This window comes from Echeneis naucrates, chromosome 3 (genome assembly GCF_900963305.1).
Source record: "Echeneis naucrates chromosome 3, fEcheNa1.1, whole genome shotgun sequence".
NCBI classification, from domain to species: Eukaryota; Metazoa; Chordata; class Actinopteri; order Carangiformes; family Echeneidae; genus Echeneis; species Echeneis naucrates.
Window position 1 is genome coordinate 32,826 of NC_042513.1, and position 140,519 is coordinate 173,344.

General features: G+C 40.6%; 5 protein-coding genes across 7 annotated transcripts; 2 read left to right on the forward strand and 3 right to left on the reverse strand.

Moving 5' to 3' along the window:
* Positions 1-6,704: 6,704 nt before the first annotated feature.
* uqcrfs1 (ubiquinol-cytochrome c reductase, Rieske iron-sulfur polypeptide 1) lies at positions 6,705-11,463 on the reverse strand. The gene is made up of 2 exons (XM_029498026.1): positions 11,218-11,463; positions 6,705-8,600 (listed from the first exon to the last, which is right to left on the reverse strand). The coding sequence occupies exons 1-2, from the start codon at positions 11,426-11,428 to the stop codon at positions 7,990-7,992; spliced, it is 822 nt and encodes a 273-aa protein (XP_029353886.1). The 5' UTR covers positions 11,429-11,463; the 3' UTR covers positions 6,705-7,989.
* A 24,313-nt stretch (positions 11,464-35,776) lies between these two features.
* Positions 35,777-59,056, forward strand: LOC115041127 (kelch repeat and BTB domain-containing protein 13-like). Its single transcript, XM_029498438.1, has 4 exons — positions 35,777-36,065; positions 36,153-36,611; positions 37,975-38,051; positions 58,414-59,056. Exons 1-4 carry the CDS (start codon positions 35,777-35,779, stop codon positions 58,777-58,779), a joined length of 1,191 nt encoding a protein of 396 aa, XP_029354298.1. The 3' UTR covers positions 58,780-59,056.
* Positions 49,718-55,406, reverse strand: pdcd7 (programmed cell death 7). Its single transcript, XM_029498237.1, has 5 exons — positions 54,318-55,406; positions 53,821-53,959; positions 51,080-51,298; positions 50,919-51,006; positions 49,718-50,440 (listed from the first exon to the last, which is right to left on the reverse strand). Exons 1-5 carry the CDS (start codon positions 55,293-55,295, stop codon positions 50,308-50,310), a joined length of 1,557 nt encoding a protein of 518 aa, XP_029354097.1. The 5' UTR covers positions 55,296-55,406; the 3' UTR covers positions 49,718-50,307.
* A 16,935-nt stretch (positions 59,057-75,991) lies between the features above and the next one.
* spg21 (SPG21 abhydrolase domain containing, maspardin) lies at positions 75,992-99,102 on the forward strand. 2 transcript variants are annotated; one of them, XM_029497751.1, is made up of 9 exons: positions 75,992-76,102; positions 76,734-76,796; positions 83,833-83,994; positions 86,319-86,399; positions 91,725-91,870; positions 94,427-94,535; positions 94,842-94,949; positions 95,035-95,175; positions 97,033-99,102. In XM_029497751.1, the coding sequence occupies exons 1-9, from the start codon at positions 76,100-76,102 to the stop codon at positions 97,156-97,158; spliced, it is 939 nt and encodes a 312-aa protein (XP_029353611.1). In that variant the 5' UTR covers positions 75,992-76,099; the 3' UTR covers positions 97,159-99,102. The 2 variants fall into 2 exon arrangements, with proteins under 2 accessions (XP_029353611.1, XP_029353610.1); XM_029497750.1 differs by having other exon boundaries at positions 75,998-76,044.
* An 8,648-nt stretch (positions 99,103-107,750) lies between these two features.
* shcbp1 (SHC SH2-domain binding protein 1) lies at positions 107,751-116,864 on the reverse strand. 2 transcript variants are annotated; one of them, XM_029498409.1, is made up of 13 exons: positions 116,639-116,864; positions 114,876-115,076; positions 114,670-114,785; positions 113,291-113,499; positions 113,106-113,201; positions 112,793-113,023; positions 112,531-112,708; positions 110,982-111,102; positions 109,526-109,657; positions 109,256-109,374; positions 108,908-108,994; positions 108,684-108,789; positions 107,751-108,601 (listed from the first exon to the last, which is right to left on the reverse strand). In XM_029498409.1, the coding sequence occupies exons 1-13, from the start codon at positions 116,784-116,786 to the stop codon at positions 108,309-108,311; spliced, it is 2,037 nt and encodes a 678-aa protein (XP_029354269.1). In that variant the 5' UTR covers positions 116,787-116,864; the 3' UTR covers positions 107,751-108,308. The 2 variants fall into 2 exon arrangements, with proteins under 2 accessions (XP_029354269.1, XP_029354268.1); XM_029498408.1 differs by having other exon boundaries at positions 107,752-108,604.
* Between the last annotated feature and the right edge of the window lie 23,655 nt (positions 116,865-140,519).

The following is a 140,519-nucleotide window of genomic DNA, read 5'->3' on the forward strand; positions in this document are numbered from 1 at the left end:
AACCGGTGTGGAGTAGAGCAGAGCCCAAAGAGAAGAAGAAACTAATTGTAGAGCAGGTTCGTAGACAGGAGGAAATATTAAGAGGTGCGAGGGAAGTGGCTCAGGCTAAGCAAGGACAGTGGTTGAGCTGGGAATATATGATGTCTTGCCAACTCCCCAGAACCTAAAACTCTGGGTAAATGTAGACCCGTTATGCTCGTTGTGTTCAGGTGCTGCAACACTAAAGCACATCTTGTCAGGTTGTAAGGTTAGTCTCTCACAAGGCCGATATGGCGACATAACCAAGTTTTAAAAAGCTTAGCTGCAGGCATTGAAGATATGCGGAGGCAGGCAGTTTTAGGAGGGTCTAAGACAAAGAGAGTTGCAATACAGTTTGTGCAGGAAGGAGGGAAAGTTAATAAAATAATAAGGAAGCAAGGCAGTTTAGAGGATGCTAGCGACTGGGAGATGCAGGTAGATTTAGGAGGAAAGCTTGTTGTTCCCCAGGAAATCGCCTGCATAAGGCTAAGGCCTGATATAGTTTTGTGGTCTAGGAATAGAAAGAAAGTATATTTCATAGAGCTGACTGTGCCTTGGGAGGATTTAGTTGAAGAAGCATATGAAAGGAAAAAGCTCAGGTATGCAGATTTAGGTAAGGATGCTGAGCAGCGAGGATGGAAGGTTAGGATTTGTCTAGTTGAAGTAGGATGTAGAGGGTTTGTAGCAAGATCTGCTGTTGCTTTGTTGAGGGAGTTAGGAGGAAGCGGCCAGAGGGTGAGGAAAATAGTGAAGGAAATGAGGCAAATGATGAGGCAGTAAGATCTATTCAGTGGATTTGGGTTAGAAGAGGTAATAGTAGCTGGGGGCCCAGCAGGGGGAGCTCTTAAGATAGACAGACTCTAGGGAGAAGCAGAGGAAGAAATCCAGGAAGGGGAAGTGTATTTAAGTGGAGATTACCATTTCCCATACCGTGCTCTAGCTGGTGACCCAGAATAGACTCTTGGAGGATCTGCAAGTCATGGACTGAGCCAGGCCAGTGTTACAATTAAACAAGAATAGAATACAACAGTGCATAGCCATTTCCCATACCGTGCTCTAGCTGGTGACCCAGAATAGACTCTTGGAGGATCTGCAAGTCATGGACTGAGCCAGGCCATCTGGCATCCACACTTGTGACCAATTACTGATGGTCACAAGTCCTCTGCAAAGGTGTCTCAGACTAGTTTCACAATGAAAGCACTGAAACAATGAAGGTACCAGTGAAGGCTGTTGAAAATGAATAGTTTTTGCTTATTAATGGTGACCGATCTCCTGCAACAATGTCTATGTTGTATGTGAATATATCTGGTCAATGAGAAAAGTGTAGTATGCAGCACTAATAATGTAATTGCATGCACTGTGCATATGTGCCACCACCAATAAAATGACACAAATAAAACACTGATACTTTGAAAGGACTTCCTGTTCACAAACTCGCCCTCATGTTCCCCCAAGGGCCCAGTAATGGGTATTTGAGTGCAATAAATGGCACCTAGGACCCTGGGGAAACCTATTTAGGAATTAGGTGTAAATATTACATTTTATACATTGTTATATATGAAATAATATGGTGAACTAATTATTACATATTACCTGTGATTTCATAAAATGCCTCCTTTATTGTAAGCACTGGTAAGTGACCAGGGAACACTACAAATATATTCAGCAGTTTAGAACAACTTTGCGAATGTTCTCGGATTTTCTGCTTCACCGACTGAATGCAAGTAGGTTCCCGTGGCAAAAAACGCATGGCTGCATTTTGTTGTATTACTTGTATACTTACACGTGGCTCCAAGAGACTGCATATGTAACGTATTCCCTCAGTGAATAATCTGTATCGCTCATAGAGAATATAATCAGGAAACACAGGAGGAATCACTCCGGTCTCGAAAAACCCTCTCCCTCCGAAGAGCACCTCTTATAATGCGTGCACTTAAATCCACTGGCTCTTCTGCAAACGGTGAGGCCATGTTGAAAGAGGATGATGGGTGAAAGGGCGTCGCTTTTTATAGCCGACTTTAAGACGAAAATCGGAACAAACACTGTTCCTGACCAGGTTATGTTCACAGCATAAATTACCACGGTGATATAACCAGTTTAAGAGAGCTGCCTTCGTGACACAGAAAAGCCTGGTTTTAGGCTGAACATACCTCTCTCAGGCACTAATCTCGCTTCATAGTGCACCCCTCATTATTATTTTGGTGATTTCAAGCACTTTTCTTATTTTGAGAAGTTGATTTTTATTTATGTATTTGTATGCCTATTATATAATACAGACAAAGAGAAAGAAGGCAGAGACAAAATTTGAAAACGCCAATTTCTGTTAATGTGTTTTACATGTTGTGTATTGCATTTCAAATAAAAGTCCAAAAATAAGACTAAGGTCCATTTTTGGTATTTTTGGGGGTTATTTAATCCAGAAACATGCATGTATACCGTTTACGTGTATGTGTATATGTTGTTGAAGAAAAAACAATCTGAGTCTAGTTCCAGGTTGGCTGAGGTGGTGTGAGTTTATTGAAGTTCCAGGTCATGGTGAGCCTACCGACACAGAGTGGGTCCGGTAACAGAGATTGACCGACACTGGCCGACCGACAGACTGACCGACAGAGACTGACAGAGACTCACAGAGAGACTGACCCGATGTAGGGCCAGCTAACAGATATACCCTGTCCCCGGGTGTGGTCACAGACAGTTCATGCATGGATCGTATAGTGGGATGTGTATTACCGATTACCACAAGAGGGTGAACTCAGTAGGGGGCAGGGATGGTTCCCAGACAAGGCCACAGACAAAGGAACAAAAGGACAAAGGAATGACACTCAGGTAGACACTGATCAGCAGGGGAGCGAAGACAGGAGGAAATATCATTTGGTTGGGTTTGCCCCAGACGTGTAATGACAAGTCCCTTTTCAAAGGAAATGTATCTAAGTTTGTAAATTCTTCTTCAATGTACACTCACTGGCCACTTTATTAGGTACACCTGTCCAACTGCTCGTTAACACTTAATTTCTAATCAGCCAATCACATGGCGGCAACTCAGTGCATTTAGGCATGTAGACATGGTCAAGACAATCTCCTGCAGTTCAAACCGAGCATCAGTATGGGGAAGAAAGGTGATTTGACTGACTTTGAACGTGGCATGGTTGTTGGTGCCAGAAGGGCTGGTCTGAGTATTTCAGAAACTGCTGATCTACTGGGATTTTCACGCACAACCATCTCTAGGGTTTACAGAGAATGGTCCGAAAAAGAAAAAATATCCAGTGAGCGGCAGTTCTGTGGGCGGAAATGCCTTGTTGATGCCAGAGGTCAGAGGAGAATGGCCAGACTGGTTCGAGCTGATAGAAAGGCAACAGTGACTCAAATAACCACCCGTTACAACCAAGGTAGGCAGAAGAGCATCTCTGAACGCACAGTACGTCGAACTTTGAGGCAGATGGGCTACAGCAGCAGGAGACCACACCGGGTGCCACTCCTTTCAGCTAAGAACAGGAAACTGAGGCTACAATTTGCACAAGCTCATCGAAATTGGACAATAGAAGATTGGAAAAACGTTGCCTGGTCTGAGTCTCGATTTCTGCTGCGACATTCGGATGGTAGGGTCAGAATTTGGCGTCAACAACATGAAAGCATGGATCCATCCTGCCTTGTATCAACGGTTCAGGTTGGTGGTGGTGGTGTAATGGTGTGGGGAATATTTTCTTGGCACTCTTTGGGCCCCTTGGTACCAATTGAGCATCGTTGCAACACCACAGCCTACCTGAGTATTGTTGCTAACCATGTCCATCCCTTTATGACCACAATGTAACCAACTTCTGATGGCTACTTTCAGCAGGATAATGTGCCATGTCATAAAGCTGGAATCATCTCAGACTGGTTTCTTGAACATGACAGTGAGTTCACTGTACTCAAATGGCCTCCACAGTCACCAGATCTCAATCCAATAGAGCATCTTTGGGAGGTGGTGGAACGGGAGATTCGCATCATGGATGTGCAGCCGACAACTGCAGCAACTGTGTGATGCCATCATGTCAATATGGACCAAACTCTCTGAGGAATGCTTCCAGCACCTTGTTGAATCTATGCCACGAAGAATTGAGGCAGTTCTGAAGGCAAAAGGGGGTCCAACCCGTTACTAGCATGGTGTACCTAATAAAGTGGCCGGTGAGTGTATATGTTGAGGAGCTGCTGTATCAAAATCAGAACTTAGTAAATTTGTCCATATGTGACCAAAGGGATGTGGGCAGAGAGTAAAAGTTGCACAACTAGCCCAACTGGGGAATTGCACCCCAGGAAATAAAGTACCTTTTGGTGTACCCTTAACAATAAGCGGTCACACAGATTCACCACACTGAGAGGATGGAGACTGACTTCGATGACAGGGGTGGCCATATTGATCATACGTCATTTGTTTACAACCTCTAAAAGCAAAGAGTGGAAAATTTGCATTGGAATCCTTGGAGTTGGAGTTGGAGCCCATTTCAATGAGTAGTGTAAGTAATCCTTGACTTTTATAATGTTCTCATTTTTATTCATCAGAAATGCTTTCGTTTTGCGACTCTTTTTCGATTTGAGACATTTTGTGCATCTTTGAGTAGCCTAACCAAAATGTCATTGATTATAAGCCCCAAAACGTGACGACATTAATCATGTTGCATATCCTCATTAATAATAATAATAATGTTATTAAGAAGTAAATGTAATAGCGAGTAATACTAGTTGTAGTAGGCTAATGATTACCTTGCAAAACGTAAATGCGTTTCGTGAATGACAATATATATAATAAATTAGAGTTTTTTTGCCTTTTAGTTGATAGTGAGCAAGGCAACTTGGCAAATATGTCTGCAGGTAAACAATTTAATTTCATGTGACATGTTTTATTTTGTTTGACCCATTCATTTTATTTTCAAAGTCTATTTCAGTATATCAATAATACCAATGTGTACTGTTGTTTGACTTTGACAAGTCTGAGGAGAAGAACTGTCCTTATTGTAATGTTGCCACAGTGGCAACCAGAGAACACTGTAAGCATAAGAACTTTACCATGGCTGTTAAATTTTGTGAAATCTTCCAGTGTAACATCAGTCTGTGCTCTTGGCCCAGTGTGTACCTGTATCTTTTTTTTTCCATCTTTCCACAGACACTTTCAGTATACCTTGCCGCTGTGAGGTGAAGCTGGCACAAAGGAGCCATTGGCACTGTCCTAAGTGCCAATCGGTTATACAAAGAAAACATTCTTTTGAGAAACATCTGAGAACCCATGGTAAGATCACTCAAACGCACAGAAAAAACAGGTGTAGTGGTCTCCGTCATCAGCGTTTTCCACAAAAGGTTATTTACACATACTGGTTTAAGTAGAAGTAAATCATCACATGTATTACCCATACATTTTTGTGTTCTAGTAATTTCAAGCTGGTCTTGTATAAGTGCACCTTGGCATTATGAGGAAATGTCAGCTCGGTTAATAGTGGTACTGACTTACTGAAAATGTCATAAGATTTTATATATCTATCCCAATATTTGGTCAGAAAGTTGAAGTTTGGATGGAGCCAGGCCATTTTCATAAATAACTGTTGCATAGTATTAAAATATAGGGTAAGGTAAGGCATTTTCACGTGGGTGTGACCTGCCTGAGCCATACGACTTCACCAGGTTTGACCAACCTTCACCATTCTCCCACTACTTCAATCAATTAAATCCCTTATTGTACTGCCCTTTATTGCTGCTTTTTGTTTATGTACTTTCCAGTACTTTGGCCTGCCTCAAGAAAAAATGAGTTGAAGGGCTAATTTCCAAAGAAAGAAGTGCCCTAGTGGCACTAGGGTCCCTGCCAGAGACCATGGTCTCAGGACAGACCGCGGAATCGACTACAACCCCTGCTGGGTGCAATGCAGCCCCACAGAGAGCGCAGGAGGAGAGAAGGCACAAACTGGCCCCACAGCTACAGCAGACAGAAAGCAGAACCATTTTAATATACAGCAATTACACTTAGCATATACTAGGTATGTACTGTTGGTCTTACCCAAGTGAAGGGAGCTTAAGCGAAACAGATTCCACGCTCCCTCAAATCCATAACCACTGCACACCGGCTCAGCCAACACCTAAATTGTTTCACGCCGTCAACTGGAGTTGACAGACTGCGCGAGTTGAGTCCTCACCAAATTGATGTCAGGCAGATCTGAGTGTTCGAGTGAAAGCAGGACTAATATACCAGGTGGCACCGCAGCGCAAACAGCCGCAAGTGAGACTAATTGGGAGCCACACATAGATTCAGGGATAAAGTCTGCTTTTCTATGTTACACATTTCTTTTATGATTCCAATCCATTCCTCTTTTGCTGTAGCTCATCATTTAAATAACCTTTCTTATATTTGTTGGTTTCACAGTGTTTCCTCTGCCCGAAATCTGTTATTCCTTTGTTTCACAAATGTGGTAATGATGGTTCAAAATTGCATTAAAATGTACAAAACTGTGAAATTTATCTTGCCTGCTCAGCACCTCTAAAACTCTGATCTTAGATTCTCCCCGGTACAGATCAAAGCAATTCTCAACAAACACAAGATCCCGTCTCAGCAGATTGACGGGACATCTGGCAGAAAGTAAAAACGTATATTTTGAAGACCCCTACCCCGCCGAAAGATGCTTGTAACTCTACCATTTTTATGTGTGTGTACTGCTAACTAGAAGGGGCAAACTCTGCATGATTTACCATGTTGATAACCAGCATCATAGGAATGACTAGTGTTTCCTCAAGGATTTTTTTTTTTTTCAGCAGCTGGGGCAGGCCCTCCGTGAGGGCTTGGTGGCGTAAGCAAATGACACTTGACTGCAGATTTAACTCTCCCGCTGCTGTGCTATTCTCTCCTTCGCTTTGTTCCTTTACTCCTCCCTGTCAAATGTTAACTTTCTACTACAATTGTATTATTAACATTAAAATTTTGAGTAACGTTAGATAATTTACACTCATATCTGATTACAAGTGTGAACATTAAAATACAATTTTTACTTAACCATCATCATTTATGAGTCAGTAAAAGGCTAATGATACATGACTAGTGTCATCTTCATTCAGTTGTCCTTCTCAGAGAAATATTTTAACAAGCTCATCTGAAAATGCAGCCAGCAGTTGATACATCACGGCGTGTCGATATTAGCTTAAATGCTATCAGTTAGTTTACCCACGTGAGCGTCACTGCGAACGTCTATTTAACTTCTAAAATCCATTTAGTTTTCTTAAGCTAGTAAGCCAACTCTTTCTCTGTTAAGTCGCTGCCCTATTTTCCAGGACACTCCTCTGACTCTGACCAGGTGACTGACGTGTGCCACTCTCGCAAGTAATTAACATCGTATTAACTCTTATAGCACCTGTGGTTGCTTGTTGACACAGCTTACATTACAGATATATGTTAAACGTGATGTGACATCAGTGATAAAAGTAAAGGCAGGTTAGACACTGTGTGCAGGCTGCCAAATTAGAATTATTTATTAACCACACTTGAATACATGATTTGCTCCTGGCTGCTTAGAGGAGCAGTAACTCGAGGTTCATCACATTTTACCTCTACATTTAAAATGATCTAAAATCTGCTACAGATTTTTATTAGGTGAAAAGTTTGAATGAAAATTCAGGATGCCAAACATAAATCATTCACTGCCTGACTCACATACTGACGAGCAAAAGCATGACAACCACTCACATCTAACAGCACAGCACATCCAGCTCTGTGATATTCCCAGGTCTAAAGACTTGAGTGACTGTGACATTATGATTTCCATTTGAACAGGCCATTGGACTGGCTTGTCAGAGACCCCCTTCTGCTAATCATGTTCTTACTCATTAGTGTAGGTTCCTGTAGAATCAGTGAAACATGAAATACATTAACACCTCAACATTTCGTGTATCATATGCTGAATATGCCGCTGCCCAAGGGAAAACTGTTGTGCAATGTGATCTCAGTTTTGTGTGGATCCTTTATCCCACCACCACTGTGTCATCATCTGGAAACTCATAGTAGGGCACCTCCAGATTGAGGGGAGCAGGACCCTTCCTAATGCGGCCTGAGGCATCATAGTGTGACCCATGGCAGGGGCAGTAGTAACCACCAAAATCGCCTGCGTTGGCTATGGGTACGCAACCAAGATGTGTGCACACTCCAAGAACGATGACCCAGCTTGGGTTGATGACCCGGTCCTTGTCATGCTGAGGGTCTCGCAGCTCTCCGATGTTCACTGCAGCTTCTGTGGCTATTTCCTTTTCTGTGCGATGACGGACAAACAGCGGCTTGCCTCTCCACTTGAAAGTCATGTTCTTGCCTTCAGGGATGTCACTCAGCTTGATTTCAATCTTAGACAAGGCTAAAACATCAGCAGAGGCACTCATTGAAGAAACAAACTGAGTGACCACAGTTTTGGCAGTGTAGATGCCCACCATGGTTGAGGCCCCAGTGACCAGGTAAGAGTAGGCTCTCCTAGCTTCACTGCTCTCCTGGGACGATTTGTTTGCGTCAAGCACCTCTGAACGCCTGTAGTCAGAGAAGTCTGGCATCCTGATGTCTGTGTGGGCAAATCGAATTCCAGCGGAGCCTGAAGAGCAGAAGATGACGATCATTCAATGGCGTGAACACAAATGGCTATAACATTGGATCTACTTGCACTGGGCCTGAGGGGATCAGAACCTTACTAAGTTACTGAGCCCGGAAAACTATGAAGGCACAGAATTGTCTGTTTTAAGCCTAAAATTAGTTTTATATTTTACTGCCTTGACTCTTATACAATATATTTTACGTTTCTGATGGTCATTCATATATAGGCCATAGGTCATATGAGTAAACAAAATGTGATATCCGTTTCTGAATCTGCTATCATGGGAATGAGCTAAAGATGTCTCTTCAAGATAGACAGTCTGAAACTGTCTTTAAAATAACCACTTGGATAATGTGGGTGCAAGATTTCCATTGGGTGTATGAGCTAGAGTTCAGACAGACGTTTACTTGGCTTACCTCTGGTTCTCTTTTAATGCAGTTTCACTCAGCACAAACTATTTTGCCTACATTATGTTGGATTCTGTTTTCCTGGAGTATCGTCAGTGATGTTAGGCAAGTGAGTAGACCAGCAAGAAAACTGCTGGTTCAGAGTGGAGCTGGAGAAGCTGAAACTTAGCTTAGTAACGCTTGTGTTGCCACAATTGTTTATCCTAAACAGACAGACAAAAAATAAAAAAATAAAAAATAAAAAAAAAAGGTAGAGTCGCAAAAGTCCCAAAGTGTCTCCATATGTAGATTGTTTGCCAAACTGAAGACCGGTGAAGTCTTTAAAATCACTTTGTAACCCTTTCCAGTTTTATGTAAATCAACACTTTTTGATCGTAGATTCTCTGAAAGCTCTTTTTGGCAAGGCATGGCTCACATAAACATGTTCTTCTTTTGCAGAACAAACTCTAAAAAAACTTTTAGAGTTTGTTCTGCAAAAGAAGAACATGTTTTTCAGAGGGGTTTTTCATCAGTCAATGTCACTGATGATTACTCATTGTCTTTACGAGACTCCTAAAACCTGGCGCCAATTAGGTTTGTTGAGGTCATTAATTCAAGGGTTCACATACCTTTTTTTTATTTTTATTTTTTTTTTAGAAGCACTATGAGGATTTTTTTGGTTATTCAGAATAAAGACAAGAAAGATAGACATTGGCCCTTTTTTCCCCTTCTTTTTTTTTTTTTTTTTTTAAATCAATGGCTGGGTTATTTTGGCTCTGATGCAGTCATGCATTTCTGTCTGCTGTCTCCAGCATTGTCCCACCTACAGTATCATTTAATTGGTTACTCTCTCTGGTTACATGCAGAGCCATGGCACAGGTAAAAGCCAATCAGCAGTGAAAGCTGTGCATGCACAGTTCTCATACGCACGGTGGAGATTAGAAAAAGCCGAATGGAGAAGGTATGGAGAGCAGATATATGTTTCGAATATGGATGTATGAAGGGAACTGGATACAGTGTCGGAGGTGGGGCCCGTTCATTCCTACAAACGTTGCATGATGCCAAAAAAGTTCATTTTCTAGGTGTCCTGGCGGAAAATTATTTAAGTTTTCAGTTAACTTTATAAGGAATGCTGCTGACTCTGCGAACACCCTGCACTTTTTGTTTTAGTTTGAACTTAAAGCAAAGATAAGTGAAATATTAACAGTAGTTATATTGGAATTTAGAAAAACTTTATTTACTGCAGAAAACTTTAGGGAGCTATTTATTTGTTCAGGTTTTCATTTAACCATAAAAGACATTCCTTTAGTTGTGGGAGCTTCCTGCATTTTTTGTTAGAATTTTAAACAAAGATGTCTACTGTCGAAAAAAAAAAAAAAAAAAAAGTGTTTAATGTGTTGCAAAACTGATGAGCTGTTTAATAAACATATGCTGTATTATTAAAAATTGTGACACCAATATTTTCCATTTTATGCAAATGAATATCAGCTCCAAATATTACTTATCGGCTCTGAAAAAAAAAAATCACATTGGTCTATCTCTAATGAAATATTTAAATATAATGGTACTACATTCATTATCATGCATATTATATCTGTTTTTGCAACAAATATGACAATTTCTTATTGTTCAAAACTTAATTCTGAAGATTACACATTGATTATATTTCTACCCATATTCTAATGTATCTAGAGGGATAACACATTTCAAAAGTTGCTGAGTGACACCCAAAACATATTTAAAGCATTTCCTCATTACCAGCATACAGACAATAGTTGTTGCTAGGTTGATGAATTTCTATAATCCTTTTATTGAAACCAACGGTAAATAATATGCAGTTACTCTACTGGCAACCATCACGGTTTCTGATCAAGCTGACTAAACCATGGCAGAAAACCTGAACCAAGTCGTGTGACCTAGATATAAATATCAAGCGAAATTTTTGAGAAACGATCACTTCATTAGGTGAAAACCGTCATTTATGCCCCAAACAGGATGTTTGGACAGTTTCTATCTACTGGTGCACATTGCCTGTTTACTAAACACGACCTGTCTGCTGCTGGCTAATCAATATCTCATCCACACTTCGATGTCTTTGGCTTTTCAAATTGTTATTGCAGATTTCTGGCCACTCCGGTTGATCCTCGAAGCCGAAGTTCCGTGCTCACATTACAAATTCAAAGTGCTTTAGCTTGCTAAGCTAATGCTAACACAACCAGTAGCACACTCACCATTAATGCTAACAGTCACGGCATGCCCGGTCTTTGGGCTTTGACCATTCAGCGACTCGCGGCACAAAAAGTGTTTCTTCGGGTTCAACAAGATCTTCTCTTCCTTCACAACGACACCAGGGACTAGTGCCTTCAGGGGCCCTGCCACGGTGAAGGCAGTGGCCTGCATATATGGGGAAAAAGTTCCCGACCGGGCTGCGAGGGACATCATGTCTGCGTTTCCTGCCGATTCTGCTTACTGCTACGACCTTGTCAGTCCGGACTCAGTACGCAATGACGTAACGTATCGAGTACGTGAGTACGTGGCACGTGACCCATAACGCTCGACTCGCCATGACTAAATTTTCAAAGCTGCGATGCAAAATTATATAATTTTATATAAAATTACGGGACAAATGAAGGATCATATAAAAAAAAACATATTTTACTTCTTTTATTATTTCATATTTGAAAAAGTTAATTAAGCCTTTGCTAAAAAAAAAAAAAATAGCCATCGGTGTGGATACATCATAAACCAAATCACAAACGCAAACGCACGCTCACAATCAAATGCCTGTGGTTTAAATGTGTGGATGGAGTATCAAAATATAATATAAATATAATATATACATCAAAAATAACAATTCAAGGATATGGCCACAAATTTAAACCAAGTACTGTGGCAAGGTTTTAAAACATCCATTCAAATAGGTTCACAATTCTGGACGTAAGAAAAACAAATGATATCACTGGATGAAGTGTTATGGCACGGCATCTACTACATACTACAGCTACAAGATCTTGATATACAACTTTCTAGATTTAGAAAGATAAGCTCTATGCTATATGAAGCCACTGAGCAAAACCTGTGGTTGTTTGGATTTTTTCTTTGGACACCTCCCAGGATCCCATACTTATCTGTGTCTAGCTAGCTGGCTTTAATAGTTCAATTTTCTTTGCGTAACAAGAGGGAGTTATAGATTTTCCTCCCACCGTCCGAATGTAATAACTGTGTGACTTCTTCAGTTTAAAAGAACCTCTTGGAGTGGCTCAGGCTTGTGGTAACAGCAGGTTTATTCCACATTTACATTTGCAACAAAGGACAACAAACAGTGCAGTCATCTTCTCTTGTGGGCAAACAGTGCATGCGCTGTCTCTTGAGTAAACAACTACAATGCATTCACTGTGATTGATAGTGGATCTCAAATTATGCAAACAAAACAAGTGAAATAAAACAGAAAATGTCTCTCTTATGTCTACCAGGAGAAATTTTAGTGACTATAAACAGAATAAACTACAGACCTGTCACGCTGAACTGTTACCTATTTTTATATGCTACATTAACAATCAACTTACAAACTTACAAAACACAGAACCTCAGCTCATCTGCATGTCATATATGCTATGACACTGTTATACAATACACTGTATCATACCTGCATTTGTGACAAGCAACAATCAGTGCAGTCAGCTTCTCTTGTGGGCAAAAACTCCACATGCTCTGTCTGGAAAAATGGCACTGTGTTACTGTTAGCAAGGTATAAAGTTTTAGTGGCAAGAAAACATAAATACAAAGAAGTAACTTCCAAAAACACAGAGCAAAAATTATCTAACACCAACAATTTACAACCAAATACACAACTCTTAAGGAAGTTACACTATTTTGCCCACATACATAAACATGTTACCTCTTCAGTAAATCCTCAGTTACTTTGAGAATTACCCACAATCCTTTGCTATTACTCCCTGATGCAGGTACATATTTTTAACAGCAGATGGCATAGTTTTCCCATTTACTGGAATTTAACATGAAACTTCTTAACTATATTACAGAAACACATGCGTATTTAGGTTAACTGGTGACACTAAATTGGTCTGAGTATGAGTGGTTGTTCATTGCTGTCTGTATGTGTTGGCCCTGCAATGGACTGGCAACCTGTCCAGGGTGTACCTCACCCAATGTGAACTGGGATTCTGTGAATGCACACTCACATTCAGACAATTTAGAGTCACAGTTAAGCCACACGTGCATGTCTTTGGACAGTGGGAGGAAATGGAAATACTCGGGGAAAACCCACACAGGCACAGGGATAACATGCAAAGGTCCCAGGCCGGGAACTGAACCCGTGACCTTCTTATTATGGGGGCAACAGTGCTAACCACTATGCTGCCTTGCTGCCCAGAGATCAAAAAACCCTAACCCTAACCAAAATTATCCCCAAATACCAATTTTTAAATACTGCAGGCACTGAGTAGCATAGGGAGAGAATGAAAGCAGGAGAAGGGGATATTCAAGAAGGCAAAAAGGCGTCCTTCCTAGGAAAAAGGGGTAAAAAGATTGACCATTTAGACATTGATTAAAGCTCTGGCAGATGAAGAGAAGAGTCATACAATTGGATAAGTTTGGTAAGCTTCTTACACACTGTACATCTCCAGGGAAGTTATAAAATAAGATTTATTGACTATGAACTATTAACTTTCAGTGATGACTGTTAGTTAACTCTTTCATTTAAAAGTTCATGGATGTGGATAGCTCTTAGCGATATCTTTAACCTTTGGCTTCAAAGAAACTTAAGATTATACGGCAGGGTCCTTTTGTCGAAAGCTGAAGGCATCTCTCATTTTGTTTATCAATCTCTTTCTGTCTTTGTGAATGATACCACTGCTATAGTAATTAACAAGCTATTCCTGGACTTCATCTGGAGAAATAAACCACACAAACTGAAAAATGAAATTCTATCTCACTGCAGAGCGGAAGGTGGTCTTGAAGTGCTTAATTTAATTGATATTATAAATACTTTTAAAATCAACTGGTTAAAAAGATGTTTGACACATCAAAATTTCATTGTGGTTCTTCATCCCCAATCATAATTTTGAAAAAGTTGGTGGGCTTGCTTTTATTTGAACTTGCAACTACTCACCTCACAAACCTCCAGCCATGCTGTCTAAATTTCATCAGCAATCACTTCTTTCCTGGAATAAGTCACCTTTTTATTCCAAATGGTTTGAAAGAAGTATAAATAATATCTAGTCTGTTTTGTATGAACATGGAACAAATGAGTGAAACAACACCTGTCAAAAGCGATTTCGGCTGCACAGTTCGTGTTACAGGACTTAAATCTAATCCACAATCCAAATTGTTTAAGACTTACACTAACCCTAACCCTAACCCTAATCAAAAAAAAAAAAAGAAAAAAAACTTTGCTGTTACCATCTCCATCTATTTCCTATGAGAGTTTTATATCTCGTCATAATTTTCCTATGCCTTTCAAAGAATACCACTCAGTGATAAAACCAATCCCTTCTGGCTGACTTAATTTAATGAAAAGTCACTTATCCTTCTGTGAAAGAATTAGACCAGAGGGCACATTTGCTTTGCTTTTGAATGGTATCAACATACAAGACTAGAAATGTAACAATAAACATTTTCTTTTTCAAGCTAAAAAGAGGTTCTCTCCATGAGGAAAATTATATTGGCGCTCTCATTTAGAGGACATAGACTGGGGAAAAGTATAGCTTTTACCTCACAAATACTGTATTCATAATAAAGTAAAAGAAACTAATTTCAAAATTCTTCACAAAATATATCCTGTTAACTCTTTCATTTAAAAGTTCATGGATGTGGATAGCTCTTGTGTTTTTTGTGGGCATGCTGATGAAACTTTGAACCATCTGTTTTTTGAATGTAATGTCACAATGCAATTTTAGTCAGACTTGTGTTCTCATATCTTCACCCATGTTAACATGTCATACTGTTTTTCCCTGAAAGAGGTTATATGTTATTATGAAAATAAGAACATATCTCTTCAGTATTTAGTTTATTTCTTCATTTTATCTGGGAAATATTTCATTCATACGCAAAAATTTTCAGCCTCCAAGCCAACCTTTCCTCAGTTTTTGGCTGAACTTAATTCACTTTATAAATCCTTAGCCCTGGTTAAAAATAGAAAGAATAGGCAATTTTTAGATAACATTTGGCATTTAATGAAATTTATGCTTAAATGTATGTATTTATGAGATGACACAATGATATTGTATTATTATTATTATTGTTTTTATTATTTAATTTGTTTTTATTATTTAATTTGTTTTTATGATATAATTTTTATTGGATGCAAAGGTTTATGTCAGATTTTGTAAATGAATTTATTCTATGACTTTGTGTTTTTTGCATATGTGAAACAGCTCTCAGGTTGTGTTAAATGTTAGTGTGACATAATCTGTAAATTGTGAATAAAGAAATAAAGTTAAAAAAAAAAAAAAAAGGCAGCCGTTAGCAGCTTCTGGAGTTTTTGCCAAAAAACTATTTTGCAAAACTTCCTTTCCAGCAGCAACTAAAAATTAAATCGAACATTAGGCCAACACCAAAACTAGAGCTTGGAGATAAAAAGAGGGACTATTTGTATGGAGGACCAAAACTGCCAAAATTAAAAATAAATGGAAATTTAAAAAAAAGTGGAAATAAATTAAAAAAAAATTATAAATAGAATTAAATATTAATAAATAAATAAAAGCACTCTGCTCTCGTATTTATTTATTTTATGCTGCAGACAATGTCAGCATGAAATGCAGAAGGAAATGTTATTCAAATGAGGGGGCGGTCTTAAGTGTGCCTTGGGTTGAACTATTGGCCTATTGGTTGATCGACATGTGACAATCGAAGAGGTATGCCTGCCAACATCCACAGCAAGAGGAAATCGCCACACAACTCTCAATGGCAGTAAACATGGCTACAATCTCGAGAGAGCTCTGTTTCTTTTCGGATTTTGCTGATAATGCTTCCCCGGATTACCTACTGTTCCGGGTGGAATCAATGTTGGAGCAGTTAATTAACACACATTAAACAACAGACTCGGAGGTTGACCCTGTAGTTTACAGGAACTTGTGTGAAGTCGTCTTAAACATTCAAGTCGCGAGTTCTGGTGACAGTGAACAAGTTGGTCCATCGCTGGAGCGCTCCATGCAAGCCGTGGAGACTTACTTGTTCGCAGGTCTGACAGTCCGTGAAATAGCCCACCTGCTTGATGTGAGCGAGAGAACACTCCACCGTCGAATGGCAGAGCATGGTATCAGGTGAGTTTCCATGACAGTTGCATGTTGTATGACTTTACAATGAATTATGTGGTTACTCATATGCTACCCCCTCAACACTTCTGACTGCCACAGCAATCAAAGCTGTGTATAACTGCCCCAGTTTGGCTTAGTAGAGGCTACAACTCACATATAAAAGCAAACTTTCTGCCTGTTCACATATATGGACTCTCCATGGAGAGTTGTGGCTCGCCATCTGCTGCTTTTTGATGGTGTCCTGTTTTGACAGATGGAGAGTCACAACTCTCCATCTGTCAAAACAGGACACCACCAAAAGCTGTATAATTGTCTACCTTTGTGCTGCCACCAACAAACTTGCTTCAACAGTGTTAGGTCTGATAAAGGGGGAGAAAATGTTGGAGTACCACGATATATGGTGTCACACAGAGGAGGGAACCGCAATTCCCACATTACCGGGAGAAGTACGTACAACCAAAGGCATTAAAACTTTCTATAAATAAGCACCAACCTTGACAGTATTTCATAATCTTTGGTGATTTCAAAAGCTTACTGTGTTTTTTTGTTTAAATTCAAGGAGAGAGGTTATGGCGTGAGTATTAGACCTCTTCTACTCTTGCTTCTGCAATATACTTGACCCAGATAGACCACATTATAGACCACATCTATGCACTGCACTGGAGCTTTCTGCCACACATACAGAGTCACCTTGAGTTCTTCAAGGATAGGTGGAATCACCACACACTGCGTACTGAAAGAAATCGGTCACCACTTCAGTTATGGACTCTAAACCAGCGTGAGGGACAATGACTAATCAACACCTCTAAATGAGCCATGTAGGTGTGCATGTTTAGTTATACTTAGGACTAGCTGCTTCAAACTTGTTGACATAATTCTCTAGTGGTTTATGTGACAACTGCTTTAAGAGACAATATTTTTTTTTTTTACACGTCAGGCAGACACAGAATAGAGAATTGACTGGGAGTGTCCATATGGTCATCACCATGTAGGTTGTCCCAGTCCCTGAAGTGCAGCTGCCACAGGCCTCGACTCCCGAAGAAATTCAGTAGCTGCCAGATCCCCGTGTGCCCTTTTCTAATGTGCTGAATGTGTACAGTGAGACAGTTGCCATCCTACATGAAATAACTGGACTTTGGAGTGGCAATCTGATGTGTCAGTTGTGATTGATGTGACAGTACATTTACTGATACCAAAGACATTTTAAAAACAGTGATTCTAAAACCCATTTTGGACTTACCAGTCTATTTCTGTAACTTTAAAGTGGGCTTTCAGGAATACATTCACAGTGGACAGCTGAGTTAATGATACCTACAGTGGTAAGTAATAAATTAAAGTTAAAATTAAAGTAAAACATTATGTGTACCATCTCTACATTGAGGTTTTGTTTTTTTTATGAATAAAAGAGAACTTGAATAAAAAGAAAGTTTCCAAAATAAACATTAGGCCATGGATATACAAAAAAGGTAACTTCCTGCTCAACAAACACTTTCCTCTATTAAAAAAAAAAAAAGTTTAATGAACAGTGGGTGAGCCAATTATGGCCTGATTATACATTTTCCCTAATACTGGCCGAAGCCAACATATGAACTTGAGATGCTCGCCATCAACTTTCCGCGAAATGCATCAAAATTGTCTGTGTCTTTGGGGAGCTTTAGAGTAAAAAAGCATGTAAACGACTGCGGAAGTGTGATCTCTGCCATTTCTACATCAAGGTGTTGAGGAACAACATCCCAACCTGTCCAGAATTGCATAAGAATTTTAAGCTCCTTGGAAGTACCTAGAAAAAAATAGATGACAAGATAAATCTTAAGTTGACACATCAATGTTACAAAAATCTCAAAATACTCTTACCTGTCTCAATGAAGAGGCGGAGAAAATCCAAAGCCCTGTGCTGTTCTTCAAGGGTACAGACATCGTCATCAAAATGATCTTCCTCTGGCCAGACAATCTTGTCTAAAATCATCTAGGGGGGGGGGGGATTCCCTTGTCAGGCCAGTCTGATTCTACTCAGAGTAATATAAGCCATATGTTTTGTCATGCAGTTATCTTATATATCAATATCAGCTTTACATTTATAAAAGTAGCTACTCATTTACTCTACCTCTGGTGTCATCTCTGACTCTGAGGCCCTTGGGAAAAAACAGGCAACAACATCTGGCCTGGAGCTTAGAAATTCACAGATTCCTGTCTCTTTCAATCCCCGTTTGAGCTGCTTGATCTGCATGGTGGTCCTTCCAAGAACTTTACAGCAGGCAGAATAATAAATGTTTTACCTCAGCAGGTGTGAAAGACCAGCTTCAGTTAAAAGAAGTACACAATGCCATACTGTTCATGTGACACCAGGCAGATCCCAGGGCAGGCTTATGGCAAGCACCTTCGATTTTTCCTCCTCTTGGAGGATCTCAGTTCCTTCTAGCTGATGAAAGACAATTGTAATGTAATACATTTAGGGATCAGTCTAGCCAATGTTTAAAATTGTGCTCACATGAAACAAGTTGAAATTTAAAAGGCCAACCTTTGCCATGACTTTGCACTGATTTAACACACTGGAAATTATTTACATGGTAAATAGGTTTAACATACAATCGTATGCATAAAAATCCCTGGTAACAACTTGAATTACTTTTTTCTGAAAATGCAGTCAATATGATTTATTTACAGTTGCAGACAAATGTCAGTGTACAAGAACTAGAGAAAAAAGTGGACATGCAATTATCTAAACACATAGATAGCACAACTGAAAGGTGACAACCTCGCGGACTTTGTGATCAACACAGTCCTCAATGATAAGGGTTGCCGTCTCTGGCAATCCCCCAAACGGGACATGGGTCACAGCATGGCTTAGGCCATATAGACGTAGGCCATCATTTAGAAAGCAATGACCTAATATACGACCTGCCACCACAAAAATGTCACTCTCCTGCAGTTCCCGGGAGGTGGACGGCACAAGGTGATCCTGCTCACCCTAAAAGAGCAGAGTCTTCACTCCTGAGATAAAAAAGGCCTTTGATTTTTAATCAGCAATCCATCCACTTAAAAAAAACTTCACATATTTAATGAAGAAAAATTTAAGTTAAACTTTGATATGATGAGAACAAAACCTTCTGAATTATGATATTGATAACAACATGTAACATGAATAAGAACATCAATATCGGGGTCAGTAATTGCTATTGAGAATCTTAAAACACCAATATTAAAACAGTAGGCTTTGACAAGTTTATAAAGAGATTCTTGAAGAGAAGGGACAATGATGGAGAGAGAAGGGGTGCCGATAAGGTAGCGTGAGACAGAGAGGGAAATCCAAATATATAGGTAGAATTCACTGGGTCACTGGGGTACAACCCTGTTTAAACTGTATTTAAAGAATTTACTTTGACCCAACGGATAACTTAAAAATCTTTTTCATTCTCTTACCCTTTGCTTCATCCAGCATTAATCCAGTTTGTAGGTGTTCCATCACTGTGGCCAGCACATACCTGGTGACCCCCCTCACCAAAAGCAGCATCACCTTGCAAAATTTCAAAGTGAGATAAAACAAGCCATGGTTCCAGGGGCTACAAAACATTTTAATTTCTAAAAAGGTTATCCAAATATACTCAGTAATGAGCAATATATAAAGAAAACATATAAAAAGACAGCAGGATAATGATGACATTCCACATTCTGAGGAGTAATGTACATCTTGTGCAACTAAATTAATGATGCTTCATCTCCTTTGTCTGAGTATGCCTGTACAACAATTACATTAACTGTGGTTGCTTTTGAACATGTTATATCAACACACGTGCAGTTTGCACTGCAGTTGATTAGCCCACTGCACCTGTGGCCTCTTATAAAAAAGATATAATGGCCCTGTCCCTCTCCTCCACTGAATCCTGCAGACTTAGATTAAATAACAGGTGGTCGCCATCTCTGTGGGCCTCACGAGTGATAGGTGTAAAAAGTTGTGCTCCCTTGATGGTATCCAGGTCTGTAATCCAAGCTTAAGAACAGGTCCTTGTCAATGCAGGCATGAGTATATTAAGGAATAAGATAATGAAAATGAAAAATGATGCTGACATGATGCTTATGCTGACATAAGAATTAATATTCTCAAACGTTCCTGACTAACATTAAGTGCAGCATGAATGTTTTGTAACCTTCTCCAGATATGTGCCTCAACTTGATTAAATGTATGTCTTGTATGTCTCTGATCTTCACTCATCTGCAAAACCTTACATAGAAAAGTATGTTTCTGTCAACATCACATTGTATATGTTAAATTTGCCACAGGTGGACTCCAGTTAATGTGTAGAAACATCTCAGATGTTTATGAGAAAAGGTATCTGACAAAATTGTAAGAGTCATAGTAATGTGTCTGGATATTAATGTCAATTTGATATTTGAAATTTTCCTGCTTAATTAATTCAACAAAAAAAAAAACAACTTTGATGTTTCATTTGTCAGTATGGGTATTTAGTCCAGACTGCAATTGATGAGGCATGTTTTTTCAAAATTTATGCTGCATCATTACCAAATTAAATAAAAAAAAAAGGGTGTTCAGACTTTATGAATTCACTTCATTAAATGTTATTACTCATTGCTTCTACAGAGATAATGACAAGTTGGTGACAGCTGTGAATTTGAAAAGACTGATTAGTGTTATTTTGGTGGCTTGCATTATCTATCATAGATAGGCTTTAATAGGTGCAAAACTTGCTACTTGAGCAAAACCATCCAAATAAGCCATGTTCAGTTTACCAACATCTGGATGTACAGGATCTCCTGATAGGACCTACTGCCGATGTGATGAGCTTGCTGCTGATGGGAATATAGAAAAATATTAGAATACAGTACTACATGATATGTATATTGAAAGTTATCTGAAAAGGGGAGTGTTGCGTTAAGTGCACAAATTAAATATTTAATCAGTACAACAGGAAATTAAAGCATATGTTGGTTATTAGAAGTGTTGGCAAAGGTGAAACTTGTCATTCATCCACAAAACGTATCTGGAAAGAACACCAAATTTTGTTGTCTCAATTATTCTTTTGCATTATAAGAATAAAGTTCCATTTAAAAAAAAAAAAAAAAAAAAAAAAAAAAAACACTTTCTGGTGTTATAAAACTGGATGTACTATTACATTTTTTGACACTTCAGTCCTGAATAGGTCATTATCACTAAGTGTTAAGTAATTAAATTTGACAGCTGACAAAGAATCGTCATCATTGGGACCATATAAAAAATTTGGTCAATACCTTGCACAAGCCACATTGTGTTGCATTTTTTCTGAAAATGGAAACTTCTCTCCACACAAAATGCATGCAGAGGGCAAATATAAATGGTTGTGTGGTTTATTCCAAGACTTGGGTCTGTCAGATAGTCCACCGTGTAGCCTTTGTTAGGGCAAGGGAGAGAAATAAGCTGTCGGCTCCTTGTATTTCCCCTGATTCTCATGAGTTCAAACCCTCCTGCATCCTTTAACTTGGGAAAGGTTGACAGGATAAGTTCTTGGAAATCACCTGGGCTTCTTGTCAATAATTTAAAAAGCTATTACTTATTGAATACTGGCATTAATATCAGACTAGAAAATCAATTTGTGAAGAAAATCAGAATGACACTGCTGAAAATGTAGAATTAAAATACATCTTTAAAAAAAAAAAAGCAAGTCTTTATATTTATTTCACACACACAGAGTGGATCATGACACACTTGAATATCTGATTGGTTTATTTAAAGTATGAGTCTCAATTTTATGTGTCTAGGATTGCATGGAATGAGTTGAAAGAACCAACGGAAATTAGCTTCCAACTTTCTTGACAAAATCCAAGATCCAAGGTACAATATTTGATATGGTGAAACTTGCTCACACGCATACTGTATATTGCACATTGACATGCACAGTAGTAACTATCGCACAAAATTATATAACTTACCTTGAAAGTTAAAACAACCTGCACCCAGTCCTGCTCTCTGGAGACAGTCCTTCTCATACCGTGTGGGTGCAAAGGTGGAATCTTTTTTGGCAAGGCAAAAAAAAAAAAAAAAAGATATTGACTGCCTCGATTGCTGCCTAGCTGGCTGCCTTGGCCTAGTGTTTGTGTAGGCAGAAAATAGCCCCTGAAACTTAAGCTACAAAGACAGGCACAATATACAATTTGTGGTATCAATAAAACCCATGGTTTGAAGTAATGCTTAACATCATGGCAGCCTTCATTTAGGTAGAATGTGATATGGGCATGAGATATTAAATTTTCTGTATTCAAAACATATCTTAGCTTACCATCAACCGTGCGTGGTGTTGGCCAACCGTGCGTGGTGTTCCTGGTATGGCAATGGCTGCATATATTTACATAAATATTATTTAAAAATACAGAGATATTGGTACACTGAACAGAGTACATTGACCATAACATTCATGACTACAACTACATCTATAACCAAAATGGTGCAGATTTTGTGCCAATGAAATCCATGGCTTGTGAAAGCAGAAAGTCAACACACCTGAACTGGACGTAAGTAAAAACATCAGCTATTTCATGCTTACCGTGCTCTAAATCATCCAAACGATTGGCAGCCTCCCAGAGAAGTTCGGACACCAACCTCCTCGTGGTCTCCGGCGTTATTATCCCGTCAATGTTGGTGAGAGAAAAGTATGTGGCTTTTGGCAGGCATACCTAGTTGATTTCTGCATTCACGTGTCAATCAAGCAATAGGCGAACAGTTTAAACCAAGGCACACTTAGGACTCCCCCCCCATTTGAATAACATTTCCTTCTGCATTCATGCTGGCATTGTCTGCAGCATAAAATAAATGAGAGATTAGCGCTTTTATTTATTTATTGATATTTAATTCTTTTCATACATTTTTGTATTTATTTCCACATTTATTTTTCTAGCCTGAACACACCTACTGGGCATCTGCAACACAGAACATAAGACAAAGACAGACAGCAGTCAGAGAGGCGGGGTTGTCACATCCCCCCTATAAAGACGTCTAACTATGGAACTATGGAAAAACTACACTGTAAAACCTGATGAGTAAAGTCAGCTGAAATAGTTTGAGGAAACTGATTGCCTTGAACCATTTAAGTTTAATAACTTAAAGTGGGAAAAAAGTAAATTCTTCAATTGAGTTTTAATGACTCAAGTATTTATAGTTGGGCTTACTTAATTTGTACTGACTCCATTCTTTATACTGAAGTTAAACCATATTCATTATCTAAACTCATTTGTAATATTTGTATGAACTCATTAAAAAGGAAGTATGTATATGAATTAAGTCTGACTAAATTAAATGGGTTGTGTTACAACTCAATATGGTATAACACCTACTCGAATCATTTAAGGAAACTGATTGCCTTGAACCATTGAAGTTGCATTAACTCAGTACAAATAAGTAGTTAAATGCAATGCATTTATTAAAACAATAAATGTCAGAAAATGGCATAACATTCAACAGCAATAGTTATTCCTATAATATTCCTATAAATGCAATTTTCAAATGAAACTTTAATCATGTAACTGGTGTTCCTACAAGTAATCATGTCTGTGATTGGCCCCAAAAAGTTATCTGTTAAAAAAATGTATACATCACTGAAATCTTGCAGTGTGCATTTTAGCCAAATTGGACCATTTTGGATAGGTTTGGCACACTGGAGATCGCCAAGGGACACTGTTTGGTTAAAAACTATTGTTCCTCAGTAGTTTTACCTATCGACCTAAAATTTGGTACACATGTGGACAGAGAGTGTGTGAACTATTTTATTTTTCCCCAAAATATAGTTGTTGTTTTTTTTCCCAATGGCCCCATTTTTTAGGGAATGACTCAATTCAATATCAGCCAAAGTTCTGGGATTAGTACTTCTGAATACTTGCGCTTGTCAGCTGCCACATGATAAAAGTGTTGTTTAATTGGTTTTGCATCCCTCACCTCTATATCAAGCTCTACAAGGTGGGTTTGTGAAAGTGTATTCCAAACAAACTTGGAAAGCTGTGATTCAGCTCAGCCAACTCAGCATATTTTCACTCTTGCAAATTGCCTAACAAGCCATCTAAATTGTTAAGAGCTTCAGTGTTTTTTAGTCAACCTCACAATAATGCTTGATCAAAACTATGAGACTCTTCCATCTTAGTCACTGCAACTGACTGAGAGGGGGAACCCACCACAGTGCTTGCAAGAGCAGCAGGCTGGACACACTCTGAACCCTGCACCTTTACCACCTGAGTGTAGTAAGGCTTCAACAGATTGATATGCCAAAGCTGCAATTTCTTCCTCTGCTCTGGAGTAGAAATCAATTTTCCTGAGATCTGCTTTATCTGTGTGAGGACCTGTGAACCTGGCCTGAAAGGGTGACCCAACAATTGGCAAGAGAACAAAACTGGCGTTGCTTAGCCCATCGGTCATAAAAACGTTTCATTTTCCCTTGTGTTGTAGCCAGTTTCTCCTTTGCCAATTCGCCCGCAACATACAACCTATGTCTGAAGCCATTTACATATTCAGTAAGGTTTTTGGGAGGATGACTGCGCTTAAAATTGTCCCTCAACACTGCAAGAGGACCACAGACTGAATGTACAAAAACCAAGTCATTGGCGATAAATCTGGCGCTCTCCTGGGTTACCTCGCTGGCTGCCAACATTAACTGTGGCAATCCCTCCTCAGCTCTCTGCAAAATGCATGCAGCAATGACTTAAGTGTCTGATGAAAGCACTCCAGTGTCCCCTGACTTTGTGCATGATAGGCTGACGACTGAGAGTGCCTTACCTGAAGTTGTTGTAACACCAAAATTAGAACCCTGATCAATCTGAACAATCCTGGGGATGCTGAAGACAGAAATAAACTGCCAGAGTGCTTTAACCACAGACCTGGTGATTATTGACCGCAGGGAATATGCTGCTGGATATCTGGTGGCCTGACACATGATGGTCAACAAATACTCCTGACCTAGAAGGAGGCGGAGGTCCAGCACAGTCAATCATTATTTGCTCAAAGGGTTCACCAATGGCAGGTATTGGGTGAAGTGGGACAGGTTTAATAACCTCATTTGGCTTGCCAGTTATTTGATATGTGTGACAAGTTCTTATATATTCTGACACATCCTTCTTTAGTCAAGGCCAAAAAATAAATAGCGTAGAATGCAGTTGTATGTATTCCTAACACCCAGGAGCCCTGATTGGTCATGAGAAAGCTGCAAAACCAGATTATGAAATCTAACTGGCACTACAGTGGAAAAAAAGGATCTCCCACGCCAACCTCACTACAAGGAAACAACTTCCTCACCAACACACCAGTGTCAAGGAAGTAGTCATGTGCCCTGTCCATCATCTCTGCCACAGGGATTGCCACATCCAACAATTCCTGAATGGAGGGATCTGACTGCTGCTCTGCTACCAACTCTGTATGTGAAACAGGCAATGGAAAGTCAGACAGATTAACACTCACTCACCTGGTTCATCATTACTCACAGGGACTGAACTAACAATTGGAGGTGGAGAAATATGTGGCCACACACATGCACCCACTAGCCCGTTCCCAAGAATGAGATGGACTCCTTCCACTGGCAACGCTGGACACACCACAATGCACACCTTTCCCTGCACCAAATCTGAGAAGAGAAGCAGCTTGTGCACTGGAACAGACAAAACAGACAATCCCATACCCAGAGCCAGTGTTGAATCACCAGTATCAGACTCCTCTGAAAAAGGGGGAACTGATGTCAGGATAAATGAGCCCAATGTGCCCGAATCCCCCAGGATTGTAACAGGCACTTAATCACTATATGGCGTCAGAAACTCCTGTGTTAGTAAAAGAAGGCCTCGAATATATTCACTTTCTGGTGTGAATCAATCTAATCCCTTAACTGTACCATGTAAAGTTCAGAATGCCACAGAGGTGGCATTGCTTAACCTGTTCTGGAATTACTAATCCTTGTTAAAACCCCAATGGTATACAGCCAAGCAGACTCAGCAGCTACATGTAAAAAGCCAACCTGCAACACGCTGTCTAATGTTACCCCACTCACATACACAGGTCCCTCCTCTGTGCCTTCTCAGTGTACCACCGTCATTGTCACCTCTCCCTACAGGCCTCAGCTGTCACTACATCCCTCGCTGCTGGCCTCCCCATCAAGACCATTGTGACAGTCAGACCCCTCTGTCCTCATGCCATTCTCAAAACTGTAAATAAAAATAGCCTCTCCCAAATAACACTGAGTGCTCCTTTTTCCACCCCACTTTACTCAACGTGCAGCCTGGCTCTTTTAAATGTGAGGGCTCTAAATTTTTTTTTTTTTTTTTTTGTAGAAACATGGCTGAAACCTGGTGAACTCACCCAACTTCTGGAAGTACCCCTCCCACCCCACTAGGATTTTCTCAGCTCAGTGGCTGAGGGGGAGACCTAGTTGCCATTTTCGTAGACTCTACAGCACACGGATTGCCACTGATGTCTATGTCTGTAGGTATTTACAGATAGCTAGGACCAGAGTCTATGTTCAAAGGAGCAGTTAATGTTAGTGCACTTGAATAACAGACCACAGACCGATGAATGTTTTAACTGCTGGCTTGTTCATAACGGAAAATAGTATTAGACAGAATTATAGGTTGGCACTTTACATTCATACATAAACAGGAACTGTACAATTTCCCCTCACCACTCACAATAAAATTAGAAACCCTTTCCTCTCAATTGTTTGATCTAAACCTATTTGAGTTCAAGAAAAAATATTTTTAGTGATTATTTAGTTCCTGGTATACCTTTTGAGTTTACCCAGTTTTTAAGTTCTCATTCTATCTTAGTTAGGCCTATTTGAAAGTTTTGTTCTACTTGCTCCACTTTCTCTTTAGTTTACTTAAACAGTGGTTATTTAAGTTTTAACTTACTTTAACCCAAACCAATTTGTATTACCAATTTGACACAAAAAGTTAAAATAAATAAATACAGCTCAACAAAACATCCAAATCAACTTAAATCTCTCACAGTTCAATAACACAAATCTCCACCATTTGGTGTGGAACAGAGTCCAAATGAAATTCACTGCATATCACAGTAAAATACTGAAGATGTTGCCCTACCTCAAACCTGGTATCAGGAATGAACATGTTTATCCTTGGAAGTGAGGTTAGTTCTGTAGAAATAGGTGTCCCAAGTTTCTTCTCATATGGGTGGCCCACCAACCTGTTTCCACAGTTCCAGCAGATGTTCCACACAAGCAACCTTCAACTTAAAAACCTGGCCTGTCTTACAACAGGCCAGTACACATACACATAGTTTAGTTTTAAATGTCTGGAAAAAAAAAATTACTAGGAGCAATAGGTTGACTATCAACTGAAATGTTCATCTCGCTCTACTTGAACAGCATGAACATGTCTGCTGTATTTTAGCTTAAATACACATTAAGACATGGGGATCATGACCCCCGCAAAAATTAGATCCAGCCAATATAACCCCCCCTCCAATATAATCACATGATTCAGATTTAATTTAAAAAAAATGCATCATCTTGTTTGAACATCTAGTTGATTTTCTTTATTAATATAATTTGAAAGCAAAACAGTAGCATGTTTAATCATTCATTAATGTACCCCCATTTCCCCCGCCAAATACTTGATATTACCCAACCCGCCTTTTCTGCGAATGATCACTATTTGCTGTACGTTTGGCATGTTTGGAGACAGCGGAAGCATGAAAAGAGCACGAAGAGGTGAACAGACAATTTCTCATTGTTGGTCGACACCAAACACTAATATTAAAAAAAAAAAAAAAAAAATGACCAAAAAGAGGTAATACCCGTATCGTTAAGTTGGGTGATGAATGTGATTGGAGTTGGCAGGCTAGTTAGTTAGATTGCAGTGTCCTGTGAGGTAAAGCCAGAGGGTGTCAGGTGTTAACTACATTTCTCAGTAGCATGGTCGTAAGGTTGCTGTTTTCCACATCAAATATTTTTTCAGTAGGGAAGCTATTTTACTGATCAAATAACGCGATAGTCTACGCAGAAGTTACATTTCCCCAGGCATGTCAAATTTTTAAATGTAGCGGAGTTTCTGCTGTGGTCTGAAACGGTAACCATGACAACGCTGCTCCAGGTGACGTTACATGCCAGTCCCGCTGCGGAAGGGCGGCTTATAGCGATGTAGTGCGACTTCACCTCGTGAATCTTGTCAAGCTTTAGGAAATATCTGAATGTTTTCTCTTAAATTCTGCTTTGGCGTCACTTGTCATAACCCTAACCCTAACCCTAGCAATTTCGTCGTCATATTGAGCTTTGATACAACAAAGAAATTATCGGCTAAGTCCTCGTTCACAACTCAACTAAAACCAGCGACACGGACAGCAGGTGGACACAATATTCCCCAAAAATGGGGGAAAGAAAAAAAACAAAACAAAACAAAGCAAAAAAAAAAACCACAAGACTTACATCATCATACTCTACAGTTACTCTTATTTCCTATTTCTTTTGAGAGGGGGCTCTAAATTTCCTCTCTCTCCAGCAAGCAGCGCTACAGTAACCCGATTGGCTGTTACCGCTGCACGTGCAGAAGAAAGAAATTCAAAAAAAATATCTCCAGCCTTGTTCACTTTCACCACACAAGAATACTTTTTAGATCCCTCCCTATCACTTAAACTCTTATCATCCCTGTAATCATACTCAGTCTTTCCTGGGCATAATTTCTACACTTAATAATAGCATGTATTATTGTTTCAGCTTGTTTACAGTTGTCACACTCACCAGTTGGATGTCTTCCAATTATATAAAGTGTCCCGTTTAAATTACTGTGTCCTATTCTAATTTGACTCATTGCTACCATTGCTACCGACTTCTATTTCCTCTTCTGTATATCTCAATACCCACCCTATTTTGCATTGTACGAAGAAGTCTTCCCTTTGTGTCCTGGTCCTCGTATTGCTGCCATTCAGCACTGATTTCCTTCCATACTAAATTCTTTCCCTCTGATTTAGAAAGTTTAATTGTGATGTCTATTGTTTCTTTTTTTTAGCAGCTTGTTTAGCCAGCTTATCCACACTTTCATTTCCGAAAATGCCCATGTGTGCAGGGACCGAAATGAATGACCTCAGTGCCTTCTCTTGCAATTTTTGAGTATGTGTCCATTACTTTGTATACCAGATCTTGACAATTACGGGATGAGCCTCACTTTAGACAGTCACGACAAATCAGGGCTCTTTTCAGTATAGTTTGTATAATCCATTGTAGGGCCATCCAGATAGCATAACTCCACTGAATATGCACTTAAAGTAATCTGACGCCCTTCTGTTTACTTCCACTCTATGGCTGGGAACTGGGATTGCAGATCCAGTACGACCAGTTTCTGGATCTTTAGATCTGTCTGTATATACCTGTACATATTCTCTGTAATTACTATAGTGACAAAGTCCTATACTCTGAGGCCACTACTGGCTGCTAATGGTCCTATTGTTTGGGCGTGTGCCCAAGAAAAATGAAGTCCAGTCTTGCCACTTTTAACAATGCGTTGGTTATTTTTTTTCACTGCATTTACTGTGTTGCCCGTCAACAACAACAAGTTGACTATCAAACTTCCATAACACAAACCACAAATAACAAAAACCAAAACATACATCTGAGCACACTCAAAAACTGTTTGCTTCCCCAGCAGCTCCTGAGTATCAATAATCAACAAACTTAAATCACCTGTGGCAAGTTCTCGCTGCCACCAAAAAGCAACCCCTCTAGTGTCTTGGAGGAGCATTCCACTTAAACATAAATTACGGCTCTTACAATTAGAGTGATGAACTTTAACAAAGGTGCTAGCCAACAGCTCAACTTTGTCTTTATTACTTACTGCTACATCATTTCCATTTACTAACACTGGATAGGACCATTTCTGTCTGTCCCCTCCCATCTTTCTTATCCCCCATATCTCACCTACTGGGTTTGTATTTCCAATTGAGTAGCAAAATTTCCTCCAATATGTTCTTTTTGTTTGTCTGATTGTCTTTCTTACTATTGCCTGAGCCTTTTTATATAGTATATCATTATAGTAACATAGTATCAGTTTCTTTCAATAATTTAAATGCTTTACGTCTGGATTTTACTGCTACTTTATATTTGTCATCCTACCATGGTACTGCATTCCTTATTCCTTATCATTTTCCCTTTACTCTTAGGTATGGTTTTAAGTGCAGCTGCTCTGATACCATTTTTAATTTGGATATCCAAGTAATCGATGTTGATCTCTCCAATAATCTGTCTTAGATGCACGTCACTCTTTTCCTAACAATTTTCCCAGTCAGCCTTCACAAATACCCATTTCCCACCTATGTCTCCTTCATTCCTAGTTGTATTAATGTTTATCTTACATAATGCTGGGTATTGGTTACTGCCTATGGTCCCTTCCTGATACACTTCCCATTCACATTTGTGAAGAACCATCCAAGAACTCTATCACCTTCCCATTAGCATCAGTTTTCTCACTTCCTGACAAGGTATTATGGGCATTGAAGTCCCCACATCACATATGACTTGATTCTGATTGTCCTTATAAGTTTATTTAACTCCACCCTCTTACAGAGATTATAATAATTTACACATAGAAGTTTCCTTTTCCCCCACCCACACTTCCACTACCACATACTCCAGTGCGTTCCCTATAGCGAGCACTCTGCTTGGAATCCCTTGCTTAAAAATGTGTTTGCCCATGCCCAAATTACTGACAATTGAAGCACCTCATTGGCTTTGGAACAAACTCCCCGACTCTGTATTTTGTGAGGCAAAAAACAATTGTTCTGGACAGACCTTTGTTTCAAACTTGATCAAAATGGTCTCAGTCTCCACTTTTTCAGCTCCCCTCATTCTTTTAGCACTTACAACTGATCTATTTTGCACTTCAATCAATTCCTGCATCATAATACCCAGAGGTATTCCAGATATTACACCCTTGCATCCACAGCCTCTTTTTGCCACACTCACTACTTTGGACACCTTGATTTTTCCAACACCACATTTCTATTGCCTTTTCCTTCTGTATTTCAGTGTTGTATCCTATAAGCAAATTTCCATCACCCAGAACTTTCGTATTCTTCACTTACCCAACTTGTCCTCAATTTTTGTTAGCTTCATTGGATCGATTTTCTTCACTCTCCCCTCTAACCCAAAATCTCTTCCTTCCTTCTTTCCTCCCTTCCTTCCTCTTCCCCTGCTCACCACTTCTTACCAATTGCTATCTTTCCTTTCATCTACCCCATTTTGCTCCATGCTGTCGTTTTGTTTTCTTCCTAGCCATTCTATCAGAGTTTGAGAGGAATAATGTAAGAATATCTTTATACCGGGGCTATACAGGCCATCGGTTGATATCCCAACAAAGATTCCTCCCACTCAATCCTAATCCTAGCAACCCAAATGACAGGAAATCCAAAGACCCTCTACCAAATCCAACAATTTCTGATTATTTCGCTTGCTAGTCACGTCTTTCTCTCGCCTGTACAGCGCACTTCCGCTCTGTCTGGGAATCGGACCCACCTCCGGACCTTTATATACAAGTTCTTCATCAACAAAATGGAAGCCATTAGGAACAACATCCACGCCCCCACCCACTCTCACACATCATCACCAGCATGAAACCAGCAAGGCTTCACAGACCGCTTACTAACTGATCCAGACTACAGGGACCACAGGACAGACCACTGAGGAGCTGGAGACCATCTTCTGTGCCAGAGACAAGCTGGTTGTTACCACTGAGCAGCTGGTCCTGACTACGTGGACCTGCATAAATAATACAAATGTACACATATACACATCTACAAATATACACATGTCCTCCTCCCTCTGGCTAACCCTAAACCTCTGTCCCTCTGGACATACCATCAACAATGAAATTACATTCTAATTGAACTCATTCAAACGGAGGTCACACATTAACAAAAACAAATCAAAAGGACTTGATCTCACAAAGAAATAGGAGGATGGGGAGGAGGAGGTGGAGGCTGTGATTTCATGTCCTGTTGGTTTAGGATGTCAGGAAGGGAGGCATGGACTGGGAGACTGGATTAACACAAAACCATCTCAGCAACTTTCAACTTTGTTGGAAATGCTTTCTCCCTGTTGTCAGCTGAGACGCTGCAAAAAGTTTTGGACCTGGATGCCGCTACCACACCAGGCCAGTCACATCATGGCCTACAGCCTGCTCCCATGAATGGACAGAACCCCAGGCCGTTTGTCAAATTCCATTACTACCAAGAAAAGCTGGAGGTGCTCAGTACGGCAGAGCAAAAGAGCTCTCTGGTCTACAACTGTGACAAAATCCTCATCTTTCCAAGCTTGCTGTCTACAGTGATGAAGAGGAGAGGGACTTTTAAAGAAGTGAAAGAACTACTTTGTGGCTACCGAGACATAAGATTTGGGAAGCTTTACCCAGCGAAGCTGAGGATCAGCTCCCCTTTGGGAGAAATGTTCACTGACCCAGCTGCTGTCAAAACTGCACCAATGAAAGGGGGGTTGGGATACAGACCCTGGTTTGGGTAGGGGGCATGAAAGTATGGAGGGTGCAGGAAGTGGAGGATAAGTTACACGAGCAGATTCAGCAAACAAACTTACCTGAACAGTCTTATAATCAAACCAAATCAAACCAATACAGGCCAAGTCACCTGGACTAACCACCTGGGCTCAAAGAGGCTCAAGCAGGCCACACCCTCCACTGAAATACACTTCCTCTTCCTGGATTTCTTCCTCTGCTTCTCCCTAGAGTCTGTCTATCTTAAGAGCTCCCCCTGCTGGGCCCCCAGCTACTATTCCTTCTTCTAATCCAAATCCACTGACTAGATCTTACTGCCTCATCTGACATTTCCTTCACTATTTTCCTCACCCTCTGGCCGCTTCCTCCTAACTCCCTCAACAAAGCAACAACAGATCTGGCTACAAACCCTCTACATGCTACTTCCACTGGACAAATCCTAACCTTCCATCCTTGTTGTTCAGCATCCTTACCTAGATCTGAATACCTGAGCTTTTTCCTCCCATGGCACAGTCAGCTCTATGAAATATACTCTCTTTCTACTCCTAGACCACAAAATTATATCAGGCCTTAGCTTTTTACAGGCTATTACCTGGGGAACAACAAGCTTTCCTCCTAAATCTACCTGCATTTCCCCGTCACAGGCATCCTCTAAGCTGCCTTGCCTCATTGTTATCTTATTAACTTTCCCTCCTTCTTGAACAAACTAAATTGCAACTCTCTTTGCCTTAGACCTTCTTGAATTTGCCTGCCTCCATATATCTTCAATGCCTGCAGCTAAGCTTTTTAAAACCTGGTTATGTCGCCACGTATACTGTCCTTGTGACAGAGTAACCTTACATCCTGACAAGATGTGCTTTAGAGTTGCAGTACCTGAACACAACAAACATAGCAGGTCTCCATTACCCGGGGTTTTAGGTTCTGGGGAGTTGGCAATACATCATATGTTGCCCCTATCAAAAATCTAATACTCCTTTTCTCCAAACTCCACAGCTCTTTCCAACTAAGCTTTTTCTTTGCTACACCTTCCCAGTTCAACCACTATCCCTGCTTAGCCTGAGCCACTGCCCTTGCATTCTTTAATATTTCCTCCTGTCTACGAACCTGCTCCACAACTAGCTTCCTCTTTTCTTTGGGACCTGCTCTACTCCACACCGGTTTGCCTGGGCCAAGCCTCAAGCCTCCCTGGCCTATCTGTACATTACCCACAATCTCTGTATGGCTAAGATTGGCTTTCGCTTCCTGTACTGCCATTCTTGGATTCCATTTTCTCCCTTTGGTTGAATTTGGAACCACCTTACTAACTTCCACATCTTTACTCCCAGATAAGAGGAGCTCTGTCCCAACCTTAGTACATTTAAACTCCTCACTAGACTAGATATTGGGAGCTGAAGTATGCCTTTCCCATACAGTGTTTTTCTTTTGCTGCTGTGATTTTAGATTTGTCATTGTCCTTTTTCTTTTGTTGTTGTGATTTGAACTTCCAAGCCACCGTTCAAAAACTGCAATAATGAGGACAAAATTGTCAAACAAGGGATAAAAAAAAATCAAAAACATATATCTATGGGACACATATGTGACACCTACAAATGTATGGTCATAATTGTTGTTTTAATTACTGTGTATTTTTCTATGGTAATGGCCAGATTTAAATGTGTTTTCTGTATGGGTTATAGTAAGGTGCGTTTCCCCATATATCCCCGTATTTCCCCGTATCACCCAAAATGACCGCTAGTTGCAGTAAATTGCGCTTGGCTTTCGTCCCTTAGACAGAGGACATCCTGCTGGATGAACACAACTGATGGCTCTTGTCTGTACATCTCCTGTACAACACAGGATGTATCTTCTGCCTACAGGTAACTCATGCTGAGGCCTGTAATACATACAGTAAATCTTGCCAATTTAGTGGATATTATATTATTATTATATTATTATTATTATGGTAATTTATGCATTGACAGAGTGTGCAATTTTTTTCTAGCATTCTTTTCATTTATAGTCAACATGCTGCCTTAATATTAGAGTTTGCTTCTCCATTGTGAAATATGCAGCTTTTTGTGTCTTCCCCATGGTCCGATCGGTTGGATGTAGCAAACCCTGCCCCTTTTATGTAACATCACACTGATCTAGATGGGAAAACCCTGGGTTCAATTAGGGAGTTGATACCCAACCTCATGAGACAGCTTACCAGGGTTTTGAATGTCTGGGTAAATGAAACCAGATAACGAAAAGGGATCCAGGCATTTTAATGCAACTTTGCGATACAGGCCACTCAGCGGGACTTGTCATCAGATGTCTTCACTTTCCCAAATACATTGTTGTGATGCTCAGACTGCCTCACAGATGATCTATTGTGCACTCACTGGATAGCAAAAAAAACAGGGGAAAAAAATAGCAGGTCCGCTTTGCTTAAGCACTAGATCATCATCCAAGTACACTGGTAACATTCTGCGGCTCCCAAAGGAGCAAATGCTCTGACTTCTAAATCAAAAAGTACTTCAACCCAGGCTGTAAAATCTGAAAGCAGTCTCATACACACAATCTGTTACTACAGAGTGGGTGGATCAATCACATCAATAACACATTGGAAAAGATTGCTGTTGTAAGTCAGATGAGGATGTTACTGACATTATCTTGGCAGACTAATCTTGCCACAGCAAGTATGATACTTGGGTGAACACAGCAGTACAACAGAGGAATATATCGCTAAGTCTTAAAACATGTGACCCACAGGAACAAGCTATTGTTACTGCTCAAGGACAACTGTTCAGCTGTCCAGAGCTGTCACAAAGAGAAATATAAATCATTAGCACTCTCTCAGCCAGTCAGTGATTATCCAGCTCATCTTTCTGCTGTCTGCATTTCACCATTATGTACTTGAACTCTGTTACACTTCTGCCTGCTATGTATAGAGTGTGTCATCAGAGCCCAGGACAGCAAATGGCCACTCTCTTTGCAGTCATTGTTGAAACACTGTGGGTGTGCTGTGGATCAAGCTTTGATCCAACCTTCCCTGACCAAAGTGTACAGCTGAGCTGGAGGAGTAATGAAGCTCGGCAGCAAGGAGATGATGAAGTCCAGCATCCCTTCATGCTGTAAGCCACCTCACAGCCTAAGGATCAACATCAACAGTAGCTCTTTCTTTGTGGATAGGAAAACCCTAGTGGAGAATTGTGAGTACTTCAGAGCATTGTTCCAATCAGGAATGAGGGATAGCCAACAGGACGAGATCCAGTTGCAATGTGTGGGGGTTTTGGGGTTCCTGGTGTTGCTGCGGGTCCTGGATGGAGAGCGGCCAATGCTCAACAGCGACCAAATTGTGGAAGCCATTGAATGTACAGCTTTTCTCCAGGTCTCAGCGCTTACAAAACACTTGATCAATGTGATTAACTCTGAAAACTGTTTGCTGATGTACCATACAGCGGTTACTTATGGTGTTTGGGAGCTTTCACACAGCTCAGCATTATTCATCAGAGACATGTACGCTGACCTGAAGGAGGACCTTTACACCTTACCTCGTAATTTGGTTGACTACATTGGCTCTCTACACCCCAGTAGCTATATGGCCGTATGCAGCCACTCTCCATCCACTGAGCTGCAGGATGCACAAAGAACAGTATGCTACCTGGATGAGGAGCACAGAGATTGGAGGGTCCTGACTCATCTACCTGGGAACACAAGCACCACTATGGCCGGCGTAGCTGTTCTCAACAACAGACTTTATATCATTGGAGGAGTGCATGATGTGAGCAAGAACGTAGTAGAGGAGGGCTTCTGTTACGACCCTACAACTAATGCATGGTCTACCATCTGTGGCCCCCACCAACTCCGCTACAACTTCAGTCTGGTGGGGCATGAGGACTACCTCTATGCTCTGGGGGGTGAGTACAGTATGAAGGCTATGTCATCTGTGGAGAGGTACAGAGTGTCTAACAGGAGCTGGAGTTTTGTCTCCCCCCTCCCAACCCCCGCAGCCTCAGTGGCATCTGTTGTTGCCATGAACAGGATGTTTATCTGTCTCTGGAGAGGTAAAGGGGCCACAGATATCCTTGAATACTTACCTGAACTGGACCAGTGGCTTTTGGTCACCACACTCATTCGGCAACACAGTTATGGTCTTTATATGGTGGCCCATATGGACAATCTTTATGTGATGAGAAACAGATCCTGTGATGACTTCTTACTATGTGTGATGGACTGCTATAGTCTGACCTCAGGCCAGTGGACAGCTGTCTCTGGCAAATATGACAACAGTAAAGGGTCTCTACTGACTGCTGTGATCCGAGGAGACTCTGTGTTCACACTCAGCAGACACATAACCACTGAGTATACAGTAGACAATCAGAGATGGAGACTAAAGCGTGAGATGAGGGGTTTTGGTAGGATTGGATCCATACATACATTTTTGATGAGGCTGCCTAAGACCATCATGGACAACAGTCTTGATCTAACTTGGCACCAAAACATTAGGGACCTCAGTGTTTGCCCAAGATTATCCTCAAGGTGTTCCACAACCCTGTAACAGTGGCTTATTACAACTAATGTGGGCTCTCCATTATTTTGGAAGTAAATGGACATCCATGTCATGTGATACTGAACTGTGTCTGTGAAAATATATGGTTTTGTGGAATTCCTTGATGGGCCATGGTCCTCTTTGACTTTGCTGTCTCTCAGCCAGAAAGTTAAATTAGGCAACACGTCAGAAGAAGAAATAGATTAAGGTTAGGGTTAGGAAAAGAAGGATTCATTTCAGATGATTAAAACACAGCATTGGTTTCATTTAATAAGAACTTTCATATGTAATGGTAAGAGCAAGTGATTCTGACACAGGATACATTTCAATACCAAATAAAGGGTAAGCATAATTCATGTACAGATAGGAACATTGTCATTATCATCATCATCATGCAGCTGATTATAATAGAGTAATAATATCTATGTTTATAAAGGCAACTGACCATTTTTGGACATGGTGTCCTTGGTGTGTTTATTGATCTGCAGTATGTAATGCCATGCGCATCATCAGCTCCTCAAGGGCCCGCTCTCGGTGGTTCTCGTGGATGAGCAGCACCTCCTTGATGATGCTCTGCTGGAAGCCCATCTCATGAAATTGAGTGAGCAGATGGAGGAACTCCTCAGCCTCAACAGGAACAAACCACCGTGTTTTATATCACAGTAACATAATTAACTTGTGATGTGATTAAAGGTGATGCTCGTGCTCTGTGTCTTACTTTTGTCTCACAGTTCTGAAACATCTCCAGAGCCTCTTCTACCTCAGCCATGTCATAACCCAGCTGACACAGGTGGTCACATGCTACCAGGTAATGCAATATCTGTAGACACACACACACACACACACACACACACACACACACACACACACACACACACACACACGCACGCACACACACACACACACACACACACACACGAAGGATGGTTTGTACAAGACGAATCAATATCCTTTGCTCAAAAACCAGAGGAATCATGCTCACAAGAAAGCTGCCCATAATCATTAGTTGTCAGCAACAGGAAGTTCTCAGCAGCAGAAATCCGTATTGTTATCAGTATCAGAGAGTCATATCAGCCATTCAGGTATACATGACAGAGTTGTTTGTAAATCTGTTCAGCTGTGACTGTACCATCAGTAACATCAGAAGCACTGCTCCAACTCAACTCCACATCCACTTAAGCATGGAGCAAGTTATTGAAATTGCCAATGAATGACAGTTTACAATGATTCATTATGATTAGTCTGAGACAAGCTCCATGACCCAATCAGCAAAAAGCCATTAATCAGTTCTGCAGGCATCAGTACTGTATTAAATTATCTACCAAGCATATCCTACTAATAAATTCTCCAATTGTGTCATGATTGCTTTAATATTTTGAGGGCCACCTATCTTCTGATTCGTAGTATTCCATTAAATTTCAATTAAAAGTAGTAGAGTTACATAACAGAATGTAGTAGTATGAGGACCATACGAGTAATACAGTACAATTCAATATTTGTGCTCAGGCTGAAGGAAAATCCTCGACAACAACAATTGGCGGCACAATTTAAAATGCAATGCCCACTAGTTTGCTTTAAAAAATAGATTCAACATGTCAGATGATTATTTTAACACACTAGCTGTACCGAAGAAAAAACGGTACAATGAAAAACTCACATATGTGGGTCTTTCTCATTGTCCCTTCTGTTTGCCTTAATTTTCCTGGAGAAATGATGGTTGAACAGATAGGGATAGTGGTGTACTCGCCCATCCCTATTGGTTTTTCCATTTTAAAGACCCCATCCTTCCAGAACTGAGATGAGAACAGAAATGACAGCAGCAACAGAATGTTCTCTCAAACGTGAAGTTTTCAGTTACGGGAGTTGTCTGAAATCACTCTCTAAGCAGAAAATAGTAAATTTTACAATATAAGTAATAAATATTGTAAATCTTGCCTTAATTACTGTTGATGTGGAACTTTGTTAATATTGAACTGCGAGTTGAGTAGATATATTTCAAGACGTTTACCTTCAACAAATTAAAAACATTTTTCCATGTATAAATAGTTCTCTGATGCAAAGGTCATGAAGTGTGTCTTCTGTCCTTTAGGTCTAGATAAGCCATTGAGTGTAATCCTGACGGGTTGGCCTTCTTGCATTGAGCATGTGTTTGTTTCGGGAGAGAAAGGGGAATGACCTACAGCATTGGTCCTGAGCCAGAACCAAATCTGGGATGCTAAGATTATGTAGCATGTGCTCTAATCACTCAACCACCAGTGCAGCTGAGCTGAGGTGAATTTAAATCAGGTAAAAGTAGCATTAACCTAGTGCTGAGAGCCTTGTTGCTTGTAAAGGAGGAGGCCAATTGAGGAATAAAGAAGACTGAATGAAAGGTGACATGGTTATGTTCATGTTTTCAACATAAAGTCGCGTTAAGTCACGCAAAAGCAGACACTGATCAGAAGATCTCCAGGGGATGGCATGCTGAAATGTAAAAAGTGGGAAACTGATAGAGTCTGTGGTTATCATTGCGCTATTATTCCTGTGGAACATGCAAAACTTATCTCATCGTGAATGGACTGATCCTGACAACAGTAGCACGGCTCTCATCACATTCATGGCATAGTGTGAAAATATGTGATCAGTAACAGGAATAGTGAACATGACACATAGAACTGGCCTGAAATGTCTGAGGAGCTGCCATGATAAGGAAAGAAAGTTGAAAGGAGCTTCACTGTTTCTTCTCTTATGTTCCTCAGCATAGGAAACACTGGGCTTTCCTTTATGGTGATGAACGAGACAACATCTTGCCACAGTTCCTTGAGGGCTATTTTATTATCACACAGTTGACCCACTGTTAAAGTACAGTAGTAACTCTTCACCACTGGCCATGTGGTTAAGTTGACAGAAAAGGTCACTGGGTCATGATAGAGAAGGGTTAGAGAAGAGCTCATCCACTCTGTATGGGTGGTTTCAGTAAAAGATCAGGAGCTGCACTGTTCCATGATGGGATCAGAAGGTTTTCTGTGAAACAAAATCTGTGTGAGAGCAGAGAGACCTGTAGATCTTAGATTTCATCAAGTCATCAGTTCTTCCAAATGATGGAGCAGCTGACAAATCAGTTGATATGAACGGCAGTCTGATCTATTCAGAGACAATGTCATGAGAAAACAGATGTCATATCAGTTGAAACTGTCTATTTTTATGCACTGTGTTTGAGTCATTTCTTCCTTCAGCTGCCTTCATTGCTACTGATATAAATACACACACACATACCATAAAAAATCCCCCACTCGCCTGTCTTGGTGTGGGAGTAGCAATAGTATGTAGGGCTGTATTCGTTTCCTTGAATAGACTTTCAGCTTGGTGCTGCTGTTTAATAAGACTGTCTGCATTGTAATGGCTTGGGATCTGTAGCGTGGGGACAATAACCACCCCTGATACAGCGTCCTGTTTCCACCTTGCCAGAGCATTCATGTTGTACCGTGTGTGTTTGTGAGTGTGAGACATAACCTGACCTGATCTGAGGTCTGCTGCCCCATCTTCTGCAGGGTGATGATGGCTGTATGGAGGGGGTAGCCTCGGGCTGTGATAGACCCCAGCAGTTCCCTCTCCTCTGGGCTCAGAGCTGATAAGAGCTCTGCTGATGAGTCTGAACCAGAAAAGGCGTGGGTTGAGATCTCGGAGGGAGCCCAGGAGTCAGGACTCAAAGACATCTAGCAATCAACAGACAGTAGTGAAAGTGTGAGAATGTAGAGACTCTGCTGAGGCAGCCCACACATCAGATTTCTGTAATACAACAAGTCAGAGTAGTGAAACCCTGTTACATTTTCAGAAGACTTACACCTACTAATCCTGCTGAAGCTTTTATAACCACAGTGGTATAAGACAGTAGACTTTATGCCCTATTTTAGAATCCAAATCCCTGAAAATATTTTGGAAATGTGAGTAAAAATATTGTTGGTGAGGATAGATTTCCTCCGTCTCCAGTTGGGACATCACTAACTTTCATAAAAAAAGGTTAGAGGGCAGAGTTACTAAACCTTCACAAACAAAACCAAAACACATTGTAAGGATTCATGATCCCTGGCAATTTCTGGCATCTGTGAGGAGATTTATACCTATCTAAATATATTTGTCATCTATTATAGTATGATTCAAATGGCCTGAGCTCTAGAGAGTATTCACAATGAGAGTTAGGGCTATCTTTACCGCACAATGTGTAACATTATATCTCAGATACACTACACTCCTAGTCATGAGGTTACAATGATGGCACAGCATAAGGCTGAGTATAGGGATTAGTTGCACGGCTTTATTGTTTGATTTACATCATCATGAGATGTTTTTCATTGTCATTCATTGTAGTCAGTTGTTTCTGTACTTTGATACACTATCAAGGAGGTTAATCTGCAGCATAGAAGTCACGATAATTCATACTTTCAGCTGCTCTTCAGCTTCATCTTATTTCTAACACATGATGCTGTATTTCCAGCCCTTGTACAAAGATAGGTCCACCTTTATCAACTGTTTTTAGCCATGACCACTGTGAGAATGGTAGGAGTCCCACTGAGCTCAGCACTTCCCTTACCATACATTTTGTTTGTTGGTTGGTAGTGCTGTGGAGCCTGTGAATAGTATTGGCTCTGGTGGTGGGGGTCAAGGTTCCTGAGTGTCTGTGCGAAGAAACATTATGGCCTTGGCTATGTGCAGTGACATCATGTTGTGTGGATGTCTGTAGTACAGAGAAGTGTTGTAAGTTCTTCCTGCACTGGTGGGGCAGGCTGCTCAGACAGGCTGGAGGGTTCAGGTGGTTTGGGACAAACGCTTCGTGTTGAACACACTGATGTGACACAGTGAGACATTCTGGACTTGAGCGGCCTGTTGGAGACATAGCTGTGTGGGCTTTCTGTGTAGCCCTCCCTCCTTTGTCTTCAGATCCTGAAACTGTGAACATTGTATGCAGGACAGCAGCGTTGAGATGATATGAGCACTGCGGAGGATTGGGCTTTAAGGAATCTGAGCTGTGGCAGCTGGCCAGGCATCTCTGTTGAGGGCTGCTGAACATCATCCAGTATGGGGGACAAGATGGTAGCAATCCTGATGAAGAGGAGGAGAGCTGAGGCTGGCACTGGCTAACGAAGCCATTCTGCAGCCCTGTTAGTACCCAGTTCTCCAGACTGAATTCATACTGTCACATGGAGAAACCAGTAGTAAATAACCGGATTAAATCACATTGAAATTAGGTAGTGTCTAGAGACAAAAAGGAAATGCACTCACTTCTGTCTCCTGCAAGATGGTGAAATAATCAGGGACATTGACTCTGAAGTCTCCTCTGACCCCTTGTAGGATTGGCATTTTTAAAGGGACATCTTCCATACTGCTATATCGAAAGACAAAGACAAACACATACATTTTCATTTAAAGACAGAGTTTACACAGCATCTGGGTAATATCACCATTACATCCCTCTGAATGTGTATTAGACTTAAAAACAAACTGAGACAACAATAACTATGGTTGAATCAGTGAAGGAAGTTTGAAAGTCTTTCTGACCTCCTGACATCAACTGATTACACAAGAGGGTCTCTCGCCTCAGCAATTTGTCATGCAGTTCATAATATCAATATATATAAATATAAGCCTTATCAGGACAATAGGAGTGATAACTATCACCTTTGTTGTACCAGCTCCAGAAAATCACCAATAACTCATAGTACACCCAGCTCAGGACCTGCTGTTCACTCACAATACACCTATTCCAGGACCCACTAGATGCAAACAATCAGGGCACAATGTATCATCTGGGTCCAATTTCAGTCTTTAAGGTTTGCATATTGAGTTTTGAGTGTTCCTGACTTGTGGAGCTAGTACGTTAGCCATATGGTAATCTTTAAATTACTAGTTTTCAAGGGAACGAGGCCTTTATAGTAAAGTAAAGAAACCACCGATACACAAACCTACAATGCTCTCCTTGCATCTTCATCTCTTGTGATTCTAACAACAGTCATTCACATAGCAATTAAGTGGTTTTAATTATGTCAACACTGGTCAAAACAACCAGGAACAATCAAGAATCAAGTCACACATGGATAGTAGATTCTTGAAAATAATTAATGTCTCATCCAAGTGTCGTTGCTGTCAATTCAACTTTCTCACAGAACTTCGCAACTTTCAAAGGAAAAACAAATCTCAGCCACTGAGCAGTAATGGCTCTACAGTCAATTCATAGTCATATTCATATTTGTGTATGTGCATGCTCCTCTGTGCTTCAGATAAATTGTTTTGAATTCAAATTAACCCATTAATTTGTTCCTCAGAAGCCATTCACCCTGTCAGTCTAAGTAAAGTCTAAGTAAATAATTATGGTTTCTTCAAGGTCAAAATTCCACAATATTTGATACTTATTTTTGGACATCAAATATTTGAAAGATGGTTAATGCAACATTGTATATGAGGCCACAGGTCTGTTAACATGGTAAGACCTTCAAACATTCTGATCTGAGAAAAGCTGGGAGCTAAATCTGATTAGCTTTCTCAGAAATCCTGTCCACCTCCACTTCTCTTATCTGTGCAGTGTGTTAGACAACAGAGGACAAATTATGTACATGTAATACAACAGTGTGTTGTTATAACTGCAGGATGCTCACTCCTGAACACATAGACATTGCCAGGCACATTGTATATGTTCATTAAAGAAAATTAAGCTAGGCTTTTAGGTAAGTTCAGTCAAATTGTTTTAGTCTCCACCATAAGGCAGACAGACTGTGATGAGCTAAACTTGTTTAATGTCCCTGCTGTCCTGAGCTTCTGTTCAGAAAGACTAAAACGCTAGGCACACAGATGGTCCAGAATTTACTTCTGCAGCAAGGAGAGAGGCCAGATAAACTCATCGTGTCTCTGATCAGCAAATATGCTAATTTTATAAATTAGCTTTAAAAATTAATATTCTAATGGTGCAAGACAAAGACCAGTTCCATGCTGCCCAATTTTAAGGCAGAGTAAGACATGCTCAAAAAAAATCCAGAGTACATCTTGGAATAAAAACAACTTAAACCTGCAACTTTATGCTGTGAATATTGATTTTAATAACTGTAACTGTAAATTATCCAAAATACTAAGTTTACAGAATCCATAACAATCCTAAAAGAAGTTCACGCTAAGCTTCAAAGAAACTTCAATCTAAACAGTTATTTTCATAATTAATAATTTTATACCTAAGTTACATTACCTACCTGTGAGCTGTTGTGAGATTCTGAATCTTCTCAGACGTCGAGATGACGACAATTTAAAGCTTTGCTGGTCTTCAGGTTAAATAAGAATGTTTTAAGGAGAACTACCTCTAACACTAATCTACTGACCAGCAGTAAACCCTATCAGCTGATTTATTGTCAAACCACACATACACGTAACAGAAGTCAACAGAAGGTGAAGAATAAACCAATAGCACTCTAATCCACTAAGTCTTCACTTGAAGTCTGTCCCTTCAACCAATCAATGTGTTCTGAAGGGCTTTGTTTAATCATGGATAGAAATATCGGAGTTTAAGTCATTGAATACATCGATGTAGCTAGATTTACTTTATTGTTCCCAAACTGGGGCGGAAATTTAAATTATATTAAATGTTGTATGTGAAAAATTGAGACTGGAGAATCAGAATGAAAGGCAATATGATTATAATAGCAAATTTGTCAATAATGTTAAAGTGAGGGTATAGGATATATATAAGATATCCACGACCCATTATAGGTTAAAGTTACAGCCTGAAACCCGACCAATAGCAATAATAATAAATAATTAAAAAAAGACCATGCAGAGAACAAACATGCTAAATTCCAAGAGCTGTAACCAAAGTTAATCAAGAATTACCTTCAGTCATATTGACACAAACCTCAAGTTAATCCATGGGGTTTTGTGTTTCATGGAAGAGCTGATGGCTATTGTCACAACATTTCCTACCTGAGATGTTGCACAGACAACAGAGCATCAACTTCCTTGCATCTTTTCCACATCATGTAAGAAGCAATGCTGGTAGTGGGAATATTGATATTGCAGGGTTTATGATTGAGAAACAAAGGGCAAACAGAAGAAGCTTTATGGTTGGATGTAGTGTTCATAACCAAAGACTTTAAAGATTGTGGGGTTGTGATGACATATTTTAACGACCTTTTCCTTTTCATTGGAATATTGAAATTTTAGACAGTACTAATCATCTTCATGTAAGGGCTCTTCACTTTGCTCTGTCACAACTCTGGACAGCTGGGATGCTCCAACGTCCTCAGCATCAAAGACTATTGCATCACCGATTGAATTAAGTCCAACCAATCCCTTAACTGATGATGGAAACTATGTAATAGACCTTTTTCTGACAGCATGTAACCCGCTTGTGCCTTTTAAAGGACAAAAAGGGTGTAAGTGTATAATTTATTACGTGGCATGCCTATACATTATTTGTTATTTTAATGTTTCAACATCACAGATCGTTACGGTTGTATGATATGGATACAGCGGTCCGTACTGTATGTGTGTGTCTTTCTCTCGCTCTCTCTCGCACACTTAGCCACGCCTTCGTCCCTCCGATTGGAACGGCATTTTTCATCCGGTTGCACCATGACCGTTCCACCTTATTCGGATTGGTGCGGCGCCTGACCAACTGGCCCCGCCTCCTGCCAATTGCCAGACTAGAAGAGAGGCAACCCGTCAGACAGTCCGGGAGGCTGTCTGAAACGGACTGTCCACCTCGGCTGTGCCTTCATCGCAGAACTTAGCAATAGTTTCCTTGTTAGTTCTGATCGTATAGATTCAACTTGCGGTCTGGGGAAGAGTGGCCAGGTTTACCTCCTTTTTATTTGTCATATCTGGCGACTGACCTAGTTTCGTTAAATATTTGATGTGTGGTCTTACTAGGTGCAGGGGTGCTGCTCCTTTGTACTTTCGGTTTTTAGTTAAGCAGGCAGCTTTTGTGTTCTTTTCTTTTGAAATCGAAAATAAGTCGAGAAGAATAGCTCAGAGAGTCCTCTTTATATTGTATTACTTTTTTGGATTTGACCAGCATCCACCGGCCCTCTTCCTCAGGTTGCTCCCTTGGTTATATTACCCATTTCCTTTGTTCTCCCCCCAATGGCAATAAAACCTGGATTTGCCAAACAACATCCGGCGTTTTGTGATGCGTCCTAGCCCGAGGTCGTAACACAGATGAAGAATTACCCTGATTTTTTTACTTATTAAAGATGGACTTTTTTTTATTATTATTATTCTACAGATGTAAGATAAGAATAAAATAATTAGTCTGGGTTGTATATATGCCACACGAGCAAAGAAAGAACATGGAAAGTTTTATTTTCTAAAGGGCCACAACATCATGTTGAGGAGAACATAAAGATGATCAGGAGTTAATAAAATTACTGGATACACTGACCCTTTTTTATGGTATAAAACATGCTTATAGGTGGCATGGAATTCGGATGTTAACCTCTTCATGGTTGTAGTCATTGCAATCTGCAAAATGGAGCAAGTCAGATAAGTGAAGTTACGAAATGGCAACTTTGGAAAAAGCTTTGGATTTTTAACAAGGGTCCACTGTCCCTCTCCCATTTCAAATAAACATGATTGTGACTTTTAAAAGTAAATTACTGTTTAGTATTGTAACCAAGATGGCAATTTGTATATAAGGTTCTCATTTTACCTTTTAAATGTTATCATCTAACAACACCTACATGGTCGCTGTGCCTAAACCTAAATAAACCTCAAACATGGGACTATCAAATACAAGTGACTTTTTTTACTTCAACTATGGCATATTAATACATTTTTCATGCAACCATTACGGGTGCAAAATATACCATATGGAATGATGGAATAAGTAGGTACCTATTCAGGCTGATTGACAGACTGATAACAATGCAGAAATAGGAGCCAGATATCTATCAACTTGGGGGAAAATAATAAAAAAAAAAACAACAAACAACTATGACGTTACATTTCCCTAAGCACATATTTCTTCATGCCTTCATGATAGCAAATACAAAATATTAACATCAGGGAGTAAGTAACAGAAGTACAGTGAATATCAAGAACACAACCCAGAGGAAACCTTTCTGTGCTGTGCTGGAAACTAGTAATGTTTCAGTTTCATTGATCAAACAAATGCAGAATGGGTGACCAAGGCTTCAGTCTACCCACACCTTGCACATGATGGCATGGAGACTGTGTTTTGTGGCCACATCTGTCCCCTCTGAGTTAATCTTCTAAAAAAACAGGGCAAAAAAAACCAAAACTGTTGAGTATAATGAGGTATATGAATAATGAACATTTGATATGTGTTTTTTTACATTTAGTAATTCGTTTTACATGTATTTTTTACATTATTTTTGACATAATTAATTTAAAAAACAAAAAAACAAACAAACAAAAAAAAAAAAAAAAAAAAAAAAAATCTGAGGAGCCACTTGAGATCCGAAACAGCCGACTCCTTTTGATGAGCCGTGCCAAAAGAACCGGCTCTCTATACGAGCCGGAATTCCCACCACTACTAACCACATACACGTATACGGGGTTCTTGCACCATTTTAAGAGTAAAAATTAATTCTTTAAGACCTCAAAAAATTAAATTTCAGACTAATTTTTTTTGACTGACAATTTAAACCTGGCACTGCGGTGGCTAGCTGCTGCCACGTACGCTGGTGCTTTCCTTCTTTCATATGCGACTCGACGACTTTAAGAACCATGCGAAGAACCTAACGAAAAAGTCTTTTTGCATCATTTGCACATTGCCTCTTTGTTGTTCTCAGCCGGCGCCAACTACCTTCTAAATGCATCCTCTTCCATCCATTTGAAGTCACTGACAGCGGGGAGGCCATAAAGTTTTAACCCCACAAGCAAAAATAAAAATACTGTAAGCAGCATCCACAGTCAACTGCTGCGTTGCTATGCCGTTGCTGGGAGAGCTGTCAAAGCTGTAACACATGCATCAAACCAATCAAATCGCATATGACGAAATGGTTACGCGCATACGAGAGAGCTAGTGTGCGTGTGTCTGTGTGCGACCGACAGTTAAAATTCGTAAGCCCCCCCCCCAATGAAAACTCCAGCCTCCGTTAAATTTGCACTTCCACATCTTTGTGTAACGGACAAGGAAAGAGTTTTGTATAATTTTTTGTTTTATTTTATTAATTTCACCAAAATCCTTTCTATTATATGTTTTGACTTATTTTTATGATTATTTTTATGTTATCTCAACATTATTTAACATTGTTTTCAGAATGAGGTAACCTTATTTATTAATTTTGGCTTCACATTTTATGGTTATTTTATTTTCATAGTCAGCACTTTTATTTTGAAGTTCCATGATGTCGGTTGTGATGTCAGATCCGCCTCTCCTCAGTGTTCGTTAACCTGATGGAGAGCGGTAAGTGTTTGAAATAGCTTAAACTAAAAAGTTCTTTTTTCAAGTTTTAAGTGTAGTTGGAAGCAGTTAAATTTGAGAATATTGGTCTGTGATGTGTGTGTAAAGGTTTTAGGTCATGTATGGTTTGTTGTTCATCTGCACGTTGAACGAAGAGAGCAAGCTAGTTTGCCGGAGCTCTCCCTGTGTGTGTGTGTGTGTGTGGGTGTGGGTGCGTCTAAGCACACATGTTAATTCATCTCTCCTTATCTTTGTTTCTTTGTTTTTGTGTGTTAGGTAGCCGGTCGTGGAAATGTGTAAACGCTCACACTCAGAATGTCACATTACAGGTATGGGTGCAGCTGATTGTTTATGGAGGAATGTTTAGTTTAAAATTTATTTCATTTCAAAGCCTCAGTGTTCGTTAACCTGATGGAGAGCGGTAGCCGGTCGTGGAAATGTGTAAACGCTCACACTCAGAATGTCACATTACAGATTGTGGGGAACAGAATAAAGAAAATTCACGTGGCAGCATCTCCAGTGTCCGGTATCTCTTATTGCACCTGAACACAACGCAGAATTGTCGGGACTTCAAGGCTGTTCCGGCTACATTTGCATATTGAGACGCTCACTTCAACAACCACGGCGCGTAATGGCTGCACGCAGCTCCAAGTCAGTCTGTCGCTGACGTAACGTAAAACAGCTATTAATCGCACAATCTTTCATCTATTACAAGGTCTTTGTACTAAGTCAATCAAACAAATACACACTATGCTTTACGGTGAACCACTGTCCTTTCCCGTTGGCAATAAACGCCCGCCTGTTCAATTTTATGGTGAATTTAAGACGATTTAAGGCCTTAATTACCCGGAACTTAATTTAAGACTTTCTAAGGACCCAAACAAACCCTGGTACGCTACCAATCTACAGTTTGGACACACTTTCTCATTCAAATAAATAGGAAAGTGTCTCCAAAACCTTTGATTGGCAGCCACACACACACACACACACACACACACGATGAATGTGAACAAAAAGAAACAGCAGTGCAGAAACTAAATACTGTATAACCAGTAGGGAATCCAAATTTTAACAAAATTACAAACAACATAGGCAGGTAAAGCTGTATCTTTATTCTCTAACAAAAATTACAATAAAAACTCCAAACCTTGTCAAAACCATTTTTACTGAGGTAACATTAAATGCATGAGCAAAGCTGAAGAAATAATCAAGGTGGCAGAGAAACAAATGTTCTACTCTACTCTATTCAATTGTTCTACTGAATGGATGGATTGACTGTTGACAGGACAAAAAGGAAGATGATGTAGTATTTTAACAATTAGTGTCAAATTATTACTCATTAAATCATTATATGAACATTCTAATTGAGTTAATTAAAGGTCACAGGAGGAACTAAGCACCTTCATTCTAGCTGAGGTCCTAATAAAAGATCTCAGCTGGAATTAAGCTGTGGTAAGCTTGTTCCTAGTTATTAGTCAGAGCTTTAGTCAACCACGAGATTTTGCTCTGAGTTTATTCTCTTTCCCACTGTGAACGGTGTTGGCAGTGAATAAATAATGTCTGCTAGGATAGAAGCTAGGCCAGCTGAGCCACCCATTGCATTGACTGCCTCAGGTCTGTATTTTGGTCATGCTTACTCCAGGTTCTAATGAACAATACATACAGTAAGTCAGAGTCAGTGTTAGTCAGCCCCCACAGCCTCCATAGCAGTGGCCCAGTCCTGGTCTGATGGGGGGTCTGGCAGGACCCAGTTCTGAGGAACCAGAGAGCCATCAGGATTATCTGCTGCAACCACAAACACGTCCCAGTCTCTCCTGAAAAAGGAAAACAACAGTCAAGATGTCACTATTCTGAAAGCATCAATAGCTATAGATATTTGCTCACTAGCAGGTTTTCATCTGTCTGTCTGTATCCTATGTGTCTTGTCTGCCACTATTTAAGTAGCTTCGAACAGTATTCATCAATTCCTCATTCATGCCGTTTACATACTACTGATAATACTGATGAATTCACTTGATGCTGAAATACAACCATTGCTACTGTTGAGTGAGATTTTTAAATGTATACATCTGGAAGTCTGCAGTTTTTAACTTGACTGTTCCCCTAGACTAGAAGAATAACAATAACCCTGAAATAATCTGTGCAATGTTAACGCTGCACAAGTTTCAAAGGGAAGATTATAAAACAACAGCAATAGTAATAACTCCTCTGGTCAAATGTTGCATTGAGGCTCTAAGGACTGAATGGGCCTGTTTGCTGTTCACATTGTAAAGCTGTAGAAGTGAGACTGACCTGATTTGGATTAAAGCATGCAGTGAGTGTTGAGCCAGGCTATAATATTGTCTGAAGGGCTGCAGGGCAGAATCAAACTGAGGCTCATCTGTGGAGAGAAGATGCAAAGTAAATACCCACAATAAATGCACACTGCCATTTTGCTGTTCAACTAGTTTCACCTCCAAACAGCATGAGATGCCTCTGCAGCTGTCTCTCTCTCTCCTTCTTCACTCGTCTCTCCTGCTCTCTCCTCCTCTCTTCCTCTTGCTCTCCCTCCAGCATCACCATCAGAGCCTTCTCCTCCACAGAATAAACCACCATCCTCCTTCTCATCACACTTCTCAACTGCTCCAGTTGCTTGATAAAAGCCTTGTCACAGTCCTGCTCTATGATGATACCTACACACACACACACACACACACACACACACACACACACACACACACACACACACACACACACACACACACACACACACACACACACACACACACACACACACACACACACACACACACACACAAAGTTAGCTTTTAGCCATCCGTGTTCAGGACGGTGACTTCTGTTGGGAATATGCTGCTCCGGTCAAACAGGGAGCATGTGGGATGAGAGGAGTCCTTTATGATGTTCTCTGCCGTCTTCTAAGTTCTGGCGGAGTACAAGCCCTGGTGAGAGAGCAGGGTGTGCACCAATGCTGCACTCAGCAGTCCTCACAGTGTGCTGCAGTCTGGTTTTGTCCTTCTTGGTGGCAGTGTCAAACCACATAGTGATGGAGGTGCCAAGGACAGACTTAATGACTGCAGTGTAGAATTGCAGCTGCAGCTCCTGAGGAGGTCTGTGATTCCTCAAGTGTTGCAGGAAGTACGTACTTTGCTGGTCCTTCTTGAGGATGGCGTTGATGTTCCCTGCCACTTCAGATCCTGAGAGATGGTCGTGCCCAGGAATCTGAAGTCCTGACTGTAGCCACAGGACTGTGAGCAGGGGCAGAGCATATGACGTCTCCTGAAGTCCACTATCATCTCCACTGTTTTCGCTGGGTTTAGTTTCAGGTTGTTCTGACAGCACCAGCACACCAACTGGTCCACTTGCTGTAGGTATGCAGACTTGTTGCCATTCTGGATGAGACTGCTGACACCAGACACATCTGAAAGCTTCAGAAGCTTTCCAGAAGGGTCTGTGGGGGTGCAATCATTTGTGTACAGGGAGAAGAGTAATTAAGTGAGAGCACCCTGGGGGGGCACCAGTGCTAATGGTCCTGGTGTCTGCTGTGAACTGTCCCAGCCTTACTGGCTGGCTTCTGTCAGTCAGGAAACTGAAGAGCTACTGACAGAGGGCTGGTTGCACAGAGGGTTGGGACAGTTTGGAGCAGTGGGTCTTGGGGGCAATGGTGGTGAATGCAGAGCTCACATGAACAAACAGGATCCACACGTCTAGGTGGCGCTGGAGATAATGTAATCCCATGTTGTCTGCATCATCCACAGACCTGTTTGCCTGGGGGTCCAGCAGGTCACTTGTGAGGGACTTCAGGTGGGCCAACACCATAATTTAAAAACCTTATCCTAACATACAAAGCTCTTAATGACCAAGCTCCGTCATATCTCAGAGAGCTAATCGTCCCTTACTGTCTTAGTAGGACAAATTGCTTTCTAAATTAAGGCTTATCATATCATATTATCATATTGTTTTTCCGAGAGTCTCCAAGAGTAAACCGTGATTCATCTTTCAGCTATTAGACTCCTCTTCTATGGAACCAACTCCCTGTATCAGTCCAGGGAGCAGACTTTTTTGTAGCTATGGCAAAGCCTATAGTTAAAAAGTTAAAGTTTAATTAGTCTTTAGTTATCCTGATTAGGGTTCAAACTGCTTGTTGATGAACACGTATATCCCACCACACCATTATATGTTGCATACTTGTTGATTGTGTTTTTCCCTTATGTCCTCACAGTGCTAGTGGCGTCTCCCAACGAAGGAGGTTTTAGAGGGCCATCTTATGGCTTTGACCCCTCTGTTCCCCTGCCTTTCATCAGTCTTCCCCCAGAACACCTCCAGAATACAGAGCCAAAAACTCTGGTCACAATATGTTGTAACCTCCTGCAACTTAGAGCGATTACTCCCAGCTGATGTTACAACACTGTCAACAAGTTCTGGCTTGTGGAGGGATTTGTTGCATCTCTTTCAATAATTCTATTAAGAGTTTGTTCTACACGTTCTCTATATCAGAATCAGATATACTTCATTTGTCCTCAGAGGAAAATTCTGCTGCTGAGGAACTCACCTTCTATTATTTAAGGAGTTGTAAAATCTAACGGCAATGGGGATTAATTATTTTCTGAATCTTTCAATTGTGCATCAGAGACGGATTAAAGGCCCACTGCAGTGGTTTTTTTGATCCACTAGGGTGTTACAAAGTAGATGGTCCAAATGGTGGTGGTTCAAAATGGTGGTTCAAATCACAGAGCCAGCTCTTTCCACAAGTTTGTCAAGTTTTCTTGCATTTTTAATTTAGTGTAAAGAGCCTTGAAGTAACTTTGTTCTGATTTGGTGGTAAAAAACACATTTGATTTGATTTGTTCTTTGTGATTCTGTTGTGGACTCAGGTAATCAGATGAAAGTCTCTTTTAACTGTGAGTTTCAATTGATGCCAGTATAACATTTTAGCCATACCAATGAACAGAGATCCAGCATCAGATATAAAACCTCTGCAGCATCAATCTAAACTTAAGACTTTGTCAGAGCAGAGATGAATTGTACCTTAACGTGCAGCAGAGCTGCACTGTAATTTCCCTTTTATCAGTGAATCAAGCACCCCTAATATTCAGATACTATGGTAGACATTTGGCACAACATTTCACTTTTGTTACTATATCACCTTAACTGAATGCCAGCCTGTGGTGAGACAAGGGTCCAAAGGTCACCTCACCTTTTCGGGATGCTGCCTCTTTCCTCAGCCTGCGTAGTTTCTCCAGAGATCTCAGGACATCATGCATCCTCATTACATCAGCCTGTTTCTTCCGTACCTCACAGAGAACTGAGTCTGCAGCCAGCTTGAGCTCCTGCTCCTGATGCACAAATACATGTGTTCCTCATGAGCCACCATTTTGCTCATCATCTTTGAATAGTTTATCTTGGTTTACTCCAGGACAACATAGGGGGAAAAAAGACGTGAGGAAATGACTGATGCAACAGAGACAATAATCAACGGTCCAGTTTTATCACAAACTTCACCAATTGAGGATAGACACAGACAGCTGGACAATGTCAACAGTATATTGTTGATTACAATGTGTCATTATGACTTAGCATTATGAATCATAATTTCAGTGATTGGTCCAGAGACCTATAGGATGCTGAGGGTCTAATCAGGTTTTCTAACTCATTAATCATCTGAGACCAATACTAAGTATTCTGTAATCTTACCCTCTGCCTCTCCTCTACTTCCTGGATTTTCTTCATTCTCCAAGTGTCAATAGCGGCCTCTCTGTCAGAGATGTGGTCTTGTCCGTGCTGCTTTTCCAGCCGCAGTAAGCTCCTGGCTCTTAGCCTCCGGGCCCTCGTCTTCCCCACACAACTCAGTTTAGCTTCGAGTTCATTTAAAAGCTCTCCGTCGTGCAGAGGCATCACTCTGTGCTGGAGCTCCTGCCTAATGAGCAGAGCAGTGTGGTAGGACTCCACCCACATTCGACCATTTTCCACACTGCGCTTTAAAGTGTGGCAAGACTCATCCAGCCTAGAGAGGAGCCCAGCTACTCGATAGGTAGCCTGTTTCAAGTCGGGGACGCAATTGTGGTGATTCTGGTTCTGCTGCTGAGTCACTTTGTTCCGGGTCTGTAAGAACCGTTTGAGCCACACGGTGTCTTGTTGCCTATATGTAGCGGCTTCATTTATTCCGACCATTCGGTAATCATGATTCGAGGGAGGAAGAGGTGGCGGGCCACTGAATGGTGTCCTGGCTTCACAATAATCATCATATTCTTTCTGCCTGTTCTCACTGGAATCTAACACCGGATGGAAGTCATACTGTGGACAGGCTCTAAATTGTGGGAGGCTACCACATGTGACTGGAGCGTCGGGGTTCGTGCTCCGGAGGTATACTGGAGGAAGACCGATGGGAGGCGGGGGAATAGAGGGATCAAAGCCATATCGTGGTCCTCCAAAACCTCCTCCGCTGGGAGACGCGGCGGGGAAACTGAAATCGTGGGCTCGAGGGCCAGTACATCCATGTGAAGGAATCCAGCGAGGACCAACGTGATCTGATGGTGGAGGAGTCCAGTGTGTCGGCGGGAGAGCCGTGCTGATTGGCGGTGTTCTTTTGGCTTTTTGCTCAGTCTTCGGAGACTCGACCGAATTGTCGGGATTTCGCGGCTTCTCCTGGGCCCGATGTTGATGTGAGTCCATTTGGCTTCACCAAATCCGTCTTCTTCACCGCGGCCGTGTCAGTCAGCAAACAGCGTCGTTTCTCTTCTTCTTGGCATGTTATGGCGGTTGACAAACAACGTTACAGTTCATTACCGCCACCGACTGGTATGGAGTGTGGCTTGGGAATCGAATTGAATTGTACAATTCAATTCCATTCCCGAGCCACACTCCATATATATACACGTACGTACATATATATATATATATATATATATATATATAATGTGGGTAAGAGCTGACGAATTCTTTCTCTGATTGCGAGAATTTCATCTGCAAAAAAAAAAAAAAAAGTCCATAAAATCATCACTGCTGAGAGCTAAGGGGATCACTGGTTCAACTGAGCTACGGCTCTTTGTCATCTTGGCTACAGTGCTGAAGAGAAACCTGGGGTTGTTCTTGTTTTCTTCTATTAGTGCTAAGTAATATGAACTTATAGCACTGCGGAGAGCTTTTTTATATACGTTTTTAAGCTTTCCAGGTTCAGTGAGACTCTTCCGACTTACTGGAACACCAATTACGTTCTAATTTTCTTGACGTCTGCTTTAAGGCACAAATTTGGCAATTATACCAGGAAGCCAGCCTCCTCTGTTTGATTACTTTCTTTTTGAGAGGGGCGGCATCGTCAAGATTTGAACACAGTGTGGCCATAGTGCTAATCATAAGGTCATCAACTTGTGTATGAGAGAAATCCTCATGTAAATTTAGATATGGCATTGTTGGAAATGATGACCGAATGTGCTCTTTGAATTTAGCCACAGCATCTTCAGATAAACATCTTCTATAGCTGAATTTATTCCTCAATGCTGTGCAGCCAATTAAAGTAAACTCAAATGTAATGAGGTAATGGTTGTCAGAAGAGAGTTTGGGAGAAGCCAATGGAGTCTAGCAGGGAAAGAAACCCAGAACTAAGGCTGTTGCTTTCTACATCTAGACTCAAAAAAATAATTCTTGGCCCTAATAAACATACATTTTCAGGTAGACTGTAACTGAAATGTATAAAACTAAAAGTTAATTTAATAAGAATAATTATTATGCAGTTTGCAGTTCAAGTCACTAAGGTAAGTTTAATTGTTTGAAATACATTGTGTAAATGGTAGTAGCATGATATTTTAGCATGAGTTCTTCCAGAAAGGGTTGATGAACTTGGATGGTAACAAACTGTTCCCAAAGCTCCAAGCACTTAAAATAAAGATGCTTCAGTAAGATTACAAGTTATGGTGCTGGCTTGTTGGACAGTGGTAATGTGATATTCTATTGCCACGTTGATTTTGTTCGAAATTGTTTGTCGGAAGAATCTGTGTCAGGACCCTATGGGCATTTCCTTCATTGACAATATTATCTTGTTATAGTTGAAGAGGAATACACCAAAACCCTTCATATGCACATCTGTTTTCATCAGTGATCAAGAGCATCAAAAGACTTTCTCTGAAAATGTTGTTGAATAATTACTTAAAATGATAGTGACAATTAACAGTGACAATTCGGCAAGTCAGTCTTGAAGTTGTGAAGGAGCTTTAAAAAGGACTGCATTTAATGTTATCACAGGTTTTTTTCATGTTGATAATTTCTGTTCTGCTGTTATTTTACTTGTTAACTGTTGCATGTTTTACCATACAGTGAAACGTGGAATTAGGACTTAATTTTTAATTATTTATTTATTTATTTTAATTTTACCTTGAATAATTTACATTTTTTGCCATATATTCTGTACTCACAAACTCAAACGTCCTCCGAACCATCTGACCGATCTATATTTATGTCAGTTGTGTACATGTCCTAAACATGCAAATGAACGAGATTACTTCAGCCATGTAAATGAACATTTACGGAGACATGAAAGTATAACATGCATGCTCAAAGGCTGTGTGTTTAAAACTAGCATTTTTCAATACATTTCGAACTCATAAAAATCCCTACACTTTAAATGATTTTTTGTCAGGTTTTGAGTTCATTCTGGTGTTTAGTGTTCTGTCTTTGTTACTTCCTGTTTTATTTAATACCAGGAAGTCAGCCTCCTCTGTTTGATTACTTTCTTTTTGAGAGGGGCGGCATCGTCAAGATTTGAACACAGTGTGGCCATAGTGCTAATCATAAGGTCATCAACTTGTGTATGAGAGAAATCCTCATGTAAATTTAGATATGGCATTGTTGGAAATGATGACCGAATGTGCTCTTTGAATTTAGCCACAGCATCTTCAGATAAACATCTTCTATAGCTGAATTTATTCCTCAATGCTGTGCAGCCAATTAAAGTAAACTCAAATGTAATGAGGTAATGGTCGTCAGAAGAGAGTTTGGGAGAAGCCAATGGAGTCTAGCAGGGAAAGAAACCCAGAACTAAGGCTGTTGCTTTCTACATCTAGACTCAAAAAAATAATTCTTGGCCCTAATAAACACACATTTTCAGGTAGACTGTAACTGAAATGTATAAAACTAAAAGTTAATTTAATAAGAATAATTATTATGCAGTATGCAGTTCAAGTCACTAAGGTAAGTTTAATTGTTTGAAATACATTGTGTAAATGGTAGTAGCATGATATTTTAGCATGAGTTCTTCCAGAAAGGGTTGATGAACTTGGATGGTAACAAACTGTTCCCAAAGCTCCAAGCACTTAAAATAAAGATGCTTCAGTAAGATTACAAGTTATGGTGCTGGCTTGTTGGACAGTGGTAATGTGATATTCTATTGCCACGTTGATTTTTTGATTTTTTGTCAGGTTTTGAGTTCATTCTGGTGTTTAGTGTTCTGTCTTTGTTACTTCCTGTTTTATTTTGAAGTTCTGGTCCTGTCCTGTTCCTCCTTACTTTGCTTCCAGGCTGTGTCCCAAGTTGCTTGCCTTCCCTGCCCTAATGTAGATCGCCTGTGTCTTATCTACCACTGTGTATTTAAGTCCTGTTTTCAGTTTTGCCCTTGTCAGATCCATGTCCGTGCTCTCTCGTCCACTGTTACGCTGTCGATCTGTCCGTTGTCACGTCGGTCATTGTTATTCTGATCCATGTCCGTTGTCCCATGCTCTGCTCGTATTTGTCTACTCGTGTCTCTACCCATGTCTCTCAGCCTGTTCAGTTTATGTTGTAATTTTGGTTCTGATTAAAGTCACCTACCTGGTTCCTGGCTCCTGCGTTTGGGTCCTCAGCCTGCAACACTACCCCTCGTTTTCCCGTGACAGAAGGATCTGACCAATCGTGGACCCAGCGGAGTCTGTACTTGTCGGGGAACTCGACTGGCCCGGGGAGGTCCTCGCTCAGTTCAGCAAGCCCTAGGGACCAAGCGGCTACCCGTTCCGCCTGCTGTTCCCAAGCCCCTGGGACTCGATTTTGTGGGTCTCCAGCTCTCCCGCCAGGAAGAGATTTGTGTGGCGTGGATGGCGCAGTTTGGTCGGCTGTCGTGCCAGCCGCGGGAACTGCAGGGACACCTGCAGCGGACCTCCAACCCACCCATGCAGCCACCTCCAGCTCCTGACCCTGCCGCTGTCCCGGCTGGGCCGCCGCCGCCATCCCGTGTCTTGCCTAGCACTGGGTATTTAAGTCCTGTTTTCAGTTTAGTCCTTGTCAGAGCCTTGTCCGTGCTCTCTCGTCCTGTTACTGTGTCGCCCTGTCTGTTGCCACCTCCATTGTTGTTCTGATCCATGTCCGTTGTCCCATGTTCTGCTGTTCCTCTGCTCGTGCATCCGCCCGTGTCTCTCAGCCTGTTTAGTTTATGTTGTAATTTTGGTTCTGATTAAAGTTTCTTATCGTCACCTAACTGGCTCCTGCGTTTGGGTCTACACCGACTTTTTTTTTTTTTTAAAGCTGAGGTCACTGTTGCTAGGTTACAGCAATCGGACATCTCTGATGGGATTTATTTTTCCTCAGTTTTTCTGGCATTGTCATAGAAATTTTTAAATGTTGGATGGCATATTGTGACTATTTCTAAACTGTTCTTTCCAAATGCACATCAGCATCACAACATTATTGTGTAGCAATGCCACAGAGCTTTAGTTTATCATGACTAATATTAATGACTTTATTCTGGAATTAGAAAAAAAAATCTCAATGTGGCCCTAATACTCTGTACAATTGTGACCTGATTATTGTTTGTCATGTTTGACTTTACAAGTGAGTCTGAATGACATTCATGATTTCTGTTAGTGATCTTTAATTTATTTGTCCTTGTGTTGAGGTAGACACATGTTTGAATTGAGCAGTTTATGTGTGCTGGGCTGTTTGTGGCATGTCTTTTAAACGGTTCAAGTGCCAACACCACAGGTACAGTTGCATCCAGGTGATGCAAACACATTTAAAAGTTACTGCCAATAAAGTTGTCAGATCTATGCTATGTTGCTTTGTGATTTTAACAGGAGATAGGATAGCATATTTGAAATTCATTACTATTGTGTGTGTGTGTGTGTGTACATATACTTAGGGTTTATTTGAAAGTTCACATTACCTTTTAAGTGAATAAACACAAAGTTTATGTATATGTTTGCATTAACTTTACCTAATTTATTCATACTGGCTCAACATGGTAAAAACACTTTGAATTGAATGGGACCTTCCCACTGAACTTGCCTACTACAATTACTTGGAAAAACTGTTGTTTCAGACCAAATTTGTGGCTGTGTTGATTTCAGTTACGTTTTTGTTTTTAGCTCCTCTTCTGTTTAATTTAGGTTTAGTTACTTTTTTAAATTTAGGTGGTCGGGGGACAGACACAGTTTCTATTGGCCTAAACATAGACTCAGACTCAGAGACTCTATTCTATTCTCGGCAGGTGACCACTCTGACTGAGGCGCAGAAGAGCATGTTACAATGCGGCCCTGCCACATGCTGCCTGTCCCTTGTCTCTCCCGAGGTTCACTGTGATGTCACACTGCCCTCCCTGGCTCACAATTCAATTTAATTTTTTTTAAAGGTAATTTCACTCAGCAAAGACCAGCAACCTATCTTCCAGGGAGACCCAGTGATGGTCATAAACACAAAATAAAACATTTAGTTGCAAGATGCATTAATTTAATAAAAGTTGACATATCTTGTGAAGTTAAACTATGAGGACAAATGCAGGCACACACAAAACATTTAAATAAATAGATAAATAAGGGCAATATCATGAATCAATCCCTACTCTCCCTACAGGGGGGCTCAAATTAGCTCATGTACCTTTATGTTGTCAACTGCATTTCCTATTGGGAACCCAAAACCAGGGGATGCACAGCACACAACAAAAAAACAGGGAAGGGGAAAACCCAGGACACCGGGCTCACCACTGGCTCTTAGCAAATGAGGAGTAAGAAAGGGAATAAAATTAAATAGAGTCACACTCAACCAAAAAATAGCTGTAACCAAACTAAGAAACAAAGGGAATAAACCAAACTTACAATGGTAGCAATAAACTAGGCTAGACGAACAATGAACAAACAATTTATCAATAAACCAAAATACCTATATACAAACCACATGCAGTACATATTGGTACAAAGAACCAAAGTTTCCAGTTAACTTAGTCAAGACAGCCAATGCTACATTACCTGCACAAGTCACAGTGGGGTACAGAAATGAGGCGAGCAGGAAGTGTCTGTTCCAGAGCCACACCAAGTGGGAGTAGTGCCTTCATTCGGTGATAGACTAATGGTGATTACACCAGGCAGCACACTCATTAATAGCTGGGATGAGCAGCTTATCCTGCTACAATTATTTATGTCACATCTGGTTGTGTCAACAAATTCATAAGGTTACCATATCAGTAGCATAAATCAAGACAATAAAAAGCTCCTCACAGAGTGAGAAATAATTTTTAACCAATCAGTGGTGGACAGTACCAAAATAAATTTAAGTACAGTTTTTGAGGATCTGTACTTTACTACAGTGATTTATTTTTGGAAACTTTGTACTTTTACTCCACATTAAAACAACAAATGTTGTACTTTTGACTCCACTACATTTGGTACTCGTGTACATTTGCGAGAATTTTGTAAACTCCATTCATGCACATCTCATTTTCAAGTGGTGTTGCCATAGCTGTCCCTTGGACATGCGCCACTCACTTTGGGCAGTGAACTCACAGATAACGTTCAAGCTGCAGAGGAAAAATGACTCCGCGGTGGTGCACCACAAATAGTGGCTTCGATAAGCAATGGAGACAAAGCTGTTCATGCTGTTCCATCATCATCCATGGCCAAACCTCGTAAAGGGCAGATTGATCCCATGGTATCAATGAGTCGTGAGCGAATCATTCATTTCTACACTGAGCCTGGGCAGTGGCCATGAGACAAGTGAAAGAGAATCTCAAGACCAGATGAGTCATGAGTCATGAATGAACTGTATGACTGATAGTCCCTAACCGTAGTATGGAACAGCTGGTTATAAAGTCTTGTTTCTAACTTGGCTCGCTGATGCTGATAACAAGCAGTCCGGGCTAATGTTAGTTGAACACATGGACCGAAGCTTTATTCAGCTCGTTTATTCCTTCCAACATTACAATACAGTGCTTTTATGGATGCGGAGTTGAGTTTCATCACATTGACTTTGAAGCTTACAGTGGCTACAGCTGGCATCACTTCTCACCAGAGAGAGGGACATACACGCTCTGCAAGCGTACACACAACAACACGGCTACATGCTGACTATGTCACACACTACCCACAAGGCCACCTCCTTAAAGGGGAATGCTCAGGCTGGTGACAATGCACAGCAGCCATGGGACAAGTGAATGAGAGACTCAGGACATGAAGACCCGTACTTCTAAATTGTGAACGAATCAGTCACTCCTACACTAAGAATGTACAGCAGTCACATGTGCATGTGACATGTGAAGGAGACACTCAGACCCGCAGACCATATTTTACTGAGGTGTGAATGAATCAGTCATTCCTACACTGGGAATATGCGGCATAGAGACCCATTTGTGAATGAATCTGAGCCTGTGGTGTGCATGCGTGGACCAGGGAAGAAAGAATGAATCACCCACTGAGATGACTTGCTACTGCTGAGTCATACAAAAGATTGGTTCAAAATGAAAGACTCATTCACGTACAACACTTCACTAGTGTTTACATCCTGCTAGCAACAACGTGGCGAGGAGCACGTGTGTTTCTGAGAGTTTCTGATGGAGCGGAGAAAATTGAGAAATCGCTGAAAGAAGGAGAAGCTAATTCTTTTTTTGAGAAATGCTCTTTCCGTGCAAAAGTGTACAATTGCATCTCTGTCAGGACCAAATTATTAAGACATGGTTAGTTTGACAAAGTAAAAGTTCAAATCTGCCCTTTTGATCCTTACAATTTTATTTCATTCTTAATTATGTTATTTATTATTTATTGTATTGTATTCATGGTAAATATATTAATTTACATTTCTTTCAGGATCATTTCATTGTTTTGAAAATAATGCTGCCCAGCCAAAGTTAAGCTAAACTGTGTTGTTTTATTTAATTCATATTGATGTTAATTATTTGTTTAACTTTTATATTTTGAACTGTGCACATTAACGTTGTTACATGGCCAGAATTTCACATGATTTGTTTTTAAGGGTACTAATATTATGATTGAGAAATTACCAGTAATCTGTGTCGGTAATTGTTATTTTATGCAAAAAGTAATCATGTGGAATCTTAAAAGTGTGGTATTGCCCATCACTAACCTGAACTCCATGTTCAACTCACAGAGCTAAAGAATAATTATTCTCATTTATTCATCTTCGATAGCCAAGAAGCTTCTTGTAACTTATGTTTTTAGCATTTTGATTTTGAACAGGGTTTGTTTTCTTTAATTAAAAAGAAAAAGATAATTACAGCGTAAGCCCTTTTGTCAGTTTAAGTTTGTTTCAATGGAATTTCCTTCTTATTCAAAATTTTAATTCAAGTCAGCGTTTAACTTAGCTACTTTTACTGTTATTGGAGTAACATTTGGCCAGAAGGATATGTGACTTGTCTCACTTACTGGAGCTGTGTACTTTGTCCACCGCTGGTAACAATTCAGTCATATATGAAGTAATATATTACATTTACTCCTACCTGAGGTGTTTGATATGATTGTTTTACAATGTTGAATTAGGAATGTCAAATTAAATGTTGTCCTTAAAGAGTTCCAGTCAAATCTGTAAGCGATCCCACACCACTGAGTATGCATATCCTGTGTACAGAGAAATTATAACTAAGTAGCTCAATATGAATGCATCCTGAAAATCATCAAAGAAAGTGTAAGACTCATGACAGCAACTCTGCCATTTCTAGTTTTGTGGGGGCTCAATGAAAGATGCTGTTAGGGGGCCTATAGTTTGCCAAACTACAATGGAGAGATTCCTTATCCTTTAGTTCAGGGATGGGCAATTATTTTTTCCATGGGACCACATGAGAACCAGAAAATATTATGGAGGGCTGGACGGAAAGGCTGAGCTCAATTCTACATAATATTAATTGTATTTCTTTATTAAAAAAAAAGTAAATTGCATTTTTTTATATGTTGGTAAGACTGGTAAGAGTATATGTTATGAGCAATATAAAAGAGTTTTTCTTGGGAAAAATTACATTTACTCAAAATTTCCCAAAACAATGGTTAACAAAATGTGAATGTTTGCACCATTTGTGATTCATTATATTAGTGATCATTTTCAGTCACATTCACCCCAAACTGCATTTTGAGTTTCACATATTGCTGGAAAGAGGTTCTTAGCTTTCTAAAGACATCATATTATAAAAAAAATATTGCCTACATTTGTAGTTAAATCGCCTCATTTGGTGTTTTTCAGTTTTTTTTTCTTGTTTAGTGAGAGAAATCTAGTCTCTGTTAGCCTTTAACAAGTGCGTCAAAGTCAGGTTGAATGTCTGAGGTGGGGATGCGAAGCACGGCTAGTCTCCACCTGTGGAATAGTTTAAGAAAAATGAATGAAGTGGATTCAACACAGCAAACAAAGATGAGAGTACATGACAACTTTCTTTGACCGTTAACTCTGTGTGGGGGTCAGCAAGGGTGTGTGCTGTTGGCTTGAGCACCTCTACAGTGTCTCCTTCAACTATAAATTAGATTAAGACTTGTCTCATCTGAGAAACAATAAATATGCATTTAGTATTTTACCACCAAAGCACTTATACATATCCTGGAAAAAGAATAGCTGATGGGAGCTGCCAGCACCGGGGTCTGACTGACTAACCCCTTGTATCCCCTCCATGATCCAGCTCCCTTGAGGCTGTGTAATCTGCTGGAGCAGGGCCCCTTCAGTCTTTCTCCCCTCATTTTTCTTTGTGTTGCTTCAGATAATATTAACACATAATATGTTGCGCAGTGTATCATCCACATTATACTAAAAGAGTGATTAATACATAGCCCTTTGGATGATATTCTTGTGCTTGGTCCAGATTTGCTGCCAAGACTGTTTGGCCCTGCTGGTACTACAACAAATAGAATGCCAGCTAGAAAATTCCTTTGACTTTATCATAAATAAGACAAATCAAATGAATTTCACTAATTTTAGTGATTTCCATGTATCTTTTATTGTGAGACAATGTCAGGGAGGGAATTAAATTAATATATTATATAATATCGGCTGGATTAATTTACACATTATATTACCTTACACAATCTGAATTTTTGTCAGGCTTACTCTTGCCCTGTCTGTAGAAATAGTGTTGCTTTTAGCTGTTCTTATCGGTCTGAACTCTTCATAGCTCTCCATTATCATAATCTGTTCTTCTTGGTTGAAATATGCAGCACGTAATTGGACAATTTTTCTGCGGAAATGGCATCTAATGACGCCTAAACACCCGTTTTTATGTGAACGCACACAGAGCCAGCTGAGGAAAGCCTGGGTCGACTGTTGAGTTCCCAAAGTGAACTCACGCATTTGTTTGATGAAGAATGCAAGAGACGTCCAAATCAATTTCATATATTTTAATTGACCACTAACAGTAAAATATACTATAAAAAGAGATTTACAGAGCTCTGGACAAGACTATGTTCCCTGACCAGCAGACATCTCCAGCATCTGTTCACAAAGTCTGATGCTCTATCATTCTGTGGTCCAGCTTATGTTAGGGTTACACAAAGGAAATGAGGTATGTGGGTGTGACTTCTTCGGGTTGCACACTTCCTCCTCGTATTATCTGACTCCATTCCCGCGCTCAGCCCTTAGCGGCTGTTGTAGGTCCCTGTTTTTTGTGCAAGAGAAATGAGAAAAAGGCCATAATTATAGTATACGGTATATAGATATTTCATAAAGTGTTTATATATCCTTATTATATTGTGCAGTAGCTACTTCATCCGTGTGGGTGTCACTCTCTACTCTAGTAGTTAGTGAAATCCAAACAGCATAATAAAAGTACAAAACATGTAAGAGGTATAAACTCAGATATTAAAACAATATGTGATTCATTAGGTTAAAACAGCCTGATTACCAATCGTAAAAAAGTGTGTAAGTAGCATCAGGTCAGACATCCCAACACGATAAATTAAGTTGATACCCCCCGTCGTGATACTCGGTTTCTCTGGTTGGAGCGTTCGGCTTTGTCGAGCCAGTTCACCCAAAGAAAGCCCGGCTCTATTCTTCTTCCTTCGTAGTATACCGCTCTGGTCTCCGCAAACCAAACACACCCCTGGCTTCCGTAAATAAATACCTGGCAGTCCATGTTTTGTTGAAAGCCCTGCATTCGACATCGACCTTTCTTGTTTTAGCAGACATTTTGGGGTATAAAGTCGTCGTGTGACCGGCTTGCTACAACGTAAATTCAGTAACTACTTCTACACAGTAGAAGTAAGTGGCCTCTGTGCATAGCACGAGGCACTACTTAATCTTCTCCATACTTATTATTCTTCTTATTATTATTCCGCCTGATTTTTGTCCGTTAATGCGGGTCGTACCACTGAACCTGAACGAACCCCAACAATGTATATATCAAAACGTGCGGCTGGATCGGGAATAGCGTGCTAAGTTCTAGTGAGTAGATTTTCCGATTTTTCCCAAAGTTATTCCCCAAAAAACAGCCGAAATTTTCCATAGAGAATGCATGGGAGCCGACGAAAAATCGCCTCAAAAATTCACCTATTTTCTCAGTCGCGTAGCTCTGTCATACGTGCACCTAGAAATGTCATTCAAACTTTAAAACGGAGGAAATCTTGTGCTCTTTCCAGAACATCAAACCTTTTTCTCTTTACTGTTTTCGAACTATGACCTCTCAAAGGAGCAGTCCGATTCACTTTTTCCTCAAAGTTAGAGTGGAGCTGCTCGTTAACTAGAGTGAGAGCACTGTGAAAAACTAACCGACATTTTAATTTTTAACTCGAGCTCAGGGCCAAACCGTGAAAGGGAGACAAGTGATTTTTTTGTCGAAACGTAGACACAGGTCTTGGGATGCTGAAAATCTAACTTTGAGAGTTCTACTCCTCACCAAATTTAAACAGGAGGGCTCAGAGCGTCTGCAACACCTGGTTTTGGCCCAATTGACTGTAATGCAAAACAATTTCACTCTGTCTTCGCACTGTCCCTACACGCTCATTTTATGAGTTTTCCTTTCAAATAAAGACTGTCAGAATCTCCAGACTCTTCTGTCTCTCACGGTGTTTTCGCTTTTCAGACCGGAGCTACGGTTTGCTCGCAATTCGCAGTAGTTCGGGACGTGGTCAAAAGCCACTTTTCGGAGAGTTTTGGGGAGAGTCTGAGCTCTGACCAGACTGAATTCTCAAATCACCGTGGCAACCGCAGGTCTCTCAGCTCAGGTCTGTCTGCTGCCTTTGCTGTGGATCAAACCCACTCCACTTTGGAGCCTCACTGCTTCGTCATACTTTGTCACAGCCGTTCAAAGTTTAAACGGGTCAGAAGACTTTGAACTCTGTTTGTGACAGCAGGCTTTATGATAGCTCCTACGCTTACTACACAATCACAGATCAATTGTCATGCTGGTCTCATCTCACTCTGTCTGTGGCCTATGGCCATCACTTTGAATGATTTCTTCTCAAAGACAGATATACAAACGCACACAGAGACAGATATCCAGACGCACTCACACATGTACACAGACACACACAGAGACAAATATCCAGATGCACTCACACATATACACAGAAGCAAATAGAGACAGATATACAGATGCACGCACACATATACACAGACAGAAATAGAGGCAGATATAGACACGCACTCAGACATATACACAGACATACACAGAAACAGATATACAGATGCACTCACACATTTACACAGACATGCACAGAGACAGATATACAGACGCACTCACACATACACAGACATACACACAGTCAGATAGACAGATGCACTCACAAATTTACACAGACATACACAGAGACAGATATAGACACGCACTCACACATATACACAGACATGATCAGGGACAAATATACAGACGTACTCACACATATACACAGACACACACAGAGACAGATATCCAGACGCATTTACACATATACACAGACAGAAATAGAGGCAGATGTAGACACGCACTCACACATATACACAAACATACAAAGAGACAGATATACAGACACACTCATTGAATCAAGCTCAATCGGTTCTCCGAACGGAAATTTCAGCAGGAAGGCTTTCGACAGCATGACGGTACGTGGGTTGCTCGTCCAGGCGAGGGGCGACGGGCAACGAACGACGGGCAACGGATGACGGGCCCCGGGTCCCGTGGCACTTCAAAATTTCCCTGGAATTTTCTAGTTTCCTATTAACCTTACGCGGGCCGTGAAATGCCCAGGTCTGCTTTAGATGATCCACGGTGAAGCAAGATGTTGTTGTAGTTTTGTTTTCGTCTTATATCTACATGTATTTTTAAACTTTAAAGCAATAAACAGAGTTAAACACACATGAATCAGATCATGCCCAAAGCTGGCCAGAAACCTGATAAGCAGTAAAAAAAATTGCAAGCGCTAATAACAAATGTAATGCCTGTTTTGTATTTGGAATCAAAAATCCTTGTCTGGATCCAGATTGGCTAATTGTAGACCCATATCTAACATCCTTTTCATTTCTAAAAGTATATCACAGGACAGAAACAGCACTAGTAAACTTTGCCAATGATATTATAGTGGCTTTAGACAACAGATCAGGCTCCCTACTTGTCTGTTAGATCTTAGTGCTGCAGTTGATACCACTGACCATGACATTTTATTACAAAGACTAAGACAGAAAATTGGGATGAAAGGAACTGGGCTGGCTTAAATCATATTTAGATATCTGTTCATGTTAATAGTCCCTTTTTCTCAAGCACCACAATAGTTAGATTATGGGGTTCCACAGGGGTCGGTGCTTGAACCAATCCTGTTCACCTGATGTATGTCAAGTTTGTGAGGAAGACACCCTCAATTTTCATTATGATGCAGATAATTCTCAATTTTACTAATCTACAAAGCCGAATAAAACTAATCATCTGGTCAGACTTCAATCATGTCTGATAGACAAAAATGCCCAAATGACCTGTAACTTTTTAATTCTGAACTCTGATAAATCTGAAGTTATTGTACCTGGCCTTCAACATGTTAGAGAAGCATTATCTAATCATCAAATCTCTCTGGATAGCATTACAGTGGCCCGCAGTTCCACTGTAAGAAATTTTAGAGTGATTATTGACCGGGACATTTCCCTTGTCTCTCACGTAAAACAAGTATCTTGGACAGCCTTCTTTTGCCTATGTAATATTGCGAAAATCAGAAACATCCTGCCTCAAGAGGATGCAGAAACACCTGTCCATGCATTTGTTACCTCTAGACTGGACAACTGTAATTCAGTATAATCCGGATGTCCCAAAAATCTCTGTTCAGTTGATTCAGAAAGCTGCTGAATGAATATTAACAGGAAATAGAGAAAGTGATGATATTTCTGCATTGGCTGCAAGCAAAGATCAGAGGAGAATTTAAAATCCTTCTCCTAACATACAAAGCTCTTAATGACCAGTTGTATCTCAGAGAGGTCATAGTTCTTAGTTGCAGTAGCTCACTTTGGTCTCTAGATATGATGGCTTACTTGTGGTTTCTAGAGTGTCAAACTCCCAGTATCAGTCTCTTTCCTAGCTTTCAATATCAGGCTTTAAACCTTTGTCTATGACAAAGCCGATAGTTGAAAAGTTTATTTACTCTAAGGTTATGTTGTTTTAGGCTAAGATTGCTCAGTGATGCACTGAGCACCTCTCTTTCTAATTCCCCATTGCATTTACCCTAGTGATATGTCGGTCGCGAACGATACAGATCTAAGAGCCAGCTCTTTGAAATGAAAGCACCGAATCCTGCCTGGCTCAGACTTGCTTCTTTTTTATTTTAATTTTTTTCTGTTAATGCTTGATTTGATTGGTCAGCTACATGAGCACATAGCAGGAGGGGGAGTGGCGGGGGCTACACACCGCACAGAGAGAGAACAGTCACTAGCACACCCACACAGAGATGCAAGAAACAGGTGGGAATTGAAAATGAATGGCAGGAAAAGAAGCTACATTTTGATGCATTTCAGTTTAATTGATCAAACAAAGGGGTGACCAAGGCTTCAGTCTACCCACACCTCACACATGTCATGTCATGGAGGCTGTGTATTCTAATCTAATCTAATCAGATCTATTTGTATAGCGCCAAATCATAACAAAGTTACATCAAGGCACTTTACATATAGAGCAGGTCTAGACCAAACTCTTTATAAATTTATTTAAAGAGACAACAGATCCCCCGATGAGCAAGCACTTGGCAACAGTGGCAAGGAAAAACTTCCTTTAAGAGGCAGAAACCTCGAGCAGAACCAGGCTCAGGGGGGGCGGCCATCTGCCTTGACCGGTTGGGTTGAGAGAGAGAATGAGAGAGAGAATGAGAGAGAGATTATTATTGGCTCTTATGAAGTCTCAATCTAGAAGGGATGTTCTTTACTGTGGATTGATTTAAGAAAAATTACTGAAGGAAGGAGTGTAACAATGCCTTAATTTATGGGGGGTTTTATCAATTAAAAAGGGTTAAATCAAAATGTGTTCATTATATACAGGTGCAGATCAAAGCATAAACTAGGTGAAAAAGGTGATCTTGGATATATAAATGGCATAACATAATGTGATAATGATGATTCAGCAGCTGCTGACTAATTTGGGAACTTGGGCGAATGATCGTAAGGTTGTTTATCAAATACAGGGTGGATTTATCTGAAGAAGGAGAGCTTTTGAAACAAAATTTTAGGTTTGCATTGCCTAACACTGGAACTACCACAGAACAGCCATTTGGCTTTTCTACCTACAAAGCCCAAAGGGCAGCCGAATGGCTGGATTAGTCTGGAAATAATATCTTAACTCAAGTGTGAACAGCCAAGCTAATCACCATTGTTCTGTAAATGAGGTCCCTAGCATTGTCATTATTCACAATCACGCTGTCGCCCTGTTGTGAAAATGTTATTTTCTATGAAGTAGTACTGTTAAAGAGGGCAATTAGTTTTTAACATAGCTTTTCCAAGCATCCTATTTTAATTTTGGATGCTTCAATTTTTTTTTGCACACAGGAACACATTTATTTCACAAATTACCAGGGTCAAATTTATTAGCCCCTTTAAAAACTCCCACCTGTTTGAGAGACAGCAAGTGTTGGAAGCCATGTGCTCTGATTAATCAAACAAAACTGAAGTCACCAGTGAATACTGACTCCATAAGCTTTTCATAAATTCTGCATATCCATAAGACCTGTAGAGCAGTGGAGAAGATTCAGTTCATGCTGGATGATTCAGGTTCAGAAAGCATCATGCCAAAAACAAAAAGAAATCAGTTTAGACTTAAGAAAAATAATTATTGATGCACACAAAGCAGGAGATGGATACACAAAGAAGTCAATCACTGGAGCAATGCACAGGAATGGACTGCAAGGCTGTAAAACTCCACTTCTGCAAAGAAGACACCCTCAAGCCAGACTGGAGTATGGAAAGGAAAACCTGGAGAAAGACTATGCATATGGTCATTTCGTCAGATGAAGCACAACTGGAGCTCTTTGGCCATCGAGACACTGCTTATGTTTGGAGAAATAAGTGATATATGTTCCAAAGAACATGGTGCCCACAGTGAAACATGATGGAGGGAGTATTATGGTGTGGGGATGCTTGTCAAGGTGGAAGGAATCCTGAAGAAAGAAGGATATTTGAAGATTTTGGAAGAAAATCTCAAGCAGTCAGCAGCAAAACTTTTTGCCGCTTTATCTTCCAACATGATAACAACCCAAAACATATGTCACACCTGATGAAGAACTACCTCCAGAAGGCCAAAGTGAATGCTATTGAATGTCCTGCACAAAGCCCCGAGTTGAATTCCATAGAGAATTTTTGGAGCGAATTGAAGACCAAGATCTATGACAGAAGGCCATCAAATCTGGGGGAACTCCAGAGATTTGCCAAAGAAGAATGGGCTGGGATTGCTCAGGAGACGTGTGACATAACAAAAGATTGCAGGCTGTTATCCAGCTAGAAGGATACATGATTGCCTATTAGCATCAAGGGGGCTAATAATTTTGACCCTGCTAGTTTTTGGGTTTGGCGAAATAATTTTGTTTGTGTGTGCAAAGCAAAATAATGGAAGCACCAAAATAAAAGCAGTATCTTTGGGAAAGCTGTGTTGAAAATGTAATTGTTCTCTTTAACAGTGTTTGGAAGGTACTTTCAAAAACTGCACTGCACAGAACTTGCATTCAGACTTTCAGAGGGTCAGACTTTGTAATAACACTAGATTTTTGTCATGTAATACACGTCTTCAAAGTTAGGTCTTTAGGTGGCACCAGGAATGCGTATGTACGCACTTGTGATGGGTGAACCTAAATTTATGGAAGCAGATAAGTTGCACAAAGTGCCACATGGTTATAAAAAAAAGTATGTATATATGACATAACAACATATTACATACACATACCATTCATATACATATAAACATAGTTCTATCAAGAATAATATAAAAAGACTATGGCAATAAAACACTTCAAAATAAATAAAACAAAACCATATTCAAAAATAAAAATACTATAAAGAGAAGAATAAGAAGAATAAGAGAACCCTGAGTTTTCTAGTGCTAATGGCCATGCCTCGCACCTCTCAGAACAGCCAGCTGGTTGAGCAGATAAACGCAACCTTACTTTGGATGCTGCTGGCCCCGAAAAGGGCAGAGGAAAAGTCTGGCGAGAGCAGCCGCGTCGAGGTCTGAAGTGGTTGTTGGTCTTGCTCGTCCCTCTTCAGCGGCGGTGTTGGCTTTCGTGCGATTGGCTTGGTCATTAAGCTCATGTCCGAATTATTCTCTTTTCTGATGAAAACAGACTGGCGCCGCGCGCAGCACGAGCGGCCCTGGTTACCACAGCAACTCGAGACGTTTGAGGCTGATTGTCGTGCAGCCAAACTTGTTCCTCTCGCAAGTAGCCTTGGCTTCAAGTTGAAATGTAGAGCCCTTGTAGTTTAGCGGCAAAGTTCTGACTCCTGAGTTTCTTTTTTTTTTTCTGGTTGTTGTTGTTATTGTTTCGTCAGCTCTCCTGGAGAAGCTCTCTTCTTCAGAACGTCCCCATAACTCCTCCAATTCAAGACTCCATACAATTTCTTTTATTTGGGGGCTGACCCACGTGTGTGGTGTGGTTGTCGGCGCGAATTTGGTCCAATCGAATTTCTCCCTTCAGCTTCAGGGCATAGCAAGGGCAATGTTTGTATTTTAAGCTACGCCTTTCATTCACCCAAGTTTGAAGTTATCCATAAAACAAAGAGAAATGCATCATTCTGACAAGTCCAGTTTCTCTGCTTGTTGTGGTTACTTCGGTGGACATGGTTTTTCTTATTCATTGTAAAACAAAGTTATTAGTTAATCACATCACAGAGCACGCAAACTAATGAACCACGAACAGAACATTTTCATTCACAAAATCAGAAATGTATGACTACGGACTGTGTATGAAATTTCTTTTTCTTTTTACAGAATAGTTATAAGCAACAACCGAGCACATAGATTACGGTGCTCAGGCAATATACCAACGGTTCCGGCAGCGTCATTCAGGTGGCGCTTTTGCTACATAATTGGAATAGTTCATTGTCCGGTGTAAAATCTGTCTCTGCCAAATTATCTCATAGAAAAATGGTTCGAACAGATGTGAAGTCCTCTTCTCGCGGGGGAATCGGTTCGGCATGTGTGTAGTCTCTTATTTGATCGGAATATCCAATTTCTTATAATATCGATCCTTGTGTCCATGCGCGTCGCCAGACACTTTTTACCGGGTCACGTGCCCCGGTAAACATGTAAAATTAATGCAAATGGAAATTTCATGAATGAATCTTTCTTCATCACAGAATAATATCCGTACCCCTGCGCTATGACTGATGCGTCTATGAGTAGTGGACAGCTCCTGTGACAGCTGGGCGCATGCGGCCCTGAGGTTGACTCTGACCGGCCCGCGTAAGGTTAATAGGAAATTACAAAATAAACATATTCTCTTATTTTACCACTTGCATGGAATGAATGTGCATTGCTTTTATTTTGAAAAACACGCAATTTACTGCTTTTTAAAATAAAGAAATGCAATTAATATTATGTAGAATTTTGTTCAGCCTTTCGGTCCAGCCCTGCATAATATTTTCTGGTTCTCATGTGACCCCATGGAAAAAATAATTGCCCACCCCTGGTCCAGCCTAATAGGGCTGCAGCAAAATCACTTCAAAGAGTAGAGAGGTTGTGTTTCACGCACAGGCACTGGGTGCGTCTATGCTGCATAATCACAGAATGGAACGGGTGACACCTAGTGCGCGAAATTTAAACACGAACACTGCTATTGCTACACTGGCTGTGGGTGGACTGAATGTACATTTGTCAGCAGACAACTATCCTACAGGCATGGACATAAGAAAGTTCTTCAAAAACAGAGGCGACCAGGACAGAGAAGCAGCAGGGCGGAGGAAAATTGGAAATGAGATGAAGCGAGGTAGAGGTAGAGGTAGGACAGATTATAATAAAATTATTCCGCAGTATTTGCATTATGTAACCAAAATGTGAGTGAAAATAGGAATAATGTGCATTCATGGTGGTATTGCCACGAGTGAATACACACAATGAAACAGGAAAACTCCCTAATCAAATACTTATTTATATTTATTTACTGTTGATATTTACAAATGTACACTTAGTGGTACCAGTCATGAATCCTCTGTTTTTCCTTGCACTTTTATTATACTCTACCTAACTGATGGAGGCAGATGACTCTGTCCACCCAGGTGACCCGGCCAGGGTGTACACCAACCTCATCTGGAATGGTGTACGTTTACGAACAACCCAGCTCTGACAACCGGTTCTTTGAAGTCAATGACAGGAGGTAGCTGTTGATCGAGAGCTGATTTATTTTCCACCTCTTTTTTCTAGTAGATGTGTTGTGGTACCTTTTGTGTCCATGCTGAGCAGAAGGGGGATGACACACAGACACACACAGCACAGAGCATAAAAAAAGGAGGGAGATGAGAGAAAAAAGTTTGTTTGCCACTAAGACAAGAAGCTGGAAAGGTGAGGAGCCTCTTTTCCAGAGAAGTACAAACCCACTGAGCTAGTGGGAGACCAAGGGTTCAGTCTGCCCACATCTTTGTGATGGCACGGAGACTGCATATTGTAGCTACATCGGTCCACAGAAAGAGAATCTTCAACAAAATAGGGCAGATAATAATGATAACAGAGAGAAGAAATATGATTGTTGCATCTTAAGAATGATCCGAGGTCCACAAGTGGAGTTTGTTTCATATGTCTTTACTTAGCACAGCATCATACACTCACTCTGGCTTCGCGCCCTCTACGTCTTCTTCTTTGGCATGCTTGACCTTAGCAACTCTAACAACTTCAGTTCGCTCTCTGCTGGACTTTTAGGTACTGCAACATAGCACTGAAGGACCAATAATTCTCTCTGCAGGGAATATCAACTGCAACCAATGCAGATATGTAAATATGTAAATAATAAGTGTAAATATATAAACAACATAAATGATTACCAACGATACCAGAAGGATCAACCCCTCAAAGTTGAGTTTCTTGGTTATTCTTAATGCCAATCTTCATTAAAGAGGAAGGTTGTATGATTCTTTATACTTGTCTATGTTGATTCAATATAAATAGTTAGAAGTATGAAATACATGGCGTGTTCTGTGCGGCCTTTCTGTGCGGAGTTTGTTCTGTGTTTTCCCATTGCCTGCGTGGGTTTCCTTTGGGTGCTCCGGTTTCCTCCCACCGCCCAAGGACATGCATGTTTGGGTTAATTGGTGACTCAAAATTGTCTGCACGTCTAAGTGTGAGTGTCAATATTTGTTTGTCACTGTCTGTCTCTGGGTCTCTGTGTGTTGAGTGGTTGAAGATGAATGAAGGAACATTAGTAATCCATTTCAAACATAATAATCAATACATTTAAGCAACGATCTAAGTAACAACTCGGAAGCCGAAAGAGCTGGGTCTCTATAAAGAGATAAACTGTAGGAAATGAGGGAGAGGGAGTGAGATATTCCCCACATTCGCGTCGGGCCGAAGAACGCCCCTCAGCTGTGGTATAATGAGCGGCCTGTCGTGACGTATTGCTTAAATATTCACACCCATTGCGAATTATACAGACCGACACAGTCATGACGCAAGTGTGTGGTCCCGATAAGGATTGAATGTGCACAAGAAGACCGTGTGCGTGCGTACGTACGTAAGTACGTACGTGTGTGTTACATGGCGTCTACGGTAGCTCCATAGGCGGGGTCTGAAGCTTTGCGGAAGTGCATGGAGCAGGAGTCATATGACCAAGCACCAGCAGCTAGGATAATGGTATCTAGTTTTGGATAAATTTCTCCGGACACGGTGTCTAACATCTCTGAGTAGCATGGTAATGGTGTCGTTAAACTTTCGTATTCACTGTGAACATGACAATGACCGAGATTTCAGCGCCTTTTGACGGTTTACTGACTGTATACACAATAGCTCAGATGTTACTCTGAGGGCTGTGCAGGGGAACATTTTGGTTCCACTGTTTATTTCCTGCCTGACCGATTCTCTTTCTGACAGTTGTTTGTGAACCTATCTCTGATTGCAGTATGTAATTGTCTGTGCTTGGACTGTAGTCTCTGACTGTCGTATTCTCTAACTCTCTCTACTGTACATTCTGACCATAATTTCTGACTCTGTGTCTGACTGTCTGATTGTGTTTGACTTTCATTTGATCCTTTGGCTGTGTGTCTGCAGACTGGACTTTCTCCATCCACCGACTGTGATTCTGAACGACAATAGCCTATTGATTAGGCTGTCTATTACCGTCATTTACTGTCTCTGGCTGTGTCTGACTGATGTGTCCGATTTTGCCTGACTGTAGTCTCTCAACTATGTCTGGCTGTGTCTCTCTCTTGTGTGTCTCCTTTAGTCTTTGATTCTCTGTGTCTGCCTGTGGTCTTTGACCTTCTGTCATTGAAGTCATTGACTGTACTCTGATTATTGGTCCCTGTGTGTGCTTTTGTCCTCAGATGGAGGAGATTAAAGTTTCTCCTGACTACAACTGGTTCAGAAGCACGGTGCCCTTGAAGAGAGTAAGTACTTGATAATTAACACTAGTTATGTTTACATTCACAAAATCTAACTACTGCATGTATTTCAGAATAATTAAAAAGAATTTGAAGAATGAACATTTATTGTAGGCATCAGTATAAGAAGTAGACAGAACCATTGAAACAACACAGTTATTCCATCTTCATTTAGAGCTAAACTCCTTTAAAATTCAAATCACACTAAAGTAACTCACTATAGCAGACCTGAGGGAATTTAGCATTCATTACTACTTCCTCCCCAAACAAATCTGTGCTTGCACTTACCTGTCCACTTTCAAAACTTATCTCACTCACCTGTTCAGGCATATATTTACATTTATATACTTTTTTATACTACTACTACTTATACTTTTATACTTTTTATACTTGTGTATAAAATGTTATGCTACTTTGTTTTGTATTTTGTATAGTGTCTTCGAGCTCTGTTAAAAGCACTCTAAAAATTATTGCTATTATTATTATTATAGGGGGATTTTAAGCATTTAATTAGTGTACTGGAATCATGATAGGAAATGCAAAACAGGTCGCGTCTTGCCCAAAAAGGTCTTACCCTCCGTGTATAATAAGTTTCCATTAAGTTTCCAGTTTACTGGTGAGAATCTGTGACGTTATATTGTTAATGTTTCAATTTGACAATAAGGCCTTTGTGTTAAGGTGCAAATGCATGATTGTTTTATATAACAAAAATTTTAGACTCATCTAAATTTGGATGACTGCATGACCATGCAGTTGATTAGATCTACAAACCTATCTGATAGTAACATAGTATATCATTGTGTTTACTTCTATAATCTGGAATAGTGTCATACCAGTGTCCCAATCAGAGCTTCAGATCCAGCCATTGACATAGTTTTTTATTCATCTTTAGTTGAATCCCGTTTCATAATATTGCTGTGCTTGATGTTAAATGGTTAGGTTAAGGTTATTAAGTCAACACACAGACACAAATACAACCATAAATTGGTCTCTCACTTTCTGTTTGATTAGTTCAGTTTAACCAAGGTCACACTTCGTGTAGATGATTTTATTTTTTTTTTTTGCATGTTTGTCACACTTAAATATTTCAGATCATCAAACAAATTTAAATATTAGACAAAGATAACACAAGTTAACACAAAATAGTTTTTTTAATAAAGGTTTTTATTATTAAGGTGGCTAAACGTCCAACCCAACATTCCAACAGCGTCTCTGTGTGGATGTGCTAGTGACCGTTCTCTGCTGTGTGTAGCACCCGCCCCACCCCCTTCTGCTCAGTGCTCATGTAGCTGACCCATCATGTGCGGCTTGAACAGCAAAAAATGATGCGAGTTCAAGCCAGGCAGGATCCGGTTCCCATCGTTCATTTCGAAGAGCCGGCTCTTGAAATATATCCCGTATGCTGCTCCTGCCAGCCACTGCCCCTAACCCTGGGCGGCCTCCGCTGGCAGCTCTTATTTATTTATTTTTTTTTAAACATTTGCACACGTAACCATGGGAACATAACACGTCCGTGCTCGTGCACACCATGTGACCATGTGGAGAGCGCACACGGTCAGTGCAGGGATCAAAAGTGGGCGAGTCTGAGGCATGAAACTCCAGGGCGGAAAATGAGTCCCACTCAAACAAGTATTAAAAGCCTACAGGTTTGCATGGCCCCACAAAGTCCTTAAACTTTGTCATTTTACCTGATGGTGTGGAAGGTGCAGATTTTAGTTTCATAGTTACATGTATGACATTTATAGCCAAAAAAAAAAAAAAAAGGGTGAAAATCGGTTTCTTATTCAGCGAGTTATGATTGATTAAATGGGCTGACAGTTCATTACGCCTGCCAAACAGATTGCACTGAGTGGAGCGGGTGACTGGTCTAAGATGGCGGTCCCACGGGTCGTCAGCACAAATAGGCAGTAGCAGTCGATGCGGTGTCTACTCTTTATATCAGACCTGGGCATTTCATGGTCTGTGGGCTGCATGCAGCCCTTTGGTTGACTCTGACCAGGTCCACGTAAGGTTAATAAGAAATTACAAAATAAACACATTCTCTTATTTTACCTCATGCATGGACTAAATGTGCATTGCTTTTATTCTGGAGTTGTGTTGCGTTACTGAATTGACGTTGTTGCAAACAGGTCACAGGACGACTTTAGCCTCCAAAATGTCTACTAAAAAAAAAGAAAGGCCTATGCCGAATGCAGGACTTTCAACAAAACATGGACTGCCGGGTATTTATTTACTGAAGTCAGAGGTAAAGCGGTGTGCTTGGTTTGTGGAGACCAGATTGCCGTGTTTAAGCATTACAATTTGAGTTAGCATTACGAGACAAAACATGCAGAGAATTGTAAAAACTTGACTGATGCTAAAATGGTGCAAATATCAGAAGCTTTGGTAGCTAAGCTACAAAAGCAGCAAGGGTTTTTTACCAAGCTTCACACATCCATCTGTCAGCTGTGCTTCGCATCTTCACCTCAGACATTCAACTTGACTTTGATGCACTTGTTAAAGGCCAACAGAGACTAGATTTCTCTCACTAAACAAGAAAAAATAACTGAAAAACACCAAATGAGGCGAACTACAAGCGCAGGCAATATTTTTATAATATGATGTCTTTAGAAAGCTAAGAACCCCTCTAAGAAAATCTCAAAATAAGTGGTAACATTTATTTTTTTACATAATTTACTTAATGATCAGGGCAGAGGAAACAACACTCATTTTAGAAATGTAGTCTGACAGGAGAAGACTCATTAACATTCATGAAAGAAGCGCTACCTGATTGGCTGATACAATACTGAAACCGGTACAAGGCACTTCGTATTTTGTGCACAAAGTGTTTTAAACTGGTCTCGATGGGACTCAAGGGAGTGGAATCCTACATTTAGAGTGAGAAACACAAAACTGCACAGTTAGCCCACCAACAGACGCCAGGTATTTTGAAGTTTTGTTCTACCCTTGTCTCCACTGCTCCTCCACCCCCGTCTCCAATACCAGCACCATTTCAAACAGTGACAGACCTCCAGACAACCATCACTTATCCACTACACTGAAAGCAGAGGTACTGTGGTGTCTGAAGACAGTAATGAAACACCATTCAAATAAGTCAAATGAAGGAGTAGGTGACTTATTCTGCTCAATGTTTCTGGACTCTGAAATTACCTGTATGTTTGCATGTAGCTCTGACAAGACAACCACCATTAGCAAGTTTGGATTAGGCTCATACATCTAAGGCAACATTTTCTTGATTTTTTTTGTTATTGTTTTCCATGTGTTCCACACTAGAAATAGTTGGGTAGTTGATAGTAATGGTAGTAATAGTAATGATAAATGGATGCAATACAACACTACTGAAAACACACAACTATAACAAAGCCACTCTGTCCCACACTGAGTGATGGCAGAGCCTAGCATATAGCTCCCTCTGCCTATGTCATATTTTGGAGGCTCCATCCTCCATTAACTTTTCAAAGGGTATTTTTTAGACTACAAGATTACATATACATCTAAAAAAATTTAACCTGCAATATGCATTTTAATATGCACATTGTTCAGGTTAATTCATATGTGTGCTAAGTGCTGACAGTCAAGTATACTGCTTAATATTTCAAGTTGCTGAGACACAAAACAACACAGCAAGAAGGCTAAAATGTAAAATACTAAACTAAATTAAACGGCAGTCAGCACTATGCCTCTGCTTGTATAACAGTCAGCTATTCTGTCCTAAAAGCAAGTTTGGCAGACCCGCAATTAAGATACGTCAGGGTGCATGCACCCCTACAATACCCTAACAATTAAATAGCTAACATGATTATAAAACAATAAAAATATATATATATATATATATTAAATATATAGAACAGAAGAACTTCCAACCGGAACCACCGGGAATCGAACAGTCACAGGTACAAGTGCACACAAAGGATTTTATGAGTGATTGATGCAGTCACACCTGCCGCCAATCAAACAGGAATAATGGGCAACTGGGTTCCCACAGGTCCTTAAGAAGTCTTAAAATGTCTTAAATTAAAATCTGGGTAATTGAGGCCTGAAATTGTCTTAAATTCGCCATTAAATTTGCTGTAGGTATTACATTTCCTGGCAGTGTGTTTAATGCTGATGGAAAAGCACAGTGGTTCACCTTAAAACCTAGTGTGTATTTGTTTGATTAACTTAATACAAATACCTTGTAGTAAATGAGAGATTCTCTGATTAATAGCAGTTTCACAGGACGTCAGCAACAGACTGACATCGGGCTGCATGCCGCCCTTAATGCGCCGTGGTTGTCAGTGCTGCTCACTGACAACCACGGCGGCGGCATGCAGCCCGATGTCAGTCCGTTGCTGATGTCCTGTGAAACCCACCAACAGACGCCAGGTATTTTGCTTACCCATCTTTGCAACATGCAAAGATGGGTAAGCAAATTTAATGACAAATGGATGGAAGAGGATGCAGGTGGTTGGCGCCAGCTGAGAACAACAATGAGGCAATGTGCAAATTATGCAAAAAGACTTTTTTGTTGGGGACCATGGGTCTCAAAGCCGTTGAGTTGCATATGAAAGGCAAAAGCACCATTAGTACATGGCAGCAGCTAGCCACAGTGGGGCCAGATTTAAATTGTCAGGAAAAAAAAAAACCCAAAACAACAACCACAAAAACACCCAAAATGATTTGTCTTACTTTTTATTTTATTAAGTCGGAAAAAGATCTTAAAAAGCATAACATTTTACTCTTAAAATGGTGCAACCGTGGAGGAGGGCCAAATTGCGATGGCGTCGTGCTCTTGTGGGTATTTCTGATCTACAGTAAGCAGTGTTGATCAAAAGTGGTTTAAGGAAGGAATATTGGTGAACTGGTGGCCAAGGCTCATTGATGCAAGTGGGGAACGAATGCTGGCCTGTGTGGTCCGATCTATGAGACGAGCTACTCACAAGTTTCTCAAGTTGTTGAAGAAGTTAATGCTGGTTCTGATAGAAAGGTGTCAGAATACACAGTATGGGTCTGAACAGCCGCAGATGATTCAGGGTATGGGCAGGGGCCATACTGATGCAGACAGACAGTCTGGGGGTGGACAGACCTGCATGTTTCTTTTCTAAAAGCTTTTATAAATATCTATTAAACTATTCAGTTATTGAAATAGAAGCTTTTGTCTTAGTTTGGGCTTGGACATGTATGCAGGTTCAGGTTTACTGACCACAATCCACTTAAACTGCACAATTCCCTTAAATAAATATATAGATAGATATAACTTTATTGATCCCCAAGGGGAAATTCACCTAGTCAGGAGCTCATCAAAATAAACATAAACATAAAAAATATGAAAAACAAAGCATTATCAAGTCAGCAGGGGTTGAAATCTCCAGACATTAATACACCAGACATTAGTACCTCAGAATGTTTAATTTGTATCCTGGCAACAGTTTCATGGAGAACTTCACATGGAACTTCATCAGTTGCCTTGGGTGGAATGTATTGTTATGATATGACTGAATTCTCTTGGTACATAGTACTGTCTCATGCCAACTGCCAATAATTCAATATCTGGACAGCACATCTTCTCCTTGACAGTAATAAAGCCAGTCCTCATCCTGTCTTAGCTTTAGTATCTCTGTCCATCCATATGAGAGTGAAGCCAGGTAGTTCCACACAGGAATCAGAGATGTTTTGATTCAACCAGGTTTCAGTAAAACACACGAGGCTGCACTCACGGTGTACTTTCTGAGTCTTCAGCAATATCTCCATCTTATCATGTTTTTTGGGCAGAGAGTTGACATGTCCCATGACGATCGATGGCAGAAAGGGCTTATATCTCAATTTCCTGACCTTCACCTTTGCACCAGCACAGCAACCATGAAAACACCTCTTTGTCTCAGCTGGAATCGGGTGGTATGCTCCAGATTTGCCCAGTTTCAATGAAAGAAGTTCCTCTCTTGAGTAAACTCTTTTCCCCACAGAAATATCCATCAGCAATTGACAAAAAACAATAAAAATACAGTAAAATTTAGTAAAAATTGAGAGCTACCAGACTTTGCTGCTTCTTGTTGAAACGCATGTTCTAGAATGCAGATGTTCAAATAGCTGAACCAGAGACTAATCAGGTGGTCTCTGATGTTACAGTCTTATCGTTTGGCCATTTTCCACATCAGGGGGACACATAATCTTGTTGCGGACACAGTCTCATGTACCCCTGTGATGTGAGGTAATTGTGTTGTGTACTGTGGCCTGTTAACCTCTTCTCCTCCCCTGCAGTTACTGTGGTTGGGGGGGTCGGTACTTTTTTGGTCTTCTTGTACTAATTGTTTTTGTGTTTCAGTACATCCATTGGTTTATAAGCCCCAGTCAGTTGTGGCTCGGGGGAGCCAGTGGATGGGGGTGGCTTCCGTCCATACTCTGTTTTGCTCCTTGTTTCTGCTCTTTGATTTCATATTCACATATGCTACACTCATGCCATTTTTACACTCATTCAGTCACAGCTTTCACCACTGAATTACTGACAGACACTTCATAACTGTTGGTTTTGCCTCGGTTGTTTAATAAATTACTTGTTTTGTGATTGAACGGCTCCCATTTTTGTCAGGGCTCTGAGCCAGTTGTGACACCCAAACAACAACATCTCTACTTTGGGAGCAGCCCATTCCAAGGTGGCTATTACAGTCGTAATGCAACAGAGCTGTAATTTGCAGCACTTTCTCTCATTTAACTTTCCTTACTCCATACGAGAAGAAAAAAGATGAACTGCATTATCATGAAAATGAAATAAATGCAAACCAATTGGTTCTCTGGTTCAAGCATGGACACTAAGTGTAGATTCAGATAAACCTGTGAAGGAATATTTGGTCAAGAAACCCCCGTACTGTATGGCCAGTTGATGAAATATTGAAGACTGTACACCAAACTGAGACAATGTTTTTGGAAGGCACCCCCCTCCTGGAGTGTGCCCGCCTTTCATCACATACTGCATGAACAGAAATTTTCTGTATATAGCCAAGCCTCCACCTTCCGTGAAGGCCACTTATAAAGACTTTCCTCACAGTACTGTCTCTGATTTTCCCAGATTATTGTTGACGATGATGACAGTAAGGTCTGGTCGCTGTATGATGCAGGTCCAAAGACCATCAGGTGCCCCATCATTTTCCTCCCTCCAGTCAGTGGGACAGCTGAAGTGTTCTTCCAGCAGGTGTTGGCTCTGACAGGCTGGGGCTACAGGGTCATCTCGGTGAGTGCATCTCAGCAGCTTCAGCATGAGTCAGGATTTAATTTCTATTTTCAATATCTATTTTTTATTTAGTTATTAATTTATTTCCATTACATTTTGAAAGACCTTTTGTGTTCTAGTCTTTTATGAGTGATGGCTACATTACATGAAGTTTTCTGTCTTCATTATTTATCACTTCAATTTCACCTTGAACAAATTTATTCTATAAAACAAATGTAATTTTAAGTTTAGTCTGTGTTAACATAAAACATTAAAAACATCAAACAAAAATACAAATTTTAGAATAAAAGAGAGAGGACCTACAGAGCAATACAATCCCAGGTTGGTCAATACATTGTGCATGATAACAGATTATGATCCAGCTAATACATTGCAATGTCACTAATGCTACAAATTTGCATATATGGTCCGAGTTAACAACAACGGTTTAGTTAGTATTTCTGGCATTTCTAAGATACTGAAATAAGTTTTATATCAAATAGGTTATCAGCTACATATGTCAGATATACTAGGTACCAATAACAGTACCTCAACAGTTTCTTGACACCAATACCTGAGCTTGTCTCACTGACATCACCTGCATCTCAGTGGGAGTACATTAAAACACTGACAAACAACATTTAGGAATATATTACAATAAATAATATTAAACAACAAAATGTTGTAGTTGCTATTGTTACAATGCTTTGTAAGGATATTGGTGCATTTGTACAATTTAGAAGTGTTGAATGTAATTATATAAGTATCTAGTGATACTAGTATGAATAGTATGAATGAAACTAGTATGAATGAATGAATGAATAAATTAAAATTTATTGCTCACTACCAAGCATGTTTTACCATCTGAGAAAATAAAAAGCCTAATCCACGACTAGCAGAAAAAAACTACAAGCCATCATTGATGCCAAAGGGGGAAATACACAGTATTGAACACAAAGATATGCAGTTTTGAACAGGGTTTCACTCTTTCATTATTGTTATTTATTCTTTAATGGTTGTGCTAATTTGAGATGACTGATAATTTACAATGAATCTCATTTCAAATAAATCAAATGCGTTTTGCCTAATGTTTTCTTTAAAGACTGGAACATATTTTCCAAATCCTCCCAAGGAATGTAAATGTATGAGCAAAACTGAATATGCAGTCATGCAGGCATATTGGCACCCTTACACTTTTTTCATATAATGAACCACTTCTCCCAGGAAATCATTGCAAATGCTTTGGTATTAACATGCTTATTTCTAAAGAGGCAAATTTGATTTTTACCCAACTGTCTGACACTAGGCTCTACAGTGCGCCCCAAAAAGTTGATTTGTCATCCAATTTTATGATGCCATTCACACAGTCAATGCCTCCAGTGTCAGTAGCAGCACAGCAACTACAAAACATCTATTGACTGCCACCTTGTTTGACTGTAGGAACTGTGTCTTTTGTTTGAAGGCCTGATTTAATTTTCTGTACACGGAACCATAATATGGTTTGCCAAAAAGCTTTGTTTTTATCTCGTATGTGGTTAAGACAAGGACTTTGGCTTTTTCTGCTAAGACTTGGCAAACTCCAGTCTGGCTTTTTTAGTCTGTTTGTCAGCAGTGGGTCCTCCTCGGTCTCCTACTAGGCTGTCCCATTTCATAAAAAAAGCATGTTAAATAGTTAAAGACATAGCACTTGAGAGTCCTAAAATGGCCAGCAATTAGTCCAGACCCAAATCCTATAGAACACCTGTGGAGAGATCTCACAACAGCAGTTGGAAGAGGGCACCTTTCAAATCCAAAAGACTGGGAACAGTTTGCAAAGGAAGGGTGGTGCTAAACTCCACTGCAGAAATGAGAGAAACTAATTCATGATTAAGTATGTAATCAGTATGTGATTCATTTAATTTATCCCATCTAAATAGTACACAAACAAATATTATATTAGGGACGCCAATCTAGTCAAATTTGGGCTTTTTTCCCTCTACTTTTTTGTGGGACATCAATGCAAACAAAAGAAATAAACATGTCAGTACCAAAAATATTTTTGGCTAAGATTGTATATTATATAAAATTTGAGCTAATGAACTGTTGAGAGTTTTCTCCATCTCAGACTTTCGATGTTTATGTTGTTGTAGTTTTTTTCCCCCCAGAGGTAAATGTCCTTCATAGACAGTATATATTTAGTGTGCTTCAAAATTTTTGGTTGCAAGCTGGTCTTTCCAGCTCCTGTTATCATGGTGAATCTACTGTTTAGTAATTTAATAATAATCCATAATTGTATCGTTTGACTTCACTCTTGTACATCACTGAATTGAAAATGTTGACCATGGTGATCCAACATATGTTTCCAGCTGCAGTATCCTGTCTACTGGGACCTCACAGAGTTTTTTGACGGCTTTAGGAAGCTTCTGGATCACCTGCAGCTAGATAAAGTAAGACTGCTTGGTCTCTTCGTAAACCTGTCTGGTCAGGAAGATGTGAGCATGTTTGTTTGAAGAGTTTTGAAAATCAAAATACCATTAAGAGTCAGACATTTAAATAAACATGAAATTCTGATTAAATACTTCAGTAGCCCCAAAGAATGTCAAGTTAAAGGAAATAATGGACATCAACCAAGGTGTGTGGACTACATGGAGATTGACTTTTAATCTCCACTCTGTTGCTTTGGGTCTCATTGCCTCCATCTGTGAGGCAACATTATGATCTAATAGGATGAGTATGGAGGCCAACCTGTTGTCTAAAGCCATTAGAATAGCATTAGCAACTTTTACCAGTGCATCTAGTGTTTTCATCGAGGTCATCAAGGATACAATTTGGCCCAGAAATATTTGGACGTTGACGCAAGTTTTGTTATTTTAGCTGTTTACCAAAACATATTCTAAATACAGTTATATAATCAATGTGGGCTTAAGGTGCAGACTCTTATCTTTAATTTGAGGGTATTTACATTGAAATTGGAGGAGGGGTTTAGCAATTACTTTTTCAAGGGACCAAAAGTAATTGAACAGTTGACTCAAAAGCTGTTTGATGGGCAGGTGTGAATTATTACTTCAATGAAATCATTAATTAAGCGGGTAAAACCTGGTTGACTCCAGGTGTTGTAATGATGGGAGTTCTGGCTCTGTTTAGAGAGCCGGTTCTTTCGGCATGGTTCACGAAAAAATATGCCTCTTTCGGCTCTCAAGTTGCACCTCAGATTTTTTTGTTGCTTAAATTAATTTATTACCATAAATAATATAAAATGAATTGCTAAATGTAAAAAAATACATGATAGCAAATGTTCGTTATTCATTAAGCTTATTATACTCAACATGGAGCGGAGTGCTACAAGAAATAAATACGTATAAATAAGTACAAAAACAAAGACCCTTCTCAGTTAGACAAAAGGTCCAATCTCTGATTGTATACTTATTTATTATATTTACTTTTAACTATTTAGTGTGAAACATTTAATACAAAAAGAACAAAATAAAAACAAACAATAAATACAAATGTGTAAAACAAAAAGAAAAACGGATAACAGCTTCAGCTAGTCTGTGGAGAAGATTGGCATGGAGAAAGGCCAAGTGCCTCAGCTTTGAGGGGCTGCTTCTGTTCCTTCTGTCTGTAATTTTTTGCTCTGTTTTTTTTAGAAGATTCGCTCAGAGGAGACGGATGTGGCCACAAATATGACATGGCATGTGCAAGGTCTGGGTAGACTGAAGCCTTGGTCACCCATTCTGCCTTTGTTTGATCAATGAAACTGAAATGCATCAAAATTTAGCTTCTTTTCCTGCCACTCATTTTCACTTCCCACCTGTTTCCACCATCTCTGTGTGGGTGTGCTAGTGATGGCTCTCTCTCTGTGCTGCATGTAGCCCCTCCCCCTCCCCCTCCTGCTCACTGCTCATGTAGCTGACCAATCACTTCCGGCGAGAACAACAAAAAAATTAAGGGAGTCCAAGCCAGGCAGGATCTGGTTCCCATCATTCATTTCAAAGAGTCGGCTCTTGGAGCTGTATCGTTCACGACCAACACATCACTAAGGTGTTATATTTATATTTGGATGCTTTTGCTGTGAACCCACAACATACAGTCAAATGAGCACTCAATGGAAGTGAAACAGATCATACTTGGGCTGGAATATATAACAATATATACTTTCTGCTCAGATTCAGCCAAATGCAGCAAACTTGATTGGACGACAGGACAGTACAGATGGACAATGACCCAAAACATATTGCAAAAACAACCCTTTTTTATGACAAAGAAGTGGAATATCCTGCCAATCACCAAATCTCAAAACGACCAAGCATGCATTTGACTTGCTTAAGAAAAACAACACTTAAAGCAGAAAGTCCTACAAACAAACAACATCTAAAGACAACTGCAGTAAAGGCCTTGCAAAGCATCACAAAGGCAGAAACCCGGCATTTAGTGATGTCCATGGGTTTCCAGACTTCAGACAGTCATTGCCAGAGGTGGAAAGAGTACTGAAAATCTTTACTCAAGTACAAGTACTGTTACATTTGTTAAATTGTACTCAATTACAAGTAAAAGTACTGGTGTTAAAAAATACTTAGTAAAAGTAGAAAGGCAATTTGTCTTGTAAACAAATGTAGATATAAAGCAGGAATGGCCTACCGCTTTTTATACTAAAACATTTCATTTTCAGGTATCTTGAAGAAAGAGAAAAAGGGACCCCTTGCTCGTGCCCTGTTTTCCATGCAAAACGTTAGCCTATTGTTGCAGTATTTACTTCCACTACCGACAAGCTAACATGACTATTTTCAAAGGATGTGCCATCTCATTTTAATATCAGGCTAACCAATGGCAGTGGCAATATGACACAGGTATAGTTGTAAAACCTCTTACCACAATGTGTTTTTTGAGATTAAACATTGATGTCTTGTAAGTTGATATCACTGTATAGGTTAAACAAAGTTTGCACTGCATCTGGACAGCATCTCCTTTTCTCCCTCTGTACATGAAAAATTCCTCTAGGCACGGCCACGGGCACTGGTCCTCCATATTTTCTCTGTCATTTTCACTTTGTCTTCTGTCTCCATTTTGGCTTCTTTGTCTTTTCTACACAGCAGAGAAGAGATTAATTTGTGGAATTGTCTCAAATCTTAAATCCACAAATTAATCTCTTCTCTGTTGTGTAGGTACAAACACATTGTTCAAAATAATAGCAGTCCAATGTGACTAACCAGATTAATCCAGGTTTTTAGTATATTCTGTATTGCTACATAGCAAACAATTTACCAGTAGGTGCAGTAGATTCTCAGAAACCAGCAAGACCCAGCATTCATGATATGTACGCTCTCAAGGCTGTGCAATTGGGCAATAAGTTGAAAAGGGGTGTGTTCAAAAAAATAGCAGTGTCTGCCATTGACTTTACAAACTCAAAACTATTTTGTACAAACTTTTTTGTTTCTAGGATTTAGCAATCCTGTGAATCACTAAACTAATATTTAGTTGTATGACTGCAGTTTTTTATAACTGCTTCACATCTGTGTGGCATGGAGTCTTGTGGCACCTTTCAGCTGTTATTCCACTCCAAGATTCTTGAACAACATTCCACAATTCATTTAAATTCATTACATTCATTTTCTTGGTTTTGCTTCAGAAACAACATTTTTGATGTTACCCCACAAATTTTGCCCATATCATGATGCTTGTACCACCGTGCTTCACTGTCTTCACTGTGTACTGTGGCTTCAATTCTGCGTCCCTTGGACCCAAAAAGAACAGTTTTACTCTCATCAGTCCACAAAATGTTCTTCCATTTCTCTTTAGGCCAGTTGATGTGTTCTTTGGCAAATTGTAATCTCTTCTGCACATGCCTTTTTTTTAACAGAGGGACTTTGTGGGGGATTCTTGTAAATAGATTAGACACAGACATCTTCTAACTGTCACAGTACTTACAGGTAACTCCAGACTGTCTTTGATCATCCTGGAGCTGATCATTGGCGGACCCTTTGCCATTCTGCTTATTCTTCGATCCATTTTGATGGTTGTCTTATGTTTTCTGCCACGTGTCTCTGCTTTTGCTCTCCATTTTAAGGCATTGGGGATAATTTTATCTGAACAGCCTATAATTTTTTGCACCTCTTTTCCCCTCTCCAATGAACTTTTTAATCAAAGTATGTTGTTCTTCTGAACAATGTCTTGAACGACCCATTTTCCACAGGCTTTCAAAGAGAAATGCATGTTCAACAAGTGCTGGCTTCATACTTAAACAGGGGGCACCTGATTCCCACCTGTTTTTTCACAAAATTGATGACGTCACTGATTGAATGCCACACACCAATTGCACAGCCTTAAGAGCGTGCATATCATGAATGCTGGGTTTTGTTGGTTTTCTGAGAATCTACTGCACTGACTGGCAACTTGTTTGCCATGTAGCAATAAAAAATATACTAATAACAGTGATTAATCTGGTTAGTCACATTGGACTGCTATTATTTTGACCACTACTGTATGTTACCTCCAGGCACCAGCTGGCTGCTGCTGCAGCAGAGTTGTCCTTACAGTACGTCATTAATTGGCATGATCACGATCGAACGGCCTTATTGGCTACAAATATGCCGATGAAAGGCTTGAATCTTTGAAAAGGCCTATTAATTCCAATTGTGGGCGTACACAGTAGCGACTTTTGTTTTTAAAAGTAGTGAAGTAGATTACATGGTATAAATTGTACTCAAGTATGAGTAAAATTACACACAAAAAAATAAAGTACCCCAAGTACAAATACCCAAAGAATCTACTTGCAGCAGTACTTACAGTAACGAGTACTTGTAATTCGTTGCTCCCACCCCTGGACATTGCAAGGAAAGGATTCTTGACAAAGTATTCAAAATGAACATTTCATTTTTAGTAATGTTAATCTGTCCAATTAGTTTTGCGCCCCTGAATTGAGGAGACTTTGCATAAAAATGGTTGCATTTACTAAACGTTTCCTAGGATATTTTTGTATCCTTGAATTAAACCGAAAGTCTGCACTTGAATGGTAGGTGTTTGATTTCAAATTCAATGTGGTGGCACACAGAGCCCAAATCATGAAAATTGTGTCACTGTCCAAATATTTCTGGGCAAGTCTGGACAACCTTAAAGAGCCCCAAGCTCTGTATGGTTGCAGACAGAGGGTGAGTGGTATAAGATGTGTTTGAAGCATGTTCATCTATTCTATCAGAAACCAAGAAAAAATTAATCAAAAGTGATAGTGGACAGACTTTTTGAGATCTCTCTAGAAGTTTGAATGGGTGCATTAAGGATCTATTACTTGCCCTTCGCCCTGATCAATCTCTTCTTTAACATTGGGGTGATGTTGGCCAGGTAATGAGTGGGGCCCGAATTCCTGCAAATGTGACTCAAAATTGAGACCAAAGAGTTCAACTTTGGCTTCAAAAGATGACAGATTTTATTATTTTTTCTTTTCGTGACTCTAACTGAAGAAAGGCGTCATCTGTACTCTCACGCAGTGGAGCTGCAATGTTCAGCAGGACCTTTGGTTTCTCATCTCTTTACCAAGACCATTTTCTCAGACATCTCAGTTTGTCCTGTTCGAGCTTACATTGAAACTGGGCTGTAACTATAAACTGTTTGGTGTACCACAGAGGAACGTTTACCAATTACTGACTTCATATGAGGCCACAGTTTGGAAACTTTTTCAGTTAATGACCATTTTATTCTTATAGATAGTTGATCAACATATAAAGAATAAATGAATGAACAGATTTTGATGATTGATGATGACAATGATGTCTTTTCAGGTGCACTTGTTTGGGGCATCTCTAGGAGGTTTTCTGGCGCAAAAGTTTGCAGAGTACACTTACAAGTCTCCACGAGTTCACTCCCTGATTCTGTGTAACTCGTTCAGCGACACCTCCATCTTTAACCAGACATGGACAGCCAACAGGTGGCGTGGATGATTCCATCTCACATTTGTAACGACTCCTCTTGCTAATGCATCTAGAAATGAACCAGTGACACACGCAAATATAATCTGTGTGCAAACTTTCCTGTATTGCTACAATGCTATAGTTCCCTTAAGAAAAATGAAGAGTCAGTTCAGATTAAATTTTCACCAGACTTTGGTCTTAAATCAAGAACTCCACATATATAAATGAATAATATAATATACAATTGAGTGAGAGAGAGAGAGAGAGCAAGAGCAAGGGAGGCACAGGGGTTGTAGTGTAGGGTGAGAATGAGAGCAGGAGAAGGGGATATTCAAAGAGGTGTAGGCAGGAACATGATGCTGCATGAAGTTCATGGAGATGATGCTGCAGTATGGAATTCATGAGGATAAGGGAGCAGCAGGTGTTGCAGGAACATGGGATGGCGATGAGTCACCACCTGCAGGATGAGGACAGGGAGAGAGAGGAGAGGAGCTGGGAGAGACAGAGACTTCAGGAAAACATGGTTAGTAAATTCAGTACACATGCTTGGAACTGGGAGAAACAGGCATGTTTGTTGTCAGCGCATGGGGGGGGGGTGCTCAGTCCTTCCTCTAGTGGCCTAGGCCTATGGCAGCATACCTAAAGAGTAGATGGACTTTAACCTTTTAACTATAAGCTTTGTCATGCAAAAAAGTTTTAAGCTTGGTCCTAAAGAGTCTGTCCCCCGGACCGATACTGGAAGTTGGTTCCATTGAAGAGGAGCCTGATAACTGAAAGCTCTTCCTCTAAACACAGCTTCAAGATGCTTTCTGTATGAAGAAATTAACCGCCTACAGTTCTCTTGTGTGATTTTGACCCATCCCTACAAACAAATTTTCTTTAAATCTAGAATGTTCCTCTTGTGAACCTTGATCTTCAGTTCCTTACACAATGATCAATTGGATTAAAGTCAGGCAATGGACTGGACCATGTTAACACCTCGTTTATTCTCTGGCACATGGCTTAATTCATTATTCCTTCAATTATATAAAGGCTGGTACCATAAGATGAGACACAGCCTCATGCTATGATGAATCTTGCTATTACTTTGGTGATTTTGGGTGATGTTTGCTTTTTCCTTAAACAACGTGTGTAGTATGATAGCCAAAAGTTCCACTTTGGTCTCATCTGAGCAGACTGTCTGCCAATAGTGTATATACTTCTGTAACAAACTCCAAACATGTTTCAACATGTGTTTTCTTTTGGTTGTGTGAGGAAAGTGTGCATAAACCTGGTGGTAGAGTGGATTTCCTACAGCTTTTTCTGTGACAGTTGGCCTCCAAATCTTTGCGGAGCTCTTTCAAAGTGGTCGTTGGCTATCAGGTTCTTCCGACTATTCTCCTGAGACCCTGGTCAGAAATCTTGCGATGAGCTCCTGTGCATGTGCAGTTATGTGACCTACCCCAGCTGATATTCATTTGCACAGATAGAAGGTAGGATTACTTTATAACTACTTGGGATGGTGGCAATAAATGTTTTATGATTAAATGTAATTTAAAACACCCCAATTCAACTGTAGAGGCTAAAAATCCAAAATAATGACTTGGATAAAATAATCAGCATTACTGTTGAGCAACCAGTACTGCAGCCCTACAGCATCAACAAAACGTAAGCAAAACTCCACAGGGTGCTGTTTAGGATGACAGCCAACTAATATGCAAAATCTGCCCAAAGACATTTGCAGCCAAAAGGTCCAAGAAATCCAATTTGGTATATGTATATGATCATCATCCAGAGATAAACTCACAATTAGCTACACACCAGTTTAACTACATTACAACACTGCAGCCTGACAGTGTGGCAAGAATGACAGTTGATAATCATACCGTCAAAATCTGGAATAATCTTGCAAATTGTGACACCGCGGTTATTTTTTCACTAGACAAACTAGACAAAAACAAAAGGAAGTTTTTCCTTGCCACTGTTGCCAAGTGCTTGCTCATCGAGGGATCTGTTGGGTCTCTTTAAATAAATTTAGAAAGAGTTTGGTCTAGACCTGCTCTATATGTAAAGTGCCTTGATGTAACTTTGTTATGATTTGGCGCTATACAAATAAATCTGATTTGATTTGATTTGATTTGACTATAATCATAACATCAAAATCCAAAATCATCCCATCCCTACTAACTTCTTATGGATTTCATCTGGTTCCTTGCTTTGTATTGCCTTTGGCAGGGTGTTCAACCCCTATTTCCTGATTCATTCCACTTTGTACTTTAATTTTTTGATTTGTTTATATGTGTGGATTTCTTGAGTCGATACCAAAGTCTTGTGAAGATTCCCTGTGAATAACCTTCTTGCAAATATGTTACTTGAAAAAAAAAACTGACATGTTCTATAATTAAAGTGTGCCCATTGTGGATGACAAATGAGAGAACTGTGGCCAAAGTCCAAACAGTGTCAAATTAAATTAACCAACTGAAGTAGTCCAATGTGCAAGCCGAACACAAATCCCTATTGTGCGCTCCACTTGCTGCTTTGTCACCCACCACCAGTGGAACTGTAGATCCGTATTTATTCACTCTCCTTCTCAGCTTCTGGTTGATGCCAGCTTTCATGTTGAAGAAGATTGTTCTTGGAAACTTTGCAAAAGGACCTGTGGACCCTAAAATGGCAGATGCAATTGACTTCATGGTTGACAGGGTGAGTGGGCATCTGTGAGTTATAATTTCAGCATAAAGAAAACAATGTCTTAACATCTCTTCTGCCAAACTATATGCTATTCTATGTGAACAGACAAATCAGAATTCTCTGGTTTTTATTCAGGTTCAGGAGAAGTTTAACATTGCTGTGAAAGATAATGTGGAAGTGAAGCGTTTCAATATTCTGTTGAAACGTCTCAAAATATCAGTTGATGAAATATACACCTGTCCACCTTGCTGAGAAACGATTGTTGTTTTTGTTGTTTTTTTTTGTCCCATCCTCCCATATATGTGCGTGCCTGCATAGTTGGAGAGTCTAAACCAAAGTGAGTTAGCATCGCGGCTAACACTGAACTGTCAGAATTCCTATGTGGAGCCACATAAAATCAAAGATATGGCTGTGACCATTATAGATGTAAGTAGGATGACATATAGCAGCATAAATGTATGTCTGTTTTTACTACGAGATCCTGATTTGTTTTGCTGTGAATTTTTTTTAGGTGTTTGATCAGAGTGCTCTGTCCATGGAGGCCAAGGAGGAAATGTATAAATTGTATCCTAATGCAAGACGAGCTCATCTGAAGACAGGTGGAAATTTCCCATACCTGTGTAGGAGCGCCGAGGTCAACCTCTACATACAGGTGCGGTCAATTCCTCTCTATAAAGGTGCAATCAGACCTCATTACATACAGATACAGTCAGAGCTCTCTACATACATGTACAGTCAGACCTTTTTATGTAAAGGTACAGTCAGACAATCAGTTCTGTCACCACACAGAGTCAGGTCCTCTCTGTAACAGGTACAGTCCAACCTTTCTACACTAAGATGCAGTGGTAATTTAGGTGGTAATAGAACAGGGCTGCATGATATTAGGAAAACATGCAATATCAGAAAACATTATTGAGTATTGCGATAATGATATGACTTGGGGTATTTAAATATTTAATTGTTTTCTTCACTCTACTTGCTGCCAACATAGATTGATGCAGACAAATAAAAAAAGAAATGAATTGTTTCCTTTTCAACATTATTTTCATTGGAGAAAATGATGACCATAAATCACCTTGCCCCTTAATTTTTTTTTTTACTGTACACAAAATTTATTGAAATAACTTAAAGAATTCAAAGAATAAGAATACATGTAAACATAATAACTCCAACTGCAATGTCTCAACTGGTAAACTTTTTTTGCTAACCACTAGTTTGTTGAGCCAAGGCAGAATGGGATGGGTAAGTGCTTGAATTATGACATTAAAACAGAATAGAATAATACAATGAAAATGATTTAAAAAATATACAATACTGCTTATAATAATATACCTTTATGGTGAGTTCTTGGCCAGTGACGACAGAATTAAGATATATCGTGCACCTTGATTTGGCATGACATTAGCGTTTTTTGGACGCTTGTAGGTGGCTTGGCAGATTGGTTGTATTGCCTCTGCTAGTTGCCACCATTGTACAACATAACTTGCAAAGTATGTGTGTAACACATCATCTCTCATGAAATTGAAATACCTCCAAATAACAGATGTGCTTTTCCTTTTAGACATCAATCTTCGCCAATATTTGCCTCGCTCAATTCGTGAACTTCAGGTATAACGACAGCAGTCAGGCATCTGATTGGCCAAATGTGTTGACATTCAGAGTGTGAATGCACAGCACATGGATTGTATTTATCGAAATTTAACTAATCTTTGCCGTATGTTTATTGCAAGCACTGATATTGCGATGACGATAGAATTTAGATATATTGTGCACCTTTTAGTAGAGAATATTCATTCATTCATTCATCTTCAACCACTTATCTGGGTCACAGAGGTGCCGGAGCCAATCCCAGCTCACACTGGGCAAGGGCGGGGTAGACCCTGCATTGGTCGATAGTCCATCACAGGGCCAACACACAGAGACAAACAACCACTCACACTGTGGTTGACCTGCGGACAATTCAGAGTCACCAATTAACCCAAGCATGCACAGTGTTTGCTGTGCACAGACAGTGGGAGGAAATCCACGCAGGCACTCTGCACAGAAAGCCCCCAGGCTTGGAACCGAACCTGCGACATTCTTATTGTGGGACAACAGCACTAACCACTATTCCACCACGACTTATAGAATTTTTTTTTCCTTAATTCATTAAACCCCACAATCCCACCAAGAGATTTACTTTTCTATTTAAATTTTGATGCTTAAGATATTACCCCTGTATAGTGTCCAAGCATTTTACCATCAGCCTTTAAAAAGTTACTCTTTTGTCTTAGGTCTTTAGACTTTTATTCTCCCTATTGGGGAATTGGTTGCTTTACAGTGTATTATGTGTTTTTAAACTTTTTATTAGTGTTGGACTTGAGTTTTCAGAAATATATTGCTTAAATAAATTTCTCTTAAACGACTCCATAAAGAGTTTGATCTAGACCTGCTCTATATAAAGTGCCTTGATGTAACTTTGTTATGATTTGGTGCTATATAAATAAATGTTATTTGATTTGATGTCTAGATTCACCTGCGTCAGTTCCACGGGACACGATACGCTGCTATCAGTCCCGACATGGTGAGCGCTGAGGAGCTGGAAGTTCAGGACAGTTGCCTGACCAATAACCAGGACTCTGAAGATGATGAATGAGACAACTTTTACCTGATTCTTGTTCCTGTCTCTGATTAACTGCCTGTATCGTGATTTTCTATGGAACTCAAAGCAATCAGCAGGTCAACTAAGAGTATTTTTATTTGACAGATGAAGCAATATTTTGATAATGGCCTGTATATAAATGTTAGTCTGCCACTTTGCTTTAAAACCTTGGAACTCTTTGCCTTATGTAGAATGACTGAAACTTGTTGCACTCATAAACTGCCTGAACCGCTAAAGTCTGTGTGTACACACATGGTTAATGTTGGCAGCAGTTAACTGTTCCCTTTTGACAGAAAGATGAACACACTATATATAGCAACATATTGTCTATTTAATTAAATGAGATGATTTTTTTTTTCATATATTTTAACAAACTCTACTGTAATTTAATTTTTTTATTTTGCATATTGTTGATGCCCCTATGCAAGATGCTGTTAGGGGCCCCCTTATTTGCCAAACTACAAAGGAGAGATTCCTAATCCCCTAGAGGATCCACAGTGAAACCACAGTGTGCCGCTGTGTTTTATTTTCTTATTATATCTACTTTTATGTTTAAAGGGATAAACAGAGTTAAGCAAACACAAATCACATCATACCCAAAGTTGGCCATGAACCTGCAACAGTTGGGTTGAGAGTAATCAATGCTCAAAACCCTATCAAGAGACAAGTCTCTTCCAAGAGGGGTGATGAGCAGACTGTGAGTGAGTTGAAGTTTCCGTCTCACTCGGTTAAAACTAGTAATGATAATTGTCCTTAGATGGGCCTGAGTATTCATCATAGTAGACCCCCTAGTAGTTTGAGAGTGGCTTGATTTTTATAGGCGCAAAATTGTTTGACTTTTAGGAAGCAGTAGTAGAAGCTACTTCCGATGTAAACAAACACTGCTTCGTGTCTCATGTGGAAATGGATCCATACTGTGTTTCTCAGGCCGCACATTTGCTTCTGTTGGTGTCCATAATGATAATAATAATCTCATACAGCAAGGTAACTTCCGGGTTAACCCTGGGTTTTCACTATCATGAAGCTGGTTTACTTTTTATTGTGATACGTTGCCATGGTAATTTACACAGAAAGCCTAATCTGCTCCAGAGCAGGTTCAATTCTGGGTAAGAGCTGGGTAGATAGGCCTATATACGTGAGTTACCAATCAGCACTCTGGAAAATGACCTGCCCTTTTTTATTTATTTTTTTATTTTTTTAACATGAGTCCGAGCCCTTTAATGTGGGCACTAGAACTAGAAGAAGAGCTTTGAAGAGAGAGAGGAAATTCAAGTAAAATTTCAGTAAGATATAAGGTTTTATTTTTAACGAGTACATCTTGAATATCTTGATAAGCAAAAAAGTCTTGAAAATATCTTGTTATGAATCATAGGTCAAATTAAACAAGCCGTTTTGAGATGTCATAAGACATCACACACAGCACACTTGTCACGATCGAGCCACACATTTTGATATATATATTGTTGTATATATGGACAATATATACAATATATATATTATATATATATATATATATATATATTGTATATATATTGTTGGGCTCCGTCCAGCGGTACGACCTGCATTAACTGCCGAAAAACGGCGGAATAATAAGAATAATAAGTGTAGAAGTAGTGCCCTCTGAGCTATAGCTCGTGGCACTAAATTAAATGTAGGGATGCAGAAAATAATCGATTCAAAGATACATTGAGATGCTTAATGGAACGATTCTGAATCGATGCAGTAATGTCACAAAATCAACTGAAAATTAACGGTTCAACACAATTCAACAAGAAACCAAACACATCATAATCATCACTCTGATCATAATACAAAATTAATTACAAGTTATTTCCCCCCAACCATTAACAGTGACAGCGACAGCTAACATACACAATATGAAGACATCAAAACAAAGACAAAACTAAATAACAGAAAAAAAAACAGAAAGGGAGCTCACATAATTGTGTACAAAGATATATACAGTATTGCAACTTCAACGGCTCCTACACACACCTTCAAGAAGGGTAAAACAGCAGTGGTATCAACGGTCAACGGTGCTAAAAGTGCTGTACACAATTATATACATCTGCATACACACACTAACAGCTCTCTCAAACAAAGGAACAAGTACGTAAAATGATAATAATGTATCTATCTAATATTTTAACTAATTTAATAACTTATTTACAGAACCACTCTGTCATCTTACTTCTCTTCAGCTAGACCAGAGACCAACTGAAAATTGTTTCGAATTGACAAAACGCTTTGTCAAGGGTGTAAACAGTTACGCAACAAAAACAGAATCAGAATTAATTAATCAGAAATACACACACACACACACACACACAGACACACACAAAAACCAAGTATACATTGAACTTCATGCAGCAACATGTTCCTGCCTAAACCCCCTAACCCCTTGCTTGCTCATCAAGGGATCTGTTAGGTCTCTTTAAATAATTTTATAAAGGGTTTGGTCTAGACCTGCTCTATATGTAAAGTGCCTTGATGTAACTTTGTTATGATTTGGTGCTATACAAATAAATCTGATTTGATTTGATTTGAAATCAAAAACAAAATGTTAACAAAAGAGAAGAATTGATTCATGGTGAGATATATGAATTATTTATAAAAAAACTTAACTGAACACATCAGTTACACCAGCACAGTGCTTCTCAATTGTTTTCTGTTAAGAATTCCCTAGTAAGAAGAAAATAGGAGGAATATAGATCAACTTACAACAAAGAATAACTATTAGCTTTGTTCTTTAGTCTCTAACAGTGCATAAAAACCCTTCTAATACTCCCTGCGCACGCAATGAGCGCCACTGCCATCTACTATATGCATGCAACTTAAAAGCAGATATCTGGGAACATTTCGCATTTCATGAAGTTCCTGAAATGTGGCAATTGAACAAGAACCATGTTGTTTCTAAAACTTGCTATGTTAGGGTCACCAAAATTTGAAGAACTACATTAGCTGATGGCACAGTGGGCTAATGTTATGCCTCTGGTCACAACGAAAAGAAACCACTGATTGACAAGTCCATGAGAAAGTTCCTGTCCAAGTCCGAGAGCGCTCAGAGGATAACTGTTGGATCCTTCCTAGCGAAGGACTTACAGTTTTTTCCAATTGCTAACACACTAAAATGAAATGCATAGCACAATTATTTTAACTGACACAGAGAGAGCAAAACCTCCTCTCAAGTCTCCAAAACTCGAAAAACATTTTCTGCTTTACACACATATTGCACTTGAAAATGGCACTTTTTCAAAAAACTGAACATGGTTCTCTGCATAAGCAACAACAAGTCACATGTTTGCAATTTCAAAATGACACCACATGAGCTATTTGGCCAATATATGTTCCACCTGACAAAACACCTGAATGCTTAGTTCTTAACACTTCAATCAGGAAGTAAGCACTATAAAAAGACCACAGGTGAGCACCTTTTTCTTTCGCAACAATGGAAGACGTTGCAGAGAGAGGAGGAGGAAGAGGGAGAGGGAGGGTGAGATGTAGGGGTACAGCTGGTAGAGCAGTTCATGGCAAAAGAAGTTTCAGAAGAACTTTCAAATTAGTTGATCATTTCATCAACCATGGGCTGAGGGCAAGAGGGCAAGAGGTAGGACAGAGAGTGCAGCCCAACTTGAACCATTTTACTGTCGCCTCTATCATCCAGACATTTAGACTACAGCACAGGTGTGTAACCAAAATTTCTTTCACACTATGTAGTACACCCCATGTAATATGAATGGCATGTGTGCCACTTGGTGCAAAAGTTTAATTTTGATAATGCTATATGTAGTTTGGTTGCAGTGCTTCATTTTGCCGGATATATTAAGTATTTTGTAGTTTGGGTGTGCGGTGTAGTTTTGATAAAACTACACAAGTTTGCAAAATTGTGTTTTTGCAATTGGAAAAAACTGTAGAGTGCATATTACAGGTAATTTTTTATATGTGTGTATATATAATTTATATATAATGATATAATCAAAATATCCTTTGAAAAGTTAATGGAGATTTTAAATTTTTTTTCAAGGCATAAGAGCGTAAATTTTGTCCAAAAAAGTGAGTTTTGAGCTAAGCCTCTAAAAATGCTCATTTTTTCAACACCGCACCATATGACGTAGGCAGAGGGAGCTATATGCCTCTCTGCCATCACTCAGTGAGGAATTATCAGTCAGAGCGGGCGTGTTACAGAGTGTCGTGTTTTCAGTAGTGTTGCATACATTTTTCATTATCATAGTAAATTATTGCGTTTGGGGAGGTTGCACAAACTCCAGCCTGTCAAGGCATTGAGTCCACAAGTTTCCTAAGCGGGAAAAAAAACAACTATCCTCCATGCCTACGTGCTTTTAAAATGCTCTTCAGAAGTCTCTTTCTCAGGCTCCATCAGCTATGACAAACGACCCTTTAGCCCAGAGGATTATTAAACAAGCTAGGCTGACCAAACGTCCTCTTTTTCCCCGGATGTGAGACGTTATTTCGTATTATAACAAAATATTCTATCCATACATATAAACTTTAAATATATTAAATTTATCAGTAAACTGCTATTATCATTTAAGGAGGCTATCTCGTGGACGGGTCGAGTGTCCTCTTTTTTGGAAATATGGCCACCCTAATCAATTCCCTCTTCTGAGGGAATTGATTCCCTTCTTGTGCAAGTCGCACAAAAATGGAAAATTTGAATTACACTTTGATGTAAATTAGGGTTTCTCAACGGGGGCGGTTGGGGGAGCGTCCCGCAAGGAGAGAGGGGGGCGCCACAACTTGGCTTAATTTGAACTCTACATTTTAAACATCCATGGTTTCCCAGGTTTTTTTTTTTTTTTTTTTTTTTTTTGGAAATCGACTTTATGTGTGTTTCAATAAATTTTACTGACATAGCAGGCATGTTAGTAGGAAAGCTGCTCTCTGAGACCAAAATCCCGTGTCTGCTGCTTCCATGACCAGGTAAAATCTCTTCTCTCTGCACCCGTCACAAGGTGAGAGGAGAGGAGCGGCCGCCATTGTAACGCCTGTAAACAAACCACAGCGGCAGAGAAACCCTTCGAAAACCCCTTTGGGAACTCCTTTCCGCGGAGTTACTTTCGCGGGCTAATTCAATAACCAATGAAAGCGTACACAATCGAGACTACGTAATCATGTTTAATCACAAACATTTACAGTACGATAAAAATGGCAGAAAATAAGAAAAAATGCCAGCAGTACAATGCAAATTACATAAATTACGGATTTATTCCATCACCGAGCAATGTACATCTGCCGATGTGCCTGCTATGTGAGCAGGTTTTCTCCAATGAAGCAATGAAGCCGTCGCGATTACAGGAGCATCTTTCAAGAAAACTTCCGGAGAAGGCATCAAAAGACGCGGCTTACTTCAAGTCACTGTGGGATCGGTATTCAAGGCGCCCTACGATCAACACCGTGTTCGCTCGGAGCGTCAACCAAACAGACTCTCTTCTAATAGCTATGGTCGGTTTACCGTTCACTGTGGGGTTATTCCCGCAATAAGGCGATCTCCTCCGTCATACAGTGGTTCGAGTGGTTCGTCTTTTCATTGGTTAATTCACCGTTGTTCACGTGAAGTGTGCATGATGTTGTTGGTATCTACAAATACCTATGAAACAAAGTTTTAACAAATTCTGCTGTGGTGGTGTTTTTCTTCCACGTTGGGTTAGCAAAGTTCCACGTTGCTTAATGCTGTGATACTGTGAAGTGATATAAACGTTAAATTCAAAAATCCTCAAAGGCTATGTGGCCTTTCTCTCAGTAAAAACACCAATTTGACTTAAATTCTACCTCACAGTTCTTTCCAGAAAATCAACTGAAGAGCTCAAGGTCCCATTACAAGTAAAGTAACATTTCCATGTTGTTTACCATTATACTCTATGTGTCAAAAACATATTTTGGAGGCGATGTTCAAATCAAAATCCATGCTCACACACACATTTTATTTTTATTTTATTTTATTTATTTATTTAGAGGAGGGGGGTCGGGGGGTGGCTAAGAGCATCATGGTAGCTCAGTGGGGCGTTTGTTCAAAAAAGGTTGAGAACCACTGATGTAAATAAACCGCTCAAAGCTTTCCCATTGGACTTTAGTCCGTCACGTGACGGTACGTCACTCAGCACCCCCACAGCTTCACACCATCTACCCGGCCAGCGGAGGACTTTTACTTTTTTTTAGCAACTTGCCCGAACACGTGAGTGAGTCGCTTGGTTTACTTGTTGCGATTCTGTCGATTTCTTCTTTTCCGTGTTATGACCGTTGAAACGACGTCACACTTAACAGGTAACGTTTACATTAGGAAAAGTAGACAGAACAGTTGACAGTTAAACTTCGCGACTCACTTGCCGGTTCGGGCAACACAAAAAGCTGTGCTATATCGTGAGTATCGTTACGCGTGTAGAACATTTAATAGCAAATAAACCATTTACTTCTGTTGGGATATAATTTACTCAGGTTAAGTCTACCACTGTGATTATAATCAAATTAAGAAAATAACTATCGAATGTAATAGTAATAGTAATGCAAAAGTGCATGCTTTGCTGCAGATCACAGGGCAGACAGAGGTCAGTGAAATCATGTGCAGGTCAGACAAAGGTCAGTAACATCGTGCAGTGGAAAGGGTACTGAGAGACCGAAAACAAAAAGACTCACCTACCAAGCTCACTCATTTACACACTGGTGTTGTACAAGGAGTAGACAAACAACATCCCAAAGGAGAAGTGAGCTGTTGTAAATGTCACAAGACAGAGGCCAATATGTGATAAGTTCTCTATGTGCAAAACAGCCGTTTCCTCTGTTAAGTGCGTTTCAGGTTACATCCACGAGGCACTGAATCTGTCATTGTCAGACAAAGGAAGGAAACCGAAGAGAGCCAATCAGAAGACGAGCAACACCCATGCACATTTACTTGTTTATGAATGTATAATTACACTGGATCAGGGGAAGTCAAATTGTCAGACTTTGTGAACTGACACAAGGATTGTATGCTGGTCAGAGAAACATAGTCTGATCCAGAGTGCTGTAAACGATCTCTTTTCTGTGTCTTATTTTGCTGTTAGAATAAAACTTGTTAAAACTAATCTGGACGTCTCCTGCATCCTTCACCAAACGAACACGCGAGTTCCGATTTGGGGGAACTCAACACTTCCAAGATCCGAAGATTGTGTCTTGCCCCCTGCCTGCAATGTAGAGCAGCGGGGAAAATGACCCATTAAAGGGGTATGGTCCGGGGGGGGGGGGGGGGGGGGGGGGGATATTAACAGACCCAGCAAACCCTTCAATTCACCCAGCAATTAGTACTTCCATGCCAAGGCCTTAGTCGTTATCCAGTGTAGCCATTGCAGCTACTAGCTTGTGGTCAATATTCGTGGCACGGCAATAGAAGACCCAAATTCTAGAACATGTACTTCAACAAGAAGCAGCAGCATCAGAGCCAGCAACACCAACAGACTTGAAAAGATCCTCAAGAAGGCTGTCTCTGTACTTGGTCTAAGACTGGACTCCTTTGAGACTGTGGTAGAGAGGAGGATGCTGAACAAATTGTTATCCATTATGGATAATGAGCAGCACCCTCTCCATTACACAGTGGACCGAAAGCGGAGCAGCTTCTCCCACAGGCTGCTACAGCTCTGTATACAGGAAATCTTTCCTGCCACACGCCATCACACTGTATAATAACAGCTAAAATTATTCTGGTCATCATTTACAGTCACACTCGCACTCTACAAACAGTTACACACAGTTCTCCTTATACTTTTTCCTTTGTACAAAACATTTTTATTCTATTGGTTTTGCTTGCTATTTTGATATTTATTATGTATAATTTGTTCTTTACTGTATATATTTTTATCCTTATCCTATGTTGTTTGATGTCTCTGTGTGTAATGCTGCTACTACACTGCAATTTCCCAGCCTTGGATAAATAAAGTATATCTATCTATCTATCTAAGAAGCAGCAAAGTCTGGTAGCTCTCAATTTTTACTAAATTTTAACATATTTTTGTTGTATTTTTATAATTTTTGTCAATTGCTGATGGTTATTTCTGTTGGGGGAAGAGTTTACTCAAGAGAAGAGCTTCTTTCATTTAAAGGGTTGCCATGCTGGTGCAAAGGTGAAGGCCATGAAATGGAGATATAAGCCCTTTCTGCCATTGATTGTCATGAGAAATTTCAACTCTGCCCAACAAACGTGATGAGATGGAGATATTGGTAAAGCCTCAGAAAGTATACTGTGAGTGCAGCCTCATGTGTTTTAATGAAACCTGGTTAAATGAAAACATCTCTGATTCCTGTGTGGAACTACCTGGCTTCACTCTCATATGGATGGACAGAGACACTAAAGCTAGTGGAAAGAAGAAAGGAGGAGGCATGACTTTGTTACTGTCAACTGTTGCCAGGATTCAGACTATATATATATATATATATATATATTTTTTTTTTTTAATGAGCTCCTGGCTATGTGAATTTCCCCTTGGGGACTAATAAAGCTCTATCTATCTGTCTATCTAAATATATTTTACCCAACACTAAATTAATCACCCAATCTGGGAATGTTTTCAGCAACCCAGCGATTGGGTCATTATAGTCACCCAGCTGTGCTTAGTGCGCAAGTTTTTTCACATTGTGTCACATTGCGTTGGTGTGCCCAGCAGCTCTGCATATCCAGAATGACACTGGATTCCAGAGTGGTATTCCTGAAAGCGAGTTATGTGAAAACTCGGGGTATGTTAACCCTGAGATGAGGGAAACTCTGAGTTATCAGTTCCAGAAAGAGGGGTACCTGAAACTCTGAGTCAATCACTCTGTGAACATAACCTGCTTGTTGGCAGGTTTTCTTTAAACCCTGAGTTTCTACCTGTCTCCTCCCACACAAAGACAGCTGTTGGACATGGATTGCCCATTCATTCCCAATCTGATTGAGCTCGAAGGCCTTTACGTGGTGAGAAATTAGATTTCCTTGCGTTTCCAGAGGAGTATCTGTCATTTATCTCAATAACACTCTCCGGCCATACATCACCAACCTCACACACTGTGGATGTGTGCTCATATCACAGCAAAGTTGCTGTTTTTTTGTTTTTTTTGCAAACGGTAATTTTCTTTACAATATCAGTGATGCAGAGCACTTTAGAAAGTCAACAGTGTTTAGAGCTGTGAGAAAAGTAAATCTTGCACTGAAATGGCTGTTCCCAATGTTGGGAGTGTTCCCGAGACACAAAACTGTAAGAAACACCAAAGAGGAATTCAACAGGATTGCAGGTGACTGATTTAGAAATCATATATTCTATTATTTTAAATGATATGCATTCTGCTGCTCTCCCTGTGGCAGCAGATAGCGTTTCTTCTTCATCACCATCCTCCTCCTCCTCCTCCTATGATGTAGGAAAAGATTCTGTTTCAGAATACTTTGAACAGCCACCTGAGGCAAGATCTGAGTCTGGAATACTTACAGCTGCCGGGTGTTCAATAGTTTCAGTTGGAGGCTGAACAAGGCAGATGACACCATCCACAACTGTTGGGGGATTGTGAGGGCAGTGGAGATATATATACAAGAAATGTTTTTTATATATATATAAGTTTTATTTTTTTAAAAGACAAAAATTTATACTTACATCAGATGTAAGTACTTGTGTCCTGGGAGGTTACCCCGGGATGCCCTCAGCTCCTCAGCCTCTGTCAGAGGTGGTGGTGGCGGCTCCACTCATTTTTCGGGCCTCTGCCTTTTTTCTGTTGGCTAAGCAGAATCCAAATGTTAATGTCTTTTTTAAATAAGTAGATTTTATTTCTTTCGTGTACACATAATCACTTTTTTAATTACTTCAATAAAAATCGGTAAACATCGTATGATGTGTTCATCTACTCAGTGGGCTATTACGAGATGACGTTAAAACATTTTGTTAGGGGCTTTATTAATATTTACTTTGTTTAATACCATAAGCCAATAAAAAAAAAAAAAAAAAAACAAAATCATAGCCAAGCAAAATATCCCTTACCTTTTTTGAATGATGTTTTGATATTTAATTTTTTACTGCTTCCAAGTACGCTTCTCTCCAGATGGACTGCACTTAAATGAAAATCAGATTTTATTCCCATTTATATTTAGAACTGTAAGCTACGATCTCTTACGGTTAAATGTAAAATCAATGGAAGAGTACATCCAAACTTACGCGTTTACTCGTGTATTAATTTTATCTCCTGTCGTTTCTCCTTCACTGCTGCAGCGGTGTTACATTTACGACGAAAACGTGCTCATACTCTCCATAGGCCTGCATTAAGACCTCCAACTTCATTGGGTTGAAATAACTGGATCTTTTTTTTTTCTCGGTTGTCATGGTGACACGTGGTAGTGGGGCTCCATCGATGATGGCTTTTTATAGAGGTTGTGCACGTGCGCAACTCAAAGTGAACATACTAAGAGTTGTTTGAACCAACTCAGATCAGCTGTTCTGGAACTGGATACTCAATCCCCATCCCAGAATTCAGGGATAGACTCAGTGTGTTGAACCTCCTGCCTGGAATATTTTTGAAACTAAACACATAATCAGTGTTTTGTTAGATTTGGTCATGTGGATTTATTGGACTAAATCAGGGACAAATAAAAACCTATTGATTGGGGAAATGAGAAAAAAAAGTCTGGTTTTAAAATCCAAGAGGGAACAACATAGATACTACATTGTCAATCCCACAGCACTGACACAGTGAGATTTCAACAAACAATTACTATTCAATCTGCAAATACCAATTGTGTTCAGTTTAAACCAAAAACACTTTCAATGTGACAGAAAACTCTAAACTTCACTCAACCAAGTAAACAGTGTAAAAAAAAAAACTAAGTGAAATTCAAATAATTCAAGGTAACAGAACATTAGTGTTCACCCTCATTCAAGATCACATAATTTATTAGATCTGAAACAAAACAAAACTACAAGGTGACAATGGAATTTCAAAGTAATGACACATTCAAAACTAAAACTTCTTAACTAAGATCAAAGTTAAAAGGTGAATCTAAACAGCTGACTACACCATCAATGACATTATCATCTTTGGGGGAAAAAGCAAAACAAAACAAACGGTTGCTTGTAAACTTGAAGCTGTCATCAGTATTTGCACACTGCAAGAAGATGTAAGTTCAGGGCAATTGAGTTCTCTCAATAAAAGAAAGTGCCAAAGTCCCCCATGCAGTTGCGTTTGAACTGGTTTCCCTGAATAGACACAAAGATCTGATGGTTAGGGAGCTCCTGAGTGGCTCGGCCGCATGATGCCTCCTTGTTTTTGCTCATCTGAAGACTATGATGCCACTTCCTGACTGAGTTGGATGCATCATCCTCATTGCCGTTCCCTGTGGATTTGAACTTAGCAAATGCTGAGCCACCAGAGTTCAAACTGGGAGGATCTGAAACTCGTCCCAGCTGTCCATCTTCCGCCATTTGTCTAGCAGGACCTTCTAGGATGAAATAATTAGTTTCCAGTAAGTGTCAGGTACAGAGACAATATACTCCTTAATGATTGCCACTGTGACCTACCCTGAATTTTTGGCTTTACCAATATAACTCCATAACCCTCATTGTTGTGGATCACATTGTTCTCCAGGGTGACAGAAGGCATCACATCCAGCTCATCGGCAAAGTCCTACGTACACAGAAGCAGGGAGTTTCCTGAAGATTCACCTGTTTACAATTGTCACGCTACAGCTGCCTTGTGTGGACCATTTCCTGTGACATGTGCCTTTAAATACATCTCTTCACACCTTAATGAGGATCCCGTCTTTACAATGATGGATGCCATTACTGACCAGATTGCAAACACTGCCAGGATAAATCTCCACACCAGCCCCCTGCGTACAACAAAGCAGCATGTGATTGTCAATTACAGCTAAAAAGTTGCTGAGGGTGAACATGAGGGTCTAGAATGGATATCAGTGGGGTTTTTTTTGTTTCTTTGTTTGTTAAAAAAATAAATAAATAAAAGTACAAACAGATGGAAGGTTGCAGTCAACAGTCTACTTGAGAAGATAAAGACAGAGCTTGTCTCTATAATGGCAATATCTGCAGTTAGAGAGGGAGTATAGTGATGATCAGCATCACAGAGGACCCACCTTGGATCCATACAGGTCACATATGTTCATGTTGAGACAGGCTGAGCTCCGAACAGTAACTCCAGTGGTTTCACACTGTAGCACACAGTTCTCCATGTTCAGAGTCCCCTGACGGACACCTGGAAGATGTCATTACACTGTTTCAGCATTATGCAAAGATTGGAACAATACAACACAAGGGATTGATAACAGTAGCAGGGATCTCATCATAGTCAGAATCAAAGAGAGATCACAAATATTTGGGGGAATGCTACATAGTAATGTACTCACAGAGAATGCCCTCAATGGCATCGTGTTGGATGAACTTGATATTGCACAATCTGACATCAGCTCCTGTGGACTCCACAAATGAGTCTCCCTTGCTTTTCTTCTCAATCACCACATCATCAGGAAACCCAAAGCCTGTCTCACATACAGACACACACCTCTCAGTGAAAAGAAGCTTCCTCTGTTACAGTGCAACACCACAGCAAAAGCTTGTGATAACTTGCCTTGCACTCTGTACACATCTCCTATTTTACCACATCCAAAGCCCCCAGACCTTCACATTGCCTCCATCACGCTTGACTGACGGTATTAAGCGGTATTAAGAAGTTGTTACATCTTTTCAGCCGTTCATTTCACCCTCTTTAGTTCTTTTATGTTCTTTTATGTTCTCTTAAATCAGCCAGTCTAAGATGTGTTTTTATCTTGGCAATTCTGCCATGAAATCCAGCATCCTGAAGTTACCTCTTCACTGCTGATATTGAAACTGGTGTTTGGGACCCATCTAAATGTTTAAAATAGTTTGTGAATTGCATGAAAATGGTTTTTCTTTTGGAAAACAAAGAAATTTGCAAGTGGTCACAAACTTCTGAATGGTAGCTTACATCAGCAGCACAAACATACAACAGTCTGTGACAATTTGTATCCATACTTGCCCAGATCACCAACTTAGTTTGTTTTGTCAAATCAAATTTATTTATATGGCGGTAAATATAGCAGAGTTACACCAGGTCACTTTACATATGACAGTGACAGTGTTTGTCCCTGTCACTAAAAAATAAAGTCTTTAACTGACACACAGCATGTCATTGTGAAGCAGATCAGTGTCCTTCCTAGGACGTCATCAGAGCTGCATTTGACAAGAACATATATAGTAGCTGTTAGAATAAATGTACATAAAGTGATTATCACAGTACTGCTCAACTTTTACTGACCCTGCAAGAATGCAGAAACCTGTGTTTTTATTAGCAGGAGCAGAGGTCATACCTCCGAAGAAGATTTATGAAGAAAGGGAGGATGTCAAAGCGAGATTACTTCGTTCATAAACTAACCCCTCAATGTGTTTGTGTTTCTTGTGACTTATAACTTGAATATAAATCATATAACAAGCGTCTATTCATTCACTACTTGCAGCTGTGTATTCTCACCTTGAGAGCTGCAAGATTTTGTAACTAGGGACCACCCTAAGGAAATAAAAAGGGGGAGAACAGAAGAGATACTCCAGAGCGGGTAGAGAGTGTCACTGAGCACATCTGTCTGTTCTCCTTGCAAGTAAAATGAGCGCTGTTGTCCTTTGTCTTTCTTCCCTGTGTGTTTAATAATGTTCTAGGTGGTTTAAACCTGACAGTAGCCTAGTTATCACATAATGGAATGATTTTAGAATAATGTCAGGAGAGAATGACTATTAAAATAGTGGAAATACAACCTCTGGTTAGGTGTTGTCTTCACCAGCAAATTATACCTTCTACAGTGATGGAATCTGGTATTAAGATGGAGCTGGTCACACTGTAGATCCCTGGGAGAACAATTACCACATCGCCCTGGTAGCATGAGTCCACAGCTGAGACTGGATCACTGTGGAACTAAGCACAGTTTAGATTACAGTCCATGGATGGCTCATGTTAACACACACCATTAGCCTCTCCTACAGATGACGCTGGTGCAGATTGAAAATAAATGTCCCTAATCAGTCACTTCAGTCGTGTTTTGTCACATGCGTGTTTAAAAGATGTTAATGAGCTATCAGCTAATTGTCTTTATCATTTATCAGGACCAGGGGCCTCATTTATCATCATGTGTATGTACAAATTGGGGCCTGAAAGAGGAGTATGTCACTACGATGTAAATGTGACAGCATGTGTTCTTGTGTTGGTAGTGAACCATCAGCATTCCATAAGAATGGAAAGGAAGAATTATAGCACATTATTTCATATCTCATACTTTCACTCTCATACTATCTTCAAATGGTATACTAGAGGGACGGATAGCATTGATTGATGCATTCATTGTGGCAAACAGTCTGATTGCTGAGTAAGCACAAAAATAGTGTGATGCCACTTGTGCATAATGCTGCATGATGGATGTGCTTGCACTGCTCGAAGATCATGCCAATGGTGGGACCAGGAGGGAGAGGCTATGAAGATTTCCTGGTCCATGATGATGACTTGCTAATATGCCTTGTTGAAATTCCCTTGAGCTGCGCTCTTAGATTTATATGCTGAACTGGGTCCAGTGCAGTCTGAAATGTACCATCCTGTTGCATTCAAGGTGTTAGCCAGTATTGTGTTTCTGGCAACCTTTTCTAATCAGTAACAATATCTGATGTTTCTCAATAATATTGTGGGTATAATATAATTCTATTAAATGATATCCTCAGGTCTGGGACATCCCAGCTGTCTCTGAGCATAATAATACCGCTTTGGATGACATTGTTAATATCAGTGCATCAAGTTTTCTTACACTGTAGGTGAACAGACCAACATTAAAATCAATTAGAAGCAATGTCCAATTTCCCAAGTGGAATAGGCACAACTGACTCACATTGCTATAAGTGCTTTCACCTGCTGATTTGAATCATACGTGTGCATACAATCAAGGTCCAAGTAATTAATGACCAAAACTTTCCATTATTCATTCATCCTGACAAATAGAGCTTGCATCATTCACATCAGTAACAACATGCTGCCACCCACTACATTTTGATTTAGTTGTGATACCACTACTGTGACCACAAAATAACATTTTTCCTGGCCTCCACCTCACCCACAAGAACCTTTATTTCAGCCCTGTCCACTGTCTTTTCTTTGTCAGCTTCTCAGTTGGCATGATTAAGTGTTCAATATTGTTGATCAGCAGGTTAATTTCGTAAGCATCAACATTCATGAGGTACATTGCATTGACCATTTCAATGTGTAGAGATTTCAGGTGGACTGTGATTTCTAAAGGGAAATTGGTTTGCAGGCATGTGTGTGTACAGCTGTCTAAATTTTAAATTTGTTTGTGGTTCTGACCTGGATATCTGTGTTCCCATGGGAGCTCAGAGGCTGCAGTCTGGAACTGAGGAGGGACTGAAGCTGTATGGTGCTACAGGAGGCTGTGACCACATGAACCACCTTCATGCCTGATGTCCTGGGCCCACGACTCTGCACACACTGCTGCCTGACATTACCTTTATAGCCCAGCACATACCTGCATAGGTGGTGACTCAGTGAATGCCGAAAACAGTTGCATAAGAGACAGAAAATCAGTGGAGATGATGGTGCACAACTCTACCTTAGCACGGGGTTCTCAATGATGTGAAGTTTCCGTTTAAGCGTCTCCAACTGGTCATACAGCTTCAGACCCTCCACCATTGACACATTGTCCGGCTCAGAGTCCGAATCTGGGCTGAGGCTGATGCGTAGCTCGGAGAACTGCTGAAAGGACTGGAAGCAGTTCTCCAGTAAGGACTGGTACTCTGCCACCAGGCCTGTTGGAACTCTGTCCTCCAAAATGTCATAGTAGCTGAGAAAAGACAGCTCGAATAATGGGAATGCACAAACAAACATTATTATAAGACCATTTCAGGGATACAGGGTGTACTTACAGCCTGAGGCGAGGCTCCACACAACGAACAAAGTAATCAAAGTCATCATCTTCATCTTCTTCATCCCACTGCCTCCAGATGTGCTTATAGAAAAACCTGCAGTCAGAAAACAGAAGAGAGAGGGCGTGGCATGCCTGGCAGTCACCCTTTATCAGAGTGATCAATCATGTGGGCTGTACATTCACCTGAGGTGCTCCAGAGCCATGGCTGTTTGATCAAATCTTCCAGACTCTTCATAGACTACCTGGAGTTCTTGCAGTGGGACTTTGTATTGGGTGGCTTCTAGCAAAGAGTGCATGGAGTCTTTAGTGAGTTCACAACCTCTGGTGTCGCACTGCATAGGATAGACGAGTCTCACACATGCCTTCAGGTCCTTCAGCTCTATATCGTATACCTGTAATTCATCAGTAAAATGAATATTAATACAATAAATATTTACAATAAATAATAAGTGGAGTGGAGTGGGAGTGGAAGGAATACATTAATTAAATACCCTCTAAAGCACAACAAAGACCGCTCTTATTGAGGATATAATTTTTTTTTTTTTTTTTAATGTGGCATACCAGTCTTGCCTTTCTTGAATCTGTTTTAACTTTTGCTCTCATGTTGGTTCAGCAACCTTAAAGTGAAGTGTAGGACCAAATTACACAGATTGTGAATACCTGCTCTAAGATCACAAGGGTGTTCCAGGTGAGTCTACCTGCATTATGTGGCACTTAGTCCGGAAGGCCACCTCCATCTCTCCTGAATCATTACAACCCTTATACTAATTCCAGATTCTACTGTCTGGGCGTCAATATAGGGTTAGAGCACTTAGGAGCTATAGAGCTCAGGGTCCTATTAACCAGCACTGAGGGGCTATGTTTTATTTCTTTTGCACCTGGTGTATCAGATGTGGATCCTACCTGCACTTTTAATCTTTCTATTCCTATGCACCTTTGTGCATCTTCAAATTTATAATCCAGCTGTTTTGCACAAACCATAGTCTGTGGTGGTCTTGCATATGTTCATGTGTTTTATTGTGTATTTGTTCTGTCTTTCATGCTACACCTAAAATGACCTTTGGAAGCAATAAAGATTTACTACTATTATTACTAGTTCTTACTGGGTATAACTCAAACGCGGCTGCAGCCTCTAAAACAGTCAATTTACAGGAGACCTGACGAGAAAAGTGATGAAGTGCAGTTTAATATTCGCTGACCTGAGTCACTGTTACTCTTTCCTTTTCTTTTACGAAGAGCATATGCTCATACACACGTGCTGACTCTTGCATGTTTTCATCAGCATTGTGTAAGAGTACTTCTTTACTGTGGTTAGAATATCCTCCTATAAATCAATCAATAACTGTTTTGATCTGGTGATTTTATTTTCCATGACATGTTTCAAACAAAACTAAAAGATGCTCATGCTATCGGGAAGCAGCAGCCTTTAGAAGGACAAAAGGTTAATATCTGATACTTGCTTTTTGTGTTTACACTTTGTTCCTAGAAAACTAGAAGGGGGTTGTATTGCTGAGTATCAAATAAAGCAGGAATCTGTAAACAAATACATCTATTGACCTCACCTCTACCAGAACATCAAAGACATCAGTTGACCACAGGGCCAGCCAATCACATGGCTCCAGCACTTTCTCTAGGTAGTCTGCCGTGAAGACCTTCACCTCAGAGGGCTTACAATCTCCTATGCAGACATATACACAATGTTAAGGAATTTGATTTCCATCAGTAACTTTGTGTTTGAGGCAGGCGATGTGTGCATGTCTGCAGTCACCGAGAATGTAGTCCTGATAGGCCTTGAACCTCTCGTAGAACAGCAGGTGGTTGGTCTGAAAGGTGTCAGGAAGATTTGAAGTAATTCCACCATGATGCTCACACCTCTGCAGCTGAGTACCCAACTTCTCAGCGTTAAAATGGTCTGTGCCACTATCATCATCAGTCCCGTCTTCATCTTCCTCATGCCTCTGAAAAACAGCTGTAGAAGGGTAAGGGAGAAGAATTGTGATTTTAGATCAAATGTATAAAGACTTATTCTTGACAATTAAACATTACATCAATATGAAAAATGATAATGTTAATACAAATAAAAAGGGGACAAGAATCCACTGATATCATGTATACACATACATGAATACTTCATGTATGTGTATACACATACATGAAGTTAGTCGGATAGTCAGGGGTTATTAAGAACTAGCTAGATAAGTCATGATCAGTCCTCCTCTTTCTCTGAATTTCTCCTTTAATTTTAATTCTTCTTCTTGAAGAAATTGAAGGAAAATTCCTCTCTGAATTTGTTTTTGTTCTTCCTCCTCTGTTGGACCCACAGTTTTCTCATCTTGTTGTCCTTGGGCTTTTCCTCTTGCTGCTCTATTCCTCCATCCTTGCCTCCCTTCCTGCACTCTGCCCCTTCTTCCTCCCGCTCAAGGTGACTGAAGTACATCCTCCTCTTCTTTCCTCTGAAAGCTAACAGCTGATTTGCACTTAGTTCTTTCAGCAGTCTGTTGGTCTGGAGAAGATGATCTTCTGCTGGAAATTTCAGGATGAATCACTCTGTCTCTCTCACTGCAGACGAGAGAGGATGTGGATAGATGCTGTCTTGTTGTCCTTATCTTGTCTTGTTGTTTCAGTCAGGTCATCCAATCAGGTAAACCATGGCGGTTTACTTGTGGTTCCCAGAGTCTCCAAGAGCAAGAGCAAATCAGGAGGCAGATCTTTCAGTTATCAGACTCCTCTCCTATGGAACCAACTTCCAGTATTGGTCTGGGGGGTAAACTCTTTTGCAATTTTCAAGACCAGGCTTAAAACTTTTCTTTATGACAGATCTTATAGTTAAAGTTCATTTACTATTTAGCTATGCTACTATAAGCCTAGACTGCTGGGGAAGGACTGAGCACCTCTCTCTTTATTTCCCCTTCGCATGCACCTACATACTACTAACCATGTTCTCCCTGAAGTCTCTGTCTCTCCCAGTTCCTCTCCTGTCTCTCTCTGTCCTCATCCTGCAGGTGGTGAATCATCATTACACCAAAGGCCTGTTTCTCCCATATTTCTATGTATATACATTTTATGTTCCTACTTGCATCTGTGTTGAATATCCCCTCCCCCTGCTCTCATTCTCTTCCTACTCTACTCAACTCAACCGCCCGCCCCCCAGTCTCACTATCCAACCAGTAGAGGCAGATGGCCGCCACCCCTGAGCCTGGTTCTACCCGAGTTTTCTGCCTCTTAAAGGACGTTTTTCTTGCCACTATCGCCAAGTGCTTACTCATCGGGGGATTTGTGGGGTCTCTTTAAATAATTCAATAACGAGGTTTAGGGTTAGTTTGGTCTAGAACTTCTATATAAATGTAAAGTGACTTGATGTAACTTTGTTGTGGTGCTATTGGCTATTGGTGCTCTACAAATAAATCTGATTTGATATATACATATACATATGTATACACATACACAAACATTTCCAATCTGCGACCTGTTGAGGTATCTTTAGTTGACCTCCTCTATCATCCATCCTGCTCAAACCGAGTAATCACAGACCTTGAGTTGTGGCGGAAGTATCCTCATTATTGATGTTATGCTCCACATTGAGCTGGTAGTTAACGAAGGGGGACAGGTCTACCACCGACGTATTGTTTTCAGGCTCCTTCTCTCCAGCAGAGCGAGTCTCGTGTGACTCCAACTCCATTAGGACTTTTACAGGAACTTAGAAGGCAATTGAACGGCTCAGTACAACAGACACAAACCGAACAGCTAACACCCTAACAAATTTACTTTCAAAATATTCCCGGTTTGCAACACTGAAGCCAATTACAACGACCCATTGCAGGATGTCCCGCCCTCCCAACAGTATATACTTTTAGACCAATGACAATATGAGTGTTGATCATGCGCACAACTAACCACTGTGACGCTAAACAGAGTGTAGATACTTTCTATGTCATGGCCTGAATAGTAAATGACAAATGACACATTGTTTTAATATCTGAGTTTATATCTCTTACTTGTTTTTATACTTTTATTATGCTATTTGGATTTAACTAACTACTTATGATAGAGTAGCGAGTGACACCCACGCGAATGAAGTAGCTACTGCACACTATACTAAGGATAGAGTATAGACATTACTGATAATCACTTTAATGGAATATCTATATACAGTATATTATAATCATGGCCTTTTTTATTACTGAATGAAGGATATACACTGTGGTTGTGGACTTTGTGGTTTGTGTCTGTTCTCCTTCTTCTTGCACAAAAAACAGGTACCTGCAACAGCCGCTAGGGACTGATCGCGGGAATGGAGCCAGATAATACGAAGAGGAAGTGTGCAATCCAGAGAAGACTACACCCACACATCTCATTTCCTTTTTATAATCATAACACAAACTAGACCAGGGAAGGCTAGAGCATTCGACTTCGTGAACTGATGCTGGAGTTGTCTGCTGGTCAGGGAAACATAGTCTTGTCCAGAGCTCTGTCAACGATCTTTTTATAGTATATTTTACTGTTAGTTGTTCAAATAAAATATATTAAATTGATTTGGACGTCTACTGCATCCTTCATCAAACGTATACACGAGTTCACTTTGGGAACTCAACAATTTCGTGACCTCGACGTGATGGAGGCAAGACATAAAAGTGTAGAATTGATTTTAACTTGGTGCTTAAACAGACAACTCGGACATAAGGACAACGAATGACCAAATATCTGCTACACTGGGACTTTCCAAACTAACGTTAAGCCATTCGTCTGCATTGTCTGTGAACAGTGAAGATCGTTGTGAAAACCGCGGTGAGGGTTACGAGCCGATTGGGACCGCTAGTCTTACTCATAGCTGGCCCCGGGAGGTAGTCGCCGCCGGGACTAGATAGTCCGTTTGAAGGGAACCTCCCTAGGTGAATTCGACATATAAAATTTTAAGGTTAATTGGCTGCTGAATTTCCTTGTGGTGGTCCGGAGTCGCGGACCTGATGTTAGTGCTCACGTGACGAGACACCGTAACTGGTGTTCAATAGAACCTGCAGACCGGAGGTCATTTGTGTGGGTGTCACTCTCTACTCTATCATAAGTAGTTCAATCCAAACAGCATAATAAAAGTATAAAAACATGTAAGAGGTATAAAATCAGATATTAAAACAATATGTGATTCATTAGGTTAAAACAGCCTGATTAGCAATCATACAAAAGTGTGTAAGTAGCACAAGGTCAGACATCCCAACAATAAATGACTAAAAATATGTTCACAAAAATGAATCATTAACTTAATTATAAATAAATAATATTTAGTTTTGTTTTGTTTTACGTTTGTCATTCTTGGTGGCAGCGAGGCAACTGCTGTGATCAAGCTCTTCTCCTGGCACAGACTGTCTCTTTGCTTTGTTTTGATCAGTGTCATTGCAGAGAAGGAGGCTTAAATATGTGGAGGCAAAGGGTAGCAGTTGCTCCAAAGTTTTCTGTCCCAGCTCAGGGTGCTCCTGCTTCACGCACATCCAAAACTTTGTGAATCTAATAAAATCAGATTTATTTGTATAGCGCCAAATCATAACAAAGTTACATCAAGGCACTTTACATATAGAGCAGGTCTAGACCAAACTCTTTATACATTTATTTAAAGAGACCCAACAGATCCCCCGATGAGAAAGCACTTGGCAACAGTGGCAAGGAAAAACTTCCTTTAAGAGGCAGAAACCTTGAGCAGAACCAGGCTCGGGGGGGTGGCCATCTGCCTCGACCGGTTGGGTTGAGAGTGGGAGAGAGAGAGAGAGAGAGAGAGAAAGAGATAGGCATTGGGGAGGTTGTAGGCAGGAACATGTTGCTGCATGAAGTTCATGGAGTTGAGCTGTAGTACAGAATTCATGAAATATGGGACCAGCAGGTGTTGCAGGAACATGGGATGGCGATGAGTCACCATATGCAGGATGAGGACAGGGAGAGAGAGGAGAGGAACTGGGAGAGACAGAGACACTTTGGCAGCACATGGTTAGTAAATGCAGTGTAAATGCTTAGAACTGGGTGAAACTGTGTTTTTTAAAAAGGATGGTTCTTATCAGCGCATGCAAGGGGGGAGGAAAGGAGAGCGAGCGAGAGGGAGGGAGAGAGAAAGAGGGAGAGGGGGAGAGAGGGTGACAGGGAGAGAGTCAGCGAGAGAGAGAGAAGCTCAGTCCTTCCCCCAGCAGCCTAGGCCTACAGCAGCATAGCTAAAGAGTAGAGTAGTAGACTTTAACTTTTTAACTATAAGCTCTGTCATACAGGAAAGTTTTAAGCCTAGTCTTGAAAATTACTAAAGAGTCCGCCCCCCGGACCGATACTGGAAGTTGGTTCCATAGAAGAGGAGCCTGATAACTGAACGATCTGCCTCCAGATTTACTCTTGGAGACTCTAGGAACCACAAGTAAACCATCATCTAGAGAGCGGAGTGGCCTGCTAGGACAGTAAGGAACTATGAGCTCTCTGAGATATGATGGAGCTTGGACATTAAGAGCTTTATATGTTAAAAGAAGGATTTTGAATTATACTCTATATTTTACTGGCAGCCAATGAAGAGCAGCTAACACAGGAGAGATATGATCTCTTTTCCTGTTTCCTGTTAATATTTATGCACCAGCGTTCTGAATTAACTGAAGGCCTTTTAGATATTTGTTTGGACATCCAGATAGTAATGAGTTACAGTAGTCCAGCCTAGAAGTTACAAATGCATGGACTAGTTTTTCTGCATCATCCTGAGAAAGGATGTTTCTGATTTTCCTAATGTTTCTCAGGTGGAAGAAAGCTGCCCGTGTGAGAGTGAACACACCAGATTTCATCTGCAGTCCACAGTCAGATGCCACTTCCATGAGTTTTCCTGATGAGTGACAGGAAACTTGTTTCTGTTTGCTTCAGACAAGGGAAATGGGTTTCTCACCCAATCCAACTGTGAAAATTCACCTTTATGTCAGCTAAGTAGGAATGAAAACCATTTATCAAATTATCCAAATGTCCCACTAACTTCACATGAGTTGTCTCCACATCCGCATTGGAGAGAAAAGCATCCACCTGAGGAAAATCCGCCTGACCACATCCCCTTTTCCACAGCTCTGCTTTCTTCAGGAAACCACCCACCTTGTCATACAGGTTCAGGATGAACTGAATGTGTCCTTGTCCTTCAGAGACACATTCAGTTCAGTCAGTTTGCTGAATATATCTGCCAGAAAGCAAAGCTTTGCAAGCCAGTCCGTGTTCTCGAACAAGGTGGCGTGGGGAGATCCGTTTTGTCTGATACTGTTTGGTCTGAGATCTGACTTGGTATCTCATAAACTTGACATAGGTTCTTCTGAGACTGAATAGTTTTGGTCGGAGGCCGTTGTGATGCATTTCTTCTTCGTCTCTGACGATTACAGAGGTTTTTATCAGACTTGACAACTTTTAGCTTACTCCCATGCCTTTTTGCCTGAGACCTGATGTTTCTTTGTCTGATGTGTGACACCTGAGTCTGATATCTGAGGATGTCCTAAAATAAACACCCAAGGCTTTGGCTGATGTAGGTGAGGCTTTTCACATAGTGTCTTGGGATGACTTGAAGTCAGAAAGTTTCCTCCTAAAAAACTCTGGTGGCTTACTAACATGACATCCATGTTTTGTGGTGAGATGCCGCTGGAGATGTGCCGGCTTCATGCTAGCGTTGGCTAATTTCTCCCCACAAAAAAACAAAAACAAAACACAGTGCCTTGGGTGGGTTACAACTCGTGGACGTAAATCCCATTAAAACATAGTCTTCCATGTACTGTTGGTACGTCGTTGGCTCTGGTTTCGCCTTCTTTTTTACTTGTCTCTCCGTGTTTTCAGCAGCATTGCTGCTGTGCTTTAGCCACATTTCCATCGTTACAGTGTGTCGTCATGGCATCAGTGGGTTATTGACTAATGATGCATTCTAGATCAATGGGTCTAACTAACTTGGTTTGGGGAGAGTCCTTTTTTTAAGGATATTAAAATTGAATACTGAATATAAAATTAAGTCTATGAACATTTGTATTTTATCGAACTTTTTATAATATAATTATTTCTCAAGACTGAGCAAGTGCTACTTGCTGTCTGTGTGAGATTGTGATGCCATTGTTTTAACATCTCAGCTGATTCACTGTATTTGGTAAAGTTAGACATTATTCTGACATGTTTGAAGTCTGCTGTGCATTTGTATCGTTGCTAGCCTGATGCTAACACTGACTTGAACAGAACAACATTTCTATGATCAAGACATTGAGACATACAGAGAATAAACCAACATTAAATGCATGTATGAGATAAATATATGATATAAATAAATACATAATGTATGAGACACCACCTGCAGCACTTCGGGTCTCTCCTTGGCCTTCACCTCCGGTTAGGAGATCCTCTCTGTGAAAGGAGAGGTCCCTGCTCCACCGTCCCATGACCCATTCAAGTGGACATCCGTTGGTCAGGGCAACATGGTAAATGTGTGTTTGAGACTTGGTCTAAAGCAACTTATGACATCAGTAAAATGACTTAGGTTATCTATTTGCTTGATACAATTTGGTGTTCTTTTGAAATTATTCTAGATGAGCCAACCTGGTGAATCCTCTCGGACCAAGGTTTCAGTCCAGACCAGGAAGGCTCAGCAGCAGGTTTGCTTTCTTTCTAATGTCTAACTGTCATCATTGCTTGTATTTTACAAAAGAAACTAAAACAGTATTAGAAGTACTGATGACTATAAGAGTCTTTGAATGGATTCAGCACCTCCTAAACATATCTGTAATTTATATCCAGTGTGCAGCTTTAATGAAGGTGATTTGATTTGCCTAATGTTTTGTTTGACACAGACGGTCTCCAAGGCACCAATTAGACGGTCACGGAGCAAGGAGACACACCTGCCCAGCCCTCCATCTCAAGTGAATAACGTATGTTATTTCCTACCACAACAGATGCACATGATGCAAAGTGATAGAATACATGGTGTCCTTGCTGACACATTGAGACTAGTTCTCGTGTCTGAATTAGAATATGTTTGTAATTGTGTTTCATCAGTTGGTTGGATTCCCCCCAGCTAGGTTGTCCTGGGGTTTAGATGTGGCTATAACACCCTTCTCTTCCCCTGCTGCAAAGGTAAATAGCACTCTCCTTGAATGAAGTGCATTGTTTCATGTAAGTTCTTCTCTTTACCAAATTTGCTGTTAATTCCAATCAGGTAGCCAAAGTTCTGGCTCCTTCACCTGCTGGACCGTTGCCCACTGCAGAGAGGTACCGCAGAGAGGTACCCCTTCTCTGACCTTCTCTGACCCTCCACTCAGGCTGACCTGATAACCTTATCAGACAGCGAACGCAAATTGCTGCCCTAGAATGTATCCGTACATAGGACAATATAGAAAATAGGATACTCTGAGCAAGTAAGAGAATGCAAAGATGCCTGACTTCCCTGCAAAAAGAGGACTTTGTAGTTGTTCGAACCATTTTTCTACAGGCCGATTCGGCAGATAGGATTTGTATTGAATAACAAACTACTCCAACCACGCAGCCACAGCACCACCTGATGGCGAGTCATTGGAAACAATGGCATGTTGCCACTACATCATTATGTACTTGGGTCCACTCATAAATGTCTGACAAAAGAGAAAAAGAAAGATACTTCATACACTGCCCATAGTCACGTAATTCTGATTCTCTCTAACCAATCAAGACATACATGGAAATGTTCTTTTCTTTGTTCAATTGTATTGTGTGTTCTGTGATGATGTTAGCACGAGATAACCATTTGATTGTGCTTTGCAGATGATGATGTATCCCGTGCCCATTGAATCGACCACGGTGTATGGAGAAAACTGTACTCATCACGCTCAATGCATTTGCTGTGAATGAAAGGCATAGTCGAAATCCAAGACCGTCCCCTAACGCCGAGAAGCTAGAGAGAGAAGTGCGATTGGGCCGATTTCGCGCCGACAATCTGACCACACCAATGGTTCGGCCCTCCAATAAATAGACGATTCAAAATTTATCAGAGAAGAAGTTCGAGGGAGGAGAGCTAAACAAATACACAAGTTTTTGATCCCTTTTGTTTATTCAGGATTCGGGACTTGGACACATGTTGACAAAGGCTAAGTCTTGACTCTTCTTAGTAGAGACCGCTGACGGTCGAGACAAGTTTGGCTGCACCACTCAGGCTCAGCATCCCAAGTTGCCAGGCAACCACGGCCGCTTGACCTGAGCCAGTCCCATCTGTCTTTCATTTCTTTTTTTTCTTTTTTTTGGGGGGTTTTTGTTTTTGTTATTTTCTTTTCTTTTTGCTTTTGCTTTTTGGGTTTTGTGGCCTTGTAAGAAGAGATTAATTCAGACCTTGAGTGGATTATCAAGCCAGCCGCACAAGAGAGAACATTGCTGCTCCCGAGGGACGAGCCAAATTGACAGCCGCTTCATCCGAGGACCATCTAGCTTGGGAGGCCACAACAAAAGATCTCGCTGGGGCCGCTCTAGCCGGACATCTCCTCTGCCCTCTTCGTTGCCGGTTGAGTCGTCGTCCAAAGTAAGGTGGCGTTTATCTGCTTCCTCAGCAGGTTGTTCTGAGACATGACATGGCTAGCAAACAACACTAACCCAAAATTTTAGTTCAGAGCTCTCCTTCCTCAGACAAGCTCTCGCTGATACTCTGACAGATGATCTGCTTTTCATTTGCCCAAATCCTCTAGAGCCACCAGTCGCTTGATCAGTATTGCACGTCATTGCACTGATACATTTGAGTTGTCTTAATACCTGCAGTTCTGCTTTAACCTGCTCCCCTATGTAATGAGCACACGTTTTGATGCATTCCTCACTAGTCAATAAAAGAAAATGAAAATTCTTAGTTATTGTCACACACACATTGGTTTAGTCAGCCCACAGTAGACAACACCCCTTCCATACTGAGATTAATAAGAGGCAACACTATATACAATCCAAGGCACCAGAAGTCATATTAAAATCTTTGAAATCTCTAGCTTTGGGATACACTATTAATCCATGTTTTTGTTTTTTTATGAACTTGGTGTATTCTGCTACCTCATATCTAAATATTCATTGGTATTTTTTTTTTCAGACCCTTCGGACCCCATCTCCTTCACCAGCTAACCTGCCATGGACGATCCCAGATGCAGCCTACAGCTCACTCTCCCAAGCCGCGGTATTGCTCCCCATCCAAAATTAAGATGCACAGAATGTTGAATCAGTGATTTCTAAATGAATCTCTATTTCATGTTTAATATATGATACAACAGTAAGCTTTTATCCTTCATTTCAGAATTGCCTGAAACTGATTAAAGTAACTTTGTAATGCTTCATTTAGTACATGTGGTGGATTTTTTTTCTTTTTGTATCAAGTTTGCGCATTGCATTTCATCGTGTGTGAAGATTCTTGTGTATTCTGTTTTATTAGGTGGTCAGAACACCAACTTGTGCACCAGCCCAGATCACCAATGATGCACCCTGCTCCTCTCATACTCCAGCTAGAAGGTTAAGTATCTCTCCTAGATCCATTTTCAGTCCACATGTTCAGTCTGTTAGGGCCAGTCAAAGTCAGAATGATAGCTGGTATGGCTCATTCTCTAGAAATCACCAATGCACATGCATGTCTCTGACATTTCTGGCTTTCCACTATGAGGGCTGTCAGTTCAACAAGGAATCACTTGACAGAGTTATTACAAAGGGAGATTCACTATGTTGGAGTATGTCAGCCATGCCACAATAATCATAGCCCCAGAGTGCATTGCAGTTTTCCGTGACAGATCAGGTAGGAATGGATTTTTGATTCCCACTCCAGAAAAGCTGCAGGCTAACTACAGGACAATGGAACTGCCATCACCATGAACTTCTCTAAACTCAGTGACCTGGCTGATCACCTGCTCAAACTATTTGAAGATCGTGGAACTTGAAACCTGAAATTGTCAGTCACATAGAACATCTCCCACAACCAGCTTCTCCCATCCAAAAAACCCAGCTTCAAATTGTTTTAACAACTCTGAACAATTTGGAAAAGTGTCCTGCAGATGTTGAAATTTCTGCAGTAGTTTCACAGGCAGCAAATTTGTCCAAGCTTAATCTAGGACGTCAACAAAAAGCCAGATGAGATATTTCAAGAAACAGAAAGGAACATGCACAACTGTCCTCTGGGTCAAAAGGGTTAAACAGAAGCCAAAAAGAAAGGGACCAATATGCCAGCCATTCAGAATTTAGGGCCATGAAAAAAAATATATAGTCAAGACAGTAATTATCACAAACAACGGCTGCTGTCACACAAACGTTATGCAGACCCCAAAGTTCAAATTAAAATGTCAGGCCGGGACTCAGATAGGACTCAGGAGCAGAGGCTTTGTAAGTCACAGACTTTATTCTTGGCAGCTATGATCTCAGAACCAAGTGAACAAAGAAAACAGGGCTATGAAACATTAACGTAAAGGGAAGTCACGAGGGAAAAAGGGGGACAACAAAAAACACTCCGTAGGGAGGAAAAACCTGACTAATACAACAAAAGAAACTCACTCACGCTACTAAGCGGAGGATCAAGGTAATTCTATGAAAACGTTATGAAACTCAAAATCACTCTCAAGGAGGAAAACACAAAAGCTACGAACGTTAATCTATACAACAGAATTACAAACAAAAAGTCACTCATGTAGAGGAAAGAACAAAAAGGCTAGGTTGAAAAAGAGCTAACTCTGATATAGAAATTACAAACGAAAATTCACTCAGTAGAGGACCAAAAGGCTTACAAAGAAACAAGGACTGTGGCATGGACGTAACGCTGGTGTGGGACATGAATCGACGACACACTGGCACAAGACAAGGGGAAGACAGACTATTTGAACTGTGGGGAAAATGGGGAACAGGTGGAGACAATTGGTAATCAGGAGGGCACACAGGAGACACGAGGAAGGGCAAGTGTTCTGAAACGAGAGGAGAGTTAGGCGTTTCAAAATAAAACAGGAAATGACGAGATACAGTAAGCCCAGACAAGACAACCTCACCACGGTGTGACATAAAAAGAACAACAAAACAACAAAAGACAACATCATACGGTATAAGACAAATCAGGCTTTTCAAAACAAACAGAAAAAATACATGACCCACAGATACAACACAGATCTTCAAGTTAAGAAAATGTACATGACATACAACTAGATATGCATGTGACAAGAGTCTCAGACAAAAGCAGAAAGTAGTTGCACACACTAGATATCACAATGACCTGCAATTTAGACTGTGTCATATACAGCGCTGTGGCCAGCAGAGAAGAAAATTGGCTGCGGATGCTGCTCTGAGCAATCATTACAAATTGGAGAGAGCACTTAGAATTAAAATAAAATACAGAAATAATGTAAGCCAATCGTTAGGAAGCTCCACAGCCCATTACCAATCCTGTGATGGATGCAGCCGCGTTTCGTGAAACAATCAGACATGGACCAACATATGTTTGCACAATCTGCCACAGAACAATGTTTCCAAATCAGATCAGGGCATGCAAGAGAGTAAAATGCACCAAAAATGTGGAAGTGGCAGCAGCTTGCCTGACAGGAAACTATATTCATGTTTGCAATGTCGAATGCTCCTCCCCTTGCTCTGTGCCACAAGAGAGACTTCAGGATTGGATATGTCACAATTGTGACAACCACTTGAGGAAAGGTAGCATACCACCCATTGCAGCAGCCAATAGGCTAGTGTGGGCACCTATCCCCCCAGAGTTGGCACATCAAATACAAAACCAAGCTCCAAAACCAGGACAGTCGAGCTGGCAGCCCAGTGAAGCTGACAAGAGAGGTGAGGAGGGGAACCCTGGTCTGGCACTGGACACCTGCATGCAGCCCACTGATATTGCACAGGAAATCCTTTCATATGGTGATGGAATATTCAATATTGCACCCGCCTAAGGCAACAAACCGGTAGGTTTCCTCACCATACCGAGGCTGGAAGTCATGGCCTTTCCTGTGCAGTTTCCAACAGGCCAGAACACGTTGGATGAAGCAAGGCTAGTCAAAGTTTCCCCAAGTATGTATTTCAACATGAGACTGTTTGCTGCTGACATGCGCTTTGCCGGTGACCAAAGCTACCTCTTCTTTGCCCAGTTTGTCACAGAGACACACTTGGCCACATGTAGCATGTCTATTCAGATGCACAAAGGTAAATCAACAATTAAATATGGCCGTAAAATCAACAACAGAATGATTCAGGACAAGGAAGAGGTGGAAAGACTCATCTGGAACAAAGATGTAGCACGACACCGGATTATTGGTAGAAAACTCTGAGAGATGCCGGAAAACCAACCTCTTTCCTGACATTTTCTGCTGCTGGGATGAGATGGACTAAAATCATAGATGTCATTAAAAGTCAACAGGGAGAAGTGGGAGAGTTCTCTGAGCTTGATTGGAATGCAAAGTGTGACATTCTGTGAAGCAATCCAGTCACAGTCATGCGCATGCAGAGAAAAGAGTAGATGCACTAATGACGAACCTCATCCTCTCACCTGCGCAGCCCATCAGCAAGGTGGAGGATTACTTTTACCGTGTGGAGTTTCAAGCAAGAGGAAGTCCACACATTCATATGTTAATTTGAATTAAAGATGCCCCTGTGTTGGGAGAGGACCTGCAAAGCCATGTTTACGATTTCATAGATTGGGATATTACGTGTAAAATCAAATCAAATCAAATCAAATCAGATTTATTTGTATAGCGCCAAATCATAACAAAGTTACATCAAGGCACTTTACATGTAGAGCAGGTCTAGACCAAACTCTTTATAAATTTATTTAAAGAGACCCAACAGATCCCCCGATGAGCAAGCACTTGGCAACAGTGGCAAGGAAAAACTTCCTTTAAGAGGCAGAAACCTCGAGCAGGCTCAGGGGGGGTGGCCATCTGCCTCGACCGGTTGGGTTGAGAGAGAGAGAGCGAGAGAGAGAGAGAGACAGGCAGGCAGGCATTGGAGGGGGGGGGGGGGGGTGTAGGCAGGAACATGTTGTTGCATGAAGTTCATGGAGTTGAGCTGTAATACAGAATTCATGCTATATGGGACCAGCAGGTGTTGCAGGAACATGGGATGGAGATGAGTCACCACCTGCAGGATGAGGACAGGGAGAGAGAGGAGAGGAACTGGGAGAGACAGAGACTTTGGCAGAACATGGTTAGTAAATGCAGTATAAATGCTTAGAACTGGGTGAAACTGTTTTGTTTTTTTTTTTTGTTTTGGTTTTTTTTTTTTAAGAAGGATGGTTTTTATCAGCGCATGCAAGGAGGGAGTTAGAGAGAAAGAGGGAGAGAGGGTGACAGGGAGAGACAGAGAGAGAGAGAGAGAGAGAGAGAGAGAGAGAGAAGCTCAGTCCTTCCCCCAGCAGCCTAGGCCTATAGCAGCATACCTAAAGTGTAGAGGACTTTTTAACTGTACGCTCTGTCATACAGGAAAGTTTTAAGCCTGGTCTTGAAAGTGACTAAAGAGTCCGCCCCCCGGACCGATGCTGGGAGTTGGTTCCATAGAAGAGGAGCCTGATAACTGAACGATCTGCCTCCAGATTTACTCTTGGAGACTCTAGGAACCACAAGTAAACCTCCATCTAGAGAGCGGAGTGGCCTGCTAGGACAGTAAGGAACTATGAGCTCTCTGAGATACGATGGAGCTTGGCCATTAAGAGCTTTATACGTTAAAAGAAGGATTTTGAATTCTACTCTATATTTTACTGGCAACCAATGAAGAGCAGCTAACACGGGAGAGATGTGATCTCTTTTCCTAGTTCCTGTTAATATTCGTGCAGCAGCGTTAACTGAAGGCCTTTTAGAGATTTGTTTGGACATCCAGATAGTAATGAGTTACAGTAGTCCAGCCTAGAAGTTACAAATGCATGGACTAGTTTTTCTGCATCATCCTGAGAAAGGATGTTTCTGATTTTCCTAATGTTTCTCAGGTGGAAGAAAGCTGCCCGACTAACTTGTTTTATGTGAGGGACAAAGGACATGTCCTGGTCAAAAATTACTCCAAGGTTTCTTACAGTGGAGCTGGAGGCCAAAGTAATGCCGTCCAAACTGATGAGATGATTAGATAGTATTTTTCTGATGTGCTTAGGACCGAGTACAATAACTTCTGTTTTGTCAGAGTTGAGGAGTAAAAAATTTCCAGTCATCCAGACTTTTATGTCTTCAAGACATGCCTGCAGTCTGACTATCTGACTGACTTCATTTGGCTTCAGCAGTGGAAATTGATGCTGTGTTTCCTGATAATGTTGCCTAGAGGAAGCAGATAAAGCGTAAAGAGGATTGGTCCAAGTACCGAACCCTGCGGGACTCCATGACTGACTACAGTACATGAGGAGGAGCTGTTGTTTACATGAACAAACTGATGTCTATCTGATAAGTAGGATTTGAACCACTTTAGTGCAGTTCCTTTAATTCCAATTTCATGTTCCAGTCTCTGTAGTAAAATATAATGATCTATGGTGTCGAATGCAGCACTAAGATCTAGAAGGAGAAGTATGGAGGCTGATCCATTGTCTGAGGCCATTAGAATGTCATTGGAGACTTTAACCAGCGCTGTTTCTGTGCTATGATGGGCTCTAAATCCTGACTGAAACTCTTCAAACAAACTGTTCCCATCCAGATGCTCGTGTAGTTGTTTTGCTACAGCTTTCTCGATGATTTTAGAAATAAATGGAAGGTTCGATATGGGTCTATAGTTTGCCAAAACATCTGGATCAAGATTAGGCTTTTTAAGCTGGGGTTTGATGACCGCAGTCTTAAGTGCCTGAGGTACATAACCCAGAAATAAAGTCAGATTAACCAAATCTAGAATGAACGGCTCAATTACATAAAAGATCTCTTTAAAGAGGCTAGTTGGTACTGGGTCTAATAGACAGGTTGACGATCTGGATGATGAAACTATAGAAGCTAGCTCTGAGAGATTTAGAGGTGAGAATGATTCCAGATGTAAATGAGGCGCCGCAGCTGATTCAGCAGTTGCCGTCTTCAGAAGGGGATTTTTATCTAACGTAGGCAAGAGCTGATAAATTCTTTCTCTGATCGTGAGAATTTTGTCTGAAAAAAAAACTAATAAAATCATTACTGCTTATAGCTAAGGGGATCACTGGTTCAACTGAGCTATGGCTCTCTGTCAGCCTGGCTACAGCGCTGAAGAGAAACCTGGGGTTGTTCTTGTTTTCTTCTATGAGTGCTGAGTAATATGACCTAGCACTGCGGAGAGCTTTTTTATACGTTTTTAGGCTGTCTTTCCAGGCTCTGTGAGACACTTCTGACTTACTGGAACGCCAGTTTCTTTCTAATTTCCTCGATGTCTGCTTCAAGGCACGGATTTGGTAACTATACCAGGGAGCCATCCTCCTCAGATTGAATACTTTCTTTTTAAGAGGGGCGGCATTATCAAGATTCGAACGCAGTGTGGCCATAGTGCTAGTCACAAGGTCATCAACCTGCGTATGGGAGAAATCCTCATTTAAATTTAGATATGGCATTGTTGGGAATGTAAGATGCCCGACTCCCAAGATGGACCCAGAGCTCCACAAAATTGTACCTGAGGTTCAAGTGCACAGCAGGAAGCATTCGAAGTTGTGCAAAAAAGGAAATGTTTCCTGCAGATTTGGATTCCCTAAACTCCCAATGTTAGAGACGACCATCACCATCCCTGCGCCTGACAATGATGACCAGGAGAATGGAGCAAATGCAAATGAAGATCCGGTCAAAAAGTTACTGATAAGGAAGAAAGAGATGGCAACCAAGCAGATGGAAGCTGAAGCTAAACTTCAGCCACTCAGAGATCTTCTCATGGATTCAGCAGCTTCTCAGACCTGCTCCACCAACTGAATATGACGGGAAAAGATTACCTGGACCACGTTTTCTCTTTGACGAGCGGCTTTGTAGTGATGCTCAAGCGTGATCCAAGTGATTGCTGGGTCAATGGCTACAATGCAGATCTTTTGCGAAAATGGTTTGCAAATATGGACGTCCAAAATGTTGTGAACGACTACAGCTGCATCATGTATATGATGTTCTACGTGTCCAAGCCAGAGCACGAGATGACAGACTTCATCCAAAATGTGGAAAAGGAAAAAGTGAACGAGCGCGATGAGATGAAGCAGATAATGCAAGCCTACGCTAAACACAGAGTCAGTGCTCAAGAAGCCATAGCTAGCACTTGCAGCCCTTAAGAAGTGCTCCTGTACCGTCACGTTCCTCCAAACTGATCAGGATTGTCTGAAGATGAGTCACCCCCTAAAAAGACTCAAAAACATGGAATTGGATTCGGAGGAGATGTGGATGTTGGGAGTGCCTGAAAAATACTTGCACAGACCAGTTGGAAGAACATTTGAAGGTATGTGTTCAGGGTGGTCTACGGCCAGCAAGCTGGATGTCCAACGGCCATAACTCTCCTAAATGAAAAGGGGTTCATTCAAAAGAGGAGTGTGGGCAAACCAGCAATCATCAGATTTGCATGCTTTTCAGAGAACAAAACGCCAGAGAATTTTACAGGTGGCTGCTAGAATTCTATTTCCCTCACAGAGCAGATGATGAATTGACGTACAAACAACATGGCACTTACGAAGAGTTATACAAATCCGGTCAGAGTGAGGGCATAGACGTCAGGCATTTTGTGGACGAAAACAAGAAATGATGGGAAGGAAAAGGGGAAAAAACTGGACGACACGCTCCAACAGTATCAGGAGCATGGTCCACCTACGAACACTTGGGAGACCATTGCGCCGGAGGAAGTGGACCGGTTGGAGTGCCCCACCCAGCGGCAGCGGCAGCGAATACTGAGAGAGGATGAAGAAGACGACATCCCCGACTATCAAGTTAACAGGGATAGCACAGGCTCCATCCCGAGAATAGATGCAGCGCAGTTGAGCCCAGACTTTCTCAGGAAAATGTTTCAAAGTCTAAATGAAACGCAGGCATCTATATTTTAAAGTGTGCGTGAATGGTGTTTTAAACAGCAGCCTTCAACATCTCAGGCAAAAAATCCTCAGGCTCCCAAGGACCTTGACGCCACTGTATCAGGGCCTTGGAAATGCACTTGATGAAATCAGAGCGGCACTGTCCAACGCTGAGATTCTCATCATCGATGAAAACTGTATGGTTTCCAAAGAACTGTTTGCCTACCTCCACTGGTGTTTCCAGCAGATCAAAGGAAACCGGAGACCATTTGGAGGAATGTCTGTCCTTGCTGTGGGCGACTTTTACCAACTTGCACCCCTCGGTAAAGCCAAGCCACTCTGTGTATATGAGGAGAGTGAGTTTGATCTCTGAAAGGATAATTTCAAAATGGCCAACCTGACAGAGATCATGCGACAGAAGGATGACCAGACCTATCCTCTCAGCGACCAAGTCAGGGAGCTGCTCGCTGTGGGGAATTCCTATAATATGTTTGAATCATAGCATGTTTGAGTCATAATCTGGTACTGTAACAAGTGTGAGAATTCATATAATATGTTTGAATCATGATATGTTTGAATCATAATCTAGTAGTGTAAAAGTAAAGCAGAGCAGCTTACGTAATCATGGCCTTGAGGAGCTGCTTGTGGAAAGCAGAACGACCTAGGTAATAATGGCCTTGAGAAAACTGCTCTGAACAAGAAAGAAGGGGAGTGGGATCCGAGAGCTGCAAAGACTCACTGTCATTTGAAAGCAGAAAAACAACTTCATAATAGGATAATATAACAAAAAAACATAGGGAAATCTGGGGGTACAAAAGACTGGGAACTCTCTTTGTTGTCCAGAGCATTTTCACACACGGCGCTTGCATGAAATGCTCTCCAACGATCGTTGAATAAAGAAGTGTTTATCCTAACCGGTTTACCTGTCTTCGCATTAATTTGGACTTTGGGACAGCAACCATGAGTGAAGCATAGCAAGTGTGGTTGCAACAATTTCGGGGCTCGTCCGGGATAAGCGAGACAGGTCCGCTAATCTTCATTAGGACGGGTTCAAGGAAAAAGGATCAGTCAACTTCTAGTCGCGTCGAAATAAAGGTAAGCAGACCTTTTCTAAAAACTGCACTATTGAGCATTCTAAAATAACATAAGAAGTTGACTGTGAATTAAATGCTTGAATTGCATAAAAGTGAGGAAAAAGAGGAAAGACCGAGTTGGGGTTTAGAAGGTCCCCGACTCTCCAGAGTTAAAAGCAGCCACTTGGTACTGAGTTCAGGGTTTAGAAGGTCCCCGACTCTCCGGAGTAAAAGCAGCCACTCGGCACCGAGTTCAGGGTTTAGAAGGTCCCCGACTCTCTGGAGTCAAAAGCAGCCACTCGGTACTGAGTTCAGGGTTTAGAGGTCCCGACTTGGGGAGTCAAAGCCACTCAGTAAATATCTTGACGGTGATGGGTCCTACCAGATTCTGACGAGGATCTGGAAGTGTCAGGGACACTAGTTTGGTTTAGACTTTAGTCCAAGGAGGTGAGATCTCCTGAATTAAAGGTCATTGTTCAGTTATCTGTTATTACAGAAAAACCAGACAGAATTGGATAAAGGATAAGAAGACGCCGTGTTGTAAGTATCTGCACACACATACACACACACACACACCCCACACACACATACACACACACACACACACACACACACACACCCCACACACACATACACACACACACACACACACACACACCCCACACACACAAACACACACACACACACACAGGGGAAGTTTAAAGGGGGGGAAGTCTCTCAGTGTCCTGATATCTGTAAGGTGTAGTGTCAGACTGAAACTGACTACTGTGGAAACCTAACGGTGATAACACAAACAGTGTCAGTAGAGGTCAAGGACCAGATAAATTAGGATGGACGGTGAATTCGACAGGGAGATAGATGATGACGGGTGGGGACCACCAGTCTGGCAGCCGCTGCTGGCACAAGTTCAAATGGTAATATCAGCAGCCACTACAATATTAGATTAAAAAAAAAAAAAAAAAAAAAGAAGGAAGAATTTGAAAAGAAATAAGAGGGAAATTTGAAGAGGCTTTAAAACAGGCTGGCAAAGATGGTACGGAAATAGAACTAAAACTAACTAAACTAAACTAGTAATTTGGAAAAAAGAAAATGAGTGCAAGGAGGAGAGGGATAAGGCGAAGCAAGAGGAAGAAAAGGCGAGCATCATGGAAGAAAAAAAAAAGAACAAGAGATGTTAGAAAATCAACTCAGAAGCATGGAGGAACAAATGATGAGGGAGCAACAGGAGGGAAGGGAAACAGAGAGAATGAATAGGAGAGGTTCACAGGGAGGAGGAGATAATCAAGTCAGATTGCACCTGACAGGTTTATGGCAGGATGGGAGCGCAGGGCAGGTCACAGAAAAAATGAGCAGACAGTGGGCAGAAAGCCGGGAGGACGCCTGGCTCGGAGGAGAAACTAGAGAGCCCGAAGGAGAAGCAGAGGATAGTGAGACAGGTAGCACTGACGGCCTAGAGCAGATGTTGGAGGCATCAGGACAATTGCTACAGCATATACACCAAAAGTTTGGGGAAAGAGGAGAGACTGTATGAGCAAAAGGGACACATGCAATGACTCTAAGATCCAAGCAACACAAGGGGCCAGGGTTAGCCATGCCATTACTGTCAATAGCACAAGGACATAAATACCGACCTTTTGGACTGGGAGATGTTCAGGCCATAGTGGACAAGCTACCCCCTGTGTCAGGGAGGAGCATTGTGGTTAGGGAAACTGAACAGTTTGACTGCGGGCCACATGCTGGCTCTAGGTGACTTCAGAGCAGTGGCAGGAAGATGCATGACTAATGCTGCGGTGTTACTATTGTGAAGAAGAAGGGCATTGGGCTCGTGAATGTCCGCACAGATCACGGGGACGAGGCACAGGATATCCTCAGATCACATCTCGAGGGCACCCTGGGCGTGGAGGCGGTGGACATGCTCCTGTCCGCCAAATGTCAGCTTCCGGTGGCCAGTCCTGGCCATCCCATGCCCAGTGACACACCCCACAGAGAGACTTGGGTGGCATCTTAACGGCAGACCCGATGTTACCCGTCTCAGTCGACAAACAGGTGCTGCCATTTCTGGTCGATACTGGCGCAACGTGCTCCACGATGAACACATCTTGACCAGCTGCACTGTCAGATCAAACTACCACCGTCATGGGTTTCTCTGGGGAATCACAAACTCTGCCGCTGACCAAGCCACTGTTAACTACTGTGGGGAAGCAGAGCCTTATACATCCGTTCATCTACTCTCCAACTGTGCCTGTCAATCTCCTAGGTAGAGACTTGTTGATAAAACTGGGGGCATCCATAATGTGTGGACCAGATGGACTCACAGTGACTCAACCAGATGGGACTGAGTTGCCCTGTTCCAGGAACCCCTCTAAACAAGGCAATTATCTCCTCCAGCCAATGCAAGGTTCCTATGTAGACATCTATTGGGCCATGCTGAAACCTGAAACTACTGAACACCGTGGCATTCTCTCAGCCTCCATGAGGTGGAAGACCTGGGTCGCGTCCCTCGAGCCTTACATGCCTCCCCCTGATCCTCCACACGTAACATTGTTTTACAGAATGTCCAACGGCCATAACTCTGGAATGGTTCCAGGAAAGATTCGCGGAGTACTCTATTCGGCTAGAGCCAACACATACTCAATTCAAGTAGAAGCAGTTGACAGTCCAGTCTTGAAGGAGGCCCAGATCTCCTGCTTCCATGGAAGATACAGGTAAATACAGAATAGCACACGATTTGCGCGCCATTAATGACATTTTAGTGACTACAACCGTACCAGTGTCTAATCCCTATGTGGTCCTGACTAACCTGGCCCCATCGCACAAATGGTTCACCTGCATTGATTTGGCCAACACATTTTTCTGTATTCCTTTAGCGGAGGATCGCAGTGATATCTTTTCATTTACTTTCAAGGGAACTCAATGGAGGTACACCCATTTACCTCAAGGCTTCGCTCTTTCCCCAGGACTGTTTAATCAAGTCCTTAAGAATGTGTTGTCTGAGTGTGAGCTCCCAGAGGGGGTCACACTGGTGCAGTATGTGGATGATTTACTTCTGGCACCTACGGCAGTAACCTGCCTGGAAGCCACCTCACGAGTGTTGTTTTGCTTGGCGAGGGCAGGATTTAAGGTCAGTAAGTCGAAACTTCAGGTGACCCGTAAACAGGTCACATTCCAAGTCGTGTACTATCTCAAAAGGGGGCCAGTCTCTCACCAGCGCACAGAACTACTATCTTGCACCATCCACGGCAGCAGAAGGTCAAAGACATGTTGTCATTTCTAGGTCTTACGAGGTACAGTCGTCAGTATGTCCCCCACTACACCAGGTTAACTCAGCCCCTGAGAGCCTGTATTCGGGAAGAGGGGATGAGAAACCTCAATTCGGATGTCGTTTGGTCTCAAGAAGCGGAGCAGTCTTTTATTGCCTTAAAACAGGCTCTGGCGACTGCTGCGGATCTGGCTACCCCGGATTACAGCTGTCCATTCTTCCTCGTACATCACATACATCAACACTTTTCTTTCCCCCCCTTTTTTCTGGAACAGGAGGAGTAATGAATGGTGTCCTGTTCCAGAAAAAAGGGGGGGAAAGAAAAGTATTGATGTATGTGAGCGTAATGCTAGACAGAATGGAACAACGACACCCGCAATGTACACAGCATGCAGCAGGTTTGGCCAAGTTGATTCAGAAAACCACCCACATAGTCATGGGACACTCCCTGAAAGTTTTAACAGCACATAGTGTAGTAGCATACGTACACTCTCAGGCATTTACGTTAACCTCGCTACGGCAACAGAAACGGAGCAGAGTGCTGGATGCCCCCAACATCGCATACACACATAAGGGAATCAATATGGCAGAGAAGATAGGGGTAGGAGAGCCACACATGTGCGAGGAACAGGTAGCAAAGGAAGAGAAAGTCAGACCAGATCTACAAGCTGAACCCTTAGAAGGGGGAGTGAACCTCTACACAGACGGATGTTGTTATAGAGATGAGAAGGAAGGGTTAAAAGCAGGATATGCAGTTGCGCAGGAACAAGCAGGACAGTTCACTGTGAAAAAGGCAGAAAAATTGAAAGGAGCACAGTCTGCACAGAGAGCAGAAGTCAGGGCGGTAATAGAAGCATTAAAAATGAGTGCGGGACAGAAGGTGAACATCTATACCAATTCAGCGTACACTGCAGAATTAGGGCAATGGTTGAGAACTGGGTTTCTGACAGCCTCCAATAAAATTATTAAGCACGAAGCAGAAATGAAAGAATTGGCCGAAGCATTACTATTACCAAGACGAGTAGCAGTCATCAAGTGCAAGGGACATGACACCACTCAGTCATTAACAGCCAACAAAGCACTCAGCCGTACAACTTTGCTACATGGTCTCACCATCACAGACTTTGATGAGAAAAAGATATATGCTGACCCAAATATCATGACAACTCTGGACCAATCGCTTCAGACTGTGTCGATAATCCACCACAACGTTCAAGGACTTCCAGCTCACATTATGACTGAAAAGCACATCACGAGCTGAGAGTGCCTCACAGAGTTGCACCTGTTAGGATCCTCCGTATCCCCAATTTTCCATCAAGAGGGATACAGCACGTTCGCACACAGCAGACAACTGTCTTAAAACAGCTGTGTGGACATGGCAAGAAAAGATGGAGGTGGAGTTGCAGTGTATATATATATGTATATGTATATATATATATATACTTTGATTGATACTATGATTCACCACTGTATAAATTATTCTGATTTGATTAATTGTTACAATGCAATGCTTGTCATCTCCATAAACACAAAGAAAACAATTGTTATGGTTATGTGTTTTATTTTACTTTTTGAAGTATGTGAAGAGTATACAAAAAAAAATATTTCTAGGGGGCTGACAATGTAGTAAACAGCTTATGTTTATTAAACGTTAACAAAGCATTGAAAAAGACTAGTGGCTAATAAAGCTTTAAAGACTGATTTTTATTTTTATTTATTTATTTATTTATTCAACTTTATGGAGCTGTTGTAACATGTGAATGATCAAAATAAGTGCATAAGTAGATCTCCACGATGTAACTACGGCCCTTTGCAGTGATTCACACATGCCTACATGACAAAGGTAAGACAGACCCCCATTTGAGAACCACTGTTCTAGGTAATAATACGGCCACAATATATAATGATGCTGCTCGGCCATAGGATAATTTCTTATTATCTGCATTGAGCCTGAACTGCAGTTATCAGTAAGTGAATGGATGTTTTCATTAGCAATGACAAAAACACTATCCAGATCATCAACCTGTCTATTAGACCCAGTACCAACTAGCCTCTTTAAGGAAATTTTTTTCTTAATTGAGCTGTTCATTCTAGATCTGATTAATTAACAATTTCCTTGAAGAGTTTCAGTCAGGATTTAGATCCCATCATAGTACAGAAACAGTGCTGGTTAAAGTCTCCAATGATATTCTAATGGCTTCAGACAATGGATCAGCCTCCATACTTCTCCTCTTAGTCTCAGTGCTGCATTTGACACCATAGATCATAATATGATCTATTGAGACTGGAACATGAAATTGGCATTAAAAGAATTGCACTAAGGTGATTCAAATCCTATTTATCAGATAGACATTAGTTTGTTCATGCTAACAATGGCTCCTCCTCATGCACTGTAGTCAGTTATGGAGTCCCACAGGGTTCGGTATTTGGACCAATTCTCTTTACTCTTTATCAGCTTCCTCTAGGCAACATTATGAGGAAACACAGAATCAACTTTCAATGTTATGCAGACAACATTCAGCTATACTTATCAATGAAACCAAATGAGGTCAGTCAGATAGTCAAACTGCAGACATGTCTTGAAGACATAAAAATCTGGGAGGTCTCTCCCAGCTCCTCTCCTCTCTCTCCCTGTCCTTATCCTTATCCCTCAGAGCTGAGGCATTTGACCTTTCTCAATGCCAATCTTCTCTAAAGACTAGCTGAAGCTGTTACCTGTTTTTCTTTTTTTGTTTTACACATTTTTATTTTGTTCTTTTTGTATTAAATGTTTCACACTAAATAGTTAAAAGTTGATGAATAAATAAGTATACAATCTTATTCTTATTTATATGTATTTATTTCTTGTATCATTCCGCTCCATGTTGAGTATAATAAGCTTTATGAATATTGAATATTTAATATCATGTATTTTTTTACATTTAGTAATTCATTTTACATAATTTATTGTAATAAATTAACTATACAACAAAAAATATGAGGAGCCAATTGAGAGCTGAAAGAGGCAATTTTTTTTTGTGAGCCATGCCAAAAGAACCGGTTTTCTAAACAGAGCTGGAATATTAACAACATAAGCACTCTGCTGTCAGCACCTTATGCATAACTGTAGAGATGCATGTATTTGTGTTATGAGTGTGTTGTTCAAACAGGAAGCTGAATGACTTGTTTAGAGGCAACTTGACCCTCTCTGTTGTTCAGAACTGACCCAAAAATCTCCATAAATATTTTTTTGTGCCCAAACTACATTCTCTAAAAAGGAAAAGCCTTTAACACCAAAGCAGCTGCAAGCCATCTATGGGACTGATACTATGATACTAACATCAACAGCATTTTATAGATTCTTCCAGAAAAGACAATGAATCATTTCAAAGCACTATGCAAGAAACCGTAATGACAAGATGAATGATTTGATCAAACTCAAGAGGAGATGGAGCTGTATCTCAGCTTATCATTTTAATTTAATGTTGACACCATGGAAAAAAGTGCCATTGATATATTTGCATTAGTTCAAAATCCTACATTTAGTTTTTAACTATTTTTCCTAATTAGATCTTTTTTAAACTACAATTTTTAACAAACTGTGCATAATGTAGCTCGTACAGTGAAACTAATGAGTCTGTACTGTCATATTTACGTCAACTGCCTGAAGGACACAAACTGGGCTGTGGGTTCATCTATGAGGACATCATCGGTAACCATAAGCAGTGCTGATTCTATGCTATGAGTGAAATGTTATTCAAACAGACCATTCCTGTGAAAATAGTCATAGAATTGGTCTAAACTTATTCAGGAACTATGACTTTGAGTTTTGGAATCAAAAATAGAACACCTTTATGTTATCACAATAAGTACATTTTAGTGTTTATCATTTAAGGTCAGAAAAAACTTTCTCCCCCTCATGTCATGGATGGAGAGAAGAATGACTTCTAACCTGAAGACACCTGATAGACTTAACTTTTCTGTCTCACCCTCACCAGATTATTGATATGAGTCTGAAGAAGTGTAATGGCTGTGGTAAAGAAGTGGATGTGTCACTTAGCCAACCTCCTCCACTGTGAGCCAGGATCAGGTCACAGACAGTTTTGTTCAGCCTTAGCCTCCTTGTCCTAACAGGAATAAGAACCAACCTCTATCCATTTGCCTCTCAAAGAAGAGAGGAGTTCCGGATTATCTTGTGTATTCTGAGTTTACAATGAATTCACT

Coding starts and splice junctions, on each gene's coding strand:
- uqcrfs1 (XM_029498026.1), bottom strand. CDS start 11,428: ATGATGTCCCTCGCAGCCCGGTCGGGAACTTTTTCCCCATATATGCAG. Junction 8,601..11,217: donor CGTGACTGTTAGCATTAATG/GTGAGTGTGCTA, acceptor TCTGCTCTTCAG/GCTCCGCTGGAATTCGATTT.
- LOC115041127 (XM_029498438.1), top strand. CDS start 35,777: ATGAAGCTCGGCAGCAAGGAGATGATGAAGTCCAGCATCCCTTCATGC. Junction 36,612..37,974: donor CTACCTCTATGCTCTGGGGG/GTGAGTACAGTA, acceptor TTTGTCTCACAG/TTCTGAAACATCTCCAGAGC. Junction 38,052..58,413: donor AGGTGGTCACATGCTACCAG/GTAATGCAATAT, acceptor TTCTGATTAAAG/TCACCTACCTGGTTCCTGGC.
- pdcd7 (XM_029498237.1), bottom strand. CDS start 55,295: ATGGACTCACATCAACATCGGGCCCAGGAGAAGCCGCGAAATCCCGAC. Junction 53,960..54,317: donor AAGTAGAGGAGAGGCAGAGG/GTAAGATTACAG, acceptor TTTGTGCATCAG/GAGCAGGAGCTCAAGCTGGC. Junction 51,299..53,820: donor AGAGGCAGCATCCCGAAAAG/GTGAGGTGACCT, acceptor GTGTGTGTGTAG/GTATCATCATAGAGCAGGAC.
- spg21 (XM_029497750.1), top strand. CDS start 76,000: ATGGAGCAGGAGTCATATGACCAAGCACCAGCAGCTAGGATAATG. Junction 94,950..95,034: donor TGGCTGTGACCATTATAGAT/GTAAGTAGGATG, acceptor AATTTTTTTTAG/GTGTTTGATCAGAGTGCTCT. Junction 95,176..97,032: donor AGGTCAACCTCTACATACAG/GTGCGGTCAATT, acceptor TTTGATGTCTAG/ATTCACCTGCGTCAGTTCCA.
- shcbp1 (XM_029498408.1), bottom strand. CDS start 116,786: ATGGAGTTGGAGTCACACGAGACTCGCTCTGCTGGAGAGAAGGAGCCT. Junction 112,709..112,792: donor ATTGAGAACCCCGTGCTAAG/GTAGAGTTGTGC, acceptor CCACCTATGCAG/GTATGTGCTGGGCTATAAAG. Junction 111,103..112,530: donor ATGGGAACACAGATATCCAG/GTCAGAACCACA, acceptor AACTGTGCTTAG/TTCCACAGTGATCCAGTCTC.